Genomic DNA, 144,179 nt, shown 5'->3' on the forward strand with positions numbered 1-144,179 from the left:
AAACAGTACCTACCTTTCGTGGGTAGGCCTTGTTCTGCAACAGAACGGCCCAAAACGCAACATGGACGCATCACATTTCTCCACTCAAAACTGATGATTTCTCTGCAAAGAAGATAGCTGTAGATTTTGGACCTTAGCTCTGCTGACACCTAAGGAAAATTTTCAAACCTGTGCATTTTTTAATACTAGACACCTAGGGGTATCCAGAGTGGGCTGATTTGCATGGCTCTCACCAGGTCAGTCCCTTGCTGACTTCAAACCTTGACTAAAAACACATTTTCCTCACATTTCTGTGATGGAGAATTTCTAGAATCTGTGGGGAGTTACAAACTTCCATCCACCTTGCATTCCTCCAAGTCTCCCGATAAAAATTGTACCTCATTTGTGTGGCAAAGCCTAGTGTCTGTGACAGGAAATGGCCCTAAACACAGCATGAAAATTTCACATACTTCCACCAAAAACGGACCCTTTTTTCCAATGTGGGTAGCTGTAGATTTTGGACCCTAGCTCAGTCAATACCTAGGGAAACCTAGCAAACCTGTACATTTTTTAAAACTAGACGTATCCAGGGTGGGCTGACTTGCTTTACTCTCACTGTTTTCTTTTAACCAGAATCCCTTAGAAACCTCAAACTGTGACCAAAAAACATTTCTGTGATGGAAATGTCTGGAATATGTGGGAAGCCACAAACGTCCACCCACCCAGCATTACCCCAAGTCTAAAAGGTACCTCTCTTATGAGCCTAGGCCAAATGCCTGAGACAGAAACAGATGAAATCATGGTCAACGAGAGTCCCCTGGCGAGGGCTCTCATGAACCTTGGTTTGAGCGGTTCTTGTTGCGAGCACTAGGCCCAGCCACACAAGTGGAAAGGGTTTTTATCAGCACAATAAGGATAATGTAGAGCAGTGGGAATTTTGTGGATTCCTGTAGATTCTGGAAGTTTCCATCACAGAAATGGAAGGGAAATGTGTGATTCAGTCAGAGTTTGAGGATTGCAGAGCATTTTGAGTAAGAAAGCCTTGTTGGATCCACGCAAGGCACACACCCCAGACTCCCTTGGTTGTCAATCAGGAATTTGTTAAGCGCACTACTTACCCGTGAGGGTCTCAAGGCACTGAGGTGGGGAGGAGGTGCTGCTACTGCTTGAACAGCCAGGTCTTGAGAAATTTCCTGAAGCTAAAGAGGTCTTTGGTCTGATGCAGGTGGGTGGGAAGAGTGTTCCACGTCTTGGCGGCAAGGTGCGAGAATGATCTGCCTCCCGTCGCAGTTATGGGGACACCTGGGACGGTTGCAAGGGCGAGGTCAGTGGAGAGAAGACACGGGGTTGGGGTGTAGAGGGAGAGCTGTCTGTTGAGGTATTCTGGTTCAGTGTTGTGCAGTGCTTTGTGAGAGTGAGTGAGGAGTTTGAAGGTGATTTTCTTGTTGACTGGGAGCCAGTTCAGGTCTCTCAGATGGCCTGTGATGTGGAAGTGGCAGTGATGCGGCAGTGGCGGGGTTGTCTAGTTTTCAAAAATGTCTGTGCTTTGTAGGTTTGCCTGGGTGGTGCTAGGAGCATGGCCCCAAATACACCACCTACCCCTAAGGGCTTTTGTGGTGTTTTCTCTTGAGACACTCACCCAAGAGGGGTACCGTTCTTATCGGGAGACATGTGGAACTCAGGGTATTAGGAAACCTGTGGCTCCCCTCGGATTCCATGTCTTTCCATCACAGAAATGTGATGAAAATGTGTGTTTCTTGCCAAAGTTTGATGTTTGCAAGGGTTTCTGGGTTAAAATACCTATTGATAGACGCTCAAGTCATGCACCCCTGCACTCCTCTGGTTGTCTAGTTTTCAGAAATGTGTAGTTTTGAATAGGTGCCGGCTGAGCTAGAGCCCATAATCCATAGCCACCCACACTGGGAAAAAACAAGGAGTTATTAGTAATGCCCATCTTTACATTTTGGCTGATAAAGAAACCTCTGTCGTCCGTTCAGAGGACTTAATGTCTGTCATGCTGGGACTACTACAGCCGCCAAGTTTAGCAGCTGCCTCCCCTCTGCTTGTATTATGATCTTCCCAACAGTCTGACCGGCAGGAACATCGTATTATGGCGTTCCCGCTGGTGAGACTGGCGGGAACAGTGCTACGGTATTGTCTCCTGCTCCTGGAGAGGCCAATACTGTAACACACTAGCACACTCTGAATGTAAAGCTGAGTTCAGTGCCACTTTGGCTGACCACGAGTACACCTGCCTTCAGCCCTTCTGGAATCATAAACCCAGTGGTGACGGCAGTCCCCTGGCGGTCTGACTGGCAGGATCGTAATTTGGTGATCGGACCATCTGGAGTGAGGTGGTCTTACCATCACCGCGAGTCTGGTGGTCCTTGGACTGCCAGACCTGTAATGAGGCTCTAAGTCTATTGTAACTAAACAAACTAACATGTGTAGCAAAGGTTGTAATATATTTGCAGTTTTCTTCTAGTTCTAACTGAGGATAGGAAACCAAGGGCCGGATTTATGAAAAGTGGTGCTACATGAGATGTAGCACCACTTTTCTTGAGGCCACTTGCTCCCCCCTACTGCCACCATGTGTGCACCATATTTAAAATACGGTGCACCATTGCACAGGGTAGGGAGTAATAGCATCACAATTTATGACGCTATTGTTGTACTGCTCAGGTTTAGCACAATATTTTGGCGCTAACCCTGAACAGTACATAGGGGCCCATTGTAAACAATGGTGTGCCCCATTTAACGCCTGCTCTGAGCAGGCATTAAAAGTGCCGAAAAAAATGACACAAACAAATCTCTTAGATTTCTTTGCGCCATTTTTTCGCCCCCCCCTAATGGGTGAACGCCCCCTTTGCATACATTATGCCTGGCGCAAGCATAATGTAGCGCAAAGGGTAACAAAGTGGCGCAATGCATGCATTGCACCACTTTGTAAAAAATGGCGTGGGGACAAGGCTACCTTAGCACTGCAATAGCATAAAAAATATGATGCTAAGGCGGCGCTCGACCCTCTTAAACCAGGGCCTAAGTTACTTACCTGTAATTGTAGTTCTTCAGTATTCAAATCTTTCATAGATTCACATGCTTGAATCATTCCCCATCGTCGAAATGGGAGTCCCCAGTACCTTTACAAAGTAGTGTGAAAATAGAACTAAACAAAAAGTCCTTAAGTCAATTAGTTTAGTGTTCTATCAGAGTCATTTTTTTAAAAGGACTAAAGTTGAAAGTCCACCAATCAGGTGACACCACCCTTTTGAACACTCTAGAGAGAAGCTCCAGTCCCTCAGGTTTTCACAGCAATAGTGATTACGAGTGATAAATAGTGAGAGAGAGAGAGATAAAGGTGAGCTTCTCAGGGGAGGTGTGTGGTTTGCTTGTGAATCTATGAAATGTTCCAATACTGGAGAACTACAGTTCCAGGTAAGTAACTTATTTTCTTACTCCACTATTGGAACTTTCATAGATTCACATGCTTGAATCAGTGTAGCAAGTAGTAGTGAGGCACATTGTAGTCAGTTGTGAATAATTTTTAAGAAAACCAAGAAGATGTGCAATTTATATACATAAGATAAAGCAAAACACAACTGCTTAGATCTGTAAACAGAAACCATTCAGTATGTAGGTACTTTCTGCCTGTTACATTTTAAGATAAACAATATGAAGAACTAACTGAAGGATGGTGGGGAGATAAAGATAGGTCACTTTTACTGGAAAAGATGTCTGAGGACTGCCTAGTCTACCGCTACCTCCCCTCGAGGAGTGGAATCGAGACAGTAATCTTGCTCTGAAGAAGTTCTGGAGTGGTACAACCGCAAAATGTGCAGTGGACATCGAAGAGTGGACTCAGAGAAAAGTCTGTAACTGGTTGCCTGCTACCTGGTGGTAAAAGTTAATCGCAACTGATTTCGATCTTGCGATGCTTTGCTTGGAAAAGGGTTGGCCCCTTCTTGGTGTACTGTAAGCAACAAACAACTGGTTAGTCTTACAGAAGGATTTGGTCCTGTCAAGATAGAATTGTATGCACCTTTTCACATACAAGGAATGAAGAGCCCTCTCCATTGGTGTTGAAGGGTTTGGGAAGAAAGTCTTCAGGGTCAGCAGCGGCTTATTGATATGGACATCCGAAGAGACCTTAGGTATGAATCATCGGTTTTTATGTAGAATTATTCTGTCTTCTCTAATCTATAAGAAAAGTTCCTAAATTGTGAGGGCTTGGATCTCACTATTTTTTCTGGCTGATGTGAGAGCTACTAGGAGGGCTACCTTCCATGATAGAAATTTCAAAGTGACTCTGTGAATCGGCTAAAATGGCTGCTTCATGAGCTGCACTAGAACTATATTCAGATGCCACAAAGAAGGCGGAGATCTGAATGGCTGAAAGAACCTGAATAGCCCCTTCAGAAATTGTTTGATGAGCCTGGAGGACCATAAGGAGGATGTTCTATGTGAGCATCTAAAAGACAAGATGGCAACCAGATGAACCCTGGTGGAGGTATGAGCTAGGCTTGAACATGCCTACTGTAATAGTTAGGGTAATAGCTGCTCCAGAGAGAAAGATAGCAGTTGTATATGTAGTTGTTGACACCATAAGCAAAACCTCTTCTACTTACAGGAGTAAGTCTTGTTAATGCTGATAGCTCTTGCTCTGGACAGTATGTCCCTGCACTCTGGAGGGCTATTTAGATGGGTGAACTCATTGTGCTCAGGAGGCATGCTGATAAGTGAAGGGATTGTGGATTCAGGTGCAAGACTTGACCTTTGTTAATGGGATAAAGGGAGACTTTTAGCAGAATATGTGGTTTCACTGACAACAGGAGAAGCTCTGTGAATCAGTGTTGGCGAGACCAGATGAAGCTATTAAGATCCATGTGCAGGGTACGGTCTTCATCTTTGTGAGAACCATCAGAATCAGGGGAATGAGTAGAAAGGCCTAAGCAAAGATTCGGTACCATGCCATCAAAAATGCATTCCCGCATGATCCCTGATGGTGATGCCAGCTTGCGAAGTATTATAAGGAAAAAATGGTACAATAGTAGGAAATAATACTAATTGTCAGTGAGACAGTGAAACTATAAATCATTCACTGTAACAATAATACCAATTTATACCTAAAAGGATTGCTTATGATATACATCTCTTTTTAAATACAAACAATAGCAGCCACTACATTGAGATGTTAATATGATGTAACCACCTCCCATGTAGATTATCACGCAAAATATTGTTAATAACCACATTTTGATAAAGTAGGAGGACGATTGAAGTACATTTTCTTTGTTTATGTGTCATTTTATAAGTTTATGTATATAGATTGTTTGTGTATGCTTTTTGTTGTCAATCAATGTTATATGTTGATTTGGGCTGTTTTATCAGCATACGAAAATAATTGTACAAATGAATTGTTGTTACAGTGATTGATTTATAGTTTCACTGTCTGACTGACGATTAGTATTATTTCCACTATTGTACAATTTTTTCCTTATTATGTCTTAATTTACCCAGGTCTAGTAGGATTACCAGGGTAGACCCCCTATTTTTTCTCATAGCTTGCAAAGTATTGTCATTTGGTGTTTGATGGGTTGGCAAAGAGGTCAAGATTGGGTGTTCCCTACTGAGAGAATATGTGGTCGACTGTCCGCTGGTCTAGCTCCCACTCGTAACAGGCTGACTTTGACATGCTTAGAAAGTCCACTATCTGGTTTTGCTTCCCTGGGACATGCTCTGCTCGTAGCTGTACCCATTGTGTGATGGCCCAATTCCAAAGTTCCTGTGCTTCTCCGGAGAGGAGATGGGATCTTGTACCTCCCTTTTTGTGCAGGTAATGCATTGTGGTGGTATTGACCATCCTTACTAGCACCTCTGAGTTAGCAATCCTGGGAAGGAAAGCTTGCAAAGCTATGAACTACTTTTAGCTACAGGAGATTGATGTGTGCGCTCCAAAAAGGTGTCTGCCAGTTGCCGCTGATCTGTAGGTATTGCAGAAATACTCCCCATCCTTCTAAGGAGGCATCAGTGGTGATGACCCACGAAGATGGCTGAGGTAGAAAGGAGAGGCCAATTGATAGGTGTTTTTCCTGAGTTCACCAACTTAGCGTTTTGACCATGAGTGGAGTGATCCTGATCTGATCTTCAAAACCTCGTGTGGCTTGAGTCCATTGAAGGTTGAGGTCCTCTTGAGGGGAGTGCAACTTTAATCTGCAGAGTGGGACTAGTGGGATGCATTAAGACATCATCCCCAATAACGACTTGTAAAGGCATACTGAAATGTATTTTTTTGCATGGATTTTGCTAAAGCAATTAGCTTTTGTTGTCTCTCTGTTGTGGGGCAGGCCATGTTGGAGCTGGTGTTCAGGTTTGCCCCTAAAAAGGCTATAGTCTGTGAGGGCTGAGGATTTGACTTTGTCCAATTGATGATTAGGCCCACGTTGTTGAGTAGTGCAATACATCTTCTTGTCAATATTTGTGCCGCTCGAAAGGTCTTTGCCTTGACAAGCCAACCATCCATGTATGGAAAGACGTGTGTTTCACTTTTCACAAAACTGCTGCTACAGGTGCTAGGAACTTTGTAAATATCCTAGGGGCTGAATTCAGGCTGAAGGGTAGAACTCAAAACTGGTATTAGCTGCTGGCACCCGTGAATCTTAGGAATTGCCTGCCTCTAAGGGTGGATTGGGATATGTAAGTATGCATCCTGTAAATCTAGGCTGGACAGATAATCTCCATGGTTTTAGCTGAGGAGGATGTCCTGCTAGGTTATCATGCGGAATGATTGTTTTTTCAGTTTGATGTTTAAGTCTCTAAGGTCGAGGATAGGTCTCTATTCCTTCCACTTTTTTGCAAATAAGGAAGAACCAGAAGTAGAATCCTTCTCTCCTTTGGGAAAGGGGTACTTTCTTTCTCGGCCCTTTCTGAAGTATGATGTTGACTTTTACTCTGAGTTGATGAAAATGTTTGGGATTGGAATTGCAAGGAGTTTTTTGAGGTAGCATCTGCTCAAACTTCAGAGTGTGTCCGAACTGAACCAGGTCCAAGACCCAACGGTCTAATGTTATGTTTTGCCACTGTTGGAGGAATTAAGAAATGTTGCCCCCTAGTTTGAAGTCTGAAAGGATAGGGTGGCCGGAGCCTTGGAGCGATCATTGTCGGTGAGCCGAGTCTTTTCCCTGACAAGCAGATCTTTTGTACGCTGCTTGTGAAGGTTTCCTTTGCGAATATTGCAGATGGAATTGGTGGGATATGGACGTGTAAGAGGGGTATCTGTGATGTTGATAGCTTACCCTATGCAAAGGCATTCCACGTCCTCTGGCTACATGAAAGGAAGACTTCCTGAATTGCAGTGTACCCATTGATATAGCTGTCTCCGTATCAGTTTTAATTGTCTGGAGTGATTCATGAATGTGTTTGCTAAACAAGGCTTGTCCATCAAAGGGAAGCTCTAAGATCTTATTCTGTACCTCCGTGCGAAAGGACATAGGGCCTCATTGTGAGTTGGACCAGCGGCGGAGGCCTCCCGTCTAACTCATAACACCATTTCACTGCCATTCTGGGCTAAACACCGCCGGCCTGTTTTGAGTTTCCTGCTGGGCTGATGGGCAGAAAAAGTGTTCCCACCCGCCGGCCCAGTGGGGAACAGGGCCATTACATTGCAGCCGGCTCATAATCGAGCTGGCTGCAATGCAGCAGCACCCGCTGTGCATTCCACTGCCTGTAATTCAGGCAGTGAAATTCTCAACGGGGCTGTGCATGGGGGACCCCGCATTGCCCATCCCAAGTGCATGGGCAGTGCAGAGCCCACCAGGGCCCCCCCGATGTCCCCATTCTGCCAGCCTTTCCATGGTGGTGTAAACCGCCATGGACAGGCTGTCGGATGGGGACTACTAATCCCCAGTGCAGCCCTGCTTGTATAACTGCCCTAGAGTATTACAACCGCTGGGAACACCTGGCTGCAGGCTGGCAGCAGCCTGACGGTGTTGGTAGTCGGACTGTGGCAGCTCCGCCACAGTCATAATGTGACAGTCGGCCTGCCACGACAACGGTGGTCCGACCACCACCGTGAGTCTGACCGTCTGAAGACCACCAGACTCATAATAAGGCCCGTAGTCTTCAACCAGCCCTGTCTCCTGAGCACAGCGGCACTCAAAAGCTGACGAAATACGGTGGTGTGCACTGCAGACGGGGCAGGCCGGTGCACAAAAGGCCTGAGCAGTCCAGTGCACAAGAGGCCTGAAATGTCACTGGCCTGAATAGAGGCCAGGGGAGTAGGCAACAAAAGATGCTGTATCACGCCTCTTGTGCACAAGTGTGCACGAACAAATGGGTCTTCATTGCCAGCAGCCTGGCACTCTGTCTCCCTCTACCCCCTGCTCCCAGACCTGGCGGAGGGAGGCCTGGGGGATCAGAGCTGGTGCCAGCAGCAGCTCCATGGTACCGCACCAACGTCGGACAAGTTGAGAGTGCTCATTGCAGCCCAGTTTTGGGCTACACAGAGCAAGCGCAGACTGTCTGCGGCCCATAACTGGGCTGTAATGCACAAGGGGTGAGCTCTGCTCCACTGGCCAGCAGAGTTTTTGGGCGAACTCTGCACTCAAAGGAGAGCATGGAGTGCCAAAAATTCCGCTAGCTCCGCCAATGGAGCGGAGCTCACCACCCACCCGTAGTGGAAACACAAATCCACATCTGAAAGAAAACTCCTTTTTGCAGGTAGACATAATTTTGTGTCCTTCAATCTTTTGTTTCAAAGTACTTTTCACACTCATGACTGACTCGCTCTGGGCACCCCTGGCCTCCATGTTGTCAGCTTGTCTCTCAGCACGTTCCTCAGCTCTGGCAGCTGACAACTCTCCCTCCAGACTAAACGTTTCTCTCAGCATTCGTCACCCGAATGAACCAAACATTCTTGACTGAAAACATACCACCATAATCAAAGTTTGGGACTTGAATGAACTTGAGATTTAACAGCTTCTTAACCTGACGGTATGTAACTTATTCATCAGTTCTTGCCTTTTTCTTTATGACTTCTTTCACACCATCACCAGCAAGATTTTTTAGATATTTGATAATTATTCTATTAGAAGCCTCTTCAAGTGCTTCAATGCAATCTTCAAATGTCTCTATCCAAACAATCCATCTATTGACAATGTTTTGCTCTTTGGCAGTGTCAAATGGTTGTGATAGGTTTGCGGAAGGTGACAGCATTGTAAACCTATGTGGATCTTACTGACATTGAGGGTAGCACTTTACCCTATACCTCTGACTGGAAATCAGGATCAGTTCCATTCGTGCCCCTGCACTAGCCCTGCGATAGGCTGGGTTTGGGGTTGCCATTGATGGGCTCTATCTGCACAGCGTTTTTTTGCTGAGTGTCTGGCCACTGTAAATATAGACCGCTCCTTTAGCACAACCAGCGCTTCTTCTTGGGTCCAGCGGCGGCCGTGATGCAGTGACTCTCTTTAGAAGGCTCTGTAAGTCCTTTACTTTATTCCTTTTAGACTTAGTTTTGTGATGTTTTGCACCAGGTTGGTCTACCTTCAGCGCTATTTGATATTTGATAGTTGTCTTTAACTGTGCTCTGTAAACCTGGTTGAATCCGCCTTTAGCGTTAATGCTCTGTATATTGTATAACTTTATTCTGTATGACAGTGCAGTACCTTTTAATAGTATATTGGTCGTAGTTTCCTGACCAACGATACATAGAATATTCTGTGAAGCTCCTTTTTTTCACATCCTTCACATCAGCTGGAGTTACGCTTTGACTCCACATACGCCAACCATCAACACAGCACTTCGACGAAGGTACACATGGCATGTACGAGCAGTTTCCTTGGACCACAGCAAACCTTCCAGGGGAGCACTTTATTCTTCTGGTCACTTAACCCTTACCTCATTGCCAGCTGTAGCATCTTCACCAGCCTGGTACCTGCTGAATTACTAGGCCACACACTGAGCTATAAATCACACGTCTTTATTCCTCAGCGAATACCTGTGAACTCTCAACATTCTAAAGCAGGAGCTCATACATTCTATTCTAGTGATTACGTCACACACCAATAAGGAGTCCTTGGGGAACCATATGTTCTGTTCTAAATCATGTGAGACACTACAAGATATGGGCAACAGACTTCTGTGGACACTACCTTCTGCGCACTGGGATCGGGCACTCACACCACAAATCAGAGGAAAAGTCAAACTCTGAGAACGCTGCTACCTGTCCAATGGAAAATGACTTTCTCAGAACCACGACTCCTACACCATGACCTCTACAAGTGCATCTGCTTATTTGTGAAATCCAATGCCTTGACTATGAACTTTACTACAGATTTCTTTGGGATCCATTTTTTAAAAATGACTCAGCTTAAAAACTGTCAAGTAAAGTAAATATGGACTGACCTAAGAATTACAGAAACCAGCTGCTCATCCAAGATATAGTTAATCTGTACCTCCCCTTTATTTTACTCTATTGATTTTGGGGTAGATAACTCCCATCTGCATCTTCAGTAGGCAACATTGTGGTGATTACAATGTCTTTTGATTAGTATCTTTTGGTGTGATTTAAATACTTCTACTCCACTAAAAATAAAAGCACCTGGCAGGACAGTGAATCGTTGTTGTTGTTTACTTTTTGAGTTCTGATTTTCTTTTCCACACATTACCGTCCATAGAAGCCTTTGATGGCTCATCCTCTATAGCCTTGAGTCAACGGCAGAAAGAGTGTACTTTACCAATTTGCAGAGCCACTGAAGCATGGACCCAGTGACAAGCTGTGAACGCATAATTTTGCCTGTGCCACTATGTGTCACAGGAGTGACATAATGTAATCAACAATACATATATTGTGCACCTTAACATTACTAATGTAAAGTGGATCGTCTAAATCGTATTATTGATGGTGTATTCACAACAGAAGGCTAGTAGTTGATATATAGTGTTCTAAAGTTTGATTTTAATATGCTTAAATGTATTACTCAAACACATTTATGTTCATGCACGTTGAATGTGGCATTATGGTGAACTTGCATATAATCATGCTGCAGTTATAGCTGAAGCTAAACATATAATCATGCATTTTAAATGTGCATTGGAATGCCATATTTAATAGCATACCCAAAGGCCTGAAATTATGATTTTGTGTGTCTCACCTTTAACGTGGAGTTTTGTTTGCTTTACAATACTCTTTATTTGCAGGAGGTCCATCTCAGTCACTGAAAGACATATTGTGTCACTGAGCTAGTGGGGTATGAGGACTACTCTGGCAAGGACAAAGAAGCGTTAGTGAACTGAGAAGAAAGTACTTCTGTTTGTGTACCAGGCTCGATGAGACATTCAAGGTCATCCTGATGTTCGACTTGTGGGATGAGAACTTGATGGGAGTTGCCAATTTCAACTGTGCAAAGAAGATGGTAAACTACTGGAGTTGATGAAGTGGATTTGTCTAAGGTTCTGTAGGTTTAATTGATATTCACCTAGTTAGGCAAGACCAGATTCCCTTAAACCTTTGCCAAGAACAGATTCCCTTGAGGGCAGAGCTCTCTACTCTTTATTCCTTGGTGTGGCTTTATGCTACGCAAAACCTCTCTTTCTGAACTTCTGCTGAGGATTTTGTTATGCTGACACTTTCCTATATTTCCATTATTTTTTATACTTAGTGAGACTTAATTGGAATTTCCTCAGAGCTTAGTTTAGGGTACCTAGCTTAACTCAGCTTCTCCAGTGATCAGGCAAGAGGACAGTGACTTATATACTGATCACCAGATCTTGTTACTAATCTTTTGTATTGCTGCATCTGAGATTCTTGTATGCCTCATGCTTGTACTATTTAATCTCATTCAATGCTTTACTTCTCCTTTGGTCATTCTGTACTTATATAGAATGTTTTTGAGATTCATTTACATAAGTTTGTCCCTTACTTTATAATAAACGTTTGAACTTTACTCTCCATCTCTGGGATTTATTGTGTGACCAAAAGGTTACACTGTTAATTGATTTGAAGTGACTCCTAAATAAATCTGTTGGAAAAAGAGAAGAAAGAATGTAGGCCAAAGTGTTATGAAAGACAAACTACCCCAACCATAACAGATGTTACTCTGTAACCCTTGACTGCCCCGTGGACCCCTGAACAGGGTCTGTCATCACTACTTGACACTATTCATTATTAAACTGCACTTTATCAGCTTTCCTAGGTCTTTTCTTCCATTCTCCATAACAAACACCTTGTTCCTCCCTTACTATATTTTTTTCCTCCTCTTCACTCCCCTTCTTTCCAATTTATATTCTTGCTTTCATCTTTCTTCCTGTCACTGTTCATCTCTTTCTTCCTTTCTGTCTTACCTTTCCCTTTTCCTCCCTCTCTAGCTTTCCTTCTCTCTAGTTTCACTTTTTTATTTTCAATTTTTTTCTTTCCTTTTCCCTCTTTCTACTGTTTTCTTTCTACTTTTGTCCCTCTCCTATGCACTGTCCTCATTTATGGGCCCCTTTCTTACTTTCTTTTTCCCTATTTCATCCCCCTTCACTTTTGTTCATCTATCTTTCTTTTTTCCTCTCTCCCATCTTCCCCTCAATTTCGTCTTCCCATTATGCCTGTTTTTCTTTCCCACTCACGCATTCTCTCAATCTTTCTACATTCTAAATTCTGACTCTATCACTGTACTCTTTTAACAAGCCTGTGCCCATGCCAGTAGGCTCTGTTGTGCTATTTTTGAACCTCTGAAAGAAGACCTGCAGCTTGAAAGGGTAGCCCAATAGGAGCCTAACAAAGTTTTAGAATTCCCCAAATTACTGCCCTGTTGGTGTCCGGAGCTACACTTAGCTATAAATAGGCAGCTGCAGCAAGAGGGGTTTTCACAACTACACTGTGTTGCCTCCCTCAAAATGTCCCTTTTATTTTGTGAGTGAGAAGGCAGAGAAGAACAAAACAGTGTTTAAGAACGGATGCTCACTTCCTAAAGCAGTTCAAGAAGAAAGATCAAAAGATAAAATGCTACAGAGCAAACCAATGTGTACCTTAGACTGCCAAGATGGCCAACAGTAACCCATGTGACCCAAGGCATATATTACAGATTTTTGGGAAAGAAGGTCTTGGGGCCACACATTCAAAGGCTTTTTGTGGTCGCAAACAGGCCGATTTGCAGAAGCGTCCTGCATGTGAACGCAAAAGGACTTTTTCACATGTACAAATCCCTATTTGCAATTTGGTAACCTATTACCAATTTGCAAATTGGGGTTGTGATTTGGAATTAGGAGGGTGTGTGTGTAGGGCATCCCTACATAATTCTGAATCGCAGTGGTATGTGTGAATGTTTTGCGACCATAATGTGGTTGTAAAACATTCACATTTTACCACCTACTTGAAGTAGGTGGTAACCATACCCTTCCTTTTCAACTCTGACTGATTTTTATTGCAGCAGACGCACCCTAAATTTGGCTTCAAGAGACTTCTTTACACAGGACCACATTGGCAACCAGCCCTTTGTGCATGATGCCATATTTACAGATTTTGCAATGTGATTCTTTTTTCACTTTTTCCCAAACATATGAATGCAAACTTTAGACAGCAGCATTTTTTTCTTTTCATTCTTTGTACATGTTTACCTTTTATTGCATGAAACAGAAATAAAAAAAACGCTGAAAGTTTGCCACGGCCAGACCTATCACCGCACCAATGCTTCTTAAGGAATGATACATCTGATAACGCATGACTTTGACTGTGTCATTATGCACTGTAGGAGTGACACAAAATTATAATCAACATTGCATAATTTGTCAGTTTTAATTTTACTAAAATAAAGTGGAGCATCCATCAAATGTATTTTCGAAGGTGCTTCCGCAGTGGAATATTAGTAATTCATGTATATGTGTGTTCAAATGGTGATTTTAACTTGCTGTATTGGTATACATATACCCGTTTATATTTATGTATTTCAAATAAGATATTATGGTGAACCTACACATAATTATATTTATTTTTAATTTGTTGAGATATTAATTGAAAATGTACGCATAATAATGTATTTTGAATGTGCGTTAAAGAATCATATTATTAGTTTGATGAAAGGCCTGAAATGCTTTTTATGTGTCTAACCTTCAACTTGGAGCTTGCTCACATTGTAACATTCTTTATTTGCAGGTGCACCCATCTGAGTCTACAGTTAATGAAAGAAATTCTGTGTATTTAAGATAGTAGGACATGAAAGGATGCTTTGTCAAGGACAAAGGGAGCGCTAACTAACTGAGAAGGGAAACTCCTATTTGTGTGCCATGCTCCTAGAGGCTCTCAAGGTTGTCCTGATGTTTCAGTTGTGGGATGAGAACTTGAAAGGGAGTTGCCAATTCCAACTGTGCACAGAGGATGGAAAACTACTGGTATTGATGACATGGCTTTTTGAAGGTTCTGCAAGGTCCAAATTAGTAATCATTTAGCTAGACGTGAGCAGATCGCTTTATCCTTTGGCAAGAGCAGATTTCCCCGAGACTTAAAGAGGTATAAACATCTCTATTCCTCCTCTGGTTGAGTGGCTTTTTAGCTATGCACACCTACCAGAACTTCTACTGAGGTTTCTGTTACGCTGACACTTTCTGATCATTTTCATTACACCTTCATTTTTTTTAGAGATAATTAGGATTTCTGTTATAGCTTAGCTAGAATATTTAGATTACATTCGTTTTCAAGTGATTAGGCAAGAGGACACGCGACTTGTATATTGCCCATCAAATCCTATTTCTCATTTTCTGTCTTGCTGCAACTGAGATTCTTGCACAATGTCATTTGATTCGACACTTTACTTCACCTTTGGTGATTCTCTGCTAATACAGCATGTTTTTGAGGCTTATTTACCTAAGTTTGTCCTTAAATGTGTAATAAACCTTTGAACTTTAATCTCTGATTCTGAGAGTTAATGTGTGACCAAATAGGTTATACTGTTAAGTAATTTGAAGTGTGATTTTAATTCCTTTACCCCTCGGAACCTCCTAAAAACGTCCATTTAGATCAGAAAAACAAGAAAATGAGTTCGGAGCATCACCACATGTGCATGGCACATGACATCAAAGAAGTGAGAGGTATTGAAATTGGACCATGAAGAGCTGGAATTTCCAACTAAACTGGAGAAAGAGAAACGTGGCGAAGGATAATTGATTGTTAAAAGAACCTCAACACTCTATTAGCATTTTATGGAGCTGATAGCTATTGAACCCTCTACCACCGTCAATTAATTTAGACTTTACAGTGAGGAGGATGGTGGATTGCCACTATGTGACCACATCTTTGTTCTCCAAGATGAACATACCGTGAACTAGACAGTGATTATTTTAATGAAAAATTTCCTATGAGCACTTTAAGAAATAGACACGGACTCATACCCTAAACTAGAAAGCTACTAATTTACCACTGCAAAGACCATTGAAGAAGCTGTATAACATTAGGCATGAAGCCGCTTAAATAGTTGTGCATTCCACAATGCCTCAAGCAGTGCAGTTTTTTTTTTATTTTTTGTAGGTGTGTTCGTTTATTTGTGGTTTGACAGCTGCGGGGCACAGCAACCTCATGAATTCTGTAAGCTGATCTCATGCCAGAAGCAATCAGGCCTAGTTACTATAAAAGAAGCGCAGATGCTCAGATCAGAGGGTTCTGGTTTCCTTTGCACCTGCAACTCCATTTAATTTTACTCCTATTCACCTTTCATGAAAGCACAATGAACCAAACAAAGAGCTATAGCGCTTGGTCGTCTATTATCCCTGGGGCTGGGAGTAGAAGCAAAAGTAGTGTCAGCTCCTTCTCTGTATCCCAAAGAGGAGTTGGGGGAGGGTATGGCCGTGCAGGTGGCAGTGGTGGGATTGGAGGGGGAGGTGGGAGTGGGTATGTTGGGAGCTTTGGCACCCAAAGTCTCTTTTGCCTAGGTGGGAATAAAAGAATTTCCATTCCCTTTCAAAGTGATAATGCAGCATTTGGGAGTGTTGGTGCTGGAAGTGGAGTACGTGGTGGTAGGGTGTTTTTGAGTGGTGGTAGTGGTACAGGTGGAGGCTTTGGACCAGGTGGTGGATTTGGATCAGGTGGAGGCTTTGGGCCTGGTGGAGGATTTGCTCCAGGTGGAAACTTCGGACCAGGTGGAAACTTTGGCCCAGGTGGAAGCTTTGGACCAGGTGGAGGTTTTGGACCAGGTGGAGGTTTTGGACCAGGTGGGTCCAGGCCCCTGGGTGGTGGAATGGTTGGTGGGCCAGGAGGAGGGCCTGGATTCCCAGCTTACCCGCCGTCCACAGGCATTCAAGAAGTTACGATCGACGAAAGCCTCTTGACACCATTCAATGTTGAAATTGACCCAGAGATTCAGAAAGTGCGAACGGAAGAACGGGAACAGATTAAGAGTCTGAACAACAAATTTGCCTCATTCATTGACAAGGTCAGTCGCAATCAATATTTTAATTTGTGTTTTGAAATCTCTACAGTAGCTTGTCCGACCTGCTTTGCAGATTAGTAAACATAATACTGCCAAGCTATGAGATCACATTTGTCTTGAGTGCTTAGAAAGTGCATATTGACAGTTGTGGTACGCCAGAGAATTTTTGCTCATTGTTTGACATCAACTTACCCAATAGATGAAAATAAAACTAAATAACTTGCGTATCTGAGCTAGAGCCAAGCTTATTTACATTAATTGATTCGGAACATTATATGCTGACAGGAGAAACAGCAATACAAGACTGTGTTTGCTCATGACAGAATTGTCCAAATAAACTCAGTCGTTTAATGTATGATGTTTCCCTCGCATTTAATTTTTTTGCTCCTGACCACGCCTTGTATTGGCTCTTCATTTCCAGGAAAGAGATGTTTTCTATAAGCTAGGTTCGTTATTTGGAGCAAGTTATTTTTATTTTTTTCGAAGCACTTTGATGAGAGGTAGAAGCAGGAAGAAGGGTAAACAGCAAATTAAATTGAAAGAGGAACGGCACAGACTGATTATCAGGAGACAAAGAGAGACAGACTGAAAGCCAATCGAAAAACATGCATTTCAGTACTTTCCTGAAGTGAAGTAAATTGTCTCTTCTGGGAGGATGGAAAGAAACACGTTCTAAAGAAAGCAGGTTTGACAGTGCCATGACGTGCCACCAAAGCGTTTGAAACTTGCAGGGAGAACGGCGAGATTGTTTTGTTCAGCCGACATAAGTGTCTGCTGATGGGTAAGGTGGCAGCGGTTGTAGGAAGCCTGAATATTCAGATTTTTTTTTTTTTTAAAGTTTGTGGAGTACGTGAATTCCACGAAGTAAAAAAAAAAAGAAAAGAAAGAGGAATTGTGCCACAGTGAGATCCCGTTCTGACTGTGGCAAGTGGGCCCGCATGACAAAGTGCTGAAGACGCTGATTAGCCCCACCTCGACCACAAGCAGTTTCTAGGTGTACAGTGTTACCGGGGACCCTACCCTCAAGCAGTGTCCATTGCTCACTCCCTGACACCACCTCTACCACCAAGCTAAAGTGCACCAGCTAGCCCATGCCACACTTGCACTCTTATTCTCAAGGCAAAGTTCTGGCTGTAAACACTCGGTCCGCGTGCTCGCCCACTCTTTCTACTAAGAATGTCCATATGAATCCCTTCTGGTACAACCTACTGTCATTTCAGGCTGTACAAGACTGCAAGAAAGCTGAAAATCATGCTAACAATAACTTACTGCTCATTTTTACACCGTATGGAGGGGGCTAGCATGTGAAGATGGCAAACTCTGCATGTTTGTGTGGAACTCAAAAATTCACGCCTGCATGCAGCATAAAAACATCATCTCTTCAGCAGTTTATTGAAGTAGGTCGGTGTGCATGTAATAATGACCCATTTGCACAACCCATAAGGTTTTGCATTCAATCCTCTGGTTTACTGACGGCCTGTAAAGTATTATCAGAGTGGGTCAGAACTGGTCTTATTAATAAGTGTAGTAAGCTCAGCATGTTAAGCAGGTGTCGGGCTGCACCACACCACATGGAGATCCCGACAACAACCAGGTCATCCACTAGACACTGTCTTAATGGATAAACCACTTACCCTCCTAGAGCCTCAATAAGCCTGATTAATGCTTGATGTGGGACACTAATTCTTCAGTGCAACTGATACAGAACCTTTTATATTCCAGAATCACAAATATTTTCTTTCCCCATGTTTGCACATTCATCTTCATAACTAGCAAAGAATTCACCGAATTTCAATTTTTTTTTACCTCCATTATTGAAAACCCTTCGTGCTTAACAGGAACGTACAAGTGTGCCACACTTTTTCAGGCGGTGTTTTTTTAAGAGATTCATAGACAAATTGAGTGATCCTTTTATACAAGAATTCTGGTTACCACAGCCAGGTATGTAGTTAAGAGCATTATTGCATCATTTACGTCTTTTGCCATATTCCTGTTTGATCTTACAGGACTTGAGTCGCTTTTGGCACTTTTGCTCAACTGCTTGCACTCTCTATTTTGCTATTTATTAATGACACAATCTCAGTGCTTAATTAGCAAATAAAAAGGTGCTGGTGCCCAAAGCCCTCCTCATAAACACGCGGCTGCTTCAATTAACAGTGCGAGCACATAATACTGAGGCACCGTAATCCTGAAGCCATCTCGGGCCTCTTTAATTCATTGACAGCCACTCCATGCCCCTTCAGCTCACTCCTGCAGCTTTCTGCTTCCTCCCATTGTGACGCTTTTTCGTTTTTTTCTTCCTCCGTCTTTCCCACGTGTCATTTGCTCTCAGTAAATGCTTGAGGTAGAAAAATAAGTGTCTGCCCTAAAAAATAAGTGCTGTGCACAACAGGCACAAATTGAGGACTGCACAATTAGCTTTTTTTCGTGTTCTGCTCCTCCTGCTCCGACCAGCTTAATCCTCCTGGATAAACTAGGAGCAATTGGAGTAGAGGGCTTAGTGCTGAAATGGATCAAATCATAACTGGAGAACTGAAGTCAAGTCATTGCTTTATCACCTTACAAATCTGACTATATGCCACTGCGTCAGGGAGTCTTGCAGGGTTTGGCACTCAGCCCTGTGCTAATCAATGTCTATATGGAGCCATATTATACTCATAAAGGCACATGACCTGAAGTTGGTTACTTATGCAGATGACATGCAATTGATACTGTCCCTTACTAAGAGCCAGGACAAGATACTCATAGATTTTCAAAGAGCTGCGTTAGTGGATGAATACTAACTCCCTAATACTAAACAAGTACAAAACTGAGCTCTTATGCTGTTCAACCAGAAGGATCCCGATGACCCCTCCTCAAAATTTCTGGCCCCTCTCAATTGCGGCGCCACAGCCATCAGATACAGTTCGTAATCTTGGGGTAATATTCGACATTAAATTGTCCCTGGAAAGCCACGTGACAAAAGTAGCAGGCACATGCTTTGGACTACTTAGGGGGCTAAGGAAAGCGCCCCCAATGATAGCTTCCCAATCCAAATCTTTAGTGGTGCGGAGTGTTCAAGTCAGTAGGCTTGACTACTGTAATGCGTTAATACTTAGAGCACCTGACTATCTGATTGAGGCATTACAGCAGACAGGCCTATGCCAGTGCAACACAGATTCAAAAGATACATCCCGGTAAGACACCTTTGCTCCAGCATGGAAAGCCTTGTCTGCATCCATACGTACCTGAGGTCCAGACAAGGGGGTGGGCCTTCTCAGTTAAGGCAGCTCAGATCTGGAATGAGCTACTAAACTCACTTAGGGCATCATCAGAGCTACTACAATTTAGAAAGGCTCTGAAGACCTGGCTCTTCCGGACATAGTTTGGCCATGGCTGCTAGCTGCGCTGGTGAGTCTCTCTCAATAAGTCAGTTTTACTTGGCTGCTAGCGCCAGGATACCAATTTGGTGACAGTCCCACTCTACAAATACTATACATGAATAAATAAATAAATACGTAAATTGGGGTGTTTGTGCTGTGAATGCTCTGTTGTACAGTCCTTCCACCTCACTTGTATTTAAATAAATAGTTTAAAATCTGCTATCGCTTGGGTTTCAGGTGCGGTTCTTGGAGCAACAAAACAAGGTGCTAGAGACGAAGTGGACTCTCCTGCAAGAACAGGGTGGTGTTACAACCGGATCTCGAAGGGACAGCATCGAACCCATCTTTGAGGCTTACATCAGCAACCTGCGACAGCAGCTGGAAGGCTTGAACAATGATAGAGGCCGCCTAGATGGGGAGCTGAGGACCATGCAGGATTTGGTAGAGGAGTTCAAACAAAAGTAAGTAAAAAAAACTATTCCAAAACTATTATATATATCAAACGAAACAGTGAAATATCACTCTTCATTTATCTAAATTCATAAAAGGTTATTCATTTGTACTAATACTTCGTTTGCATGAATCCCTTCTTAAGCAATCTATTCTGCTAGACCATTCACTGACTTTACTTGGAGAAGCCCAAAACTTTTTGAAGAGTTGTGCTTTTTGAGGTCACGGAAATGGTCTTTTTTGAAACTGTGATGGGGCAACACTGATCAGTACTTTGCACTGAGTTTGTGCAGCTAAGGTAATCATACCCAGTGCGAAATGTTGGTTTGGGATTTACTTTCTGGTGCAAATCATGATTTGTGTTGGGAGCTTGCTGAAAGGAATGTAACGCAGCGATTTGGGGATTCCTGAATGGTGTATGTGTGTTCCCATGCAATGTCACGAATCCCTGTCTACTAACGTTTGTAGACCGGGATTTCCACCAAAAATGAACACATCTGCGAGACAGGATCTTTTTTCAAGATTTTAAACTTTGCATATGTGCTGCACTTTAGAGCACACATCCTAAGGGGGAAGTATTAAAACACAGTTTTTGTACTGGAGAGTCCCCTTCTAGTACAAACCATATTCTTGTGAGGACACATATTCCCTTGTACTGTGCTGCAAGGGTGTCTGTATCGGTGCATGGCAGCCAAAAAGTCTGGTAGTGCAGGTAAAGAGAAAACCAGCACCCTATATTTGTAAATATGGTGCTGCTTTTGTCTTTCCCATTGACACACTGCTGTGCAGGATCTTTAGTTGCTGCACCCCCTCGTGCCAAAAATTAATAAATTTGACCCTAGATCTTCATGACTATTGTCTTTTATAATGATCCTTGTTGTCGCAGATTCCTTTCGGTAGTAGCAAGAAAGGCCTAAGGCATGTTGGAATAGGAATGGCAAATTCATTCAACTACAGAACCACTGTTAGAGGTAATAACGTTTCTCATGAAACTTAGGGCCATATGTACGAACACTTTTTCCTATAGACACAGAATGGGTAAAAAACTTTGATACATCTGTTCCTTAGACTCTTTCATATCTGAGGCTCTTAGAATAGCGTAATAGCAGTATACAACTACACTTAAGAGAAGAGGGCAGTGAGAAACACGGCCAGCTCCAGGTGTCTTGGTGAACTCTACATTTTGTAGCTAAGAATCAAGGCATGTAAATTATGCAGTAACTTCCACTTGGTTTCTCTGCTGAGTTCAGTGAGGGAAATAATATTATTTAAAAGTATGGATAATGGATGGCCAAGGAGGATTACTAAACATTATTGGCCTGATTTCGAGTTGCACAGAACTGGTGGAGTGCAGCTCCACATATGTTATCAATGTTACCCTGCGGTAACGTAACACCAGTCCCATGCAGTCATAATTTTAATACCTCTGGATGGACACAGGTTCACTGTTGGAGTGGAGTAGAGGATGGGGGTTGGAAAGACAGAGAAGGAAAGATGAAGCTTAGTTGTGGTAGGGGGAGAATGTAATGTTCCCCACATTGCCAGAGAAAAGATTCAGGGTAGGGCAGTGGGGCTTGTCTTGGCTGCTCTTGTGTCTAAAGCCAGAACTGCCCAGTTCTCTCTCAGCGAAATGGAGAGGCGTCCAGAAAATTATGTGTACACAGGCTGCTTTCGAAGAGGCTGAGGGAGTACTGTGAGAGAATTGGGCCATTTTTTCAAGTCTCATTAGGTGAGGGACACCCCTGCCTGCTGCAGTACTAACACATTTTTGAGGCGGGATGCTATTAGCCTTATTGCTTCACATAACATGTCCTTGGCAGCGGCTCTAGTATTAAAGTGCAAGAGAGAGTATTTAATGCCCTATATTGTTCGCACCCCTCAAATAGATTTAATGGGTCAAAGGCTCCACCTGGTTTGTTAATTCAGTGGTGGGTTCGTCGAACTGCCCTGTTAACTTTAGCAATCTCCTCATAAAAACTTTAAGGAAAATTGTGGCCTAATCTATAAGTACATAAATAAATAAATAAATAAATAAATAAACAAATAAATACATAAATAAATAAACAACAAACAAACAAACAAGCTTTGGGCACTTGCAATGGGCTGTAACAACCATAAACAAATACTACTGCATCCCAGCACTGTTTGGGTGTTAGTGATGAAACACAGTAACTTCTAGAAAGCAGATAACAGAATAAAGGACTTCAACTGCAGTTGGTAAGCCAGCTAGCAAACAGCTGGGGTAGCGGTGGCTAAGTTTAGGCCAAACTTAGGGGCATATTTACAAGGCCCTAGATCCACCTTGCGCCACCCTAGCATCATTTTTTTTGTACCAAAGCAGAGTTAAGAAGGCCTTTCTCCCGTGCCGTACTTACCAAGTGGTGCAATCTTGTATTTCACCACTTTGAAAACTCTTGCGCCACATTATGCCTGCGCCAGGCAACATGTATGCAAGGGGGGCGTTCCGACACAGGGAGGCCCAGAAAAATGGAGCAGTGAAATTTACAACATTTCACTGTACCAGTTTTCCCATAATTTTTAACGCCTGCTCAGAGCAGGCGTTAAAATGACACACACATTTTAATCAACGGGCTTCCCTGTGCTTTTGCACTAGCGCCAACGTTTTTGACGCTAGTGCAGTGAAGCGCCACAATAGCATAAAAAATGTTGGCGCTATTGTCCTAATGACTGCCATGGTGCTCTGTATTGTAAATAGGGCCCAACCATGGTGTCGTTATTGCCACAGTCACTGTTTGTTTCTCTCCGTATACAAAACCTCAGAGTGAGGCCTGGTCGTAGAAAGTAAAAAATCAGAGTTCCTCATGTGCTGAGTGGTTTTTTGACCTGCTAACCTAAGGGTGTCGTAAGGGCCCCTCTACATAGAGCAGTCCCTCTAATGCCATGTCTATCAGGGAGTGCAACGCTGACAGGATTATCCCACTGATAGAGCCAAATGTTGCTCCACCATCAAAAAAAACAAAGGAAAAAATAGATTCATCAGTATACAGAGGAAACAACACTCTCCGAGTCATATGAGTTAGGCAGATCAATATAAAACGAGTGAAACATTATTAATTCTATTTTTATAAGCACGTTTCAATAATGTGAATCTGCTCCAGATTTGGTATTAGGTCTGAGTTATTTATTTTCGGAGAACTACCCGTGCTTCAACAATGTTTCTGCCTTCTTAGACCTTTAGGCCTTTGTTTGGACAATACAGAACAGAATCGTAGACATTGGCAGTAGTGATTTTACGTATTTGAACAACTTCACCACCATCATTTTTTCCCTTAGATGTAATGGCCTTTAGAAGAGTCCTAATCCAGGAGAGCTGCTGCTTGTAATATCGCAAATAAACCATTATGATGCACAACATGTGTTGTTCTATGAATATACTATACACTAATAAATCTGCTACAATGAAACAAAAATGTGACTTCTTTATATATGTTTACTGACACACATCAACACGTGGATTATCATATTACCACATGGATTAACATATGATTAATAATGATTATGGGACACTAACATGCTGGTTCCAACCCCTCCTTATTGGCTAGAATAGCCATCACACAAGACATCTAAACACTCTGCCGTTATGGTAGAGCCTTAATGCTTGTTGCTGCGTACACTTAGAGTTCTCAAATTCCCTCAGCTCATCATAAACCTTACATTGCTTATGTTCCAACTGGATTTCTTCCCTCTTTTGTACTCATTCCCTCTACAGGTCTCTTCTTGGTTCTCATATATTTAAATCCCTTCACGAGGCAAAGCAAACAAACTTCAGCAATCAGAATTGGCTTGAATATAGCGCCTAGAAGGCCACTGCCAGTATTGCTAAGCCAATTAATTACAGCAGAACATGCCTTTACAATTGCTTGCCAGGCACCTGCTTTCTCCCACTCCTTCAGTTCTGTCTATACTCCAGTACTATTTGTCATAAACTTTGTTTTGGGTGTAAGTACAACACTGATGCACTTTCAGCATCTTACAGACTCTGCTCTCTTTTGCAAGAAAGAGGTCTAAAACAAATCTGTTCTTCAAACCCATAGCCTTAATGCCTCTCAATCACATATCAATAGCTAGCAAAGCTCCTGCTTATCGACTACAGTAGAAATATTTCTAATCTTTAAGTTAGGTTATTCAGAACCACACATACAAAAGGTATCGTAGCGCAAAATATGTATTCCAATATTTGTGCGACACCACTATGCTTAGCTATACCAGGAAATCCAACTGCCTGACTATCCAGTTTATCTACATGATATACCTTTGGTAATATGCTAATAGTAAGTTTTCACTCAATTTACAGAAAATGCAAAATAAGCATTCTTTTCACACACATAACAGACTCCAAAATGACAGGATTTGTCCCTACATGTAAATGATTTATGTAACACAGAACCTCACATTTGTGAGCACAGTCACTAAGTTTGAAAATTAGGAACATTTACATCTTGACTTTGAGACACCTGGGTGCACTCCTCTCCTTCCTCTGCTCCTTCAAGGCGATCAGAAGCTTGACTCTGCTAATCAGTGGCTGTTGTAACCACATTGTAACCATGTTGTACTCATTGGGTATCAGATGCATGCACCCAGTTAGGCAATTCACCATATTTGACAGTGGTGTTGGTGCCCAGAATGACTTGAAAGGGGCCACAGCAACAGTGTTCCATGCATGACTTTCTGACATGTTTCTTCACCAAGATTCACACTCTGGGACTGGGATCAAGGAACTGCTGCTGGCTGAGAAGAGCAGCTGCTGTCTCACCCTTTGAGAGACAGAATGCACCACATCAGCCAGTCCTATGCAGTAGTCAAGAGCCATATCATTTTCAACATTCACAAGTGCATTAGTAGGCCAAGAACGCAGCCTCATGGGTCTTCCTATGAGGATCTTGCCTGGCGACAAACCTGTCATCCAATCAGGGGTACTTTGGGGACTGCTCAACACTAGAGGCAAAGCATCTGGCCACATAAGAGATGTAGACACACACACTTTTGAAAGGGGGAGATTGTAGTGTGGCATTAATCTGCTCGACAATTCCTGGTATTTTGGGTCCATAACTACAGTGCAGTCTCTGCTCTACTTGCAAGGCTACACACAGCATTCTCAGGACCTCATTATTGAAGTGAGTTCCACGGACTGACTCAAGAGAAATTGGGAATCTGAAACAGAGGACCAACTCCCACAGAATTAGTTTGTCTACCGTAAGACTGTCATTTCACCTAGTCTGGTACGTCTCCACCCAGGCGGAGAAAATTCACTCCACAGCTAAGACATATCATAATCCATTGCAAACAGACATTTCAATGAAGTCTAGTTGCATGCAATTGAAAGGATCTGCCCAATCTCCCTATATGATTAAGTGTCACTGGTGCCCACCTTCCTGCATTTAACTGTTGACATGTCAAGCATCAATGGCAAAGATTCTAAGCCATCACCCTGAATAATATGTTAAACCAATTCTGTTATAAGAACCTCAATATGGCATCCCTCCCAGTGTCTGTGGGACCATGAAAGTGTCTGACCATTGGTGACAACAAGCTGTCTGGCGCAACAGGCCTTCCGTCTCCAGAATTCCAAATCTTTTTCTTCACATAACATGCTCTGGCCCATGCTGGCTGTTCAGCCTCTGGTGCCACTTCCTGCAGTCTCTTGACCTCTTTCCACTTATCAGCAATGCCTAACAACATGTTCACGGTGTTCTCAATTCCAGCTTAATTTGGATAATCTCCACTGAAGGCACAGGACCCATGAGTACAACATCAGGCATTCTCAGCAGCATACCGATGTCTGCCAGTGACATAATCATTTCAGCACCTATGTGCTGTGCACTTCACTATTGCTACCCCGACCGTAATTGTCCAAAGTTATGAACTAAACCAAAGGTATTTTGACTGTCTGTGTAAGTGGTAACTTTGAATTTGTCTGGAACACAGTAAGCTCTAGGATGAGCAACCAATTCAGCCACTTGGGCAGAATTTACGTAACACAGCTTTTAGTACATACTCTAAGGTGCAAACGGCATAAGCAGCTCTCAAATTCCCCTATACCTCTTAAGCAAGAGCTGTCCATGAACAACACATAATTGGGCTCTCCTAGGGGTCATTTCAGATGTCAAGCCTTAACTTGGTGCATAACTCAGTGACATTGCGGAGGTCATGTTCAACCTCCCTGCATCCATTTCAGTATCAGGCAAAGGCAACAATGCAAAAGGGTTAAAAAACAAACACTGTTTAAATGTAATGTTTTCTGCTGCCAGTATGAAATGCTCATACCTGGTCAAACAGCTACGGGTAATTATGTTGTGTCTCAGTACAGGTGACAATGACTTCCACAGAGCGAGATACTATCACAGTGAGGAGGTAGCCCACCACAATCCCCTAAATCTGTTGAATGCTTACACAGACTGCCACCACTGCTTTTAGGGAACATAGCAACCCTGGAGCTACTGGGTCAAGTAGGGTGGAAAAATACACAACATATTTTCTGGAACCACCATGGGTTTGTCTGAGCACTGATAGAGTGCACCCTTCTCTCTCATTGCAATACAGAGTAAACTCTTTACTGTAATGTTGCATTCCGAGAGCCGGGGTGTGACAAAGATTTTCTCTCATCTCGAGGAAGGCGTTTATGCTCCTTTGGGGACCCCTTCCCGTAGGTGAATGAGTTACCACTACCGTTCAACAGTTGGTAAAAGATTGCTTTGCAAATAGATTTCTGTGACAAAAACATTACTGCACTCCATAAAGCATTGGTATTTGTAAGGGAAGCCCTAACACAATCCTCCCAAATACCAATTCGGGGTGGCATCCTACACCCATTTAGCAATTTGGTAACCTCTCATTATATCATTAGGTCATCTTAGTACATTCACAAAACACATTTACTTGTAGCAAACCTGGTGATTTCCTGAATCAAAAGATTTGCTACCAGTAAATGCATTCTCTCACCACAAATGTCCTGCAAGACTTGAAAATAGGATGTATCAGTCTAAAATAAGGGAGTTATCTTCACATAACTATACCTTTGTGGGGACTGAACCCAGCAGGTATGATGGTGTATTGTTTCAAAGTCTAATAACTAAGGTTGTATAATCACAACGATGAGAAGCCTTGACAAAGGACACCTTGTCGGGTGCCACATTTGATATCAGAGGGATTGCTTTACTGTCCATTTATGACAACACATTTCTTTGGGATAAAATAAAATGCTTTAAGGGCTTGGTCCATTCTCCCAAAGCAGCGACGACTCTAATAAGCAGTTCCATCAAAATGAGTTAAGGACCATGTTTACGTCCGCCAAGGATGCCATCTATAGATGAAAATGGGCAGACAAGTCATCAAAAGAAGGGGAGATGGTCATGATATTCTGATCAAGTTGGCGATTTAGCAAGAGATCCAGGTGCTCTTCATTATTTAAATATTCTATCAACGTTTGAATGTGTGTTGCTATCAGTTTGAAAAATATCTAACCATAAATGTTTCAGGGACCTTCTCACAGGTCCCAGGGATGTTAGTGATTACGTGGCTCAGATTGTAAGAATAAGAGTCTTTCACCATTGGTGTCCTGAGCCTCAATTCTGCAATAATATACATATCTCACAGAGGCCATTTTAAATATTACACTGCATTTAGGTAGTACATCTGTGGATTCTAGAAGATAGCCTGTGCTGTCCCCGTGGGACAATTATCAGCATTAACCTAGTGTACAAATGTCGCTTTTCCTATGGGAGATGAGAAGAATAATTTTCACAGGGAGGTGGGTTGTGGGGGTGGTCGAACTTACCTTTCCCAGTGATTGCAAATGTTTATTCCCTTAATCAGTGGGTCTTCCCTTGGGTGGTACTTCCCCCCTTTTGCACGGTACCTTCTGTCCAGTCAGTACTGCTGAAGCAGGCAGTGCATGTAGGTATTCGGTGCTCAGAGGGGGAAGCAAAGCTGTGGTGAGCTTAGCATATTCCTCTGGGGATGGCGGTGTCTCTGCCACGGTCCAGCTAACATTGTCACACTCCTCAACAAGTGTTCTTGCACATGTTGATTCAGGTGGGTGTTGGCAATGACAGTAGCAGGAGGAAGGAGATGCCTCACAGTTGACTGAAACCTCCATCCTGGTTTCTTTCTCAAGCTCATTCACAAGCACACCACCCAAAAAAAGGTTGGAATCCATCTTGTACCAGAGAGGTGAATATACAGTGTTTGTCGAAGTCCTCTCTGGCACTGAGTGACACTTTGCTCCTTGGCACAATACCTCTTCTGGTACTCTGGGTTGTCAGTGAAGACTAAATATTGAGGTCAGGATACCTCAGTGCCCTGATGCTTTTATATCAAGGCTACTCCTGAGTAGTCAGTCAGCTCTCATTCAACGCAGGTTGAAAGCAGTTTTCCCTGGCAGGTATGAAGAACTCCCCAGGTGTATGGTCTAAATCTAGCAAATGAAGTGAGGTTGAAAATGCCTCAACCCTGGAGCACAGAGAGCTTCTTGGTCGCCATCGGTGGGAGGGACCCTAGATTCTGGGAGGGGAATCTTGGTGTGCTGACTGGAAGTTTCTGCCCTATCCTTATAGTAAAGTTACAGACAATGTTTGTGTATTCCAGTTGTCCGCTCTGAGACCGGATTTGGATATTTCTTTCGATTATTTATTTCATACCAGTACAGCCAAGTTCTTTATCGTCAGGTGCCAGGAAGGTGGGTGGAACTTGGAGTCTCCTATCAAAGGAGACACAAAATACTACTTAAAAAGAGAAAAAGCTGTTCCACTTAACTACCTAATAACCTGTAGAATGTAGCCCTCCCAGTGCATAATGGGGGAGAAAAGTGTAGGAAAACTCCCTAAGCTCCACAGATACATGTCCCCATCTCCCCTACAGCCAAAAGTCTGACCTACTGCAATGGATCTCTAGAATGCCCTGGGGGAGCGCTGCGATCCACATTGCTATAAGAGGCTTAATTCCCCATCTAAGGCACTACTTGGATGCATGAAAACAAAATTGATTCCAGTGTGGCGACAACCACAGGTGACACACACTCCACACAAATTTCCTACTTATAGAAGCAGCATACAGATACGTGCCATCCGTGTTTCGCATGAATGGAGCAAAGGGCCCCATCTGGAAGCCTAGGCAAACCAACTTAAAAGTAGATGAAATTCCAGTAAATGACTCTCCCCTGCAGAGACAGATAAACAAAACTACATTGTCACTAGAATCTTATTGCTGCCTCCACGGTCAGATCTTTATGGTCCGACGGTCAGCCTCAGCAGGGAGAGTTCACAGGCTGTCCCTCTCTAGTCCAGAGAGCCGTGATTTGGGTAGCAATCCCTGTCACAGAAAATGTCTTTATCAGAGACTCATGATTATCATGTGGGCTGAGGCAGGAGCAAATAAACTACAGAACCCGCTTAGATGAACCTGAGGCAGAGGCACATATGCCCCAGAGCTATGAAGGGAGCTTTTCTCTCTCCCAGCATCTAATGTGAAAACTGGGCTACATATGGTGCAAATATGTGGCTTTATCTGAGGTTGACTGTACATAGCAGTATAATTTCCTTACTATGATAGAGAAAGACGTTCTGCCATACTGTTATGCAATGGTTGGTGTTTACATTTTTGGGGACGCTTTTTTCCAAAACTTACCAAACTCTCCTGGAATTGTTCAGCTGTGCAAGCATTTCTCGTATTATTGAATTGCTAATTACCTAACCAATTGCTTTTGTTGAGAATTCACTTAAAAAGCTAAGTCCAAATTAGTCTCAAACCTGTTTCATGAATTTATGGTCTATTCCACGAAGGTATGTATGTGGGGTTTAGCATCAAGTAGTTTGTTAACATCCAAGTTTGGATGAATTTGAGGACAGCGGTGACTCTCTGTATGACATTGTTTCAGGAGATTTCGAGACAGAACTAGGTTTTGTAAGCATACGGTGTTGATCTTGATGTTGTTGTTTGTGAGAATAGCTCCAAGGGGTTCAATATGAAGATTAAAAATGGTGAGTAACAAAACCGAGCCCTGTGAGACTCTGCAGGGGACATGAAGTGTCTGGTATCTGGTAGTTGTCACTGGTTTTTGAGGTAAGTTGTGAACCATTATAGGATTGTGACTTTAGAGCCCATGGGATTTTTTGGTATGGATAAATGCTGGATGGTCAACAGTGTCGAAAACTGTGGAGATTCTGAGCAGGACCAGGAGGAAAAGGTCGATGAGGAAGAGAGCATTGTAGACGTCTTGGAGCATGGATGTTTTAATACAGCAGTGCAGTCTGAACTCATCAGTAGTCATGAAGTAGGTTACTCCTGCTAATTTGCTCCATTAGCTGGAAGGTTACTGCCCTTTCGAAGATTTTTCTGACAAAAGGGAGGTGGGTTATAGGAAGGAAGGTGGCAATGACCAGTGCATCTATTGTATGGTTTTTCAGCAGGGCAGGATCTGTCTGATTGGGTGCTTTGGGTGAGCGAAGCATTGAGAATGTGGAAAATAGATGTGAGAGCTTCTCCCTTGCTGGCTTGATGACGGAGAAGGGAAGCATGCCATCTTTGTAGGAGGTGGCTGTGAGTGAGTTCAGAATGTTGGAGAGGTCTGTGTGGGAGATAGTGTGGAAGGTTGACCAGTTAGCAATGATAGAGAGATCTGAATTTGCTGATCTTTCTCCATGATGAAGAGGCTGATAGCATTGTATCTGTTGGTTAATGATGGGATGGCAGGTTCTAGAATGGTCTTTGCACACTGTTTGAGGGAAATATAGACTGACTAGCTTCTTCTGTTGATTGCTAATAGTAGTAGATGGTGTTAGTTGTGGTAACAAAGGAGCCACAGTTGGAGCAGAGTGCTTTCAGAAGAATAGGGTAAACCTTGTGTTTTGATCTTCTCTTGTATTCAAATGGCAAGTTTGTTTTTTGGTAAGTTCTTGTGTGGACCATGGTGCTGACGGCTTAGGATTGGAGGAGCTGGATTTCAGAGGAGCATAGCATTCTTCAAGGTCATATTGTAGATGTTGGGAACGGTGTTAGCATCTATTGAGGGCTGGACATGTCTGGGTAGGTTGATTAGGTCTTTTAGGAGTTCTTCTAGATGGATGTAGGATGGATGGATGGAGATAATGTCCTCTTCCTCAAATGGGAAGTGACATGGGTGATGGTAAAGGGGATGGAAAGATGATCTCTCTAGTCCAGCAGTATAAGTGGCTGGCAGTGGATGCTGGTTCATGCATAGAAGGTAGGGTCCAGTGTGTTGCCTTTGAAGTAAGTTGTGTTGGTGAAGTACTGTTTTATTCTAGCATACTGAGTAGAGCATTAATGGCTTCATTCATAGTCTTGGTGCTGGAGTCACTGCAGTCGACAAGCAAGATTGGGGTGGGACTGTTGTGTGGAGGCAAAGGTATTTCTTTTATGAAGTCTATGTGGTGTCCAGGTGATTTGTAAATGAGAAAAAATGAGGTTGTTTTGCAGACTGTGAGAAGAAAGTGGCAAGGTCTGAGCAAATTGAGATGGAATGCTTAACTTTATGGTCTGCTTAGGTTTTCCTTCATAAAAGTCACTCCATTAGCCCAAATGAGTTCATATAAATTTTATGTAACTACTACTTTTGTTATTGTATGCTTTGCGAGCTAAAACTTTGTTGCATTTCTCAGTAAATTTGCAAAGTTCTTCTGTTCTTCTGTTTGCATCAGTAGTTTTTGAGCAGCCTTAATGTAACCCGACTCCATATAAAGATCCTTTTTTATGTGAAGTGTCACCTATTTTATGCCTGGCTACCGATAATGGGTTCAAGTGCTTCTGTTGGTGCACTTCCATTTCACAGAGGTATCTCAATTTAGCTTATTTTTCCTTCTATTGTATGTGAGATATACACTCATCTCTTCTCCTTTTTCTGCTGCCCTCATAAGTATCCCTTACTACAAAGATATGAGTAGATTCTACATTATTTATAAAATTCGTAGATGCCTGAGAATGTGAATACAGGACAATATTAATGTCGGTTGGCATCTTACGATCTGCAACATTGCTGAAGATTTCTCTTTGCTTGAACGTCCATTCCTATCCATGTATTCACTGAATGATGAGAAAAATGTCTCAGATCAGTTTTAACTTCTGTAGTACCAGGGCACTAGAAGTAGGTGTGCCAGAGGTGCTGCAGCATCCCCCCAAATAACTTTAGAGTTGCTCAGCAGGAGAATAAGCAATACGAGGCCCTTACATTTTTATCATGCTGCATTTGCTTTATGTTCAGAGACAGATGTCAATTATCACGCAAAATCTGCTGATAAATTGCTGCCTATCCTTTAACATGGATATTTTTACTTACGTTTCCTGTCTCTGACTACAAAATGAGAGGGCATTTTGTAAAGCAAAGGAAGAGACACTCGTACTGGGATGGAATTCGTCTGAAAGGGCATGCTTTAGAATATTAATTGATCTACAATAACACACAACTATTTAAACAGAATATCACTAAGAAAGAAAGCACACATGGCTCATTTTGGTCCTGAAGTGTGATGGAAATAAAGATTTTAATAGCATCAAAGCAAACTTGGACACTTGTGTGACGCACAAATAATACATTTGTGTGGAACCACGATTTACATACATTATCGTTTATGTGCCATATGAGGTTAGTTGTAAAACTGCGCATGTGATGCTAATTCAGTGATCTTTTCAAGAGGCCATTTCAATAATCAACATGCTCCCTGTATATGTCAGCATCCTACTGCACAATAATCATCTAGTTGGGACAGTGTGCTCCAAAATACACCACTAGACACATACTGTTCCCCTACCACATGCCTGCTGAATGAGTGTGGCTCATTTGCACACGTATATCAATACATAGCTTTATTCGGTTACTTTCAACCATAAAAGCAAAACAACCACAGGTAAAAAGATAAAAGATAAGTAAAAATTAAGTTAAAAAAAGGAAATAAGAGGAATAAAAAAGAACATCCTTTACGGCCTTAAAACACATAAAAACCAAACACCTAATCTCCTACTGACTGTCATTTAAATTAATCATGGGGTTTTGTTCCAGTCTAGGTGTGTGGTTAAGATTTGATGACTAAAACATTCCATTGTCAATTTTTCATATTGTCCTTATTTTTGAAGTGAGTTCCGCATCAGCAATTTTCCCCAAGCGATTAATACGTACATGCCAGGCAGCTGTAATGTACCTACTAACCGCACAGGGTAAGGGGGGGGAACTTTCCCTCATCAGAATTCTTAAGGCAACAATACAATGTCTTACCCCCATATTTCTACACACTGGCCGTAACCATTTTCGACGTGCAATCAAATAGGCAGGACATAAAAACATAAAATGTACAATGGATTCTGAATTATGGTTACAGCTCGGACAAAAATCAGATCTTGTAGTTGCACTCCACTTACTGCCATATGATTTGAGAGGCAGACAACCATACCTGAACTGGATATATAAACTCTTACTTAATGGGTCAAGAATTATATCCATAAAAGATTCGAAAGACGGATACCATTTAAAATCAAAAAATTGTGAGGTCAATCTGCCGTGAGTAGGGCACAGCAGATAGTTTTCCCTGACATAAGTCCAGTATACAGTTTTCAAATGATTCTTCTGCTCCTTCCTTATACTTTCTGGATGACTCCATAGCTCACTAAGACCCAATTTATGAAACCATTTAGAGATGTGATTAAACCAGGGAATGGTGAGTACATTTGGTCTATCCAAGATGTCTTGGATAGACTCCTTGTAAGTAGATAACTCAGGGGTGGACCAAACACGGACCCAGAAAAGCAGAGGTCGTAGGGCAACTACATCTGAGATACGTGAAAGGCCAAGGTCCCAGAACAATGGCAGCAGTGGGGTACTGCGAGGACAGGCCAAAGTAGACCTCACTAAATTGTTTTCCCCCACTGCAAGCCTGCCAGTGTTTGAGGACCCCCAAATTTCTGCCCCATAGACCGCAGCACTTTGTGCCTTTGCTCTATACATTTTAATAATTGGAGTAATCACTCTCTCAGAAGTAGACTTATGAAAACGAAGAATGGCTCCAGATGACTGTACCAGGCGAGCCAAACTTTTGTCAATTTGGGCCCCCCAATGCAGATTGTTGCTAATTCTCACCCCCAAGTAATCTATAGAGCTTACCAAACCTAGGGGCGTTCCATTGTAAAATATTGAATATCTCTTAGTGGGGCCACAACCCAAAGTCATAAGTTTAGTTTTGCTATGGTTAAGTTCCAGACCATAGTCACCGCAAAACGAACTGAACTTATCCATGAGTACCTGGAGGCCCATAGGGGTTCTGGAGATCAAGAGAGAATCATCGGCAAATAACAAAATTGGAATTTTATGGTGATTCAAAGATGGGGCATCATTTTGACAATTGGACACGACTTGCACCACCTCATTGATGAACAGTGTAAATAGCGTTGGGGCAAGAACGCAACCCTGGCGCACTCCTCTCTTGATGTCTATTTTGTCTGTGAGTTCCCCCTGATTGCCCCATCTTACTTGTGCAAATGTTTTTTCATGTAATCTTTGGATTAAATGCACTAAGTTCCCTGGGATACCAACTTTGTTTAATACTTCCCACAGTTTCTCTCTTGGGACAAGATCAAATGCAGATCTTAAGTCTACGAAAGCCACATAGAGTTTTTGCTTAGATAAGGTGACATACTTCCAGAACAGTAGTGACAGCCTGAAAACTTGGTCCATAGTATTAGTTTTGGGCCGAAACCCAGCCTGTAAGGGAGATAAAATGTGCTGGTCTTGAATCCAATCAGTAGGCCTCTCTAAGACTTGTTTGGCAAACGTGTTCTGAAGGATATCAATAAGGCTAATTGGTCGATAATTTACAGGCAACCCTGTATCACCCTTTTTGTAAATCGGTATTATTTCAGCACCACGCCAAGACTCTGGAATAGGGCTGCCAGCTGCTATGGCATTAGACAATAAATTGATATACCATGCCCATATCTTAGGTTCTGATTTGAACAAGTCCCCTGGAATCTTATCCGGGCCAGGGGCTTTTGCTGGCCTCAGAGAATCAATAGCAGCTGTGGTTTCAGCTAAGGTAAAAACAATTCTCTCAGATGAGATCTTATTAGCAGCCCAACACTCGACATGTGCAGGGTCCTCCAGAGCTTGCTGTACAGGCAAAGCATAGATTTCAGAAAAGTAGGACACCCATCTTTCGGGCTGTATATGCAACCCAATATCATCCGTACCCTTTTTTGAACTGGAGGTCAACAACCGCCAAAAAGACCTATCATCTTTACTTTGGACTGCTGCAAGCAGTTTCTGCCATGTCTCATTCTCCCAGTCTCTTTTGGCTCGCTTCAGGGCATTAGCATACCTACAACGAGCCTCTTTAATAGCCGCATGCGTAGAATTTTTAACAGCCTCTTTTAAGGTGGATCTTGCTCGCGCACAATCCTGATTATACCAGTCCCTGCGAAGGGTGTCAGCGGGTCTCGATTTAAAGGAAGTTTCCTTATAGAAGATACCCTGAAGGGAATCGACCATTTTAGTGTGGATCGCCATAATAGGAATATCCGAGGCTTCTTGATCCTCGTAATCTACAAAGAGTTTTAAAAAAGATGAGTAAATTTCCCCAATCAAGTACGGGTTAAATTCAACTTTTGGCCAGCAGACCCTAGAGCGTCTATGGTTCAAATGAGGGAATGGAACATTAGTAATCCTTAAGTGCTGGACTCTTAAAAATGCATGATTAGTCAATACAAGACACAAAGGATTATGATCACTATCCAAGCGAGGTAAAATTTCCATATCAAGTGAACTTGACCATAGCCTAATGTCCAAAAGAATGTAATCAATAGTACTAAAGGAAAGCCCTCGCTTGAAAGTAATGGCTCGCTCTGAGTCAGATTTAGTGCGGCCATTGCATTCTCTCAGGCCATAGTTCAGGCAAAGGGAAGACATCTGGAATGCAACACAGGAAACAGGCGAAAGTACCATTTCTTTAGATTGGGGAATACCCCAATGTTCGTCCTCCTCAGTAGTCAGATTGCTAATGGAGTTGTCCAACACAAAAGGGCAATTAAAATCACCTGCTATAATCAGAAAAACTGAAGGGTCCAAAACGTCTATGTAGTCCGTCAACTGGGAAAGAACAATTGATTCAGACCCACGGGGAACAGATCTAGCATAAATATTCAGAAGTATCATTTTAAAGCCAGGACGGAATGTAAGTTGCACACCCAGCAGATCAAAGGAATTAAACTTTATCACAGAGTGATCACATTCTAACTTATTGTTCAATAAAATCATTAAACCTCCTATCTGTCTTCCAAATCCACCAGAGGCAGGTTGGGCAGCAGAGAAATAGGTTGTAAAGCCTTGTAAGGATAACTGTTCTTTGGTCCATGTCTCCTGGAAGAGACAAATATCTTGTTTGTTTACAAGGCTTACCCATTCCGGGTCATCCAGCTTTTGCTTGATTCCTGCTACATTCCAGGACATGATGTTAATTTTAGGAGGTGGAGATATTGGCTTTGTTCTCATAAGTGGGGCAGGAGTCGAAATCCCTATAGATTGACACACATCATTTACTGTTTTTGGAAGCACTGTACAGGGGGCAGACAGTCAGTCCAATTCAGAGAGTGAAGGGGAAGGGTTCTCATATTTAGAAGTAATAGAATTAACTGGGGAGGGAATAGCCCCAGCTGCTATGATTCCGGATATACAACATTCTCTGGATAGCGGGGCCCCAGGCGGCTGACTGCTAAGTCTAAGATTCGATACCCTACCAATACATAGTGTGCGTGTCCGTGCATTAAAGGCCAGGAGATCTTTAGCTAGACTATAATCATTGAAGAGAATCGAGATGTAATCAAATTCTGACCCTAACTGGTTATATCTGTGGGCCTCACATATATCAGACCGGATAACAGAGAGACAATTCCTCTGTGAACGAATCCAGTGAATCACTTTGTTAATTAGTGAATCACTCGACTCTCTGTTACCCTGAGGTAGCTTTGGTACCCTAGTTAAATAGATAGTCGCGACTTCCCTCCTCCTTCTAGACCTTTGTTTAGGGACGCGCGTCTGCGATAGTGTCATATGATCAGGATTAGTGACTGGACGGGGACTAACACAGCAGCTTACTACAGAGGATATTCCTCCTGGATTTAACTGAGAAGTTTTTGAACGTGAAATATCTATATCTCCCCGTCCAAAAATTAATCCACCCTTATTTACACCTGATTGTGACATTCGCTCATATGCGGAAGACATGGATTGAGAAACAAACCTACCATTCCTGCCACATGTTGGGGAATTATCATTAATGCACCTAACGGTGTTGTGTGTAGAGGAAGATGTCATTTTGTCACCTATACTGAGGGGACTGGGTTTTGTGGATTCCATCAGAAAATCAGGCGAGGGGACAGACTTATAGGGCACACTACAGTTACAACCAGACTTTTGAACCTGAAGTCCAGCAATTTTGTTCATCAAAGTTACCAATAGACTTTTAATATCATCTAATTTCAGAGAAATAATACCCAACTGGGAAACTTCGTTATTGCCCATCTTTGCATCCAGAGAGTTTTTAACAGAACCTTCTTCGCATAAGGTCTGTAGGTATCCAGGACTTACAGGATTTGAGGCCAAAACCGAAAACCTATTTGAACAAGGAATGGTAATAGGGGGAGGGGACGCGCACCTCACATGGGGTGCATCTTCTTCAGCTAGATGACCATTTATCCCCACCAAGGATGGTGAGGACTCCGGAGGTAAAGGGGTTACACCCTGGGATTGAGGAAAAGGGTGTAAATCTGCTTTAACCTCTAATCTATGTGACTGGGTTTTTTTCTTGAAGAGATCTGGAATCTTTTTGGAAAGAGTGGTATCCGGTCTAGAAGGACCAACAACGGAAGTACTCCTCAATATAGCCTCAACCTCTTCAAACAGTGAATCAATTGCTTTGAATTGCTGTAAATTAGTGGTTGAAGATCCCTCCGTTTTCCCGGCAGAGCGTTTCTTTGGTTTTTTAACCCTAGATTGGGATACTGCTACCTCATCGGCCTTCCACTTCCCCATGTCGTCTGTCCGGTGGCCTAGTAAAGTAATTTCAACCACAATTGTAAGAAGAAAATAGCCCAGCCCCAAAGCCTACTATCAAGTACAAATGATGTTGTGAGAAAAAGAAGCCCCTGTAAAATAAGAGGTAATAGAAAATTACACCACTAGCGCCAGAGGCCTCTATACCAGAACTAAATATAAAAAGACCATAATTTTAAGGGGGTGGCCCAGCCCAGTCTCCTCCTGGCGATGACGGGCGCAAGACGGGCCCACCCTTTGCCCGGGCTTTGCCCGGGCGCCGCCCGCGCACGTCCCGCGCAGCGGGAGCGCGAAGAAATGTTTAAAGGGCTCCTGCCCTATCAGCTGTCTCCCCTGGTTGATGGCGTTCCCCGCGCAGCGGGAGCGCGAAGAAATGTTTAAGGGGCTCCTGCCCTATCAGCTGTCTCCCCTGGTTGATGGCGTTTGCACACGTGTTCTTTGTGTAACGCTTAGATTTTTCATCATACCTATTGGTTGAGTGGCATAAAATGCAAACATCCCCATTTTGAATATTGTTCCAGCACCATTGTGTAGTACATTCTGATTGGCTGTGACATTAAAAAGTAATCATATGCACGAATGACTAAAGCAGAGTGGATAAGTATTAAACAGGTGACCCCAAACATTTATTACATCATATGTCATAAAAAACTACAATAACTTTTGAACAGTGTTCACTTTCTTTTGTATCTGAATAGAATTGGATGTAATCGAAGCGTCATTGGTTCTAAGAATACATTCCAGTCTCTAACCAAAACCATAGGAGTGTAACGAAATCATTTTCCATTACTGAGGCTGAAACATCCATATTTTGGTTATATATAATCCCTCCTGAGAAAATACTTCGGACAATTAACAAAGGTGCAACTATCCATTTCCCTCTTGCTTACGCCCAAGTCCTGGTTGCTACTAACTCGCTGTTTGTACTTCCTGCATCAATGCTACAGCCAGAGTGGCACAGTGCTAGAGCTAGAATTTACTTAGGGGTTGTGAATCCTCAGTACCAAAATCAAATGTCCTTTTCGAGTACCTAGAAGATATCTTTTCTTTTGTAAGCATTATGGAGACATCCAGTAGTATTCCAGGTTGCAAATGTATAACTCTTAGCCTTTACTAAGTTCAAAGAATAGAGTAGTTTAATAAGGTCAGTAGGTCAATGTGTGCTTGCTCATATAGGCCCAAATTTATAATTGTTCACGCAAAACTGTGCTAATGCAGTTTTGCGTCAAAAAGTATAGTGCTGGCTTGCGCCATTCCACAGCACCAGCTGGGCACCATATTTAAGGAATGGCACAAGCCAGCGCTAAGTGTGGGATAACGTCAAGGAAAATGACGTTAGCCGAGTGGGGGTGGCGGTATGGGGGAATGGGGTTTTGCACAGAAAAATTACATTAGGCTGGTTGGAGTAAAAAAAAAAGACTCTAACTAGTCTAGCATAATTTCTGAATGCAAAACCTACAATACCACATGACTCCTGTCTCATAAAAGACAGGAGTCATGCCCACCAGCCCAGTGGCCAGCACAGGGGACAAGGGTCCCCTGGGCATGGTCATTGCAACCCCAACCATGTAGGGATACACTTCAAAAAGAAAAGAAAAATACTAACCTCTACTTACCTGGGATGGGGTCCCCAATCCTCCACTGTCCATCTGGTGTGGGTGGGGGTGTCCCTGGGGCCTGGGGAGGGCACCTGTGGTCTTATTCCATGGTGTTCCACCATGGAAATAGGCCCACAGGTCCCCTAACACCTGCCCTGACCCATGCGTTAAATAATGGCGCTAGGTAACCTTAGCATCATTATTTAGGCCCGCCTCTTCTCCTGTGCACCATTTTTGCACGGGAGGATAAATAAGGCGCTAGGGCCTTAATGTCATTTTTTGCCCAGGAACACCTACCTTGCATCTCGTTGACGCAAGGTAGTTTCCACCTAGCAAAATATTTTGATGTTAGACTAGTCTAGCATCAAAATATAAATATGGAGTTAAATTTACACTGAATTAGCGTAAAACAAATTATGCTAATTCAGCACAAACAGAGTATAAATCTGGGCCATAGTATTTTTCCCACAGCATCTCAACACACTCCAAAATGGAACCAATGAGTAACAAAGTTAACCTTATATGGTCTACTCTACCCTGGTTCTAAGAGAAGGGTAAAGACTAGAGTGTCTCCAGAGATAAAGAAAAACATATATACAGGAGGAAGAATGACAGAGAGAAAAAATCTTTCCTCCAGTGTCTTCTGAAGGCAATTGTTCAGATTCAGGTGGTGCAGGAGCAGAGCCAAAAAGCTCAGGCTAGCCCAGCTGAAATCATTTCACAGGTTGCAGACTAGCAGCATATGCTTCAACAGCAAATGACTAGATAGCAAATATGAGGGGGGCAAGCTGTAATATGTGTGGGAAAGTGTTCACGCTAGAAGATCTCACACAGCATCATACAACAGATATCCGGTCCCTGTAAGAAAAGGATGACATGCTACAGCATGCCCGGAGATCCCCTCAAGAAGCAATGATCTAATCATCATGGAATTGCCCGAAGTCTCGGAGACTGAAAAAATATAAAGAAATCATCAAATTCATCAAAATCTTAAGGGAAAATAATAGTGATTTGAAGGATATCCACTTCAATGCTGAGATTCAGCATACATTCGAAGCCATCTTATGAGGAAAAAAAGAAATCCCACGTACCCTATGTGGTATTGGCTCATTTTCAACTAAACCAATTATGGTAATATGCTAAAAAATCACTCTATAGGAAAAATCATTAAATACTTGTACGAACAAATGTATCACTGTGTACTGATTAATGCAGATAGGAATTGTGCTAGTATATAAAAAGACTGAACAATCCTGAAATATTCAAGTCCTTTCTGGTGTGCAAACCAATGAAACCTGACATTCCTCAGGAGTTGACCCTATTTTTTCAGCATGCTATGGGTTCCCCCAAATGTCAAAATTATCCCCATTGCTCTAAGACTAGCATTTTATCATGGTGCCCTTTTAGACCAAAAGTTGCATACACTTTACCAAAGCCAGGGTCTGCCATTATTGCCATCTCTAAAAGATGGGTGACCCTTATGTCACCCCAGAATGTCCTCAGAATGTTAGGGCCAACATGTTGTCATGGTTTTCTATATGTATTTTATATGTAGAATGGAATAAAATAAAACACCATGCAGCAATTTTAACTTAACGTGAATTCATTATTTATTTATTTAAATAAATTGTATTTAAATGAAAATATTCTTCTAAAACTTTAATAAAAAAGGAAATACCCCAAAGTAAAAAAATACATTTTTATGCATTAGTAATTATTAAATATGATGTATAAAATAATTACAATTTGATTATATTTTAATCAAAATCAATGCTCATTAATTTATACATTCGAAAAGTTAATAATATAGTAAGTAATAAAAGCTGTAGTTTCAGATATTTTTGTTAACATTAAATGATATGTATTTATTTTAAATAAATTAATGTAATGTAACGTGTTCCTTTAGAGATGTATTTTAAGTCCCTATCTCTATTATTTTCTATGAAAGGGTGCTGCAGTATTAGTGGTGGGCCATGTGTGGTGCTGTACTTACTTTAGCTCAGATATGGAGTACATTTACAACTATTTTGGCATCATTAATGGCTGTGGTAACAATAGAAGGGCAGTTTGTAAATAGGAATAAGCTTACACTTTTGACGGTGGGGGTACGTCTTTCCCTAAACACCCCATGCTCGCCCCTTAACCCAAACTCTATAGTAGTGGATTTTCTAGCCACTCCCCTCTGTCCCTCCCAACTTTACAACTAAAAAGTATACATAAGTGTGCAGTGTTCTCAGCAGTTTCAGCAGATATTTCTGCACATAAAAAATAGGAAAGATGGAGGCATAGATCTCTGCATGTATGTGAACAAAAGTTTGCAGTATTCTAAAAGTACTATTTTAGTACTGCTAAACGCACTACAAACTGCAGTTTGTGAATAGATGCCTAGGTTGTATGCACCCACTTAGCAGGAAGGAGCAGGTCTGTTTTGTGTCTGAGGCGTTGTACAAATTGGTGGTGATAATTATAAAGCACACAGAGAAATCCTGGTAATGAAATAATTTTGAAGGAGGTTGCTCTCCCTTTACAGAAAGATGAAGGGACTCCCAGCCATTGGAGTCACTATGTATGATGTCCATGTGTGGAGTGACACCAAGATCCCAACACAGCCGGGTTTCTGTGGTAATATGCATTCCCAGGTACTTAGTTGTACATGCAGCAGTGACTACCAGCTTGTTGCAGAGTCCTCTCCATGAACAGGGACTATGGTTGATTCCCCCTCCACAATTAACCCCAAAGTGAAAGAAATCTAAGGCCTCATCAGTCTGTGCCCAGTCCATTGCAGGTGTCAGAGGAACAGGAGCATATTGCTGCATAGTGCGAGACATAGTCTTGCAGACCCTTTCCACTGGAAGGTCTGCACAAGACTATCAATCTATATTCAAGAAGCCATTCAATCACCAGGTTTAGAAGTAACTCTCTCTTGTGCCTCGCTCCGCCTGGGAGAAATATGGCTGAAGGGCGGGAGAAAAAAGTGGAATGAGAAGGGAAGTCATGGAAGCAAAAGCAATAAACGTTGTAGTGATTAGGGCACAGTTAAGAGATTTTTTAGGCCATTTAAGAAAATTTGTAATGAGGAACCAAGTCTGATGTATTAATGGACCTATGCCTCGTCCTAGCCAAGTTAAATCTCAAACCTTTTGAACCAATAGCCATCTGTGAAAGTAGGTTCTGAAAAACAACTTTTGTTGATGGCCAAGACATTATCCAGAAGGCTGAAAACCCTTTGTGCCTCAGACTCTTCATGATGCTATGAATGTAGAATGTGCAATGCAAGTAGAGTCCATACCAGCTACTTCAGCACTTGTTGGTGAAATCTTCGGGGGGTATTGGAGTGGTTACTTATAGGTGGTGGTGTTTTGGATCACTTGTCCTCATAAGTGGAGGACCACTTGTACCCGAGGGTATTTCAGATGAAGGTGGCTCGTAGCTGTCGAACACTCAGGCAGAGCATCACAGCAGCATCGCATCCTTTGCATGATGGAAGAGTGTCAAAGATAGGTTGGTGAGGCTGGGAGAACCGCTCCATACTTGGTTCAGCCCTTGTTACATTCCCAAACAGCAGTCATTATTTCCATGGGCTGTCCTGGCACTTTTGGACCCTGTGGATCTGCTTCTTCTTGGTAGCTGACTCCCTGTAGGAACCAATTATCCTTCCCCTTTCTCAGCAGGGCAGTAGGCCCAAGATCACAGGCAGACACACAGTTCCTCTCAGTCATTGGACTAGCTTTAATTGATGCCCATCACCCCTGGAAGACTGACTGTAGAAGATATCATATCTGAGGATTTTGTTAGGGTCTCTGCACAGTATCGTCTCTTTGGTTAATAAAAAAACTGGAACCAAATGGGAAAGGTTGGGTTCCACATTTAGGAGGGATGTGGATCCCACTGTCAAAGACTTGACACTGATTTGGGTCAGTTCCTCCTGTTTGTGTATTGTAACTGCATGGAGCAGACAAGGAACTTGTTTTGAGTTTGGAGGATGGCATGTTCCATCACAAGTGTGAAGGATTTCTCCTCTGTCACGTTATAAGTGCATTACATCTTTTGGCACTTCTAATGGGGAGGACGGGACATCCACCACTTTGCGACAGAGTATCCCATACACCAAAGTGTCAGTCAGGTCCATAGTCTTTATCTTAGTGAGGCTCTTTTCAGAAGGTAGTGCTGAGGGGTGTCTTTAGTTGGAGCATCCGCAGCAGTGGCACAATCACATGTGAAACTCTACATCTGGCTGTTAACCGCCATTTTGTGAGAAGCACTTAAAGGAAGGCAAAAGAGCAGGCCCTGCCTGAAAGATTCTTTATCATCTGAGAAGAATCCGGTGACTCAAATCCCCCTGCCCACAATCAAGTCTGACAAAGTTAATATGTGGGTCACTGCACATTTACAAAGCATCACTGACTCCATCCTCCCTTTCTTCAGTATACAGGGTGGTTTACCTGCAGCCCAGAAATACCACTAATATACTACCGCCATTTTGTGCTATGCTGTAGCAGGGGACAATCAAACTGAATCCCACATTTCTGGTCAAGTACACACTCACATTTAAAAAAATCCTGCTAACAGCACCACATACAAAAAGTCCATGTTTTATTCTGGGTACCTGTGTAGAATGTGGTCACTACATCCATGCAGGGCTTTAATTGAGTGAGGACGATAAGCACCGCACTCCTCCCAACCAAGAAAAAGCCCTGCTTATGACTACCAATTCAAAAACCTATGGCACTGCCACCACTGCTTAAAATATGTATCCCAGGGTATAATCAGTAGTCAACTTGAGCTCACATTTAGTGTGCCCCTTTAGCCCAAAGATCTAGACCAACCTGAACAATGGCCCAAGCCACAGTAGGCAAGTGTGACTTTTGTGCGTGATAGAGCAAAAGAAAATTTCAGCACACAAAATATCATGTAGCCGAGTTACTCAGGCCACGAGTTGCACTTCAGTGTTACCATGCAGGGTACAGTCCTATGTCAGTAGGCACTACCTGCCCTACAAATAAACCTTGAACTTTCCTCAACCATTGGAGAAGTCCAGCCATCTGATTAACAGAATCGCCTGGTAAGTTCACCTGCATTCCCATGATGCAGTCCAGGTCTGTGTTCACCAGAGGTTGAAAAGTGACAGAAGCATTATTCAGACTAAAGAGCACGATTTTAAGCTGACACAAGCGAAATGGCAGCCACAGCTCTGCTTTCTACTTTGCACTAGGTGCCAGTGCAATTTGCCATTACCCACTGTTCAGATTAAAAGCACACAAGAAGCGACGGACACCCAACCTTTCCACCAGCGTGTCAGCTCAGGGCATCAGTCTTGATCATCTCATTGTATCACCATAAGCAAAATGTGGGGTGCAATGAAAGTGGACATCTAAACCAGAATAAACAAACCATTTTTCTAGGTGAGAGAAGAGAAAGAGAGGGGAACGTGACACAATTGACAGTCATTTCTGCTCAAGCTTGAAGGGGACTGATTAGTCTATGTTTGTGACGCACAAAATTGAAGCGAAGATTGCAACACCCACAAAAAAGGAAAATGGACAGATTGACTCCTGAATGAGGCTACTGACACAGGCTTACATCTAATGGCAATTCCAGATAGCTAGTACTTTGATAGATTGTGTCCTCAATCTGTTGAACGTATGTCTCAATGTTGATAGATGGATAAAGACAGAATAACAGCCACCTACGTATGTTGGCATGCTGTCTGCATCTTCAGTTCCAGAGTCAGGGATATGCTTGGGACAGACAGATTAGAAAAGAAGCAGAGTAGGCCTCAGGTGTACCAGAGAAGGCAGGTGGCCCACAAACCTGGAGATAAATTCACCCTATACATTACATCTTCAGTCAGCTGCACAGATCGCCTAACCACACTCAACCAACCCCCCTCCACCAGCCCCTGAACGGCCTGCGGAGAGCCACATGTATTCTAATGACATATAAGTAAGCAAAAAAAAACATCAGACATTAGCTAAGAGCCCAAGAAACTCCCCCTCAAATAGAAGATACACTTAGTTTTCCAGCCTTGGTGCAGGTTTTAGGGAACCTGGTGATATTCATATCTTGTCAAATGCATTGGGTTAAAAAGAGCCAACTCTAAGGCGTGTCACTACGCTACCCTCAAAGAAGGCTTCCAGATTGGCTGTTCTCTTCACTGGGGCAGTGTCTTTGCTGTCCACTGCAGTCTCATCGAACATCCGATGCTTGCACGTTAACACAATGTTCCTACAGTGAACAATTCCATCTTTCTGGATGGAAATGTCAGGTTTTTACTTCTTTGAAGGATAAATAGTTTACAGTTAAACCCCATACCATGTAATCGAGTGAGTGATTTTTAGTTTCTGACATATTCCAGCAAATAAACTCTAATGTAATCATCACGACTGTGCCACTAGGGTTGGGTGAACATGAATAATAAAAGTAAATATGTCATTTTCCTCCAACAGGTATGAAGACGAAATCACCAAGCGCACAACCGCTGAGAATGAATTTGTAGTGCTAAAAAAGGTGAGTGCACTTTAAAAATCACGTCACAGATGAGGGTACTTTAGGCTGACTGTGATAGTGATGGCAAAGTTGGATTTTCTACCTACGATTGCAAATAAAAAATGTAACTGTATCACCTTATCTTGCGTAGATTTCTTGATATTCATGGGCATATTAATGGCCGAAATGACACAAGGTTGATCACACAAGATGCAGTTCATTGGTAGTATTCATTTCAATGCATTGGGGGCCACATGTACTAACATTTGTGTTTGTGATTACCAAATCGATTTTTTTTTGTGATTTGTGTTTTGGTAATCACACCAATCCACAAATGTGTGTTTTACACATTTTGCGATTCCCAGTAGGTCGCAAATTGACCTACCTCATGAATGTTATTGAGGTAGGTCTCAGTTTGTGACCCACTGGGAATCACAAAAATCACAGGGATGGTGGTCTTCTGGGATCACCAGATAACCATGTCTATGATTGTTTTCCTTAAAAACACACGGGATGCATTTAATTTTTTTTTTTAAGAATTCTATTTATTTTTTAAGAGTAGGCAGTGGCCCGTGGGATCACTGCTGGCTCTTAAAAAGTATTTTTACAACCATTCTCAAAGAGGAAGGGGTCCAGTGGGGACCCCTTTCCCATTTGTGAATGGGTTACCACCTTCTTGAAGTTGGTGGTACAATGTTAATGTGTTGCAACAACATTTTGGTCGCAAACATTTATATATACCACTGAGATTCGGTATGAGGAAGGGACTTCCTAAACATGCTCTTTCCTAATTCCGAATTGCAAACCCAAATTGCGATTTGGTAACAGGTTAGTGAATCGCAATTTGGCTTGGTACATACAAAAATGTCTTTTTGCATTCAAAATGGTTTGTAAATAGCTAAATCTAAACTTAAAGATGGGATAAAAAAATAGCAATGCTCTGAGTAAGATCTGGGGTTTACCCCGATCCTTGTGCAACCAGGATTTTGCTCATGGATTTGAATCCCGAGTTGTGCAATAATGATCACAGCACATCTGTTCTCATATGATAGATTTCGACAGGTCAGATAGCTCCACTGAAACCAGGGGAACTCATCCAAGCATGCGGCACAATGTGACTGCCATGCCCTTGTATTGCCCAACAGTGTCAGCTGTGTTCAGGTGGCATTTCAAAATCTTCTTGGATGTGTCGAGGATATTGTTTACCTGGTCTGTAAACAGCTTATTCATATGGTCGTACAAGAGGAGTACCCCTGCTTTTATCAGTTCCAACAATTAATGCACATAACTGCCCTGGTAGGAGGTGACATTAGCAGAAGACAGAGTCAAACTGTTGGAAGCAAAGGCTTCACAGCCTATAGAATAAAGTCTGTTTGAGTTTAACTCTGGAGATTTTGTAAGAATGATATTCAGGTTTTGCTTAGAGAAAGATATGTGGACAATCAGATTTTCTGGCACAGGTGGCAGCAAAGGAGCGGGTGTATGACTTCTGACTATGTTCCTGTGGACCAATAGAGAAGTTCACCCATGAAGTCAAGATTGGACCTAATGGGATTCAATAACATGTAAGCAATGGCTCCCTTATTGAGAAGGAGGACTGCAAATTTTAGTTAAAATGTTAGACTTTCCCTTCACTGAAAACAGTCAATTTGAAGTCTTCACGTACCTTCTGTACCAGTTATAAATGAGTAGTAGTAAATGAGGAGGCTTCCTCTGAGGAACAGTCAGAGGGGAGTGGAATGTCCCATTCTGATGGATTATCTAGGCCATTTGCACTTTGTGAATCTAGTAAGAAGCCAGCATCAGCATTATATTGTGGAAGGAGATGATTGGCCTCTGAATTATTATCTACAGTGGTGAGAGCTTCTGAATCAAAGCCAAATAATTCCTCTATCAGAGCAAATCTCAAGGTCCTGGGAAGGTGGTTGGTTAGCCAATGGAACAATGTTCACCTTAGTATGTTCTCTTGCTACATGGATAACCTAATAGGACTTCAATGGCTTTGAGGGTGGCTTTGAGGTTGGTTCCATTAGTGGAGAAGGATGGAGTTCTGACTAAATTGGGGTTCATGTCCTAGCCAGATTGGACTTGGCCTTAAATACCAGGACTGAAGCTTGTGAAGGTGCAGAAATGGAAATCACCATGGTCAAGGCAGCATTAATATTCATGAGGTAGGTCGCAATTTTCGAGCCATTGAGAATGGCTACAATCACAGGGATGGTGGCCTGCAAAAAATCGCTTTGCACTAATTTATGTCTCTTGTCATCAGGGTGGTGTTACTGGGAGGTTACAGTGAGAAAAACCATAGCTTTTGACACAAACCTCGATCTACTAGAGCAGCTAGACTGAGATTTGTTAACTGAATGCCTCCTTGAAGCAGATGCTAGCAAAGAGAAATGTTTTCATATTCTCAAAATAACCCACTCAATGTATGTGTGCTGGCGTTCACAGCCCGCATCCAGTGCATTGGATCCTCCTATGTTTGTGTAAACACAGGGATTTGTAGTGAGAGGTTATGCTTCCAGTGCAATCCTAAACCAGAAAGTGCACACTCACCTTTGCACCATGGTACAAGGCTAAGTGTTGCACAAGGCAATCATTAGGATTGTCAGTGCAGGAAAAGGCAACAGGCCAATTTGCATTGACATTGCTTAATGTTATGTTTTTTTCTTGTGCAATGCAGCAAATTTAGTTGTTGTGCTATGTTGAGTTAAAAATAATATATTTTCACCACTCATTCTACCAACTAACACTATTAGGCTATTAGTATTTGAATACCCCATTAATATTTTATAGGATACTGATGGACCAGTGTGCCACAATGCTTAAATATCATTCCTCTGACAGAATCCTTACTCAAACATACCATGTGGAGCTGGCTGTACTATGACAGACATCCATCAACTGTTCTTTAGGAGCATATTTAAAATTGCAAGAAAACCATTTTCTTCACTGACCTTCTCAAACTATGGCTTTCCCAAAAACTGGCAGAACTCATTCGGACAGCAGGCTTGGCTTTGTCATAGCAAAGTTCGAAAGTGATGAACTTTGATAAGAGCCTCCACAGGGCAACCGTCTAAGTTCGGTAAATTATTCCCATGTTTAAATTACAAAGTAGTACTTTCAAAACATGTATTTTCTGTTTTAAAATAATAAGTCAACAGTCCATATTTGTCTCAATGATCACATCAATTATGGGACAGCAAGCCTGATATCAATCAATAGTGAGCAGCATGACCAGAAGAAAAAGATTGCAAACCAGCCTTCAAAAAGTTTCACTCTTAGCAAACATGTTTTAAATACGTGAAAATACACGTATTTGTAAATTATTAGTACACCTCCTGTACATATTTGCTTTACTTACCCCAGTGCCATTCAACCGAATTGGATAAATATACTAATGCCAGAGCAATGTCAATTAACGTGGACAAATGACATTTATTTCTAACAAGTCTCCTAATAAATGCCGTTTTTTCATCTATTACCTCAGTGCAAAAGTTAGATTTCATGTTTTTGCCACAGTATCAGATACGAGGATGTGAGAAAACACTTCTTACTCGCTCACAGATGGCATGTTAAAAGGATTTATTGGCTTAGGCGTATTCAGTGTGATTTTATATGAATAGTGGTTTGGGTAAATACTTCTACACAAAACACCATGGGGCTTAAACCAAATATGTACACTGCACCTGCAGCAACATCCTATGTGTTGAGGGAGGGCGTATTACATTCTGTACTCAGGCGTGTGTGGGTGTTTGCACGCGTGTGTATTTACTGACATGGAGATAAAACAGTGTATGTTTTACTTTGCAGGATGTGGATACTGCCTACATGAACAAGGTAGAGCTGGAGTCCAAGGTGGATAATCTCAATGATGAAACCAACTTCCTTAGAACTCTTTATGATGCGGTAATGACCCCTTAGCAGCACGAAAAGTCATTCTTTTCCATTTTATACATAACACTGGAGTACATTTCCCGTTCAGTATTGAACACATGCTCCTTTCAAAATTTTTTGTGTTTTAATTATCCTCTCTCGTGTCTTTTCTCTTGTTCTAGTGGATGTTAATAGACACTAAACATAATCAAAAATAGCATGGCACATGCTTAAAAAAGATTTGGCACAAGGTACTGACCAATTCTTGATATCTTTGACAGGAAATTTCTCAAATACAGGCACAAATTTCCGACACATCTGTCATACTATCCATGGACAACAATCGAGTCCTGGACTTGAACAGCATCATCGCTGAGGTTAAATCCCAATATGAGGAAATTGCTAACAGGAGCCGAAATGACGCAGAGCTAACGTACCGAAGCAAGGTAGGTGAACATGATTAGGAGCTGTTCTAAGCTGTAGTACATTACATTCAAACGTACTCCATCGAGTGTCATTTGTCAAAGGATATGAATAAGTACTAAACTATACTTGTCCAACGTATGCCCGTGATGGCCGGATTCCTAACAGGTTTTCAGAATTACCTCTGATCATGTAAATTATTTACGTTTAGATTAATTATGTGCACATGTATCTTATAGGGCTGTCCTGAACACCTGTCGTGTTCTATGCCCTCTTGACCTTCTATTGGACTCCCCGACTTAAAGCATTTCTGTCCTTGACTAAAAATAAATGGTTTCATGCTGCCATGGTCGGGATTACTGTACTGATTGTTAGGTCCTCAACAACTGTGTCTTCCCACTTGTGTATACCACTTTCTCATACCCTGTGCTAACACACATGCGACTATTTCAGTCTCCTATATACATTGTCCTGTACGTAGCTTTGTTTATGTATACTTCTAGAATACAAAAATAAATTTTAACGTGCAAAAATTATTGTGACGTAAATATCGACTACCAAAATGTCTTATATGAAAGTATATATTTACTATCTATAGCTTCACATCTATTTACTTTGACAATTAATATATTGTCAAAGTATATACATGTGAAGTTAAAATATATATATATATATATATATATATCACCTACCGGCATTCGCCACTAGGTAGTTAAAGATAGGACCATGTTTCCATAGGAAAAGCGTTTTTTTACTTGCCTATATCTTTGGCACTGTTTGCCGAATCTTCACAAAATTTTCCAAAAACAGTGTTGCAGTGAATCTTGATATGCATGGTAAGATTTGGGGTGATCCATTTAGCGGGGGCCGAGAAAAAGGGGGCTAAAAAAAGGTTGGGTTTCCATTGCTGGTTTCCGTAGGATTCTTTAGACACGACTACAGGCCGAACCACTGGATGGAATTACACCAAATGTGGCAGAAAGCTAGCTGTCGATATGCAGATTATGTTTTCGCTTATTTGGTGTGAGCAGTTTTTGAGATATTGAAGGGAAACTAAATTTGTATATCTCTAGCCGCAAATAATTATCGTAATTCATGATCTTTTTGTGAATACACGTGCGGAAAGAAGCTTTGCGATTGGCTGACCCCAACCTGACTACAAAGTTGCAGCCGCCATTTAATTTCACAGGGCACAGTCCACAGGGGTGAAAATCCTAAATAAAGTGGAATACGGGGTCAGGGTGATGGTACCCTGACCCCAGGGGTGTGATATAGGTGTCTCTGAGGTGCAAATTATGGGTTTAAAATAATTTTGCATCAAATGCTCGATATTCACAGACGTTCGTGAATTTTCGCAAATTATTTGCGAATATGGATAAATTTGAAAGAAAAACCACTGACTCATTCATACACTAATTCATTCACTCATAGTTACAGTTACCTTAGGGTGCGAGTTATAGTTACTTAAAAGAACTCTAACTATAACTGCTGAATTTCTATGGTTTTGTACGATTAAATTCAGAACCTAAGGATAATGTCCCTGCAATATATATATTTATACACACACGCACACACACACACATCCTCCTCTCCAAATTATCGTAACTTCCCCGTTCTGGAACAAGAGACAGGCGGCATTGACCATAGAGTCAAAATAGATACAGAGTTTCGGTGGGGAAATTGGTATGATTGCAGAAGTCCTCTCACTTTGTGCCCCCATTCGTAGCTGATACTGGTGTTTTCTGACTCTGACTGTGCCCTGGGCACTGCTAACCAGTTCCATCACCAGTGCTCTGTTAAAACTGGTATATGCAAATTAGCCCCAATTGTAATTGGCACTGACAAACTACCTACAAGTCCCTAATACATGATAGTGCATGTAGGTTTAGGGGCCCCAGTATAGTTAGTGCACCCATAGGTGCACTGATGTGGTGTCCAGTGTCATTGTAAAGGGAGGCCTGCCTTGCTGTCTGCTTTTAAGTTACAATTAATCACACATTTGACTTTGGAATTACAAGTATTTCCAAAGTGTTGGAAAATGGGTTATTGGCAAGGGCCGGTAAGTACCTACACTTAGCAATGTCGTAGTTTGGACTCTTGCTCTGGGCAAGACTGCTAGTTAAAGGATGACAGCACTTTTGCTTGTAGGCGACTACGCCTTTCCTACAACAAATCGCAACTGTTGTCCCAACCTTACCGGCTCACTAGCAGCCCCTCACCAGAAACACAATAGTAAAAGGTGATTTGTGGCAGCCTTAACGCATGGACTCAAGAATAAGACATCTCAAGGAGTGTCGTGGTTAAACGGAGGTTACCCTTTTCTCACAGATATATCAAGTCTCATACAAACACAGGCAATGACAAAGATGCAGTAAAGTTTCAATGGTTTTTATTTAACATAACTTCAATTTGCGATAAGTTTTTGGGCTGCAATGATTAGGATAACAAATAATGCAAGAAACAGAATTGTGAGGACGAGAGTCATTATTACAAAGACCCCCACCATCCTGCAATGCATAGGAAAGACATACGAGATGTAATATGCCCTAATACCCTCATGTGAGAGGCCTAACCTCCTACCTAAAGGAGAGCTGGGTTTGCTAAACCTAATCTGCCAATGCCATGTCCATGAGAGGAGCCCCCAACCCTCGTTACCTTGGAATGAGGTCTCTATCTCAGACTCCGCAGGGACACGAAGACTGGGTCAGCGCCAAGACGACGTGCAGCATTGATTTCAGCGATGGTGGCGAGGCCCTCTGGTCGGAATCCCTCTGATTATCTGTCTAAAGTGCGATGTATTTATACAGATCTACAGGGACCCCTGATGCAGGTGTGTTCCCAAACAATAGCTAACAGACATGCTTGGGAGAGAAATTAATATAAACAATCCCTCGAAAGTACAGAGAGGGAAAATCCCTAAGTGTGAACACCTACTGTTTGTTTGTCTTTGTTGCTTGATCTTGACGCCTTAGCGTGGTGACACTGATAATGTAACTCATAACAAGTGACCTAACTATAAACAAGGCAGCCATCTTAGAAGAATTAAATAATTAAATGGGCTAAGACAGAGCAAGCTAAGTAAGTTAAAACTCACTAGGTGACAGGGGCACGAGTCTGCAAGCCAGAGGCTAAGCTAACTCCTGTTATCCCATTAAAAACAAACTAGGATTCACTACAGCAATAGGTCACTAACCTCCACTTAGGTCCAGTTAGGTCTCAGTAAATTAAACCTAGCTCAACCCTTGGTAGCTTGGCAACAAGCGACAAGCCTTAATTTAGGAGACAAAGTGTAAAGCATTCAAATATCACAATACTGTCATTAAATAAAACACAGGAACCAGTTTAAAAATACAAAACCAATTGATAGCAATAGGAAATATGTTCAGCTTTAAAATGACACCAAAACAAATATAATCAGTTAAAGGAAACCGGAGATATGATTTTTTAAAGAATTAATGATTTTTAGCGCTTATAAACGAAGAGCACCAATCTGGTCGCACCGCAACCGGGGAAAGTCAAAGTTTGAGGCCGACCGCGATGGAGCCCTGCTTGGCTACAGCTCGTGGGAGGCCGCGGTCAAAAGTTTACCTTTGCAATTAATCGTTTTCTTGAAGATTTTCTTCAGCGGGTTCATGTTGCCAGTCCAATCCGATCTCCTAGAACTCTTCCACGGATACGAGTCGCGGGAGCCATCTGTAAAGATTTTTACCTTCGGACGTGGTCGTTTTTTTTAGATAAAAATACTTCGACCTGGGCAAACCTGAATCTTGATCCAACATCCCTGGAGCCCTCTTCGGATACACTGCCTGGGAGGTCCCGGTCAACTTCCTACGTTCGGACGTAATCACTTTTTCCGAGATTTTCTTCACCGGGACAAACCTGCAAGTCAGGCCGGATCGCGGTTGAGGCAAGCTCGCTAGAGTTGCCGCGGCCGGTCGGCCCCTTTATAGAGCTTTTTCCAAAAGTTCTCCTAACTTTTGCAAACTTCTGGATCTTCTTCCATATGTTCTTTTAAGGTTCTTTTGAGGTCCACAGCTCACCCCAAGGTTCTAGAAGCTCTGAGATGCTCCTTGAGGGTGCAGACTACAACTACCAGAATGCACCTGGTGCAAACTCCTTTTTCGCCACTGGACAGTGGTCAGCTGGTCAGTTTCTTCAGGAGTTGGTGAAGGGGACTCTGGTTAGCAAGTTTTCACCTTTTGCAAACAGGGAGTCCCTCATTGAACCAGTTGAAGCCAGTTAGAGTCCTTCTAGTGGTGAAGCCCAAGTGTGCAGCTGGTGCAGTCCTCCAGAGTGCAGTGTCCAGGTGCAGGTCAGGGGTCCAACAGGGCAGTCCTTTTTCTCCTGTAGTTCTTCCTGGTAGGGATCTGAGGTGTGGGTGCAGGCCTACCTGTTCGCCAATCAGGTGCAGGGTCATCCCCCCGGTGATGACCACTTTCTGGGAAGTGTGGCAAAAATCAATCCCAGGGAGCAAAGTTCCTCTAAAATCCATCATGGCTTAAAGTTATTTTTGGAGGTTACATCTGGTTGAGCCCACCCACTGATGTGGCTAAAAATCCTAAACATACCCCTCTCCTGCCCTCTCCTAATCTAATCAAGGGGGCACCTAATTGTCGGTTTGCAGGATGTGAGGGAGGTGCTGGGTTGCTCCAAATATCCTTCCCTGCCTTTTAAGATCAGTTTGGCAACCTTCCCTCCTTCCTGCTTCCCCATCTGGTGAGGGAAGTTCCCCCGCAGGCACATCTCTTTGTGTTGAGCCAGGCGACTTCACACCTCATCAAGGCAGCCTGGCCAGGTTGCCAGAGGCTGGCCAATCAGAGCAGAGCTGCAAAAAAGTGCAGGGCTGAAGTTGGCAACCTTTTATGGAAAGTTAAAAACTCTTTACCTTAATAAGTTATATTGAATCCAACAATTGTAAGTTGTGGGATGTATTATAACAATTAATTTGATACCAAACCTGTGGTATCTGTCACTTAAGGGAACTTTATAAATTAAAATAAAGTCCCCCATTCTAGCCTATAGAGGCCATTTACTTCATTGAGGGAAAACAAATTTGCCTGTTTTACCTCACCAGGGCTTATAAAACTATTTTTATAAGGTCCCTGCTTATAGTTACATGGCACCTAACCCTAGGGGCACATAGAGCACACATTAGGGGTGAAGTATATGTAAAAATAAGGTAGTTTAAGTATTTTAAATTTAAAAGCAGCCAGCAAGGCAGGCCTGCCATTATAATGACACTGGGCACCTCAGCAGTGCACCTATGGGTGTACTACCTGTGCTGGGGTCCCTACAACTACATGCCCTACCATATACTAAGGACTTATAGGTAGGTTAATTTTGCCTATTATAATTTCTAATTTGCATATCCACTTTACACAGAGCACTGGTCCTGGTAAGCAGTACCCAGGGCACAGGCAAGAGTCAGTAACCACCAGTATCTGTCCAAAATGTTTGTGGGTGACCCGGGCAAAAAGGAGGACTTTCCTACACAAACTCTCAAATTACCCTATTTTTGCACATATGTCATCCCTGAGGTCTGCCCTAGGTGCCCCAAGGGTTGGGTGCAGTGGGATTATAAGCAGGGTCTTTTAAAGGATGTTTTATAAGCCCTGGTGAGGGGAAAATAGCCAGATTTGTTTTCCCCATTGTATTCAATGGCCTCTAGAGGCTAACACTTGAAGACTTTGTTTTAAAATAACAAAGCTTTATTTCTGACAGAGAGGGGCTAAATATATCAAATTTAGTATAAAATGAAATGTTATAATAAATCCAACAACTTGCCAAGGTTGAATATATTATAAGTAGCATAGAGTTTTAGAACTCTTTCTGAAAGTCACCAAATCCAGCCCTGTAGTGCCCATTCCTGAATGGTCAGCCTTTGACAGCCTGAGCCAAGCTACCTTAATGAGGTGTGAAGTTGCCCTTGGTGAGAGGAGAACTGCTGCAGCAGATGGCAGAGCATGATGGGGAAAGAGTAGCTAAACTGATCTTCAAAGGAGGGAAAGCCACTTGGGACTGAAACTAGACCATCCCCATTTCCTTCTCTCCCAGATGGATAGGAGCCCCAATGATTAGATTCGGGGGGGGGGGGGGCTGAAAGGGTTGTGTTAGGGATCCTTAGCCACAACAGTGGGTGAACTCAGCTAGATCTAATCTCCAAGGAGGAATTTTCTCCATGTTGGATTTTTAGAAAATGTTGCTTTCCTGGATAGAGTTTTTGCCACACTTCAGAGGAAGAGGTCACCCCAGAGGGAGGTGGCTTGCAGCCTATTAGACAGGTTCACTCCCCTGCTTCCCAGCCCAGGAGCACGTATAAATATGGCAGAGCTGCCCCACAATGCATATCCATGCTGGAAGAAGATACTGGAGAAGAAGGAATGCCCTGTTGAACCCTTGGTCTGCACCTGAAGAACTGCACTCACAAGGACTGCACCAGCAGCACACTTTGGGCTTTACCAAGAAAAGGACTTTGCCTTGCTTCTGCAACTCCAGGAGTGGACTTCCTGTAAGCTACAGGTATAAAGGAGCTGACCAGTGTCCCCTGCATCAAGTCCTGCAAGAAGAGCCCGGCTGACCAGCGTCCAGTGGCCATTTGAGGATTCTGCACAGGTACATTCTGTGAATTATAGGCTCAACTCCCAGGGAGCAACTCAGAGCTTCTGGAACCTTGGATCAAGTTTGTAGACACTTTACGGGCCCAAAAGGACCTCTGGCAGAAGATCCAGAAGTTTGGAGCAACTGTTGTAAAAAGCACCATAAGTTGAAGAGATGCAATGTCTGAGTTGTAGTGCCAGAGTCCCAAGGCAAACCGGAGTCTCTGAACCCTTGGCTGGTGCTGTGGACCACTTTGCTGAATCAAGAAACACTTCCGAAAGTAAGTGTAACAGTGTTACATTGTTGGTGGCCTGAGCTCTGGACTTTGCCTCTATCCAGTGCAACCTTTGTTAACCGTTTGAGCACTATTTGCTTCTAAGCAATAGTTTCACTTTTAATCTTTAAAAATTCATATCTCCGGTTCCCTGCATTAGAGGGTTGCCATTTTTATGTAATTTTAAAGATAAAAATATTGCTATTTTTAGAAATTGGTGTTCGGTTTTTATTGTGTGTTGTGTTTTACTTATTTAATGTTTTGCTGATATGAAATGCTTTACATACTTGTCTCCTAAGTTAAGCCTAGCTGTTTGTGGGCCAAGGTACTAAGGGCTGAGCAAGGATTAATTTACTAAGACCTTGACTGGACCTAGTGTGGGTTTGTAGCCTATTGCTAAGTGTAGGTAACTTACCAATAACCCACTTTCCAACAGTGTCCATTTAAAGGGACAGTCAATCCCCATTACATTACTACCACCTTTAAAAAACAGTAGACAGCCCATTTCACATAGTATTAACTCAGCCTTATGTCAGCCATTTTAATTTCAATTTTAATTATACAAGGTAACCAGGAAATGTGCTTTTACAAAATAAGGGAGCTCGTAAATATCTTTTTACTTCACAAGTCTCTTCATTTCAATTAATTCTAATCACATCTTTCTTCTATTTTTGTTTTTACCTTCTTTCCCTCTTTGCTTATTTAGAGGTAAAGTAACCAATCATCAATGTACATTAAGTTCTCGGCTGTCTACAGTCTCTTTCCAATATGTTTACAGAGTTAAACATTGTTACTTCCAATTGTTCTTATTAACACTTCTCACAGTACAATTTTGGTAAAATTCCTTACCTTTTAAACATCCAGTAATTTACATTGATTGATCACAGTTTGCAAGGAGCCAGTGACATCTTTTCCATATGTCTTCCACCAATAAGGATCAAAGGATTCTACTTTGTGTTCATAAAAGGGAATTTTCTGTTGAGAGAACTATCAATTGAAGTACAAGATACGTGCAAAAGGTCCACTCAATCAAGCAAAATTATTGTATTTCATATAGAACCATTGCAACCTTGGGGGGTTCACTTGCAGTTCATCTTCCTATACTGGTTAGATCAATATTTTAGACTAAAACGTTTATAAAGTGCATCCATTCTAAAGTGCAAGGTCCTCACAGTATGTCTTCCTTCTATTCCTCGGAATTTAAGGGCCTGATTTATGAAAAGTTAGTGCTGCCTTTATGTAATTTTTTCAATTATATTTTGTAAGTTTGAGCCACTTTTGCGCCAAAACATTACGCAAATGTGGCGCTAAAAAAGTATAAATCAGTCCCTAAGTTTAATGTGCTATATGCAATAAATATTCTTATGCAGCATACCATTAAGATCTGCAATCAACCTTTTCCGATAAGGTGCAGCCACCATTATTATACTTCTTAAGTTAATTACCATAAGAGAAAGATTGACATCTTACAAACCTACTCCTACATTGGTTCAGATCACATCCCACATATGAGCAACATATTCATTTCAAGGTATTTCCTATATATATATATATAGCCTCAGCTAAGGTTCAGCAAGTCGATTTTTGTGCAGATGTGTTCATGTAGAAAAATGTTAAGGAACTGAGGGAATGAAAAATGAAGCCTTTCCTGTCATAGCTCCCATAGGAAATATTGGACATGCCTACACCTGAAGGGCTGAAGAGGTTTGCACCATAAGTTGCATAAAAGTAGAATTTTATTGAGGCAGAATGCCTCTGTTAATGTGGTGTAAATCTGTTCAGTAGTTCATATATTAGCGTTTAACAAAGTTGCTGAGCGGTCTTTAAAGGGTTAACACTTTTGTATACCTGTGCCATTTCGACTGATCACATTTTTTGTGAATCTAAGAATTTAAAAAAAGGGATCTGACTGAACAAAGGTGGCTTTTCTCCCTCTGTCCATTTTGGTAACAGGGTTCCCTAGTAGGAGACCCTGTCCAAAGTGTTCTGATTTGCTGCAGCAAGAAAACATTCCTATTGTGGCAGACATTTTATTAAGTGAGGCACAGTCTCCATATCCTAAACATTACCAAAAAAGGAGACTTTTACCGGGTGGGGTCAGCACACACTGAATACCCTCTCCAAGTTGCAGTAGAGCAGGACCCTCAAAGGGTCCCTCTCCTTATTTATTTTACATGTTTTTAAAAAAGCAAAGAAAAACTTGCAGGATTTGCAGGTCCAATTTCTGACTTGTGACACACCAGCATACTAAATGAGAGCCAGGGATCGCCATGGTACAAAAGACGGTTACCTATGTACCTTGCTGCCACTTTAGGTTTTGGAGTCAAAGTCAAGCTTCAGGCAATGAATCTTGGGTCAGATTCACAAACATATTTTAGAAGTCATAAAAAATAAAAAAAATAAAAATAAAAAAAAGGCTTGACTGAAAGCCAAGAACAACTGGCCAGCTCTTACAAACAGTGTGCGTTGGCCACCCAACCTCCTCTGTGCATGGCCATCTGCTGTGGTTGTCCCCCTCCTATAAGTGCACTGCAGGGCATGGCCATAGGCCAGACTCTCTCCCTTCCCTTGTCTGCCCATGGCCGAACAGGGGGTGGCCACCCATGATGGGTTGGATGCAGGCTTTGCACCCATGCCCTGCAGTAGACGGTGTTTGAGCACACACCAACAAATACAAAGCTGGGCATGGCCGAAGGTGGGTAATGGCCACCATAAATACACATCAATATATCAGTTTGATGTGGTACTGCACTCAAATACGTATAAAATTGCAAATTGTAGAAAATAAAGTGTATGTTGCACCTTGCAAGTTTTGCAAAAAGATACTTATGCTCAGTCAATTGCGCTTCAGGTTGTCACAAAAATTCCTCTGCTGTAAAATGTGTTTCTACTACCATATATTTCTGTGAAGCTTTACACTGAACATCTGTCAACTCTGCAGTGATACTCAGTGGCGGCCACCGCAAATGTCAAGGATGGGGGCAGGGGGACAATTTTGAAGGGGGAAACAATGAAAAAAAAACACCTTTCCCACCGTTCCTGCCTTCGCCACTAACTCCTGCCGCATTGCTTGTCGCTCCTCTTCCTTTTCCTCTTCTTGTGGTATCACAGCATTCACTGGGACACCAGCACAGGCTCCTCAGCAATCCTGGAGCTGCTTTCATGATAAACTAAGTCTCAGCAAAGCCAAATAAGCAGAGAGTTGTCTCTTGTACCTGCTATATTAAGAAATAAGCAGTTCTAGAATTGCAATGTATGCACATAATATCTACTATGGTAGTATTATCTTAATGGTCAAGTGCTGCAGAAAGGTTAGTTTATTCTCCAAAACTGACCCCCACTTAATGTAATTTAAGGTTCACAAAATCCCCAATGAGGTCTGTTGAGAGAATTTAGCATGTGGGGAAAAGCCATTATCCATAAGTTTTAAAATAGTGGCCCACGGTCATAGTCAGGACTATCAATTATTTGAATGTTTTTTACACTGATGGAAGCTGGTTGCTTCAATAATATGTACCCCAGGACTCTGCTTCACCTATAGGATGCATATGTGGATGAAATTGGAACACCAGAATCTGCCCTACCATTTAAGATAGCCAGTCCAAACAATGTAAGCTGTAGGCTAAAAATAAGTTCTGTTAAAAGCAAATTCAGTGTGAAAAAAATCTATCCTTTGTGAAACTAGAATATGTCTCTGCCAGATAAATTGTTACAGAAAGTAAGAAACTTGTTCATCTGATAGGAACTTCTAGTTGCAGTTGCCTTACCTTAGAATAAATCCCCAAGCAATAACATTCCTCGGATGTGGGCTGCGAGCCAAGACCATACTAAAAAGTCCTGCAGGACCGAATGACCAAAGTAGCCGTCTCTGCAGACCTGACTGTCCAGGCAGTAATGTCTTGTGAATGTGTGCACCACTTGAATATTCATGAGGAAGGTCACAATTTTCAAACCCATTAGGAACGGCGGCGCTGACAGGGATGGTGTCCTGCTGGAGACAGCAGACCACCATGTCTGTGACTGCTTTTAAATAAAGCAGCTTTTTTTTAAAAATGCAGTCCGTTTTCCTTAAAGGAAAACAAGATGCATTTCAAAAACAAAAATGAAAAGTTTTCTTTTCATGTTTTCAAAGCAGGCAGTGAGTGGTCCGTGCGACCACTGCCTACTCTGAAAAAGTATTTTCTCTACCATTCACAAAGGGGAAGGGGTTCCATTGGGACCCCTTCGCTTTTGCGAATGGGTTAGCACCAATTTGAAATTGGTGCTAACTGTGATTGTTTTTTGACCGCATTCACCGTCACAAAACAATCCTACATCGCACTGCGACTCGCAATTAGGAAGGGAACGCCCCTTCCTAAATGCGACTCGCAAACCATTTTTGCAATCCGGTAAATAGATTACCATATCGCAACAAAGGGTCTATACATCGCAAAATGCTTTTTTCTCGTCGCAAACAGCCTGATTCTGCGGATCTGGTTGTTTCTGATGAGTAACAAGCTTTGTACATGTGGCCCTTGGTCCTTAGCTATGTAGTGAGGAATGACATACATAAGTGTTTTGCAGCACATAGGGCTACTACCCTTTCAAATGAAAAGTACCTTCCATCTGTTTATGTTTTAAGATTGTGCAAAGGTCTGACCATGTTTCTTGAGTAGAGCTTTATATGAAATCGTCTGTATGAATTTTTAACATGGGCTTTCTATCTTTGCTTACTTTCATTATCAGTCAGTGGTCATTGGGACAACTGAAAAACATCTTAAAGTGTTTTTTTCCAAGATTTACTGTTTAAAGTATGTGCTCTCAGGGGGAAAAATACCAGCTGTATGGTGTCACAGGGAGGTAGTGAGGTTGTCTAAACAGTGGCATCACTCCACACAATTTAGGGGATTTTAAGAGCAGATTATGAGTTCAGGCGTTTGTAGGTCCTCCAGCCAGCATGGCTTTTATTTTTTAATGCGATCCACTTTAAACAGCTTGAGTCCATTAGAGCGTAATTGTCTTTCATGTAATTGCCAAATCTTTCTGCAACAGATCATTGGTAATCCCCAGTCCTCGAGATCAGCTGTGTGTCATTAGCATGCATGTAGATGAGTTACTCACAAGCTGGAATACAGCCCCCTAGGAGAATCAATATAGATATTGAACAAACAATGCAATAGGCCCAAACCTCAAGTAGTCCCATTATGCGTACTGATAGATTCTGAGGAAAAGGAGATCTTATGGGCCACCTGTGCGTAAGACATGTAAAAAGACTCAAACCATCTGTGCACAGACGTGATACTTGCCTAATACTTGCATTTGCAAGAGGAGCAACTACTCAGCAGTTTTCTACATTTCAAACTCTGCAAAAACGTTCTCTGACAGGGGACAAGTGATTCAAAGTTTCATCATGCAATTACATTTTCCCTGTTTCCTATTGACAGTATGAAGAGCTGCAGTCCTCAGCTGACCAGCATGTTGATGTCCTGCGAAACACCAAGAATGAAATTTCTGAACTAAACAGAACGACCCAGAAGTTAAAGGTTGAAACTGAAAATGTGAAAAAACAGGTGAATATTTTTATATTTTGTTACAGCACATATGTGTACGGGACAATCTGCTCATAGTTTTAAAAGGCTAGTTTGAAAAGTTAAAACCAAAACCACATTGCCAAGAGAAGCTATAATAATTAAATAGAAGGAAATAGATCTTCCAAAGAGCACCACTTATGCGCACTACAATTGAGAACATGCATTGACAAAGCCAAGAGGTCTGCTGCTCGGTGCCAGCATTTCGACTCAGAAAATTCTTGGTTTGCTCTAGTATGGATTTTGCAAAATCTTATTGTTGGGGAAGCTGCTAAACCATCTTCAATCTAAAAAAACATAGATTCATATTAAAAAATACTTTCTTGGTCAAAAAAGGAACACATTCCCAGTGTAGTTCCTGTCACTTTGTGTGTGGATGTGCTCCTTGTAAATGGGAAACATGTTGTATCGCACAGTGAATTCAGAACGGCTGAAGCGGTCTGTGGGTGGAAATAAAATGTGAATGATACAACAGACTTATGGACGATGTCTGGCTGAAAACCTTTATATAATTTTAGTAATATCGAAAGGTCAAACTAATACCTGACCTAAAAAAGCCATGTAATCTGGTGTTGGCTTCCAGGCTTTGCATTGTTTTTGTAATTTTGTATTACAAACAGTTATAGAAGGTTGAAAAACACAGGCTTGCAGAACAAATTGTGATGTTTATAAAGACAGACCGAGATGGATGGATAGATAGATAGATAGATAGATAGATAGATAGATAGATAGATAGATAGATAGATAGATAGATAGATAGTACAGCACAATGAGCACTAAAAGCAAACTAGAAAAACGTACAAACAAAATACAAACAAGCGTGACGTTATAAATGCATTTGATTGCATGCATTTTTAAAAGATAGTTACTTTATAAAGAATACATTTAAATGGACACAATGTGGTATAATCTGAAGTAGCAATCAGATCACATTACAAAAGCTGCTCCAAAAACAATTTACAACATGATTAGCAGGAGGCAGGAACTGATAAAGCTGGAATGTGCCCTGTGCTGTGAAAAGCTGGTAGAAAGTGTCCTGATATCACATTAAGCTCTAAATGCAAAGGCAACACTAAGGTAATAATTAAATACAAGCAAAAACACTGGCACGGAAGGAACAACCTGGGTGTCGTACGCTCAGTCTGCTTTAATCATTGCAACTGGCCAGCCATTCCACAGCAACAACTATCTGCAGATGCTCCTTTGTCACTGGAGAGGCCTCATTTCAGTAAAGTGCACTGGACGCCCATAGTTGGGACACACAGAGTGAGTGGCAAGGCACTGCTACCCATCAAAGCCCAGTGTGGCCTATATCGTTACATCCCTGCACGGTGCACTCTCTAATCTGAGCCGGTCCGGCGCAGGACGACACCACCGACATCCAAGCCCGTGACCACCTGAAGGTGACCAACAATGGGTCCCGGGCAAGCCCACAGGTCCGCTGCTGCACACGCTGGGCCCGGTGCAGGTGCTGCACTAGTGACTCAGGCCAGAAGATGGGAGAGATCAACTATCAGAAGTAGCATTCACCACGAAACCTCCCTCCTTCTCGGTGCCACCCAGAGACTGGGGCCCCTGCAGTGGCCTAAACCACCGGTGTGGCAACAGACTGCTCCCAGAGTGCCATGCACTGCAGGCCCAATCTGCGAGCTCCCCCGCCTCAATCCCTGAGTTGCCTTTTGCGCCAGCGAGCGGAGTGGACAGCCGTGAGAGAGATTACTCAGGATTACTCAACTGCACAGCAGATTCAGAACCCCTCCATACACCAGCATACCAGACTCAATCCAAATCATCAAGCAGCAAGTAAGTGGCCTGGGCATTGGTGGCACACCTACTCACCCTGGTACCTGACACCACTGCTGGGGGAGACTTGCCTACACTGACCAGCGCTAACTCTACATGGTATTCGCTGGGGCAGTCGCAGTAGTACACCCAAACCCCTGGGAGAAAGTGGGGGCTGTGAAGGAGAGCCTACACCTTAATCCTCAGGCTACCCACGATGTCCTATTTCTGAAATAATACTGGCATTAGAGGGTACTGCTGCATTAGGCTAAACTTCCAGCTGACTTTGGCCTGTCGTTGCATTGGACACAGTTAGCGCAACATGACTTCTTGGGAGAGCCGTCCTTCAGCACCTGAGGAATACTTCCTGATTTTGGTATAGAGCCCACCGTCTTCCACCTCAGTGATAGAGTCTGTCCTAGACTGGGGGGCTCGCACATACATTACCTCAACGCCTGCTCTCCTCTTTGCCGCTATGCCTCCCTAGACACTGTCTTGATTCCTGACTTTGCCCCTCTAGCTGAACTCTCCTGAATAATTTACATGTATTCCCACATGACCACCTTCCCAGTAGTGAGGTGACTTCACCCAAATTCTGATAACTATTACAATCATAGTTCAACGTCACTCTCAGCATGCTTCCCTACCCTGGATTCCCTGGGGCGGCGAGCACTGAGTTTTAACTCCCTACAACAACTGATTGGAGACCAACTATTCTCTGTGACAGGGAGAAGGTAGATATCCCTGCAACCCCACCTTATATTGCATACGCCTGCAGTACTGACCACCTCCGCAGCTAGTAATGAGTAGGCTAAGATCCACCATGCCGGCCCCTCCTCTGGCAACAGGCTCTACACCATCCATGATCCTGGATATCCAGGCACCAGGGGCTTCTGCCTCGCCGCCTATGTCCACAAAGCTAGATCAAGTCATTACCGCTCTCGAGCATTCTAGGGTGTCGATGGAGACCTGCCTGGGGTCATTAGCAACTGAACTCAGGTGCGATGAAATGACCACCGGAAACTTGTGAACAAGGTCAGTGGCGGGGATAAGATGCTGGCCGAGCTACAAGCTTAGGTAACAGACCAGCAGACAGCGATTCGGGGTTTACACACCAGGGTTCACCATCTTGAGACCCAAGCAGTTCCTGAAGGAATAACATTTGAATATTGGGTCTTTCGGAGGGAGTGGAAGGCAGGATCCATTGTCTTTTCTGGAAAACTGACTCAAAACGTTTACACCACCAACTGATATAACTCCCTTCTACACTCTTGAAAGAGCCAACAGGCTGCTGGTGCAACGTCCTCCCCTGGTGGCACTCATACAACCTATGCTGGCTGGACTACTACACTACCGGACAGAGGAATTTTACTGCATGCTGCCCGGCAGACTGCCCCGCTACAAATGAAAGACAAGACAATCATGCTTTTTCTGGATTATAGGCGGCTTGTCCAACATCAAAAAAAGTCTTTCTTAGCAGTAAAACGCATACTCCCACAAATGGCACTACAGTATGCATTACTTTTCCCAGCCTGCTTGTAAGTCATCGCTAATGGGAAGAGTTTCTTATTCATTGATTGTACAGAGGCCTGGGACTGGTTGGACCAGTTAGATGTCCCCCACATACTTATAACAAACTTCTTGGTCAATATCACACTCCTCTGTGCCCTGCAGTGACCAGGGATGCATTGGACATCCCTATAATGCCCCAGGAGATCATACAAGCGATAAAAGACCTCACACATAACAAATCCCTGGGCCTAGATTGTCTCCTGTAGGAATATGATTCTACTATCGCTATTAGGCTGGACCTGTGCCTGGCAGAAATGTGCGAAGAGGCTCAAGCTCAGTGTGCCCCCTACCTCCCACCAAGAGTCACTATTGGTATAGATTCTGAAGCCTGATCGTGACCCTATCCAACTAGGATCGTACCACCCCATTGCAATCCCAGGAGTTGATTACAAGATCCTAGGGAAGATCCTGATGAGCAGATGCTCACAGATTGCACCAACACTCATTCACACATACCACAATGGTTCAGTTCCTGGGCGCAACACCTCACAAAACATCAGCCACCCGTTGCACATCAAAGACTAGGTCCAGAAAGAACAACCACTAGCTGCCTGCCCGATCCTATATATAGAGAAGGCGCTTGAAACCCTGCCTTGGGATTATCTATTCCAGGTGCTCACATCTATGGGTATTGGGAAATGACTCTTAGCATACACATGCTCACTGTACGCAGGTCTTTCCTCTTGTGTATGATTGGGTCTCCTCAAATCAGACCTCTTCCTGGTGAGCCAAGGCACCAGGGAAGGATGCCCACTCTCCGTCTTGCTTTTTGCTTTAGCAATGGAACCGGTGGCTAGCCACATCTGCGAGAAAGGGCACAATTGGGGAATCCCTCTCTGACATTCTGTGCATGCTGTCTTGCTCTACGCGGATGACTTGCTTTCCTGAGGTATGTGACAACATCCCTAACCCCAATACACATAGAATTTGCTGCAGTCTCTGGATTTCGGGTGAATTGTTCCAAAACAGCAGCTTAGCCTTTGTGCCCTGAACAGCCACAGCATGACAAGCTCCTGGGGGGACGAGAATACAGTGGTGCTCTGAGGCAATCCGCTACTTAGGAGTTTGCTTTTACCACTCCCCTTCTGACCTGTACGAGGGCAATCCCCGCAGGGCACTTGCAGGCATTTGTGTGCAACTAAGCTTCTGGCATTTCCCTCTCACTTGCCCCATCAGCAAAACAGCATTCATAAAAATGGTTGTGCTACCCAGACTACTGTATGTTTTGCTAATCTCCGGTTCACTCCTCTGCGTTCCTTCTTTTAAGAACTGGACACGCTCCTTAGTTTACTCATATGGGGTGCAAAATGCCACTAAGGGGCCCTAAGGATACCCCAGCTTCCACTAGGGTGAGGGGGACTGGTAGCACCCTTTTATGAAGCATACTACTTAGCAGCACAGTTACAGTGGCTATCACGCTGGAGAGCAGGCTGCTATGTGGAGAGAGGCCAATGATACCCGAGGCTCAAACCTACTGGCAACATTACGTGTCTTGCTTTTTCCAAGGTGCTTCCCCCTCCCTCTGGCCTCTTCAAAAGGTGATAGTGCAGTCGTGCATGCTCCACCTATACCGCCCTTAACAAGATAAACCAACGATTCAAAACATCAATACCTCCTATCAAAAAGCTACAACTGAAAGGAGTTTAGGTTGATCAGTGTTCAAAATATTTACAAACTAGTTAGGGTCCTTTTCTAGAGTTTTTTTGCACATCTAGACTCAATCCAAAATAATGTTTGGTGCAACTGGGCAGAGAGTACAAAGCTTGTAGGACTATAATAAATACGAATCTTATGTTTGGTTGTGCAGACAGGAATATTTCAAACCCATAAACTACAAGAGTTCACACAAATTGTTTGACAAAGAACATTCAAATATACAGCTGCTGCCTCCTGGCCTTCAGCCTTGTGTTTTTTTTAATCTAATCCTACTATTGGTGATGAAAGAAAAAATGTGCCCTAGTAATTTATTTTCTTTCTGCACAAATTTGGAATAAAGAAGTGTTGCATCAGAAACGTGGACTACTTACAATGTATTCAGGCTCCTGCGTAATAAAGCTTGACTGTGCCTGAAAAAACTGTTGCAGATTTAAAAAATATGACACTATTAAACATACATGGGCCCATATTTACACTTTTTAGCTCCAAATATGCGTCATTTTTTGACACAAAATCGGCGCAAACTTACAAAATACTGTAGGTTTGCGCTGCTTTTGCGTAAAAAAATGATGCAAATGCGGCGCTAAATAAGTATAAATATGGGCTCATGGTGTTTAGATTGGTACTATCAGTGTAGAGCAAGTGTTTGTCAGTATTTTGAGAACTTACACTTAACACAGACAAGACTCGACAAATAATGCCAAAAATGAGCTTTCCATCACCCGTGCTGCACGAGGGTCTTGCATTTGTCGGAGTTACAGCTATTCCTAGGTGTAAACTCCCGACCGGATTTTTCTTGCATTAAAAGGAAAAAACAGCGCAATCGCGCTGCTGCAGTTCACACGTAATAATACCTATCGGCAAAAGTGCAATTATGAACGTAACCGGCAAAAGTGCAATTAACTGTGTGACAAGGTCAATAGTATGCAAAGCGCTCGACTTCTGCCCAGCAAGATAGTGCTGTGAAAATAGAGAAAAAGTAGTCCACAAACCTGACGGGAAACAGTAAGCCTCACATGTTTTCTGTACTTGGTCGCAGCGCTCGAGGACGGCTAACCACCAGAAAAGGCATGACGTATGCGTGCCTTCCACTAATCAAAGGAAGCGGATTCTAACATGCAAGCCAACGTGCCAATGTAAGACACTGACGTGACGTCGACGGGGCTCCGAGCCTTTTTCTAATACCTAAAGCGTCTCACTAGCAATACGCATGCGCGAGCACATGTGATGCAGGCTTGACCCTAAAAAGCAACTTACTCTGTGCCCAGCCTTAGTGGAATGAAGGTTTTGATTGAAGACAAGGAAGGAAGGGGGTCGAAAACAGCGTGAAAATGACCAAGGTTAAATAAAAGAAGGCAACAGAAAAAAACATACTTGAGCAAATCATTCTGAAAAATATTAGTTAATGAATCCTAACCTTACAGAAGAAAATATTAGGAAGTCATATTCAACGTTTTAAGACGACAATTGGATAATACAATAAATCAACAAAAACTTATGTTATTATTCTGCAAAATACGTTTGTGTATTCCACGTGTTACTATTTTCGACTGAATTATCAGTTGCAATGCAATTTCACAAACAGGAATGTCGCATTTGAAAAAACATATTAGAATAGCTCCTTTAAAGATAATAAAACTATTTTATAGCACGATGCCATTTTTTCAAATAGAATGATCTCCATGAAAGATACATCTTGTCCTCTGTGAATAGAATTAATGATCACTCATCAAAACTAAGTGAAAAGGTTTAACCTTTGACAAGAATGACATGGGAAATTCTATATCAATTAACATTAAAAATGTAATTTCACATAGATAAAAAGTCAGCTATAGAAACGAAAGTATTATTTTCGATTGTGTCAGAGGGCAATAAATGGCTTATTTAGATATTGTAAAAGCAAACGGTTTATTCAGAATTGAGTTTATAATTAGATATGAAAACTGCAAAACAATATGCTTTAAAAGTCACAGCCACTGGCTATTGCTAGGCCTCATTCCAGGACATTTTCTTTTTGCCCTCTGTGCCGCTCGAGACATGACCAATCCTGTGAAAATCAACCTTGGCCCTGCTCCAACAGGAATAGTCCAGCCCGAATTGCCAGTTCATATCCCCACTAAATGGGAACACAACCAACCAAGGCCAGATACAGCCGCGTTGTTTGTAATTATCAGTCACTTCATGAAATGGAAATATAAATATGCAGGTACTCACTATCACATAGTAACTGTTTATGCTGAAAATTGCCAGGAATCTCCCATTAAAACGTACTGCACCCATTTTGAGACGCAACAGTACTCTCCATTCTAAATTGAAGTGATTAGCGAAGGTAACTGCCAGTACCTGCATATTGAAAGCAGTGAGATGCAGCTTGGAGCCTATGGGACACAAGCTTAGTATCTACGTCACAGCATGTCCATCGCACTTAGGATGTCACATAAAAACATATAAAAATGAAGGGTGGGGATGGAATACTTGCATAGTGTCTCAGTCAGTGACAATCATTTTTAGTCCACTGTGCTACTTCAGACAGAGAGCTGCCAGGTGTAAATATCTCTTAGTCGGTTTTGTTTGTGTTCCCCTCAAGAAAGGACATAACCAGGCAGGCAGTTCATGCTGGACCATTGCTATCACAGCAAGATCAACAACTTTGGGTAAGAGTAGGGACAAGACTTATTTGCACATGGTTTGCTCCCCATCTGCTGTGGAAGAGGGAACAAAAATACCCTGGACAGGGATGTGGCATATGGTAATCATTGGTGGCTAAAAATCAAGAATTCTATCCATCACTTTTTTGTTACTTGTAGTTAGGTCTTAGAATTTTTATACATAACTTCTATTTCCTGTATGGCTAGCATTGCATAATATAATTTGAGCAGGAATGTTATTTAGTAAGAAAATTCCTGGGCAGAACTATTACAATTATCCCAGCTGGCAACATAGGTACTATTACTCTTCTGTCTCCCTCTATGTCTGCAGATGCTGATAATTAAGGTTGTTTCATATGTGTTTCATGTGTGCAGAGTGTAATCATATCATGCAATACTTTATGCCTCTCTCTACCTACTGCATTCTTTCCTATATGCCTGGAATCTGGAACACTTGCAGCGCACATACTGTGCGAATGCAGGGGGGTTCGAAGTCAGACAATATAACAAACACACAGCGCCCATTTGTACACACCTATCCTATACTTCTTAGCAGACCGAGCCCTTGTACAATGGGAATTTATTAAACTGTTATTCGATGACAAACATTCTCAAATCATGTGATAGGCACTAGATCCCCATGCCATGCTAGCCTTGCAGGCCCAGGCCTGACCATTGATTCTCTGATGTATTGGGAAAGTCCACAAGGAGTAAGGGAGGTAGAGATATTGCTTCCCTCATGCACAGAACAGCACCTACCTTTCTGTTGCTGCTGCTCAGCTGATCTGACTCTGTTGGGCTCACACAGGAAGTGGCAGCTTCCTCAGGAAGAAAAGCACAGCCATTCTACAGCACTAACCAGAAGCAAGGACCAGCTGAGCTCACGATAGAACAGAATATCACAAACAATAGCATGGCAAAAACTAGAAGACAGACAATACAAGGCGAATAAGAACGACTGCTACCACAAGTCAGCCATGCTACTTGGCTCTACAAACAAGCTTTTACGGGTAATTTTATCATTTGCACAACCGTTCGTTCTTTAACCAGGCGGCAGTCATTATTTTGTATTCATTATGAAGGGCCCTGATCATGTGGGCCGATTGTAATGTGACTGAAGCATGAACAAGATTGGCCCCGTTTCTTTGACAAAGGCAGCTACAACAGGAAAACAATAAAAGGCAGTTTACATAAAAAATAAGTTGCTTTCAAATACACTTTCAAAACCGAAACCAGGAGGCTGCAGGGGTTATCACACGCTGTAACAGGAGGAAGCGTGACATAGTGTGATGGCCAACAAAAATCTTCTCTCAGTGAAATTCCCTGGGAGGGAACTTGGCACACAAAAGGAGGGACATTTAGCCCAATGCACTAATAAAAGTGAAGCATTTAAGGCAAGCACAACAAAGAATGACTTGCAAAAGTGGGTGTGGAAAAAAAGCCCATATTCAATATAATATGTTTTGCAGACAGTGTGCCGCACTGCCAAGCTCAGCCTAAAAAAGGAAAAAATATGTTGCAACATTACCATGGCTGCCATAGCATGCAATAAATTTAGAAATTTAAAAAGCATTAACTGATTTGGCCATTTGACTTGTGATGTTATTCAATTATCAACCCTCCCTCTGTGATGTGCGTTTTATTGTTATTACTTGTGAGGGAGCAAGAATAAATAAATACTCAACCATTCCCTCAAATTGCAGGCAACTCTAATTTTACAATGCCTTTTAAACACTTTGTTGTAGCAACTTTAAAATGAAACAGGAAAATAAATAACCATCTAACGGGGCACCGAAGTGCAGACAAAACAAATAGCAATAAATAGAGATTACTTAAAGTAAAAAAAAATTATACATAAAAAAGCGCATTTTGAACTAGTTTTGTCACTGATGAGAAAGGATTTTTTTTAGGCTGATGTGAACAGCACAGGGTTTGTGCAGTCACTAGAAGTGAAGTGAGTCAGTGTTTGTGCAGTTACTAGAAGTGAAGTGAGCCTTTAGGTAAAATGGACTGACCCATTGACCAATACTGCTTTCTGTGGTCGGTGGAAGCAAAAATGTGAATGGAAATGTAACATAGCAATAGAAGCAGTCCACTGAACAAAGGCCCCTACAATATGCGTATTATGTATGATTAAAAAAAACATAGCCTAGCAAAACAGCTAAAGCGGTCTCAAAGCCCTGGCATAATACAAAAATGGCAGCACTGGGGGCAAGAATGTATCAGGCAAAAATGTTCTTCTGTACTGACTTACCAAATTGGATACCTGTTTTGGAACATAAATATAGGGAGTTCAGCTTTGCGAAAACATGTCTAGAAGCCAGGTTGCTGCAATGGATATGGCATCAATAGCCACATACACCTGGAAAGCAAAGAAGAATGCCATGTTTCCCTCACACTTCCTGCTACAGTCCATAATGATCAGGGAAACGAAAGAGAATGGGTTATGGGTGAAGGTTGCATACCGCTGAAGTAAGGTTCGTTACTTGGGAGGGACGCTCTGATGAGGCTGCACACAAATTATAAACACCACCTAAAATACTCCCACTTCTGGTCCCAACACAAAGTTCTATGCTAAGAGAAGCACACTTTTAAATAGGCATGTTCTTTATTAAAAAGTGCAAAAAAATACGCTATAAATAAATTATAAAAGTGTTTTTGTTTTCTTTTTCTAGATTATTAAACTGCAGACCTCCATTACAGAGTCAGAGGAGCGGGGAGAACTCGCTCTAAAGGATGCCAAGGAAAAACTTACAGATTTGGAGGCAGCGCTACAAAAAGCAAAAGAGGACATGGCCCTGCAACTGCGCGAGTACCAGGAACTCCTGAGTGTCAAGCTTTCCTTAGACATTGAAATCGCCACCTACAGGAAGCTACTGGAAGGAGAAGAGAGCAGGTATAATTATCAAATAATTAGCACCATTGCCAAAAACATAAAATCACAAACTGCGCTGCGACTTGCATGGGATTTTTGGCGGGTAGAACATGGTTTAATCTTGAACGATATTGAAAGGATAAGTCCATAGAAAAGGCAAAGCAGAAACCCTCCTCTTGGGCTCAATCTTGTGGTCGGTGACAAATGCTTTTTGTGAGGGGCAACCCTACGTCATGGCAGAGAATCAGGGTAATTACCTTTACTCCTATTTGTGTCGGTTTACACTTTGGGCCTGATTTACAAAGGTATTCTGCAGTTGCAAAGCCTGCCTTTCATAAAATCACAGGGTTACCGTGCGCAAGCTCCCTTTTATTATTTACAAGAGCCTTTTACAAGTCAGAAAAGTCTTTCCAACTCATAACAAGCATTGGTAAATGCATAAGATTTCGCCTAGGGGATTAATAATAAGAGGTGTGGGAGAAGTGCATGAGTGCAGGGGGAATGGTGTGAGTGCTCTCTATGCAGGGTGAGTGAAGCATGAATGTAGGTTCATAAGTGTCTGCGGGCAGGGTGAATGTGCCTCAATGCATGGCGATTGGAGTACCGAGAGAAGTATCTGGTTAGGGGAGAGAGATTTTCAGGGATGCAGGATATTACCTCCCTCTCTTAACTGCACTTACACGAAAGGATCTTACAATCCTTATCCTCGGGTCGCAGCCTGGGTGAACTCGAGCCCTCAGAAAAAGAGCCCAAAGGGTTTTTGGGGGACCGTTACACATCCTCTTGGCGTCATGCTTCATCATCTGGTCTCATCCAGGTCCCTCTAAACTAAGATGGGCTCAACCATGCTCCAGTTAGCACTTTGGATATTTTTTCAGACGGGCTCCAAGATACTTTTGGGTTAGTACAGTACTGAAGGATAAGATGCCCATGTCACCATGCAGCAGAGGTAATGCGGAGTACAAGAACGTCCAGTCCTCCACAATAAAGCGGTTAAAGAGAACACAGTCTTGTTCACTTTTTCAACTGCAGAGAGTAACTTTTTGTTCCTGAAGAACAAAGTTCCAGAGTTGTTAAACAATTATAGGCCCACCACTATTTAAAAATGAATTGATGGGCCTGCTGTTGAGTTGAGTTGTGAACAGTAGTGCTGTAATTTTTTAATCACCTATCCACATCACTACATTTCCAGAACCCTCACGCTGTGCAGATCTCAAAATAAATCAATAAAGCCCACCAGATTACCTAAAGAGGCAGAAACAACAGAATTGCTACAATGCTCAATTTATTGCAGTATGAGTCTACTGCCGCAGACAAAACAGAACACTCAAGACAGAGTTGGAGTTGATAAGCATCAGAAACAGCTAAGCAACTCCACTAGCAGCCACCTGATAACACATGTTGAGCAGAGACCAGTGCGTCATGTGTATAAGAAAAAGGCAATAGGTTCTAAATCAGAAAGCTGTTCAACAGAAGGTGGAAAATGGTGCCATCTTTAGACACAGTGGGATAGACAAAGCACGTTTGGACGTTTGGTAGATTATATTTGTTTTTTAATCGTTCTTCTATGTATGGGCGCAGAAATGTTACTTTTTTAGTGGTCCAAGAATCTGTTGTACCTGATCCAATAACTGAGCCAACTGAGCCATGGCTTACTGTGATTTTTGATTCTGTGCAGACCGTGCTTCACTTGACAATGAAAAATAAAATTAATATGAATTGGGTTTTATAGAAAACAATACATTCTGAATCTATCTAAAGTTTAGAGACAGGGTAAGTTCTACAACACCACTTTTTGGATTGTCCATAATGCCATGCCAATGTGAGAGTGTTTCGTGGATGCTCACTTGGAATAAGAAGGCATAAAAATGTGGACATAGATAAACTATAGGAAACATTCTGCAATTCAGTTAACCCATACACAACTGTAACCCCACATCTGTGCATGAGCCTATTTCACAGGACAGAAAAGGCCCCAAATGGTGGCCACATGAAGGGAATCAGAGAAGCTACGAAGAAAGAAAAACAACATAATTGATGGGCAGAGCTGTAGTAGTTGTGCTAGGAGTCAGCCACCAGGAAAGAAACTCTAATGACATCACACATTTTTGAAAACTGAATTCACAGAGGAATCAAGGGTGGTGTACTTCCCATGGATCTTGTCACATTTTCTTAATAGAATGCCCTTCACAGGATGCAAAAAGCACATTTCCTTACAAAGAAAACTCTGGAATATGCAGACAGCAGCATGTCTTACCGCCATGTGCTACCATACTTTCCCCAAACAAATGGCACTACAAATGTGAGCAGGGGCATGTCAAGGGACAGAACAAGCAGAAAACTTCAGCCACTTCTAGGAGTCAGAGATGCAAAAAAAAAGTAGACTTTTGAAGTGGTAGATGGCTGCAATATTTGTGCATGGGTTCGGCCTGCACCAAACGAAGCCAACCGAGCCTAAACATTTCTGAAACTTAAAAACCCAGGGTAACTTATCGGTAGGTACAGGTGGTAGGTGATCCCATCACTTTTTTTACCCAAAATGTGCAAATACCAAACAATGATTTAAAAAGACACTTCCTTTTCAGCATATAAGAGAAAGCATTGGACTATGTGCAAAATGTTCTACTACATCACTTTCTCGCACTTCTCCAGACAAACACCACATCCCACATGTGTAGGTGAGTATATCGCAAGATATGATGGCTGAAATATTTGTGTCGGTGGTCATCAACGAGGAGGGAACTCGAAGACTCCAAGCCATTGTTGAAAACTAAAGTGATGCAAGTGCATTAGCCTTTGGGTATCCCTGTGCTTTGCTGGACTAGTGTCAAACTTTTTAGCGCTAGTCCAGCAAAGCACCAGAATAGCGTCAAGAATGTTGATGCTATTGTCCTAACGTGTGCCTTGGTGCACTGTCTCATAAATACAGTGCTACCATAGTATTGTTATGGGGCGCAGGACATCGCAAGGAAACTTGTGCATTGGAGCCGATGCACCAGTTCCTTGTAAACATGCTCTAAGGTATTTTTAGCTGCAATTATTTGTGTAGTGGATCAGAACACGCAGTTGTGCAATAATACAAATTAATTTATACATCCGTAAAGTGCTAAAAGTGAAAAAGTACATCCATAGGCTTTATCAAGATCATGTGATTATAATGTTGCATACCTTACACAGAAACAACTATTAAGATAATTAGCCATCCACCAATAGAAACCAATACTACCAGGTCAAAAATGTTACACCTGTAATGTATAATAAAAGCATAAGGTGCACACTACGGACCATATATCCCACAATGCTTCACATTGGTTTAGATACACGTTGAGTGCCATCGGTGCCAAAATTTATGAAAATAATATGTATTTAATCCTGGAGTGAAGAGTCATAAAAACCTTTTTTTTCTAGCAATCTAAATATCATGCGGTCAGGACAAACACATGTACATACTAGGATATATGAAATAAATTTGCTAATTTTACTAAATTCAGTATCTATTTCATTATGCGAATCACCACAAATTCAAATAGGGATTTATCTCATTAAATATGTATCAGCTTCCATTCCCCCAGAATTAGTAAACACTAATCATTAAGACCATTGTGTGGACAATCCATAACTACAGGAAATATTGCTACAAATAACTGAGTAAAAAGAAGTGTGCCAGTCATCGTTATGTATTATGCTACCAGCTTTAGATGAACTTCAGTATATAAATTCATACATAAAATGAATAGGTTATTTACTGATTGTTTTAAAACTACTTTACCCATATGTATTGATGTATCACATAATTATTTTAATGCATTGCCATTGCCAAGCATTTAATATCACTGTATATCTATCGAATTACAGATGTAATATCCCCTACATTAAGAAGCTTATTCAAGGTGCCATTTTTTGTGTGCTGATACCACTTTGCTGATAAGGAAATATGACAATTCCTCCTCCAAATGTAGACCAATTGGCCAACCTGTTTAATTATGATCTTTTTAATTCACTATTTCCAAGTTTCAGGTTTTTCCTTTTGTAACATATACCAGCAAATCTAGGTAATGAGGGGTCTCCATTACAGCATTCTTCATACTGTAAAGATACTGAATATTTCTCCTCACTCCAGAGGGTGCCAATGTTTTCAGAGATTCTGAATCGCAGATATAGTATACAGCTTCGAACATACAATAAACGGCATAGGCATTGTAACGCATAGACTATGTAAGAGTTCTTAAAATCTCAATGATCTGATATGAAATATGTTGCATCAATTGATCTTGGTGCATTTATTTAAGGCAAACCAACATACATTACAGTTGAACAGTGAAACTGTGTCTCTGACAGTCAAGTCATATATAAACTAAGGCCCATATTTATACTTTTTTAGCGCCATATTTGGGTTATTTTTTTACGCAAAAGAAGCGCAAACTTACAAAATACAATTGTATTTTGTAAGTTTGCGCCGCTTTTGCGTCAAAAAGCGGCGCAAATGCGGTGCTAAAAAGTATTCAAATGGGCCTAAGTGGTTTATACTTGTGTACATGGAAGATGAGCATATATCGAGGATCTCTTGGCAGCCGACCCAATGCCACGCACATTCCACGTTGAAATTGTAAAGGAATGCAGCTTTCTGATTTTAAGCATCGATTATGTGGATGAAGTGTGTGAGCCCCTCCCCTTCACCCTGCCTGATGAGTTCTCATAACCTGCCTGCCCATGATCCTGTTACATGCCCCGTACATCACACAGCCTTTTACAGACTGGAACCAATATCATATTCCCTAGCTCCCACACTCTAGGGGTCTTACAACGAGGGTGTCCTCATTATAACTATGAAAACTATAAACAGTATAACCCATGTCTGTACGGACTCAACAAATCACTCTGCTTGGGGAGGGCAAATTTTTCTATCAGCGCCCTCTCCAAGAGTGGCCTTTAAAAACCTAAATACAGTCATGCCCTTTAACAGGAAGAATAACAGCCAAAATTCCGTCACAAGGCATCCTGTGGCGTGAGTTCACAATGAACTTACCGACCGACTCATCAAACCATGATGTCCTAGGTCATTGGAGTCATTATCTGTGTTCCTTCTTCTTCTCCCTCCTGCTCAGAACCTGTGGCCTCTGCTCCATTCTCATCTGTGTCTGCAATTAATCTATTCCATTTATAGGGCCACATCAAACCCTTCTACTGTTTGAGGGCTTAAGCCTTTCAGTCTCAATCAAGCTCGGCCTACTCCCCCGTTGACTTAGCAGACACTCTCATTGAGGGATCGCCTTTTACTGGGCTGTTCTCAGGGAGGAGCACCTGGCAATGGTAGTGTCCCAGGGAACCCAAAGGGCAGGTTCAGTGGAGAAAAATTCCTCTCTACAACTACTTGAGAAAGCCAATCTTCCACGACAGTTCAGTACTAGGGCCCTCTGCCCTTTACGGCACATCAACCAGGCAGACATTGTTGTGGCTAGGGAGGGTTCTGTATCTTTCAATCTGTCAGTCAGTATTCATAACCCTTAGCTCATGATCTGGCTTTTTCATTGCAGTCCTATTATAGAGAGTCGACTATTCGTCCAAACCGATTCGTTGTCTCAATACTCTTTCAGCAATCTTTTTATGGTCTGTTCTGAGCACTCCGACCTTAAGAGCCACTGAGCCAATCTTAGCTTTAAGAGCATTTTGGGTGTAGCTAAGGGTTGTCAAAGTTTTATCTGCATGCTCCTCAAGAGATGATCCAACATCACTGTTATCTCTGCTGCCCCCATGGTTCTCATCCGCAAAATCTTTGCCTGCAGGGGCTTGATTATTATGGGGTGTACCTTTTTCAAACCTTTCTCTCCTGTGCCATTGGTGTTACATCCCCCAACAGCATCACAGGTCTAGAGAAGATCCAGTCAGTGTGCTCCACAGCACAACCTACTGGCTATATCAGAGTCCATCAAGCTAGGGGAGGGGGGAAATACCCAACAGGGCATCTGTTCAGAAGGCAGCAAAATCACAATAAGAATATTGAAACAACCCGGCCTTTGTGACACAATCCAGAAAACCATATCACCAAGGGATTTGCCAGAATGTCAATAGCCAGTGTGGTTAGTGGCACAAATCAGAGCATCACAAGGATTGCTTTATCCTATGGCTATTCACTTCCACCGCCACCATGGAGTTCCCCTACAGAACCTTCCAACAAGGTGCAGTCCAGTCCAAACCGTCACACTTCCTTCAGGGGTTCATTCACCACACCTTCATTGTCCATTCACTGTCCATACTGGTTTCCCCAGCCAGTGCACTGCTCAGGGCCCTGTGTTTCAGACTTCCACAGTCACCAGCCCACTCATGATCTTGATGGACTCCCTAAAGCTGAAACAATCTACCCTTCACTTCCAGGTCAGATTACCATGCAGGCCCCACCCACAGGCTGAAGATCATGTTGGGTGGCACCGGTAAATTCTAAGCTGCACTGAAGTGCATGACACCGTCCTGGCTCAGTTCTAGTGGGTCAACGAATCGCAACCTGGCTTAATACTCTATTCCGAAACTCATCTTTCAAAGACTAGAAAAAAGCATCCTCTACAAAAAGATCTGCATTCTATGACCTGTTCTCCTGCAAGTTACATTCATTAGGGACAAAATAAGATTCAAGGTGTACATTAACTGAAAATTTATGTTTTTCGCATACATGCAATTCGCATTACATCCCGCAGTAGACAAGTTGCTTTTAATTGATTCAATGAAACGGTATTGATATATTTTATACATCAAAAATGTTTGTACTTGGGCACAGGGATAGTACTTTAGATAACACTCTTGTTTCATCCTGTGTTGTCCTTTTGGCTCTCATTGTACCAATAAGACTGCTGGATTCAGGCGCAGCAACACCAGGTTGTGGGGAACTGAGTCCATTTCCACACCGTGTAACAACCTTCTGCCTAACCCTTCCGGCCAGCTAGCAGTCCCTCACCAGCACCTGAAAGTGGCGGTGATTTGCAGCAGTCGTGTGCATGACATTCCGATTTCTCAGATCTCATCCTTTTTTCTCAGTTACATTCATCTCACACATGCAAAGACAAACAGATGCAAGAATTGGTTCAATACATTTTTTTGAATGAACTGCGTTCTAGATAAAATGGCATGTACTCCAATGATTAGGATGATAAAACATAATGATAGCAGTGTGGTGACAAGGAAAGTGAAACATAGTAAACGTCCCACCATCATGTCAGAATGCTAAGGATTGGAATTTCTACTTACTCTACTATTAGATTACAGCAGTGTTAGCCCTAATCCACCGTTCAGGATCCTTAGGAAGACACCATCTCCCATACCTGAATATGGAAGTAGCAAAGAGTGCTGTTGCTCTACTGAGAGTCCTTTCCCATGTAGGCAGGAAAGATGGCAAGTCTCAGCAGACAGCTGCAGTGAAGCAACAGCATGCAGTGGCTATTTTTCTGGCTGGAACTCTCCCTCTAACGTATAGGGACAAAGTGATACTTTATAATAAAACAGCTGGTGTTCTGGGAAAACTTCCCTAATGGTAGAATACGTATGTTTCTTGTGAAGTGGCAAAGATTGTTGATGTTACACTTTGTGCTGACAATATCGGGTACAGCCTTGAGCAGAGCACAGAGCAAAAGTGTCCTACTAAAAAGAATGAAAACAAGTCCTAGGCTAAAAGTGTATGAGATAAAAGAATTAAAACATCACAGCAGAATGAAGCTCCTGCTCAGAAATTTTAATGAATAAAATAATTTGTGATTAGGCTAAAAGGCACAAGTGACAGGCCTTTGGCTACAATAACGTTCCCGTAAAAGCTCATTAAAATAAATTCACAACAGTGTAAGCCCTCTGTAAAAATGTTAATGATGGCAAATTCTCTGTTATTGTCATCTTTTATTAGGTACTTATATTGCCTTTGGGGTACCTGTTCTTTGTTTCATTATGTAGCCCTCCTACATTGCCTACCTTTCCTTTTTCTTTTAACTCGGCTATTCTGTTTTGCTTTTTCTTGACTTCAAAGGACAGCTACCTTCAGTCTGATTTCTCATAAAAAATGTGGGATCCATCTATTATCAACAGGATGACTCCCTTTAAGCTTCAGAGTCTGCATCAGATATAACTGGTGTATGAGACTTTAATACAAAGGGCCTGATTTAGAGTTCAGTGGATGGACATTGCGTCCACTATATTACAAGTGCATTTTATCCTATGGCACTGGTAATATGATGGACCGAATATCCGTCACATCAGTGATGAACTAACACATCTGCTGAACTCTAAATCAGGCCTGAAGTCTGTTCTACAAAATTAGCTATATCTGTACAAATATTCATATTTTTGATAGGCAGTGTAAATCCTTCCACATTCCTAATCTCTAATGCCTGCATCAAATTTGCATTGTTTCCTAATCGTTATTTCATCCTGACATTTATTCAAATACATATTAATTCTAGTATAAAATTATTGCATATCTTGCTTCTGCCATAATGCATTCAACTTGGATTACCTAACATTAAGTTCCAGGTTAAATTTTTGGCCTTCCGTTCTAGCATGTTGTTCTAGCATGTTGAACAAGTGCCCTTAATGAGCACACTGGTGATTATTTTAAGTCCATTCTCAATTCCTGAAGGAGAGTTGGCATCAGCATAGCAGTATGCTCATACCTCTTTGTATTTTATTATTTTTAATATGGTTTTGTAAGGAGGCTTCTTCCCTCCACTTGTTAATTTCTTTCATCTTAAATTTTTCAAAGATTATAGTTACAATTTTACATCATTAGAAGCTGTAGGATTAGAAGAATGATTAACCTATGCTAGGATCCATACAGAGCAGACAGCAAAAAGCATCCCTGCACTTCCTTTGCAAGCATCAAGAGTGATAGCTTTCTACTGCATTCAAAGACTTGCTGGCAATGATTAATGTCACTTATACTAATGCTTGAGAAAGGTATGCAACTCTTACTGTAACAAGAACCAGATCATTGACCTACTGAAGACATTCAGGTTTTATGTACAAAATGAAGTGTCATCCACCAATCAGGCTGTCCCTGGAATAGTCTAAGCCCACTGATGGTTCCAAGGCCACCGTCTACAATCTGCCGAACCATGATCTCCGTGATGTCTCACATAGTCATGGAATGCCGCAGATCTGCTCGAGCCTGGTAACACCCATTTGAGATGACCAACAATACAGCAGGCAGCGCAGATTCCTCCCTAGGTGAGTGGAAACTCTGGACCTGACAGGTTAAGTACCATTGCCACAACAGTGTACTTTACTCCTGCCAAGGGGAGGGTGCTCTTCTTGACAAAGTAAGAGTTTTCCGCCAGCACAGCAGAAATCTCCTTCATTTGCAGAAACCCTGTCAACATAATGGAGCCATACTTCAAACTTTCAACATTTTTTTTGTTTCCAAAAACAAAATCCCAAAGCAGGATTTTGTTTTTGTAAATAATAAAAATTCAATGAACCCCCTCACCATGGGTTTTTTTCTCATTGTGCGGGGGTCATTTTGCAGTTTTTACTGCCCTTTACTCCAAGGTTTTACCTGGTGGTGAAGGAGAGTGAAAACTGGGCATGTGTTCATCCACTCGAAACAGGACAGGCAAACCCATGACCAAACCTCTGATGGCCCTTTCTCCTGTTGGACCCTCTGAGGTATATGTAGACAGCAGAGATGGAGTAGTCTACATCGTCTACATGCTGAAGTTCTGCCCGACTCTAAATGAGGCAGGTGGAACTTTGCTGTATGACAGCCTCCATAAGTACAAGACCACCTTGCATCAAGGTACCATTTAAGAAGGCACTCAAAAATTCTAAGTGATATATACAATATATTTCAAGAAACAATTAATGTTGAGAAAACATAAATTACATGCACCATCTCATGTAGACTAGGGTAAGTATGAAAAATATTTGTAATATTATAAGGTATGGACAATTGTTTAACCAATAACCTTGTATACCTATAACTGTTCAGTGTGAAAAGTGAACAAACAGTATTGGTGAACAAAGTAACAGCCTGAAGAACAAGTTACTTACATTCGGTAATGATTTATCTGGTAGAGACATATTCCAGTTGCAGATTCCTTACCTTAGAATTTCCCCCAGGCGTCAGACTAGATCCAGAGATTTGTCTTTGAGCAGTGCGCTTGTGTGTTATCAGGTGGTGTCGGTCAACTCTGCATGCAAAGTTGGCGTTGTGGTCGCTGTGATAACATTGCGGACATATATAGGCACCACCCTGGTGTGCTGACGTCAGTTTCTTTTCACGACTTTCCACACCAGTAGTGCGGAGGCATGGAGAACACTGAAAATAGTGCACCAGAACTAGGGACCTGAAAAGGGAATCCCTGTCTCTAGAAATCAGTTAGCAGTGAGGGGAGGATGGGTGGGTCGGTGAGGAATCTGCAAATAGAATATGCCTGTACCAGATAAATCATTCCCAAAGGTAAGTAACTTGTTCAGCTGATAGAGGCTTCTAGTTGCAGATTCCTGGCCTTATAATAGATACCCAAGCAATACCATCCTTGGTGATAGGCTGAAAACCAAGATCATACTAGAAAGTCCTGCAGGACTGAACGGCAAAAGTAAGTGTCTCTGTGGACCTGACTGTCCAGGCAGTAATGTTTAGTGAACGTGTGCAAGGATGCCCACGTTGCTGCCTCACAGATATCCAAGACAGGAGCTCCACTTGCTAACGCTGTGATGGCAGCAAGTCCTCAGGGGGTTGCTTCTTGCCAAAGCGTAGCACATTTTGATGCAGAGTAGTACCCATCGCAAGATGGTACGCTTCTGCACTGCCTTCCCTTTCTTCACACCCACATATCCAACAAAGAGTTGATGATCCACCCGGAAATCTTTAGCACAATTGAGGTCACCAATGCTCTTTTTGGATCTTCATGAGAGGGAGGTGGGGGTGCGTAAAAAGTAGGCAAGGTGATGGATTGGTCTACATGAAAAGGCGTAACAACCTTTGGAAGAAAGGAGGCCCTAGTACAAAGCACCTCTTTGTCAGGATGGACAGATAAAAATGGTGGCTTTGAAGAAAGAGCTTGAAGTTCACTCACTCTGGGAGCAAAGGTGATGGCAATAAGAAAAACAGTCTTCATTGTTAGGAGCTGCAGGGCACAATTGTGCAGCAGCTCAAAAGGGGCACACATAAGGTAAGCTAGAACCAGCTGCAAGTCCCACTGGGGCATAATGAATGGATGAGTCCCTTAAGCAACCTACCTAAAATGAGAGACTTGAACAAGGAAGCTTGGTCTGGCAATCTAAGAAAGGCTGAAATGGCCTTTAAGTAACCTTTAAGGGTGCCCAAAGCAGAGCCCTGCTGGGCCAAAGAAAAAATGAACAAGAGAACCTCAGAGAGAGGTGCAGAAAGGGGATCAGCAGACTTGTGGCACACCATGTCACAAATTTATGCCAGCAACAGGTGTATGCCATTTTGGTGGAGGGACGCCTGGATTGCCAGAATAACATCACAGTCTTTGGGCGGAAGGTCGAAAGCTGTCAAATGCTGCCACTCAATCTTCACACAAGAAGGCGAAGACTGGACAGGTTCGGGTGGAGATCCGTCCGCTGCTGCTGCGAAAGAAGATCCTCCCGAAGAGGCAGTCTAATCGGAGGATCCGTAGCCATGCTCAGTAGCTCTGGATCCCATACACTTCATGCTCAGGCCAGAGCCACAAGGATAACTTGGGTCCAATCGCTCTTGATCTTCTTCAGAACTCTGAGCAGAAGTGGTATTGATAGGAAGGCGTAAAGGAGGCCTGAGTTCCACTTGAGACGAAAAGCATTGCTGAGCGAGTGCCGCCTTTGCAACTTCAACGTGCAAAACAGTTGACATTGCGCGTTCTCTGTGGAGGCGAACAGATCTAATCAAGGCTCTCCCCACTGCTGAAAGAGGCCTTGCACCGCCTCCAGATGGAGACGCCATTCGTGATCGAATATGCATCGATGGCTGAGTTTGTCTGCTCTGGTGTTCAGAGAGCCCGCCAGATGTAGAATCAAAAGGATTATACCCTAATGTACCAGCCATGTCCAGATTTGCAGAGCATCTTGACAAAGAGTCCAAGACCCCACTCTGCCCTGTTTGTTGCAGTACCACATGGCGGTAGTGTTGTCTGTGAACACTTGTACCACTCTCCCTTTTAGAGAGGGAAGGAATGCTTTCAATGCAAGCCTGATCGCCTGGAGTTCCAAAAGATTGAAGGACTCCGCAGGAGACCAGAGACCTCTGAAATCCACCTCTCTCATGGGCCACCCCATCCCAGCAGTGACACATCTGTCCCTACTGTAAGATCTGGTTGGGAAAGGGAGAGGGATCTGCCGTTGTCCCAATCGCGATTCGAAAGCCACCACTGCAGGTCTTTCACAGTTCCCTCGAAGATCTGGACCATGCTGGAGAGATTCTCCTGATGCTATGCCCACTGAAACTTCAGGTCCCTCTGCAGAGTCCACATATGCCATCTGGCATGTGTCACCAGCAGGATGCAGGAGGCCATGAGGCCCAGCAACCTCAGAGTCATTCTCACTGAAATCCAGGATAGAGGCTGAAACATCAGAATCATAGCCTGAAAATCCTGGACTCGATTTTTGGGAGGATAGGCCTGAAACTGTACTATGTCCAGAACAGCTCTGATAAAAGGGAGAGACTGAGAAGGAGACAGGGGTGACTTTAGCATGTTTATAGTGAACCCCAGCGAGTGCAGAAGGTTTGCCGTAGTCTAAAGGTGGGAGACGACTTTCTAGGACGTGTTTGCCTTCAACAGCCAGTCGTCGAGGTAGGGGAAGACTGAAACTCCTAGCCTGCACAGATGAGCTGCAATCACTGCCATTACTTTCGTGAACATCCATGGGGCACTAGAAGGGCTGAAGGGGAGCACGATAAATTGGAAGTGCTCATGACCTACCACGAATGGCATGTAGCACCTATGGGTAGGCAAGACAGGTATACGGATGTAACTGTCCTGCAAGTCCAAAACTACCATCAAACTTCCTGGGTCCAAGGCAGACATGACCTGAGCCAGAGTGAGCATTTTGAACTTTTCTTTCTTGAGGAAGAGATTCAGGGCCCGAAGGTCTAGGATAGGGCAGAGGCCCTTATCCTTTTCTGGCACCAGAAAGTGGCGGTAATAACAACCACAACTTACTTCTGCCGCAGGGACCCTCTCTATGGCTCCCTTGGCCAAGTGAGCCACGAGTTCCTCACGGAGAAGTGCCAGATGATCCTCCTGTAAGTGCCCGTAAGATAGGGGCATGGTCGGAGGGGCAGTCTCGAAGGGGAGGGAGTAGCCTCTTTGGACTATCTGCAAAGCCCACATGTCTTTCATGATGGATTCCCAACTGGTCTGGGATGGTGGAATAGACTAGGAGGGTTTGGAGGCTGCTGCAAGGGTGGAGGTGAATGGGGTAGACCTTTGGTTACCTGTCCCTGAGCCCTTGGGATTCTGCGTCCCCAGCCGTGCAGTAGCTGAATTGCTTGTGCAGTTCGGGTGTCTGGCAGGGACAGGGAGCCCCTTCCGTGACCACGGAAGGGGCAAAAAGTGGACTGTGTTGGGTGAGGGGCTGCCACGAGGCCAAGGGACTGAGCGTAGCCTGGAACTCCTTGAACCTCTTGAGCACTGAGTCTGCTTTCTCTCCAAAGAGATGGGTGCCATTGAAGGGCATGTCCATGAGAGACGTGGCGCCTCAAGGTCACTGTCGATCAACCAATCTGCCCAGTGAGTCGGTCGTGTCCAGCCCACAACGAATCACAAACCAACCCGTATCCCTCCTATCAGCAATGGCTTGGGAGCTGATAGCCCAGGCCTCCTCCAGGACCTGTGGCAATACCTGTGTGACCATATTCCACAGTAAATGGGTGTAGCGGCCCAAAAGACATGCAGTGTTCACGGACCGCAATTCCAGACTGGAGGAAGAAAACATTTTCTTCCAAAGTTGATTCAGTCTTTTTGATTCATTATCCGGGGGAGCAGAATACAACAGAGGAAGAAGAAGCCTGGATGAGAAGGCTCACAGGCGTGGGGTGTGGTGACAGAAATTTAGGGTCGTTCAGGGCAGGCCAATGATGGTGGGTGATTGTCGTATTCACAGGAGCCCCTATGCTGGGTCTGGACCAAGTACCCAGAAAGACATCAGTGAAGGCTTCATGAAATGGAAGGAGAGGCTCTGAAATGGAAGCCCCAGGCTGAAGCACCTCTGTCAGGACGTTAGTCCTGACTGCTACCGAAGGAAGCTCATGGTCAAGGGCCTCAGCCGCCCTACTGACCACCATGGAGTAAGACACTCCCTCTACTGTAGCCACAGTAGGAGAAGAAAGCATGCCAGCATCTGGAGAAGTTTCCAGACCACTAGCCTCACCCAATTCCTGTGCCAAGTTCAAATCAAAGTTGTCTAGCTGGTATTTCAAAGGGCCCAGTGTCCCCACCAATCCTTTCCCATATTCGTACCCATAATAAAAAGGGTGAGAATCCAACCTGGGTGAGAAGACCTCATCGACGTCTTATCTGGCGTTAAGCGACACTGATGAGGATTAGGTCGACGTTGATTGTGGGCCCAACAAGTGTTGGGAACGTCGATGTCTTTGCTGGTGCTGAGGAAAGCTGCATTGGCATGACCGGCATCAACACAGATCCAACAACAGATACGGAGGTGCCCTCAGTGGCCAGAGCTGAAGCCACCGTCACAGAACCCAAGGGGCCCCTATCTGATCCCCAGGCCCTAAAGGTGCTGCAGAAAGGCCGGTCTCCCCAAAGATGAGGCGCATGGCCGCGTAAAACTCCTTCAGCTGAGCAGAGTTGGCTCCAGCTCCCAGGAAGTTGGGGAGGCGTGGAGTGGACCCAGAAATAGGCTCTGCGGACGGAGGACTAGAGCGTTGGCACTCTTCCCGCATCGCATTGGCCGAGCAATGGGGCAAAGCCGAAGAACGTTTGGCCTTCTTGAACTTCGTCGTCTCATGACCTGAGTGTCCCAAAGATTTAGAATAGAACAACGAAGAGTGGTGATGACTTTGTGAGCGGTCTCGTTACTTTACTCTCGAACAACACTGTGAGCAATGTGGAGTTGAGCGCCGGGCCTCCATGAGCTTCAGGGACCGCTCCCTCAAAGCGTTCGGGTTCGTGGACCAGCACTCAGAGCATTACTTTGGGTCATGGTCACGCTCCAGACACCACAAACGAATGAAGTGTGGATTCATCACTGACATCATTAGGTGAAAGGAGTCACACGGTTTGAATCTGGTCTCCAGTGACATCCCTCCACGCACCAAAATGTAAAAAACAACAACAAAAAATGACAAAAGGTAGGTCTTCTCTGGATCTGTGCGTGGTGTGGAAAGAAAAGAAATGACGTCAGAGCGCTGGGGTGGCACCTATGTACAAATGCAACATCATCACAGCGACCACAACACCAACGGCACAAGCAGAGTCGACTGATGCCACCTGACGGCTCGAAAGGCTACTACTCCAAGAAAAATCTCCAGATCCAGACTGACACCTGGGGGAAATTCTAAGGTAAGGAATCTGCAACTAGAAGTCTCTATCAGATAAAGTGATCACAAACACGGCATCACAGTGTTTATACAAAATGCTGAGGGTAACAATGTTTATAAAATCCAAACAGACAAATTCCATGAGCTGTGCATCCAAATGATTTCTAGAATGTCTTCATGGCTGTATGTATCAACGGCATTTCAACCCTGTCACAACTTTGTATGAGCAGTGTGTGAGGAGCAGGATCCAAAGCTGATTCTCCTTTCTCCTCTGAGAACTGTAAGTGGAAGATAGGAAATTTCTATCCTACAGGTTGTTCATAATAAGAGAAAAGGGAGCACCGGCATAGCTTGGGTGGTAATATTTGGTGGGGGGGGGCTTTGGAGGTGAGCTTCATATTTCCCAACAATCATGCTAGTCAAAATATATTATATGAGAAGGAGAGCATGAGGTGGGCTTAAGGAACATTAAAAAGGGAGAGGAGAGAGGATTGTTAAGGGTACTTAAAACTCAATACTTTGTCAAAAAAAAAATCACTTTTAAGACCATTAAAACAGAGACGAGTGTGTATGTGTATAAATCCCAGTGGAAATCCAATTAACACCTCACAATTCCTGACTTTAAGCACCCTTGCCAAATTAACTACTATAAAATACATTTATTAGGTGAGTGTAACACCCCATACACGACCTCCTCAAGCTACACCCCTGAAAGGGAGGAGAAAAGAAATACTCTGGATTAGAACATTGGAATGTTAAGCACTCTTTTGGAGGCAATGGAGTAGCTCCTTGCTTATTTGGGGTTCTGCGTTTAAAAAAGCTGTTATGCGTTTCCAAAGTCTCAAATTTGCCTTTTGCTACTGTAAAATTGCTTTGTACATCAGTCCCATAGAACCAATGAGAGGAAATCTGCTGATAAAGGGAGAATGACAATTTCCAGGTATAGTGGCCATAGTGCAGTCAAGACATCACATGCAAAATCCAAGGTAATTAAATTAAGTCAGTATCATGGTGGATCAATAAGAAAGATAGGCAACCCCAGGCAAAATGCAAACAGACAAGTCGAAACCAGCACTTGTGAAAGCAGAAAGTTGAGAATTATGCAATCCTGAAGGAAACATTGGTAAATTAGCTGTAGTGGGGACATGGGCGGGAGGTGCCAAGTTGCTGGGAAAGGGCATAGTGGCTAATAATGTGCTGGTCAGAAACAGCCAGGGAAAGTTTTAATTTCATAGTAACAAGTGGATACTATATATTGACAAGGAAAGAGTTCCAGTAGTAGGACACAAGTAGCTAGTCCCAGGGTGCAAATGTTACTGATGAATAGACCCACAACCGAATCAATTGCCACCGGAAAAATTAAGGAGGTGCTGGAAACAGGATCAGGTGAAGTTTCTGGGAGGAATCTGGCTTTCGTGCCTGGATGGGTGTGCGAGCAGGGAGAAGGTGGTGGTCACGGGCAGGGGTTTGGTCCGCCACAGGAATTAGGCCTTAGTACCCTCAATGCCTATGCGTACATCAGCAAACAGAGAGAATTGCTGCATCTACATAAATAACACTGTACAAAGAATACAGATGGGAATTAGTCAGCACTTCCGATGACCATAGCTTCATCTGGACCAGGAATCGTAACCAAGTCTGCTTAATGGCTTAGATGAGATACAGTTGGGTGATAGTCCAGATGGGCACAGAAACGCTGATGTGTTACAAAGTGGTAATAGGCCAAATATTCCAATGGGTGTGGCGTTCTGCAACAGGGAAAGAAAAACAAGAGGGGTGGAAGAGAGATGTGGTGGAAACAAAAACGAGGGAGACAAAAAATATATAAAAGACAAAAAAACGGAAGCCGAAAGACAGGAGGAAAGTGCAGTGAATGGGTAGGAGCAAAATGAACAGGACAAAAAAAAAGAGAGGTACCAAAAGCCTGGAAGAGTGGGCAGAGAAAGTGAAAGAATTCAAATACAAAGTGAGTAGAAAAAAATAACCTTCAAAGGGAAAATAAAAAGGGGATACATACAGAATAAGAGGAAAAATGGAAGACAAGAAAACAAAAGAAAAGGAAAGAAATTGGATGAAAGTGAAAGCTTGAGCAAAGAAGAAGAAAAGAGGAATAGAAGAGAAAAAAGGCTGTGGAGATAAGAAAAAGGAAAAAAAAGATACAAAACAAGGGGGAGTAGGGGAGGAGGAAAAAAGTGACAGGGAAACCTCATTAAATAAAGAAAAGAGGGAAATTCCATATTTTAACTAGTGTCGAATGGAATGAGGGACATAAACTTTCCAAAGAAGGGCTCACGTTCTAATGAACATAAAATGACTTGTACATGAATCATTCTTCCATGGTATACGAAGCATTGATCAAAAAGTTTCATTTCATAATCCAACAACGTTCACAATAATCCAGCAACCATTGGAAATTACTGCACCAAGGTGGTAACATAACCTATTCAATTAACTGTAACCAGAGTTGTCTTTCTCTGTGGGTCAGTGGATTGTAGAATGACATTAAAAGCCAATTCTCTGTTCTACATTAAACCATGCTTTTGTGCTGAATGACGCATTCTTTGGATTTTGCTTGGTTAGACACACGGAAACCAAGTAGCATAAATCATGTTGGATGAGTTGATATTAGTGGGTCATCCCAAAACATGTGTAATGCTTTAACAGCAAACTGAACGATTCTGGCAATTATTATGACCCTTAATAGGTGGCAGACCCCATAGGTTAGTGAGGGTTTCATTTTTGGGGGTCCAATTCATTGCTTTAGCAAGATAGCCTTAAAGGCTTCCATCCCTATTGAATTCGATTAAAGGTGATTATGTGACGTGGACAGAATAGACCAATTGTTTTTGATAATTTTAGTAACTTTATATTGGAACTGGGGCTAAATGCAGTGAGACAAACAGTACATTGTTGACAAGCTATCTATGTAGAGTAAATAGTTCCTCTGGTGGAGAAATCCAGAGGCTTAGGGGATCCCCGTTCTGTCAATTTCCTGAAAAGGGCATCAGCTTCCATTATATAGTCATCATTCCATGTACAATTTCAGTGGGTATGTAGAGACTATCCATATAAAGCAAGTAGCCAGAAAAATGTAATTACCTCCACTTTGAACTGTCCCAAATAGTTGTCAATGAGGGAAATTGCTCCCACTGGAGGAAACTCTGAATTCTTAAATGTCACTCCTTCCTTTCCTACATAGATCTTTTAGTCTTGTGTCTTGTTCTTTCCATCCTCCATCAAGACAGCCTTTATGCTTTTTCCAGTAATCTGTTCTTCCTTTTCTTCACCATTCTTTGACTTTTCTCTCCTTCCCCTTCATCCATCATTTACCCTTTCTAATTGCAATCTATTCATCTTCATTATCTCTATCCTTCACTCTAGTTGATCTCTACATCCATCATACCTTCCTTCTTTCCTGTCATTTATCAGTCTATATTGTCTGCCATCCCATTCACCTTTGTCTCCATTTGTACTTATCTCCATTCATCAGTTTGCATTTTCTCGATCCATGACTACATTCTTCTCTCCACCCAGCTCTGCATTCATCCATCTCTCCATCCATCTCTACATCCTTTTGTGCATCCATCTCTCTCTCCACCCGTCCCTTCAGCCATCAATCTCATCTCTGCATTTATCCATCCTCTCAGCATCCTTCTCACCATTTCCACCTCTCTCCATCCTTCCCATTCTTCCTCTGCAACAATGTATGTATGAGCTTCTTGCAGACCAGAGGCACTAATCAATGTCAAAGGAGCCATACACAATAGGAAAAAGTTACTTCTATGTAATATTGGTTCTTCATCATGGGTATTCTCACTGACATCATGGAACGTAGAGTAGTCCCACCATGTGCAGGGACCCCGGAACACTTCGTTTTATGTATATATACATATTTCTGATTTTCGAGGTAGCCACTTCAATGATGAATAATCTGATGACAGCTCCTTATATCTCTGACAGTCCAGCTTTAACTGCACTTTAATCTGCAGAAACCTACAGGAATGTAACTAAAAAAAAAAAAAAACATTGCAGCATTTAATGTAGAAATGTGCCACATAATAAAAGATTAGACACAATACTGCTATAAGTATAGAGCTAAACAAAGGGAAAGGTGCTTGTCAGGTTAAACATGCATCCACTGTACACAATATACATTATAGTTTTAAGAGCTCCAGAAGCCTCCACAACCCAGCATGCACTGTATTGGCAGTTTACCTCAGAGGCTCAGTTCTTTTTTTAATGGGAATGTAAAAACTTTGCATATAACATTGTTTCACATTAACAGTAGAGGAGGTGGGAGGGTTGTTAAAGCCTTAAGTAAGAACACCTGTAATGCAGAAACAAGATTACAGGTAAGTAACATTTTCTTCCGCAATTTAGGATTGTCACAGATAGTCATAAACTTAGAGTACAGTCGCAAGCATATCCTAACTTCGGGGCTGTCAATGTAAGAAAGGAGACCATATGTAATTAATTAACTGATTGGGTATTTAAATACATTTTAGAGAATTGCTAGACCTAGGAGGATATCAGTTTGAGAATCTTCATCTAGACAATAATGTGAAGAGAAGCTATAAAGTGGTTTCCAGATTGCTGCCTTACATATTTCTGCAAGAGGGACATTGCAGACCCCAGATGTAGATTCTGCTTTTCCTCTAGAATAATGTGCTTTTGGTTTACCAGGCAAAGGTTTCGTTGCTAATTGTTAGCAATTTGCAATGCAGGATACTATCAAATGAGCTATGATCTCTTTGGATGGGGCTAGACTAGCGTGTAAAGGGCCATAATTAATAAAAGGATGTGCTGTTTTTCTAATAGTTTTAGTTTCATCAAACTAAGACGTTCTATATATTAAGAGTGAACAGACCTCTCTTCTGGAGAAAAGGGGTTGGAGAAGGAAACACGAAGTGAAATCATCTGATTTACAGGGAATTCTTAGACAACTTTGAGAGGAAAAGAAGGGTGTATTATTCCGAAGACTAACCTGTTATGATGGAATATTAAGTAGAGTTTAGTGGATGACAAGGCCTGCAATTCACTGACTTTACTGGCAGATGTAATTGCTACTAAAAAGGCATCTTTCCACAAAAATGCTGCAATGTAGCTTTATGAACTGGCTCAAATGGCAGAGCCATAGGTTTGGAAAGAACCAAATTCAGCTCAATGTGAGGGCAGGCCTATTGTTTAAAGGGTAGACCTTCTTAAGTCCTTCAGATAGCCTTGATGTCAGGCTTTGTGAAGAAAGACTTCTGATTATTTTGTTCTTTTCTATTTGCTGTTATAACAGCCAGGTGTATGTTTATTGAGGAAAACTGCAGTTTTGCATTTGCCAAATGCTGACACAGATTTTATAACCCAGTTGTATAAATAAGGATAGGTGAAAATCCTTTTCTTGTGAGGAAAAGCTATTATTATCCCCAAGCATTTCCAAAATGTTCTGGGGTGGATTGCAGGCCAAAAGAGAGAACATAGTACTGGCATTGTGTTTTGCCAACTAGAAATCTGAGAAATGTCCTATGTTCTAAAGCAATTTGAATGTGACAATAAGCATTTTTTGAGTGGCAGAGCATGCCCCATTCACGAGTTGGAAATAAATTTGATGTAGTGCCAACATCCTGAATTTTTTATTTTTAATATATTTTTTGGCCTTTCTCGGATCTAATATTGGGCTGAATTCTTGCTTTGGCCCTTATTGGGAACCAAGAAATATCTTGAACAGATGCCCTTCCCTTTTTGCGAGAAACTGATTCTATTGCTTGTTTTTGGAGAGGTGATGACGCCTTCTATTTTAGATTGAGATAGATTATGTTGTGAGGCCCTTTTGGTACAATTAGAGGTAGGGGAGTTTTGAACTGAAGTGAGTAACCATTCTGTATGATTTGTAAGACCCATTTGACTGTGGTGAATTTTCTCCACTACTCCAGATATTTTGTTACAATCCCTCCCACTGTAGTGGAGAACATCAGAGAAAGAGTGCTGATCTCATTGCTTATTCTATTGCGAATAAGCCTTTCAGTAATTTGGGTCTCTGTATGATTGTTAAAGCTGTTGATGTCTTCCTCAATACAGTTTGCTCAAATTTTGATGTTGTTGTTGTGATTGATGCTGCTGTAAGTAATGCGATAATTGTGGCGATAGAACCATCTTTTTTGATACTCTCTGGTATCCCTGTGGTGGAACTGAGATCTATAAATTCCCCTTTTCTCTTCTAACTCAACTACTTCAACAGTCTCTGGCACTTTTTTCATCTTCACCATCTCATCATCTGCATTTGGACCAAAAAGAACAGATCCTGCAGAAGGAAGATTTTTTTTTTTTTTTGGTCATCAGGTTTTAATGTTGGAAGACAAAGCCAGGAAGACCATTTGAGAGAGACACCATAACAGTAATTTGTTGCTGTAACATCTGCAGCATTAGCTTTATCGCTTATTATCTGGTTTGAGACAAGTTGACCTTCATTAAGATTTCCATGATGTCTTGTTTTCTTTCCTTATGTAAGTCAAAACTTTGTAGAGATTCCCACAAGGCTCTGCCATATCTTCCTAGTAATGTCAAATTACTGGCTCCCTTTAGGGATATGATAAAAGATCCACAGATTTGTCATCCCATTGCAGTCATCTTTTTACTCTGTTTTTCTGGAGGAGTCAAAGATTCTGGAGCTGAAGGGTGCTTCTTTTGGACACAATTACTGAATCCGGCTTAGGATCTTGTTTCAGGAAACATGGGTCCTGTTTGGAAGGTTTATTCTTCTTAAGAAGTCTTGTTTGTGCTGATTTTAAACTAGCTGGAGTTAGAAGTTTTTCTTTTGCCAGTTCAGTAACTAGCAGAAGAACTAATTTTGGGGAAGCTCCAGGCTGCAAATTGTTGATAATTATAAAAACTGATGTGCAAGGAACTGCTAATTGGATGCTTAATTGAGCAGCTCCTCTGATAAGTATCTCCTGAAAGATTAACACAACTGGAGGTGTACACGGAGATACTGGAGGAAATGTCAGCATGTATGAAGTGTCTGTGTTAGAAAAAGATAGGCTGCCAAAAGTTGAATATCTTTTTCTTGTATGTCCATCAAGATTCACTAGATCTGGAGTTGAAGGTTGTACCATATCCAAACATAATGTTAGATCTTGACAAGATGAAGGAGCTGTAGGGGTGAGATCTCTAGGATTTGGAACATCCAGAGGTGGTAATTATAAGGGCTGAAGGGGAACCTTTAAAGGATCTTCTGCAGGAATTACAATTCTAGGTGGGATGGATTTCTCTAGAGACTCAGAGTTTTCTTCCAGCTTAATAGATAGAGTTGGAATGTTTAATGTCTCAACTCCGAATGCCTCGATGGTACAGGTATTTGTGAGACTCTTATCAGTGAATCACATTGTCCTTTTGACATCAATGCCAGAGCCATAGAGTGTTTCAACAATGAATGCTGGTGTCTCGGAGTTCCTGACATTGAATGTATCTTCATCGGTCTTGTCAGTGTTGGTGTTACTGAATGTGCCACTCCTGGAGTAGCCATTGACTCGATGGAGTCAACTTCAATGGTATAGCTGAATTTGAAGAGGGTACCTTTTGCATAGGCATCACTCTCGAGCCTCTTGACGGAGAGCATATTGGCACAGATGGTCTCAACATCAACCGATGCTTCAGTGAGTGACACGAGTAGTTCTTTTCTTTGGATAACCCTCTATGGGTGTCCTTTTTCTGTTCCTCTGCAACCTTTGAATCTTCCAGTTTCCCTCTCAGGGGAATTGCCTCTCTGACCTTGAGCGACATTATTGATTTTTTTTTTTGTAAAAGCACATATTTGACACAGTGAGAGTTTGAAAGATAGACCACACATAGGGCATGTGGGTCAGAAACAGCAACACAAGGGGCATTTCAGAAACAGTGATGGTGTGGTGTCTTTAAAAACACTCCTACGTTTTTAAAATTAGGAAATATATCAATGTCTACAAAAAAAGTCAAATGAAAGTTGAAAACGTTTTTCTGCAGAACAAAACTCAGAAAATACAAGGGTTTAGATTCTGAGATCTGGTCAGTACAAGACAGAAAAAATAACTGAGTCTTTGAGGCAAACTGCCAGTGCAGTGCATGCTGGGTAGTGAAAGCTGCTGAAGTACAGATGATGCATTTTTCGCCTAACAGGCCCCACAGCCTTATTTTATCTCTGCAGGTTTAGCAGGGTTTTTGCCTAATCTTTTATTATAGAGCACATTTCTACATTAAATGCTGCAGTGAGGTTTGGTATATTATTTTTATTCTTGTACTTTTCTGCTGATAAAAAATGCAGTTAAAACTTTCCTGTTACAAACTTTTTGAGGTTTCCCCAGACTGGTCATCATTGAGGCGTCTACCTCCAGTATATATATATATATATATATATATATATATATATATATATAGAGAGAGAGAGAGAGAGAGAGAGAGAGAGAGAGAAAGAGAGAGGGAGGGAAGTGTACTGAGGCCCCAACACATGGAGGTGGCAATTCTACTCTCAAAACTCCTAAAACGCATAGCTTAAATGTGTCATATTACACAAACAGTCCAGTGACATCCACTCTCACTCAAGTTGCTAAAACAGGGGTTTAATGATGCCCTTGGTTTATTGCCTATCAATCCTTGAGGTCTCTCAGGTGGTTGCTTTTGTAGAGTAGAAGAACATTACATTTTGCTATCTTTTTTACATAGACATGTTCCAGGTTTTCCATCAATGTCATTGATTTTGAGTGCCAGGAAAGCAGAGTCTTTACTGTGATTGTAGGGTAAATGTCAAGTCTGACATGTGTCACCAAGCCAATCAACAAAACATTTCAGACAATCGAAACTGCCCTTCAATTAAAAAATATGTTGTCAGTGTAGCACTTCCAAAGATTAAATATGTTTGCTCGGATTATGTATGATCAAAACCTGACTGGCTTCGAAATAATCTACATACAATATGGGAAAATTGAGGGTGAAGGGTGCACCAACAGTACTCTCTTCTTTTATAAATGAAAATTATCTCAAACTTGAAAGTAATTGTTGGTGAGAGGGCTATCCAGTAATGATACAAGGAATGGGTACATACTGGCATGGAAGATGGTCTAGAGGTATGCAATCATGCCAGTGCTTTCCAGTTAGAAAATGGTTACATACAAAGGATCACAGCCTGATTAACATAGGTAAGGCACACTTTTGAGTACATTTACACTTCATAGTAAGCTTACTATATTTAGTGTTCATAAACTGCGTGTGTAAACGTAATATAAAAGTGGAAGTTACATGTCTCCACTGTCAGAGTAATGCAACTGGCTTACTTTAATGGGGTTGGGTGACATCCGTCCTTGAACCTCTTTGCTCTGTGACCTCCCTGTATCTCTTGTTCTCCTCCCTAATCCCACCCTGTTTAGTAGTAAATCTGCCCCTTTTCACACCTACTCTACTGTGTCCCTGTGACATTTACTACAAAAATCTATACTAACATGTGTGGAAACTCCACAGTGGGGATGGAGAATTCAGCAAAGACTATACTACAAACATACTACAAAGTGCAATTGGATATCATGCCCTGAATGTCTGGTCCATCAGCCAATCCTTCATTTTGTCATAGTGTACATCCTCAATTAAATTTATAAAGTCCATACTGTCCCTTACATAGGTCTAAGCTACGGGTGCAAAACCTTTGATATATACATCCAAGAATTTGCCTAGGGGTCAAAAACAGACCCAGGGCCAAAGAATATATGTCTCCCTTGAGAATTGTTGGTGTTGCTTTCTTTCCTTCCTTGTTGCACAATCAGTCAATACCTCCAGGTCCATCTGAACATGTGGGCTACTGCCACTCTGTAACCCATCAATGTTCATTCTTTCAGACATATGGACTACCGCCCAAATGTATCCTATTGATGTTGTTACGTAGCTGTGGTAAGACTTCCCGGTAAAAATATCTCTACTTCCATCTGGACATGTGAATTACTGCATTTATGTATCCCATCAATGTCCTGTTTGCTGATGCAGTCCATATACACTGAGAGAAGCCCTTCCTTCAGGCTTGATTGGGACGCTCCTACTGGATCTTTCCAATGATCGTCACCTTTTTCTGTTTTCAGTACCTCCTTAATTGTCCTGGTAGCAACTACATTAATTATGGGTCCTCCCATCAGTCGCATTTGCTATCTTGGACCAGCTACTTATGTCCTACATATCGGGGCCCTTTCCTTGCCTGTATATAGTACTCACCTATGACTATATGGTTCAATTTTTCCTTTGCTGTTTTTGGCCAACCTGGTTAATGATCTAGCACCTTATTGGAGATCGTTCCTGTATGAGCAACTTTTTATCTTCCTGCCAGGCCTCCATTAATGAACAAGTTACTTACCCTCTATAATGTCTTATCTGGTAGTGACTCTAACTGTCCACAGATTTCTTATCCTAGAATGCTTCCCAGGCATCAGAATGGATCTGGAAATATTTCAGTAGTCCCCTTGCATGCCGGCAGATGGCATAGTTTGGCTCTCTGTCGGTCATCGTACGCTCTGGAAGTGATATTTGTGGTGCCTATATAAATGCCACCCAACCACGCTGGCCTCAGTTTCCGACTATTTTTCTGCACCAGAAGGTCAAAGCCACACTAAGGTGGAATGACCAGTGTGCCAACATGAAGTCCTAAAAGATCTCTGTGATGTGAGATGTACAGTTCAGAGAATGGAGAGGATGAGAGAATTGTAAGAAATATGGAGCCTGAGTCTCTACCAAATAAGCTGTTACTAAAGGTATGCAACTTGTTCATATGATAGAAACTGCTAGTCACAGATTCCTTACGTTTAGAATAGATACCAAAGCAATCCCTCCCTGGAGAGGGTCTGCAAATCTATTAGACCAAAAAGTCCTGATAGCCCAAACAGGCGAAAGACCCATCCCATTAAGCCTGACTGTCCAGCCAGTAATGCTTGGCATATGTGTGCATAGATGCCCACGTTGCTGCCGGGAAGATGTCTAGGACTGGAACTCTTCAAGCTAATGCAATGGTCGCAGCTTTGTCTCTGGTGAAATGTGCATGCAAGCCATCAGAGGGTTGTTTCTTGTCCATTGCATAGCAGCTTTTATACAGAGGACAATCCACCTGGAGATGGTTCGCTAGTGGACTTCCTTTGCTTTCTTCCAGTAAACAGTTGATCATTCACCCAGAAGTCTTTGGTACAATCAATGTAGAATGACAACGCTCTTTTTACATTCAGGTAGTAGAGTCTCTGCTCTTCTCTGGTAGGATGGGGGCGGGGGAGTAGACATCATGATGCTTTGGCCAACATGACCACCTTGGGTAAGAAGAAGGCATGAGTCCTAAGATCAGCTTACCTGTAAAAAAGGAATTATACAGGGGGGTCACAGAAAGTGCCTGCAGGTTGCTAACCCTCCTGGTAGATTTTATGCTCACAATGAAAACTGTTTTGATGGTAAGTAGTCTCAGACGGCACATGTGCATGGGCTTAAATGATGAACACATTAAGAAAGTGAGAACTAAACTAAAATCCGATTAGGACATAATGAAAGGTGTTGGGGGAAACAAATGCTGCAAACGTTTGAAGAAACAAGTCACAATGGGTGATTTGTACTGGATCGGTTGATCCATCAATTGCAAGAAGCCGAGGTGGCGGAAAGATACCCTTTGACCGTACCCAAAGCATGGGATTGCTGGATAAGGGACAGAGCACACACACAAGGAGTTCAGATAGGGATGCAGACAGAGGATCAACAGATTTGGTAGTACACCAAGCCAAGCAGGCGTATACTGTTTTCGTTGAGAGATGCCTGGCTGCCAAAATGACATCAAATTCTTCCAGAGCAAGATCAAAAACTCTCAACTGTCACCACTCAGTTGCCACATAAGTAGGTGGAGAGTGTGCAGGTTTTGGTGCAGGCCTACTGCTGTGATAGAAGATCCTACTGAATGGGCAGCCTGATCAGAGGACAGATGCTCATGCTCAGGAGTTCAGGATAGGAGACTCTCCTTATCCGATCCAGAGCTACCAAGTTGAATTGAGATTTTCGTTCCTGATCTTCTTGAGATCTCTGGTTAGGAGTGGTATCAGCAGAAAGTAGTATGGAGTCCTGAAGACCACTTGAGACTAAATCAAGCGTGAGCCTCCTTAAAACCTCTAGCACTCAGAAGTGCTGACATTACGCATTCTTGGTGATGGTCAATAGATCTAATCAAGTCTCTCACTAATCTCTGAGGAGACCTTAAACAACCTCCAGATGGTGACACCATTGTCCAGGCACCAGGCATCAACACCTGAATTCCTCCACTCTGGCGTTCAGAGAGCCCACCAGATGTTGAACCACCAGGAAAATGTCCTGGTGTTCCAGCTGTGTTCTGAAATGCAGGGCCTCTTGACACAAGGTCCTTGACTCCACCCCCGTTTGTTGCAGTAGCACATGGCGTTGATGTTGTCCATGAACATGTGAACATGCCTTCCTTGATGGAAGGAAGAAAGGCTTTCACTGCAAAACTAATAGCTCTCAGTTCCAACAGGCTGATGTGGAGCTGAAACTACGTCAGAGATCCGAGTCTTCTCATCTCCACCTCCCCCAGAAGGCCATCCCAACCCAGAAGTGATTCATCTGTCACTACTGCGAGCTCTGAGTGAGAAAGGGAGATGGGACTGCAGTAGACGCAATCATACCATGTGAGCCACCGCTGCAGATCCTTTGCAGTTTTCTCCGATATCTGGACTAGGTTGGCAAGATCCCCTTGATGCTGTGCCCACTGGAGCTTCAGATCCCACTGCAAAGCCCGCATATGCCAATTGGTATGCCTTACCAGCAGGATGCAGCAGCCCTGAGACCCAGCAGCTTCACTATTAGTCTCACTGAAATCCAGGATAGAGGCTGAAACTTTAGCATTATAGCCTGAATATCCTGGACTCACTGAGGATGGAAGCAAAAATGTACTGAATCCAGATTAGCTCTAATGGAGCGGAGCAGACATCTGAGAAGGAGTGGGGTGTGACTTTGGCATGTTGATAGTCAACGCTAGCGAATTCTGGAGGTCTGCCATAGACTAGAAGTGGAAGACAAGTGCTTGGGGTGATCTACCTTCAACAGCCAGTCATCGAGGTACGGGAAGAATGGAACCTCTGACCTCTGCAGATGTACTGCAAATGCCGCCTTCCCCTTGGCAAACACCCAAGGCTCGCTACTGAGGCCAAATTGTAGCACAGCAAACTGATGATGCTCTTCGCCTACCGTGATCCACATGTAAATCCTACGGGCAGGCAGGACAGTGAGTCGTGGGTAGACAAAACCTGAGCCAAATAAACATCGTGAATTTTTCCTTGTTCAGAAAATAGTTCAGAAGGCATAGGTCTAGGAAAGGATGGAAACCTCCATCCTTTTGTGTCAACAGAATGTAGCGGGAATATCACCTTCTGATGCAGCACCTTCTTGATGGCTCCTTTGGCCAGAAGAGCCAGTACTTCCTGTCGCAAGAGTGAATGTTGTCCTCCATCAGCCAGTTGGGGGGCAGTGGCAAAGGTGGTGGGGTCTGTTGGAAAACTAGGGCGTAGCCCCACATTGTACTTTCTGAAGCTCCCATTTGTCCAATGTGATCTCCCACCATTGGGGCAGGTGGTACTGAATCCTGCCACCAACCAAGTGCCTGTGACAGAGTCAGGACATATTAAAGAGGGTTTGACTCTGAGGATGCCGGGAAGGGAAGTGTATTGGCTAGATCAGTGGTTCCCAACCTGTGGTCTGGGGAACCCTGGGGGTCTTTTAAGCCTCTTCAGGGAGTCCGTGACTGCATGGAAAATTAACTAATATTAACAGATTAATAAAGTGTACATAAACAAAGAGGCTAAATGTACAATGACATTTTTTTAAAATACTGTAATTGTCAAGTAATTTGAAATCAGAGGCTTAAAATTAAATTAGAATCCTCAAATTGATTTGTGGGAGCAGTGCAGGTGCATCAAACAGAATATAGTATGGATGATGTGTGGCTTCAATTGAATTCAGAAAAGCTTCATATTAAATTATTTTTATTTTATTTATTTGCAAATAAAATGCGTTATCATTTGTGTAAGTCAGCAAAGATGGTTTTGTCTTATTCATGTGTCTACCATCCTTCCACGTTCTCGCAATATGAACAATTTTAGATTGTCATATATTATGAGACATAATAAAAGGCAGGTTCAACAGGAACACAGTTTCCATTTCACTAAAATCTGTAAGGTACAGTACTCTCAATCATGAATGCACTTCGAATCTGGATTTCTTGAAAGAATATTTCTCACAATGCCAATGAGTATGAAATCCAAAGGCATATGCCCATAAAACAAATCCGTCCTGCACCACTACACATAATGGTGGATGAAGTTTAGTATGGGTTCACGATCAATCACAATTCAGGGATGACGTATGTTTTACTTGTGGAGATTAGTAAAATGCTCCTCATCCTTTTGCTCTAAAATGTTGACAAAGTCGGAGTTGTCAGCAGACATTGTTGACACCATTACTTCCCAATAAGAGTTAATACAATAGCTCTAAAAGGAGCCCAACTGTTTTTTTGTGGCAAGATTTGGGGACAAAGGTCTTGTAACAGACTGAATCTTTGGCGGCGTCCAGGTGTTTACTGTGAACTTTTGATACCTGATGATTAGAAAACATCTCAGTTCTAAACTTATTTACCTGTTTTTATGCCCAGTTTGGCTATATGCTGCAGAATCACATTAAAGCAAGGTCTAAAAGGTGACCGGTTCTATAGGTGGAGAATTCAGATTATTAACTTTGATTTATGTGTGTCCATTTCTTCTCTGCATTATCATATTTATTTATGAGGATATTATATAGAAAATGGAAAATATTGTCACTGATTACAAATAGCCGTTTTCAACTTGGTAGAAAGATGTTTCACTAGAAATTGAGCAGAAGGATTTTATCAACAACATGGTGCTTTTTCTTGGTAGTCTTCAGATCACAATACATGTTGGTGCTTTCTACGCACTTCTTGGGATTATTTTGTGAACATGGAAGTGTTTCAGAAGGTTTCTATCTACTCATTGGTTGTAAAGGCATGAAAGAGAATTTCTTTCTGGGTTTGATGTTGTGATAAGACACCCTTTCTTTCAGACATGAACTCAAAAGACGACATGTTAGTGGTCCATGCTGGTGGCTATAGCTGGTGACTAATAATTAGGAACGTTTTGGGTCACAATTTGCACCAGTTTTCAGAACAATATTGTTCAAAATACTAACTGTGAACAGATGCTGTCTCTGCACCCCACCACAACTGTGGTTGTAGTTCTTCAGTATTGGAATTTTTCATAGATTCAGATGGCTTGAATCAGTCCCCATTGTCAAAGTGAGAGTCCAAAGGTATAAATAGAAAGCAGTAAAATGTTAAACGTAGCCTAAAAGGGCTAGAAAACATTCACTTCAGTAGCCTATCTACATCATTTTAAAAGAACTAGACTCCAGCTAATCAGGTTGCAGCATCTTGTATAACGCCCTCCTCAGAGACTTCCTTCTCTCAGATTTTCAAGCACTTGTGTGAACTTGTGTGAACATACAGCACTATAGAAGATATGGTGAGCCTCTGAGGTGGGGAAGGTGGGTTGCATGTGAATCGATGAAAGATACCAATACTGGAGAACTTCAGTTACAGGGAAGAAACTTATTTTTTTTCTAGTATTGGATCTTTCATAGATTCACATGCTTGAATCAGAATAGTTAGCACATAACTATCATATTATATACATTAATGAAATATTAGCAAATGGTGGTATAGAAAATGAAGTGTCAGCTCACCTTATTAGAATAAATGTTATAATACCTCTTGCCCCCCCGCTGCGCCTTTCTGGTGAGTCCAAGCAGTAGTGCTGCAAAAATGTGTGTTTATTTTTATTTTTCCATGTTTCTGCTCTGCAAATGTTGTGTATAGAAACACCAGCAAACAAAGCTGTGGAAGTAAAAACGCTGAGGCCCTCATTACAATAGTGGCGGTAATAACTGCCTTCCGCCACGGAGATGGCTGCCAAAAGACTGTTGCCGCGGCTACCAGCCATCCGCCATATTATGACCAAAGCTGGATTTCTGCCAGAAGGATGGTGGAAATCCAACTGTGGACATGCCGGCGGTTGGCGGTAAGGTGGTGGTGCTGCCAGCAGCAGCACCACCCCAGTAGACCGCTGCCAGCCGTATTATGACCAATTCTGTTCTGCTGGAGGACGCTTCTGCTGGCAGCAACACCCCGTCCCGTCTCCTGCCGGAGGACCCCCTGCACACAGGTAAGTGGGCACTCCGACACGGGAGGGGGATGGGAGTGTTGTGTTGTGTATGTGTATGTGTGTGGGTGTGTGTTGCGTGTTGGATGTGAGTGTCCATGTATGAAGGTGTGAGTGCTTGTATGTTATGTTTTGTTATTGCATGTGTGCATGCATGTTTGAAAGTGTGTGCGGGTGTGTGTGAGTGGAAGTATGCATGCGTGGATGTTTGTGTGTATGTGTGTATGTGTGAAGAGGCGTGAATGTAGGGTGTGTGGGGGCATTGGAGAGGCAAGGGGGTGGAGGTAGCTGGAGAGGGAGGGGGTTGGGGGGAGACCCCTACCAGTGACAGGGAAGAAATTCCCTGTCACTGATAGTGCCTACCGCCATGGTTTTCGTGGTAGTAAGGAAGCTACGAAAACCATGGAGGTAGGCGGGGTCATAATCCCGCGGGTGGAACAGTGAGGGCTGCCACGCTGGAGATAGATATCTCCAGCCCGGCGGCAGTCACAGCCATGGCGGTCGAAATGGTATATTGTGGTATATTGGCATGTGGCTTCAGCCAACCCGCCAATGTCATAATATGGCTGTAGGTACCGCCAGCCTGTTGGCGATACTTACTACCATGTTACCACCGAACGCCAGGGTCATAATGACTTCCAGAGTGTGCTCGAACTTCACTTTGTGAAGACCATCCTGCTTTTTTATGACAAAATTGTATGCCTGTAGAAATCCAGAGAACTATGCCTTGTTTGGAAAGCGGGAAACCCTGTTGAGGAGTACCATATGCTACCAGTAGTTGGTCTAATTTTCTAGCTTGTTTTGTAGTGTCTATGTAAAATTTCAAGCATCTTTTAACCTCTCTAGTTTATAATGTTTTTTGTGCTGCCTCTTTTGGGTTTGGAAAGAATGTTTTCAAAACAATCAGCTCATTTAAATGAAAGCCTGATGGAACCTTCAAAATGAACCGGGGGTTGGTTCTCAAAATTATTTAACCACTTTTTATGTGCATGAATGGCTTTTTTTAAGGGTGAAAGCTTGTATTTCACTTACTCTCCTTGCTGATATCAAGGCTAACAATAGTGGCAGTTTCCACAAAAGATATTTCATTTCTGCTTTGTGAATGGCTTTCAGTGGGCTAACCATTGCCAAAGAGGAGGAAGATCTTTTATTAGAGAATAGACACTAAAGAGCCTTCTGAAAAATGATTTCATGATTTTGTTAGAGCATAACACAAGGATGGTGTACAAGAAGATCTTCTGAAACAGGATATTGCAGATAAATGTACTTTAATAGAAGTATGAGCAAGACCTGTTTGAGCTAGATATAACAGATAAGGTAGTACCTGTTCCGGTGTAGATGTTATAGGATGAATGGTTGATTCTTGACAACATCAACATTTGAATTTATAGGTTTTGTCTGCAGTTTCTACTGTGGCTAAAAATTCTTTATACTCCTTCAGAATGTCCAAATGTGCAAATTCATTGTATTCAAGAGCCAGGCTGATACGTGTAAGGATGTTGGATCTGGATTCAGTACTTGGATTGTGGTTCATCGTCAATAGGTGGGAACTCAGCTGTATTTGGGTGTAACGAAGGAGAAGTAGTTCACTGAACTAATGTTGCCAAGGTCATTTTGAATCTATAAGAATTATTCAACATGGTTCCCTCTTCATCTTGCTGAGCAGTTTTGACAGCAAAGGTATCAGCAGAAAAACATAGCTAAAGATCCCTGATCATGCCATTGAAAACACATTCCCCACAATCCTATTTGTGGATGCCAGCTTGCATGAAACTGTCATTTTTGGTTCTGAGGAGTTCCAAAAAGGTCTAGATTTGGTTTGTCCCATCGGGCAAATATACTGTCCAGAACCTCTTGGTTAATATCCCCTTTGCGACAGCTGTTTGTCATACTACTCAAAGTGTCCTCCAGGAAATTGTGCCTTTTAGGCATACATTATGCTTTGAGCTTTATTTGGTGTTGTATCAACCATTCCCAATATTTTTAGTTTCATGAGGCAATGCTTGAGATCTGGTGAAGCTCTGTTTCTTGATGTAAGGCATTGTGGTAATATTGTCCATGCATACAAGTACAGACATTCCTTTTATTCTCAGAAGAAAAGCCTGTTGACTTAATGCTATGGCTCTGAGTTCCAAGAGATATGTGGGAAGATTTAGTTGGTGCAGAGCCCACTTGACAATGATTTCCAGGTCTTGTAGATGAGCTCCCCAACCATCTAGGGAAGCTTCTATCATAATCATACAATTTGGGATCTCTGACATGAAAGTCAAACCTCTCAATAGATTTGCCTTGTGAATCCATCAAACAAAAGCCGCTTTCGTCCTTGGAGTGAATTGAGTTATGTTGTCGGAAGAGCCATGAGTTTGGATCAATTGTTTGTCCAACTCTTCCTGAAGGTGTGTCATTCATAAGCAGCAAAATGGGAGAAATGGAACACATGTTGACATCATTCCTAAGAGGGACTTGGAGAGTTGAACTGAAACTGACTTTCTTTTCTGCAACATATTTGCCAGATGTACTAGTTTGGCCCACCTTTTGTCTGCTGGATTTGACTTGTCGTTTACAGTGTATAGGGTATTGTCCAAGAAGGTTATGTTTCTTAATGGATGGAGGATAGATTTCTATGGGTTGAGAGTAAGACATTTTGTTAATATACAGGGAGCTGATTTAAGTTTAAAAGGGAGAAATTTGAACTGAAACTGACTGCCGCCCACTACGAGCCTTAAGAATTTGGGGATCTAATGTTATCATATAATCTCCATGATTGAGTAGCTGAAGGATGTTCTGAATTGTGTCCTAGCAAAATTATTGTTTTCTAAAATATTTGTTTATATTGCGTAGTTCCAGAGTGGATCTCCATTCTCTTGATTTTGTCATTATCAAGAAGAAACAAGACTAGAAACCTATAACTCCCTGATTGCATGGAACTTTTTCTATGGCTCCTTTGCTGAGCATGGTTAGGACCGCTACTTTCAAAAGATAGAGATGTATTTGAGATTTCTTTTGATGTAGAGTTGGGGGAGGTTTTTGAACAAATTCTAATGTATAACCATAGACAATCAGGTCCAAAACCCAACGGTCTGTTGCTATTGATCTATATTCCATTACATAATATGATATTCTACCCCCTAAGTGGTGTTGTGGCAAACCGTGATTTATCCAGTGCCTTTGCCGTGTCACTGTCTGAGTCTTTGCCCCGATGGCTTTGTTTTGCTTATTTTGTATAAACTACAATCTATATTGTTGCTGTGGGTATCGAGGCCAATGTTGCTGAAGAGAGGGTTTATAGGATTGATAGATATAAGATTGAATCATCCTCTGTAAGAACGTTGTCCTCTTTTTGCTCCATGAATGGGAAGCCACCTCTGTTGCAGAATATCCAAATACCTTGCAGTATCAGTGTTGGTCTGATTTGACTGTAAGGCATCATCAAGATGTTTGTTGCAAAAGGCTTCACCGACATATGGCAAATCTATAATTTTGCTTTGTACTTCAATTCTGAAAGAAGTAGCCTTCAACCACTATTCCCTCCTAAAAACAGCTGCTCCTGCCAATTTTCTAAAGCCGTGGATGCGATGTCCATAGCACAGTCTATCATTTCCGACAATGCCCTTTCTCCTTCTTGCTTCCAGTTTAATATTGACAGATTTTCTATATATGATCCTATGTCTGACCACATCAGCTGTCATAGTGACCAAGTATGATTGTTGAAACAGACAAAAAACAATTTCCAATATTATAAAGACACATACTTACTATGTGAGGTAATGTAGAGATTGGTGTTTATGGGTTCTTCGAGCTGTGTTGGGCAGCCTGCATTATCACTGAATCTGACTTTTGGTGCCCAGCTAAACAAACTAACAAATTCACTAGTTCTTTATATTTTTTTGCCTAATAGTGGCAGGACCGCTGTGATTGTTTTTGGATTTTCCATTGTTTTGATGCCTTTCTCCCAAAAGTAATCAACAGTCTAATTGTTTTGTAGGCATTGGTAATTAAAACCTTTTTGCTGCTCTCTCCAAAAGGATATGAAATCTTCTGCAATAGAATCTCATTGTTGTGGAACTGGTAGCAATGGGGATTGGATTAAATAGTCGTCCCATTGCTATATTTTAAGATTTGGGTGCTTATTTTTTTCTCTTTCCTCATCCATAGACTTATTGCCATTGATTGGAAGGGTTGAGGAATCTCTGATATTATCCATAGTAGAAAGTATCCAACAGATAATGAGATGTTGATAATATTTTTGCATTTCTTAGAAGATAATCTCTAAAATAGTGAAAAGCTAAGATAAATGAGCAGAGCTCAGAGGAGACTACCTTCACATGATGTGCGGTAAAAATACAAAATTTGAGGGCAGAAAGCCACTGAGAGGAGTGTTCTACATGATGCTGCAACCTGAATGGCTGGAGTATAGTTCTTTTAAAATGATGTAGATAGGCTACTGAAGCAATTTTTTTCCAGCCCTTCTAGGATATGTTTACCATTATTCTTCTTTCTAGTTATATTGTGAAACTCTCACTTCAATGACGGGGAATGATTCAAGCATCTGAATCAATGAAAGATCCAATATTGGAGAATTATAAATAGAACAAATACTGCTAATTTTAGGACGCATAATTACCTTTGAGTCACAACTTGTCCCTTATGGAATTGGTAATGGACATACTACACCTGTGCTGCCATGCCAAAACTGACCTTGGGAACACCAAGACATTTCCACATGCGGAAATATTGCATGTAAAATTGCTGCATTACAAAAATTCCCAACCGGGTGGACGTTTCTGCCAAGAGTTTGAGTTCTCATTAAATTGCATGAGTGCCTACTTGTGAAAAAATATTTCATATTTGCTATTGCCTTTTTCCGGTTGAACATGATTAGTTGATGTGCCAGCTTGTCAAGGTTTTTGATAACAGACTCATGGTAGTTTGTTATTGAAAAACAAAACGCAAATGGCCCTAATGCTTTAGAAGTATCTCCCTGGAAGGAGGTCATGTCTGTTGTTTCCTATTTTTGACTACCAGGTATTCTTGGTGGTCCCAAACAGGAAAAATATATGTTGGAATGACTACACTGAATAGGGTGGACATTCTTACGTACACTGACTAATGGCCTTGTGGCAGCTGACAGAAAACTAGTGTTTGGCCACCGATAAATAGGCCATGCACCACACCTTGTGGGGTTGTCTGCATCCACCAAACTCTTTAAAGCTTAAAGAACCACTAAGGGCCTGATTTAGAATTTGGCAGGCAGTCTGTAAGGATGACAGAAAACATTGCCTCTGCCACCCTGACAGAGTAATGTCTGCCAAATTTAGAGAAGATCGCCAGGCCAGCTATTTTTCTATACATTTAATGGATCCGCTGAATCATTTCTTTCAATGTAGTAAAAGTTTAGTAGATGGCTGACATCACTGCTGAAAGCTGTTCACCAAAGCTTTAACTTTTGTTTTTCCAAAACAAACTCTGCAGTAGCTAAAGGCTCACTCTAAACCATACCAAGAAGATTAGAAATATGGAAGGAGAACAATGCCTGACATAGCACCACACAATTTGCCCAGGTTCACTGTGGTAAAAGCAGTGCATGCTAACACTCACTTTAACTGAAAGTCTTTAATAGCCCTGTTGGTGGCACAGCCAATGTTCTGTAGATCTAGACATGTGTTTCAGGATATTTGTCCTTCTTCATTAGAGAGTAACAAGTTGAATTTGGGGGTGCCGGAAATACTTAGAATATTGTTTCATCCTAGCTAACTCAAATAATATGCAGAGTCTAGTCTAGGCAGGATTTTCAGGGTCCTATGCAAGCTAATTTTTCAGTTTACTACAAAAATCATCCTAGGTTCGCTTTAGTCTTGCAAAATTCTTTGCTCATCTAGCAAGTGTAATTAGCATCAGGCAGGCTGTGAATCATTTCTAGACCTATGAGACTGTGATAGTATGGTGGTCCCAGAAGCTTCTTCGTCCCCGTGTGAAACTCTACAAGAATGTAGGAAATTCCATATGGTGGTGCATTGGAACCACTTGCTGAAGGACCAGGCACAGCTCATGCTATCTTTTGTTCCTATGTTAGATTTAACCAGATTTAAGGATTGGCAGGCCGTCCTCCTTTAGTCAGGGTGGCAGAGGACATCGACTCTGCTATACTAACAGACTACCACCTGTCAGATTTAGAATTAGCTGCCGGCCCAGTGGTCATCGCTGCACATTGAAGGGAACTGATGTCATGTTGGTTCCTTTCAAGGTACAAAAGGGTTGGTGGATGGCCACCATCAGTGTTGAGAATCATATACCAAATTTTTCCAAAGTTTTGTTTTTTCAGAAATAAACTCCCAAAGTGGAAAACAAAACACTAATGACCCCCTCATCCTGGAAGATTTTTCCCAGGGTGAAGGTATCTTTATCAATTTTTTCCTGTCTCTCACCACCAGCTTTTTCTTCATGGTGACGGACAGGAAAAAAAGATACTACACTGTCCACTCTTTACTGAAGTAAGTAGGAATGTAGTGTGTATAACCTTCATTTTTATGTACTTCTTTCTTTGTCTTTTTGCAGGCTGCATGGATCTGCGCCTATGACCATCTGTAAGTAAAGTGCTGTTATTCCTTTTGACACTGCTCCTTCTTTGTAATTGTTTTATGCAATACTTAGTCTTCCATTGAACAGAATCTAACAATTTTGAATTTGTTTACTTTTCAGCCTTGGTCAGATCTGGAGCAGGAGGTGTGAGCGTTATGGGCGGCAGCGGTGGCCTGGGCAGCAGTCCTGTTGGCCTAGGTAACAGCAGTATGGGCCTCGGTGGCAGCAGCGGTGTACTCAGTGACGGAGGTGCATATGGCTTCGGCGCTAGAAGCGGAGTTGGTTTTGCAAATCTTGGAATGGGTGTTGGAGGTGGAGCCAACTTTGGCACTGGAAGTGGTCTCAACATAGGGGGTGGTGGTTTCAATGCAGGAGGGGGTAGTTTCAGTGCAGGAGGGGGGGCGTATGGTGCAGGAGGAGGCATTTACAGTGCAGGAGGGGGCAGTATGTCTGCTTCCAGTGCAAGAGGATTTGCCTCCGGAGGTGGAAGTAGCTCTAACATGCAGATGTCATCTTCAACCACCAGAGCAAACTTCAGAAATTAAATTAAATTAAAACCTGAGTCCATATTCTCTAATACAGAGCTAGAAATACGACTGCACATGGCACACTATTTGCCATTCTTGCTTCAATGGGCAAATGCAGCTTTGGCATTTCTGATAATATTCCTTGATTGTTCACTGCATTTTCCTTTAAGCCATATTTAGCATTGTGTCTGCTTGGTAAATATGTTTGTGTGCAGATTTTTTTGACAGTTTCCTAGCTCTGCACATCGTAAGCAAGAGTTACTATCAGAAGGAGGTATAGGCTCACGGTAATAACACTGGCTTTAAAGTCAGTTGTTCGTCTGTCAATATCCACTTCCTCTTTGCACGCCATAATATCTATTCTCAACCCCTCCTCCCCACAGTGTGCATTGCTAATTAGACCATTTGCAATTAGTTAGTGCTTACAAGCTTTCTGATCATTGCTATGAAATGCTCATTTACTTCCCACTACTGCTGTCAATGTTGCTTTCAAGCCGTTTGAAAAGTCTACACACTTCAGCAGCCTATTTCTGGAGCCCAGGAAATAGTCCAGCAAATTCAAACTCAACAGATTGTGTTTTTTTGGAGATAAGAAGTCAGCATTTTATTCAGTATATGTAGAGTTTTTACTTAAGTTTCTTATATAAAAACTGAATCTGTCTCTGAAATGCCGAAATGAAAGTGGCAGAAACTTTACTTCTTGGGTGGCAAAAGCAAACCATGGCACTGCTGCCAGTTCTTGGACTTTGAGACTAAATTAGAATTTTACTCAAATAAAGATAATTTAAACAACATGATGCATTACTGTATTGACTTGCCTATTAAGACGCAGAGAAAGGTGATCAGTGTATTTCTGGCACATCTTCACCAAAGACGTCGTCAACTCACGAGGTCTTTGGAATATTCTGCAAGCCACAAAAAGGTCTGAAAGAATTTTATGCGTGTGAATTCTTCCTATGAGGCGTGGAAAATGTTCACCATATGTGAATAGTGAACCTCAGTTCCAACAATGTGATCATCCGATTACTGTACATGTTACTCCAGAACTGACTGACATTATTGTAATGTATTAAATGACTGGTGTACCACAGCCCCTAATTAACCATTCCACTAAATACCAATGGTTTCATGATTTCATTGGTGATCAGTGCATCCCTTTGTAACTCTGTTCCCAAAAATCCTTGTGTCCACGTTGCCTTCAACACACAGATGCCCTTAACACCTGTGAACTCATCTTTAAGACCCACCCTTCAAGAAGTAGACTAACCAGTGAGTTTGAGTCATTTTTTGTAAGTGAAAACCTACCATGCGCTAACGACATGCAAGGTAGGCGTTCCCGTGCAAAGAAATGACTCTAAGGCATGAGTGCCTTATTTATTCTCCGGCGTCAAAATGACGCACAGGAGGAGGCGGGCCTTAAAACATGGCGCCCAGCCGGATTTGCGCCTTTTTTTAGCACCTGGGTCAGGGCAGGCGTTAAGGGACCTGTGGGCTCATTTTCATGGTGGGAGACCATGGAAACAGTCCACAGGTGCCCTTCCCTGCACCCAGGGACACCCCCTGCCACCATCGCCCACCCCTGGAGGACACTCAGGGATGGGGGGGACCCATCCATGGTGAGTGCCGGTACGTGCAGGTAAGTATATATATATCTATTTAGTGGCATAGGGGGGCCTAACATGGGCCCCCTTACATGCCACTGTGCCCAATGGCCAAGGCCAGGGGACAGAAGTCCCCTGGGCATGGGCATTGTGCAGAGGGGCATAACTCCTGTCTTTGCTAAGACAGGAGTCATTTCCATGGTGGTTGTGCGTCAAACAATGGCACAAGTCAGGTTAGAGCCAATATTTTTGACTCTGACCTGACTTGCACCATTCTTTGGCGCACAACCCCCAGTCTTCCCTTCACCTTCGCTGCCCGGTTAGAGTAATTTATTTTGATGCTAACTAGGCCACGGCACCGGCTAACGTCATTCCTTAAATTAGGCGCCCGGCTGGAGCGTTGGAATGGTGTCTGCCGGCAGTAAACCTTTTGACACAAATCTGCCCAAGTGCTGATTTGCATCAAAAAGTATAAATATGGGCATATGTTTATTATTGTTTTGTAGTAAAAGGGTCGGGGCACTGGGGATGACAGCCACGGAGGGGAGTGAACAGAGCACTCCCCCGAGTGCGCATGTATGTTTGGGCCTGCCAAACACACATGCGCACTATGCTCACTCCAGCCCGGCACTATGTCGCCAGGCTGGAGAGAGCAGACACAGGCTCCCAGTCTGGCTGCGAGTGCCCTGGATGGGTGCTCCCAGCCAATCCTAGCACGGCTCTGAGCAGAGTCAGGATTGGCCGCAGGGCAGGCTGGGAGCCTGTGACTGCAGCCTGCAGGAGAGGAGGGTGGTGGTGGTGGCGGCATCGTCGACGGTGAGTGAAAGTAAGTGTGTTTTTTCTATTAAATTAATTCTCCATTACACACGTGCTGCCCCACCCCTTCAAAGCCCCATGAGCCGCTCCTTCAGCCAGAAAGCTATTAGAGGTTATCCTTGTCTCATGAGCACAATATAAGTAACATACATGAATTATTAAATAACATAACTGATAATGTAGTTAGGTCTAAGTACTGTGAGTACCAGAATAAAATGATTACATAACTCCAAGAACAGTAGTCCCTGGACTACACTTAACTACCAGCTGTGACCACAATTTAAGGTTTGTTGAAGCAGGAAAGAAAGTACAAACCCTTCCTCAGCTCTTGGCCCTTCTTGGTCTCGACTCCTTGCATGTTTCCTCACTCACATAGAATAGTATAACTGCGGTCGCGGCTCGCGGGTGTTAAAGGGGGCAGGGCGGCGTGTGAGGGAAACTAGGGGGGTCGCAATGCGGGAAATATTATTAAATTAAAAAAATAAAATAAAAACTTACCTGCACGCAGTTCCTCTGTCTCATCTGCTTCAACTGGCTGAAGGCACAAGCTCCCAACTTGCCATGCGGGCAGTTCTGATACTGCTCAAAGCAGGGTCAGGATTGTCTGGGAGCACCCAGCAGGGTGCTCCCAGGCAGACTCGGAGCCTGTGCAGGCTCTCTCCAGCCCAGTCCAGTTGCTGGGCTGGAGAGGGCCTATTGTGCATGTGTGTTTGCCTGCCCAAGACGACCAGCCAAACTCACATGTGCTCTGAGGGGGAGTGCTGTGCACTCCCCTTCACTGCTAGTCACCCCAGTTGCCCCGCCCCTTTAAGATAAAATAATAATAAACTAAGGTTGTTATAGTTTTCTTTTAATGGTTTTGCAGAAGCCACTGCTGGCGGGGCAACGCTCCTCCGCCCTAACGGGTGAGCCGCCCCTGCATAACTGGAGAGTGTGTAGGGCTATACCTAGATTAGGCTGAGAGGTAGGCACAGATGATAGATGTAGGAAGATGAGAACGTCGCTGGAGTAAAAGTATCAGGCTTGTTACAATTTGTGCAGAGCAGAATGACCAGGTCGAATTCCTGTCTACACAATAATAAGGTGGCCGAAATTTCAGGCCCTAAATTTCATAGTGCTAGGAACACCAGATTCGATTTTACTGGATAGAAATTTCAGCCAATAAAATCACCTTATGAAATGGCCTATGCACCTTGTACCAAAGAACGGGGAGCTCCTGACTGGCAACACTCTCCCCCTTCCCCAACCCTCCTTTCGCTCTCTAACTACCAACACCTCTATCTCGCACCAGACCACTAAAGTCATTTATCACCTTCTCCAAGCAGGAGGTAAATGTCTGCAATGCACACCATGGAATTGCGAATTCTGAGCAGAATTTTGGCCATTAAATCCTGTTCAGTACAGTTATTCCTCAATTAAGCCCTCATTACGAATCATGCAGTGTGGAATTACCTCATGGAATTCCACTTTTCCTGATCCAGAGTGAGGAAGCTTTTTCACTCTTGGTTTTTGTAGGTGTGGGAAACCAGATTCTATTTTAACATGCAGGTATTCCAAACAGTAAATTAGCATGAGACCTGGATTGCTGCAGAAATCAGGTCTCTTTCCCCTATTTTTTTCAGACAGCAGATAACATACAATGCTCCTCACTGTCAGAAAACACCTTCTTCTTACCTCCCCTACTGCTCGCCCCCTCTCTCACCCTGCACCCCATCCCGAGGTCACGGCATTTTTTCACCACCTTCTCAGAGCAGGTGGTCAATGTATGTGTTAAACCCTATACAACTGGGAATTCCATGTGATTTTATGCAGGTGCAGCTCCTTCGCCATGGCGAAGGATCGTCGCACCCCTGGCTAAGAGCCAGCAGCTGAAAATAAAATATTATACTATTGTTTTATTTTTCAGCTGCTGGCTGAGCCAGCAGGTGCAGGAGAGGTGGGACTGATCCGTGGGAAGGGGGTGGAGGGGGAGTGGAGTCAGTGCACTAAGTGTGCATGTCAGTTTGGCTGGCTGTGACATGTGCACTTAGGTTTCTCCAACCCAGCTGTGTTGCACAGCTGGGTTGGAGAAACTGCACAGACTCCCATGCAGTGTCTGAGCGGCAGAACAAGCCGCTCAGACCAATCCTGGTGCTGCTCTCATGCTAGCCATAGCATGAGAGCTGCACCAGGATTGTATGGGGGGGGGAGCCAGGGACTCCTGGGATACCAGAAGAGAAGAGGAGCAATGCGGCAAGTGTCAGAAAGGTATGTTTTTAAAAACACAATTTTTTCTTTATTTCCGCTGTCCCCCCCACAGTCGTAATTGCACCATAGTTGTGGGGTCCTACTGGTATTCACCAGTACAGAGTTTTCACCTTGCTAGTGTAGTGCACCTAGCAATCAGGACCTAAGTAGCTTTAAAAGTGTCATTAGTCATGCTAGTTCACACTCACAAATCTTAGCAATACGTAACCAAACACAAAGAACTAGGGGCGAACTATGGCTAATGTCTGCATTTAATTGTCAATATTCAGAGTAGGTTTTTATTTCTGTTGTGTCTTCCCTCTCTCCTCCCAGCTGAAGTTTGATGATTTTTTCACAAGACCATTCTTCCTTCTTTAATCATAGTAGGGCAGCAAGGAAAAACTGTAGTGGGGTGAACTGGTAGGTCAAGAGAATCACTAAATTATTAATTATTTACTAAGGATTAAGAAATAAGGATAAAGTGACAAAAGAGACTGCCCATGGGACGTGTCATCTGGCTGCCATGGTTTTGTAATGTTTTGATTGTGGATACTGATGTGAGGATTAAGGAAGTTAGAAAGATAGGAGCTCAGTCATTTCAAGTAGCAAAGTTATAGGTATTGTGTGGGGGTATGAGGAGGCCTGGGTAAGGGTTTATACCTTCCCAGAAACTATATATGATGCTTGTGGATGACCTGAACGTGACACATTACAAAGCAGCTAGAGGCAGTCTTGTATTTCTGTATGTGCTCTGACACATGTGAAAAATTAGGAGTAGAATCACTGATGATGATCATTGTTGATTGCCTATCTGCGTACTCTGCACTTGCAGAAAGAAAGAAACTCAGAAGTTGGGACCTAGCTTGTAGCCTGGAAGATTTGATCACTCTCCAAAAAATTACTCACAGTGCCTGCTCCCACAATGGTTTTCCCCAAAGAGCAATTACATCTGCCTGTACTTCCAGGTGGAGTCATAGCTGATCGAGGGACACAATTCTACAGTGTCTATGAACAACCAGTGTCTCAGAAAAAACAGTAATCAAACTGTATGCTACCATCGACAGAGAGGTTAAATCAGTCCTTCGAAAAAACTCGGAGTTGTTTTTGATGTCACACCAACAAAATTGGGTTGGGAAGATACCTATCTTAGAGTCTGCATACAACAATTCATAATACAGAGTTTTGGGTGCTCTTCTTCTTTGTGCCTGTTTGCACCCACCAATACTTTCAGTCACATCTTCTTTGGGGCATTATGTCACTAAATTGTTCCATCTGCTTAAAGATGTCCTAGAAATGGCCATTGAGACCGGAGTCACCAAAAATCTACCAATCGGTGGGTGAAATGCCATATGCAGCCCTCCCCTAATCTAAAGGTGGCCACAATACCAATGTCCTCCAATAACTAGTGTTATCTATTTGATACTTCTCATAAAGATGCACTTGTATCATATTTATATGTTTAGCTAATTATATGGTAAAATAAAATAAAATTGGTTACAGGGAATCACAAATACTGAAAGTACATTGTTGGTTTGCGCTTTTAACAACAATTACAGATTAGATACAACTAAGTGCAATGCAAAACTGTAGTCATTCCTCTATGTTATTTTTACTTCATTTTAAGCACTGACTTATCTAAATCATACCATTTTATACAGCATCGCAATCCATCAATTCTATTGCAGCTTCTGCCTATAAGATATTCAAAAGAGTACAATGTCACAGGCTTGATCTAACACACACTTTCAATACTGGTGCTCAAGTGGAAACACCAAACATCAAAGCCCTATTGTGTGTTTATTTCTATCTGTGCTAGTCCTGAAGTGAGCTCAAAGATATTGGAAAGGTTGCCTCCCCCACATCTTATTGTGGCATGCTTCATCATTGATGAACTATCCACACCAGAGTAGGCAAGTACTGCTATGGCAGAATCAACAGAAATGGGAGTTCTTAGACTAAAGCAGGGGTCCAGATGAAATGTGCATTCTGTGTTTGTGGATATATAATGAAGTACAATTGTTCACTTATCCACTCACTCTTACCAATACGTTTCGACCAGAGATTGAGCCCATATGAGTCAATGATCTTCTTCAGGTCTTTTAAACTCCCTGCCTGTGTGTTGCATACATTCCATGTACATTAACGAGACATAAGGCTCACACCCCTATGTCTTTGTTTCAGTTGGGACACCTTATTTAGGGTTGTTTTATGTCCACCTAGTCGTGAAAGTGGGGGCACCTCCCATCTGGTCACACATTCGTCAAAGATCAAGTGCTGCCTCTTTTACATACGGTTCTCAGTTTGCTGTGTTGTTTTAACTTACACCATAAAGTTGGAAAATTCTTCTAATAGATTAACAAAACTTTAGCTCTTCATTACACCATGGTAGGCCCTCATCCCCAATGTAAAACATATCACTTCTACACAGTCAGTTTACAGTTATATGAACAGGAGTAATTTATGTATCCAACATTGAATCATGGAATATAAAATCAACACAATTTTTTTGAAATATGGAACTTGCAGAAGACATACTGATTAATGCAGCATGTTTATTAATCTACTAACCTATCTCACCAACAGTAAAAAACTAGCTTGTTGGGCAGCAATCTACTGTCCAAAATGAATATGCTAGTTTCAGCAAGCATATATCTGCTCACCTTCAGTAGCTTGGGCTGAGCAACATGGCATCCCATGAAGGGGAAAAAAGAAATCAAATATGCATCAGTATTTCGTGAAATAAATAACGTACAATGTTCACTAAGTTAAAGTAAGAGTTACATATGTGTCAAAAGTAACAGGAAACACATAACTGCAAAGAATTCATTCAAAATTAGAAAAGAGTAATGTGTGATGCAAGAAGAAAATACGCTCATTAGAAGAATAAATATCCACTAGTGATTTAGCTTTGTGTTAAATATGTAAAAAATTTCCGAAGCTGAGATAAAAAGTGTGTTTTTACAATCAGATTTCCGTAACTCTGTTCTTAAAAGGTGAAAGTAATGGATCCATGCGTTCAAAACGAAAAATGTTTTTGTTTTTTTAAATTGGCACTAGTGGGAGTGGAGCAACAAATGTTTGAACTAAGTAAACCTAAGAGTGTACAAAACGTGGCAGGGCAGAAATGAAATCAGTTACCTTGCAGCACACTGTTTGTGGCAACATCACAATTGTTCCTACTTACTTTCATTTGACAGTCTTCATGAAAGGGTTTCATGTTTGTTCACTTACTAGAAAAGTAGTACGTTTGGCTCACCAAGGAACCCAGTCCAACAATACCAATTCACCCCACAATACTGAGTGTAGGCCACTTCAGGTTAAATAGACATCCAGCACAAGCAAGGAACTTCCTCTGGATACACAAGACATTTCCCAAACACACATTCCAGAAGAAAACCAAAAGGGTCACACAACTGTCCTAGCATACATAGATCTATATGTCTGGAAGGCAATGTCATAAGAAGGTCTATTTAGAGTCCTGGGCACGTTTCTCGCAAAAATGTTTTAGGTGCAAGATTTGGACAACTTCACAAATATTTCCTACACAAGGGCCACAGGGAATGCCACTGCTTCTTCTAGCATCCTGTCTTGGAAAAGGTAAAAAGATTGTGCTGGTTTGCTAAAGGTAAGTTCAGCTAACCCCCTTGATATAAGATACCTTGCTAGTAATAAAGTAATTCCTAGCCAAAATCCACTTCCTTTTCCAGCAAAGTAAGGTATTGCACATCTTGTCATGTTTGACTTCAGGGTGACCAAATCTCATAAACAACATGACAGAACACTTCCTACTATGAAAATGTGTCTTCCTAATGCCATGCCTTCTGCCACAAATCAAAGGTTTCCCTTTGTGACTTAGAAAGGCATTCCACATGTTCTTGTGAATGAAACTAGCCAGATCTCCTCACGTTCCTTGAAAACAGAAAGTCCCAGACATTTTGATGATACCTCAAAGTAATAGTTTTCAACCACCTCTTTAGCAATGCTACCTCTGGTCTATCATTTCGTCAAAGGAATTATCTGTATGGACACTAGTTACATAACTCTCACTTCTCATGTGCATAATAAAGTATTCACACCACTATCAAAAAAAGTAATTGATTTCCCAAATTGCTGCATGACTGAGAGATATATGCCTTAATTAATTGGCCATATCGTAAATCCATTTGAAAATGTGTTTGCTCCAAGACAAACCTCACTTGAGATTTGAGTCTAAAATCATTAGCTTTCACAGATACATAGTTAGATGTTTAGAGTTTTCATTAAATCTGTGAAATGTGACAACACTGCAGTAAAATGTCAGTTCACTTTGTGATCACAAAACCATAATTTAGAATTGGGGGTAGGGGTGGTAACATATTTTGATTCCTTGTAGCATAACAGTACATATCTGTCACAATGCTGACTTTGCACACTTAGACAATGAGGTTGCAGTATGTATCATTTTAATTTTTGTATAGCTTTCAGTGGCAGTGTTGAGTTCTAGGTGACAAGCAGAACATGCCAATCACAGCAGGGACTGCTTATAATGAGATGGTTATGTCCTCTTCTAAAGAACACACAATGGAGCCTCTCTAGAATGTCTGAAACTATAAAAGGGTTTTAAAGGAATCTAAAAATCTCAGAAACTAGGGATTTCTGCAAGAGCAGATTGAGTTTCTTAGACCAAGCAATTTTCAATTTGACACCTAAACTAACAGCTTTCTGGCAAATAAGCTGTTGAGTCCTGTGAGATACCTTATTTTTAGGAATAATTAAATAGATAAATCATAAAGAGATACCGAACATAATTATTGCTATTCCTGAAATTGGCATTGTCAATATTGGTTTCTTGCCGCCAACCTTTGCAGGCTTTTACTGTTAGACTAACCATTATGATAAGCTTAAAGAATCTATCCTCCCCTCTTTACTTTCTGTAAGCAGGTTTTGCCTTTCCACCAATCATCATTGAGAAAAGGTTTTTATGCACAATTTTCTATTGAAAGGGCTAGCGTTCAGATATCCACAAGATAATGTACTTTTTTCTAAGCCAATTGTAAAGATTGCTATTTATAAAATAGCAGCAGTCCCTTGTTTCAATAAAAGGTGAGAGATGTAACCTGTGGCTGGCCCTCACCATTGAAGCATTTGGGGCCATATGTACGAACACATTTTCCCATTGACACAGAATGGGAAAAACCTTTTGCTACCTCTGGCCCTTGGACCCTTGAGCTAAAGGACTCTCAGAATGATTTGACATGAATCAAACTAGAAACCATTTCAAGTGCCTGGAAATTGTGATTGAAGTTGTACAGAAGAGCTTTTGTAAGGGCTTAGATTAAAATAAGGTTGCAGTCTGACCTAAGCAGAGGTATTATCAATCACATTCAAATTAAGGAAGCAGAATACTAGAAAGACTTTCACTTCATTTTAAGAAAAAACAAAATGTCATCTGAAAACTGGATAATGTGTTTTAGGAATAACAATAATATTCTGATTTAGAGAAATGAGCTAAGGTTTCTTATGGAAACGAGACATAAGCCAATTAAGAATTGTTCTTGGAGGTTTTCTGCCAAAACACACCTAACAAAGTACAACACAGTAGAGTGCATTCCAGCACTCTCTGCTTTGATGGGAGTTCACCAAGCATGTCTAAATGAACAACTGCCTTCACCCTGGCCCCTCGAATAAGGGGTTTGTCCAATAAGCATGGAGAAAAAGAAAATGAACATAGTGGAAAGTAGATGCAATAGCAAGTGTAAATACTTGGAAGACCTGCGCAGAAGACTTCAAAACAGGAATTAAATCCCCCAAAGTGAAAAAAATATGAAATAGGAAGAATGTGTGCAACAAGCTAGGAGAAAAAGAAAATGAACATAGGAGAAAGTATATGCAATCACAGGTGTGACTATTTGGAAGGCCTGTGCAGAAGGCCTCAAAACAGGAATTAAATCCCCCAAAGTGATAAATGAGGAAATAGGAAAATATTAAAGGTGCTCACCATTACCTGTTGAAAAATCAATATTCTGCTGCCAAAAAATAAGCACGAAAAGAGAATCATAACTTCTGGGAGGGAAAAATTGTGGTACTTGATGACAATTTTAATTCAGGGAAATTGTTTTTTATAAAATATGATATTATATTTAAGGATCTAATAAAAATAATATATAGAAAAAAATAGCTAATTATTAGTATTAAGGTAAAATGAAGGTTGAATAAGGAATTGTTTCTTACCTGTAATCCCAGTTCTCTCTCAGGGGAATCTCCATTGAAGTCATAAACTTTGAATAGTCACTGCCACATGCGGAGATCCCGGAGCACTTCTTTAAAATATGTGTTCTTAAGTGTAGATGTTCGCTTTTCTTAATTTCTGGAGAAACACTTAAGACATGCAGCCTAGAATAAAAGGCTACAATAGCCAATTTCTTCAGATTTTACTTAAAAAAGGTAAATCAATACACATATCTATATAAACATTAAATATATATGTATATATATTACGCCTGGGTGGAGTTCCACTCCGCGGAATTCGGTGGAGGTAATATAAAACTTACAGAGGCGGAGTTCTGTGAGCCACTGAGTGGCACCCTCTCCTGAATGCACCCAATCTCGGAAGTGCTAAGCATGGTTGGGCCTGGTTAGCCAGGCCTGGCCCTGCTTAGTCCTTCTGAGATCAGGCGCATTCAGGACAGGGTCATAGGCAGTGAAAGCTGCTGTTTCAGGCCTCTAGTGCACAAGAGGCCTGGGCAGGATGGTGCACAAGAAGCCTGAAATAGCAGCTTTTGATGAATTTAGGCCACGGCTGTAGGTAGTGAAAGCTACCAGTTCAGGCCTCTTGTGCACAAGCGTGCATGAACAAAAAAATAATGAGGACTCACCTGGGTCCGCGTTGCCAGTGGCTTGGCGCTCTGCCTCCTTCTGGCCCTTGCTCCCTGCCCAGGCTGCTGGTGGAGGGAGTTCTGGAGGATTGGAGTCAGTGTTGCATGCTTTGGCGCCAACATTAGTCGGGCCGAGAGTACGCACTGCAGCCCAGCTATGGGCTACACAGCGCAAGCGCAGACTGTCTGCACTTGCGCTGTGTGGCCCATAACTGGGCTAAAACGTGCATGCGATGAGCTCTGCTCTGCTGTCGGGGCTAGTGGAGTTATTGGACAAACTCCATGCTCCAAGCAGAGCGCGGAGTGCCAAAACTCTGTTAGTTCCACCAGCAGAGCAGAGCTCGTCGCCCATCCCTAATATATATATATATATATATATATATATATATATATATATATATATATATAGATATCACTCAAATATACTGGACAAAAGGTCATTTAACTAGTCACATCTCTTTCACAAACTCTTTTTTGAAGCATAAAGATGAAGGAATGAAGGCAGTATAGCCCCATAAGTTGCCCTTTTGTAAATGTGAAAAGATCATCTGTGACTTTAGGGGCCCAGAGACCACCGGTATCTCATCATGTCCAGCAGGTGTCAGTTGCTTCAATTCTTTTAGCCAAAATGTACCAGTTCCAGATAGGTCTAATAATTGTCTCAGTTATTTCCACCGGGAAGGAGGGAGGGTGCTTACAACATCAAAAGAGATTACCCTGAGAGAGAACTGGAATTAAAGGTAAGAAACCATTCCTTCTTTCTTAGAGGATCTCCATTGATAGACATGAGCTTTTGATGGAGAAGCAAGCCCATCCCCACCAAACAGCACTGGAAAGGATAGAGAAACAAATCAATTGACCAGATTACGCAAGCAAATTTCTTAGGGAGGCCTGTCCTGCTTTTGCATCTGCTATTGCATCCAAATCCAAACAATAGTGTTTGGTAAAAGTATGAACAGATCTCCATGTAGCCACTTTACAGATCTTGGTGATGGGAACATTTGTCATTTAAGCAGCCATAGCCACTTTCCCTCTAGTGGAATGGGATTTAGGTGTACCAGCAAGAACCTTGTTTGTCTTCTGACAGCAGACAGAATGCAAGAGAGTATCCATCGGATATGGACTGTTTGGACTTGGCTAAACCTGGACGACCAGTCTATACTTTTCAAGCAATTGGTCTGGCTTGTAAATATCTTTTGTTCTACCCAGATAAAACTTTAAGACTTTTCTGACGTTTAGAGAATGGAGAGATCCTTCAGCTGGTGTAGAAGGGTGCTGAAAGAAGGTAGGTAAAGAAATGATCTGATTTACATGGAAATCTGAAATCACTTTTTGTAGGAATCTTGGGTGAGTCCTCATGACCACCTTACCAGTATGGTTCATGAGAACATAATGCTTGAATTTTGTTAACACTACGTGCTGATGTATCACTAGGAGGAAAGCAGCTTTCCAAGAGAGATGTTGCAAAGAGGCTTTATGAATGGGCTCAACAGGGGCATTCATGAGTTTGGAAAGGACTACATTCAGCTCCCAGGGAGAAGAAGGCCGCTATATAGGAGGGGAAACCTTCTTCAAACCCTCTGAAAAATCCTTGTTAACAAGAATTTTTAAAAAAGGAGGTTTGTGAAGGATATTTTCTGTAGGCAGTAATTGCCACCAAATGAACCTTTATGGAAGAGGATTGTAAGCCTCACTTGGCCAGATATAATAAGTATGGAAGAATCACTTCTTCGTGGCACTTGGTAGGATCAAAGTTCCTGTGAGAACAACGGATGCAGAACCTCTTCCATTTCAGAGACTAAGCTGACCCCGTGGATGGACCTTTGGCTTCCTACAGAATGTCCATACAATCTTGTGGTATACTCAAATGCCCATATTGCCCTAGCTCAGAAGCTATGCTCCCAAACTCAAAGAGGAAAGATTGGGATGGAGCATCTGGCCTCTGAACTTCGTGAGACGGTCTGGTCTGCATGGCAGCCTCATGTGTGGATGCTCCGACATGTGCTGAAGGTCTGTGACACTCTGGAGCTATCACAATCGTCCTGCCCCTCGAGTAAGACAGGTTGATCGGGGCTGATGAAATTAGGGGTATCAGAGGAAGGGTGTAGAGAAATTTGCCAGACCAATCGATCCAAAGGGCATTCACTAGTGCCCCTATTTGGATGTACCTTGAGGCAAAGCCTGGGAATTTTTTCTACATTGGCAAATCAGTCTGTTTGGGGAGTTCTCCACATGGCTTTGCACAATGTAATTGTGACTGACCCATTTGTGGTTTTCCCGAAAGACTCTGCTTAGAGAGTTTGCTTGAACATTTTGAACACCTGGGAGATGAGTTGCAGTGATCTGCAGGTTTTTTGGCTCTCAGCCAATTCCAAATTGTCTAGGCTTCATGAGACAATGGTCTGGACCTTGTTCCTTGCTGCTTGTTAAGGTAGTACATGGTTGTTGGGTTGTCTGTCTGAACAAGCATGGATTGCGTCTTGAAGGATGGGAGAAAGGCTTTCAACACTAAGCGAACAGCTCATAGCTCAAGGATATTGATGTGAGAAGTCATCTCCCTCTGACCCATATTCCCTGGATTTGTAGGTGATGCATATGCACCCCCAACCCGATAGAGAGGCATCTGTGACTATCAACTGAGAAAGCATCCCTTTAAGTTGGTTTGTTGGAGAACACCACTAGCTCTTGGAATGTACTGTCTTAGGAGCAGGAATAATCCTGTCCTCCCAATTGCCTGAATATTGAGCCCACTGATTCTCCAGACAATTCTTGGTGGCTTTGGAGATAGACAAATGCACTAAGCCATCGAGGCTAGGAGAGATGACACTTTTTTCACCGTGAGACGAGAGGCTTTCTTGAGAAAGTGGCACTTCAGTTGGATTGATAACAGTCTCTCCTCCGAAGGACACACTCTTGCTTGTACAGTATCCATGGCAGAATGTAGGTAATGCATAGACTGGACTGGAGTAGAGGTCGATATGTTGTGATTGACATGCAGCTCTCATCAGTGGAGAACATTGCTCATCAATTGATAAAGAAGTTGAGCTTCTTGTGGAGTTGACACTTTGATCAACCAATCATCTAGATATGGATAGATGAATATTTTTTTGGAGATGTGCCGCAACCACTGCCATTTACTTTGAGAAAGTTCTAGGGGGTGATTTGAGGCTCTAAAGAAGCACTTTGTGCTGGTAGTGATCGTGACCTATGACAAATCTTAAGAATTTGTGGTGTTTTCTGGCTATTGGAGTATGAAAGTATGCATATTGAAGGTCTATCAAATGGAGCCAGTCTCCTTGATGTTTTTGAAGGTACATCTCATGCAGAGAAAACATTCAAATGTTTTCACTCTGAACCAACTTGTTGGGAGGCTTCAGATCTAGAATGGGTCTGAATTCATTTTTGGGCTTTTTCTTTTTGATAAAACATACCAGGAGTAAATCACCATGCCTCATGGCGTGAGAGGGACGATTTCCACTGCTTGCTTGTACAGAAGCATGTTGACTTCCAGGCACAGCATCCACAGATGTTGATTGGATGGTTTTGGTGGTATATTTGATAGGGGACTGGTAAATCTGAAACAATGTTTAGAACCCAGACGTCTTTCGTGATGGGCTGCCACTCTATCAGGAAATTAGATATATTTCCCCTACCGGAGGAGGTAACAGAAAAAGGGGAAGTAGAGATTCATTGTTTGAAGTCTGTTGCAGGTTTTTCCCCTTGATCAGGATGGTGCCTGGCTCTTCCTCTGGATTGACAACATTGTTGGAGCTGATAAGGTGTTTGTTGTTGTTGAGTTTAGTGACCTTGATGCCAATCAGGGGATGATCCCTCTGCAGGTGATAACAATGTTGGTAAGGCTTGATGGAATGGCTCCACTGTTTTATTTTGTTTTTCAAGACCAACTACCTTCAGGGTTTCCATCTGGGACTTCACTCGAGCCAGTTCATCATCTGTATGACTTCCAACTAAGCTGGTTCCTGAGGATGGAAGGTTAAAGTTGAACTGTTGTGTCTTTTGTTAAAGAGCTGTGAAGAAAAGCCATGAGTGTCTTCTGAGGGCTGAACCATGACAACAGTACTTGTGAGCTGCTAGCAGTGCCAGCTCCACAAAAAACAGATGATGGATGGAATGCAGAACAAATCAAACATTCACCCCCATTCACAGATCTGGGTTTAGTCCATCAAGTTTTTTGTTGGCTTTGCCATACCAGTTTAGACCCAACCATATGAAAATCAGTCTTCACCCTGCTCCCTATGGGAACAGTCCAGCCCGAACTGCCAGGCCAGATACTCCCTGGAACAGAAACAGGCATCCTGGAACTGATTTCGGGGTATCACCCCTCATCAGCCAGGCTACCTTGAATATGGTGCCATAGCGTGCATGGACCAACGTCTGGGCATATCCTTCCCACTTAGGGTGACAAATGCAAAAAGAAGAGATGATAGACAGAATGTGGAACAAATCAAACATTCACTCCCAGTCACAGATCTGAGTTGAACACATCATTTTTGTGCTCCCCGTGCCATTCCAATTTGGATCCCAGCCAGTGCTTAATTTGTGCTTGATGTTTTCAGTGCGGAGCACTGGCACTTACTTTTGAGGGCTGGCACTTATTTTTCTGCCTCAATCATATACTGCGAGCAAAAGACACACATGGGAAAGACTGAGGAAAGGAAAAGCGAAAAAGCGTCACAAAGGGAGAAAGCAGAAAGCTGTAAGAGTGAGCTGAAGGGGCAGGTAGTGGCTGTAAATAGATTGAAGAGGCCCGAGATGGCTTCTAGATTACGCTGCCATAGTATTCCGTGTTAACACATTTAATTGCAGTAGCCACGTGCTTCAGAGGAGGGTTTTGGGCACCAGCATGTTCTTATTTACAAATTAAGCCCTGGAGCTAGACACATGCCAATCAGTCTTCACCCTGCCTCCATGGGAACAGTCCAGCCCAAACTGCCAGACCAGGCCAGGTGACAAGTCAGTAGATGCATTAATGAGTTGGTTGGAGACCACTGTGACCTCATTTACCACCTCAAGGAAGTCCTCCCGACGATCTCTAGGGAAGCAGACTGCAAATGTTTGCAAGGAGTCCCACAAGGCTCTATCATAGGTGCCCAGTAGGGCCAATGCACTTGCAAATGTCATTGTGGTGCCAGCTGTGCCATATACTTTGCATCCCTCTGAGTCCAATTTTTTACACTCATTGTCCGGTGGTACACTGGATGAAGGAGCAGTCGAGTGCAGTTTCTTTGCTACCTGTATCACTACAGGTGAGGGGGAGTATCTGAGTGAAGAAACAGCGTATACTGTTCTGAAGGTCTATATTTCTTTTGCAGTCTCAATGGAGCTGATTTGGTTGAGGCTGGCATGAGGAACAGCTCTATGCCCAGTTGCAAGAGACCCAGAACGAGTGGTAGGACTTGTCTGGACACTGTACAGTGGTGAAGCATCTCAAAGATTACTGAAGTAGATGTAATGGGAACAAGCATTTGAATATTAAACTCTGATGCACCTCTCACAAGTACTTCTTGAAAGGAATTGACGTCATCCACTGCGGAGATCCTTGGTTGCGGAGAATCAGACAGAGTTGGTGAGTATCTGCCAGTGCTTGCAAAAGACAATGAAAAATAGCAGGATAATCAACCTCTGGACTGTGTTCTAGATTTGGACCTGGATTCATGATGGTGATATGTGTGTCCCGAGGATGGACGTGGCACAAAGCGCCTAGACCTTCAGTGATGCCTGGTGTGATGACGAGATATGGACCTTGCTCATCAAGGTGAAGGTAGAGGCCTCAAAGGGGAGCTTCCCCAGGTTAGAGTGGTGGAAGAGGCATTGGCAAACGTGGCTGAAGAAGCGGTGGCGCTGTTGGAGGAGATGAAGCCAAAGGCAAGGACGTGTTTTACAGCATAATAGGAGACGATGGGGAACATGTCCTGGAATATTTAGAGTCAGACTTTGATGATAGATGTCTTGGTCTTGATTTCCTAACTTTTTTCAAAGGTCTGGATTATCTTGATGTTGATAGACTTCTCAATGTTGAACTTCTCCAATGTCTCGACGACATAGTATCCCTCCTTGTCGACCTCCTATATCTGGATGTCAACCTCCTATGTCTCCACATAGAGTGTCTTCTCTTCTTCGATGTGGACCCAGCCCTCGATTGTGAACATGTAGGAATTGTACCTTGTCTTGACATCAATTCTGTTGACATAGACCTAAAACACATAATTTTTGTTGTGGGCTTCTCTTTTTGGATACCCCACACCTGGAGTCCTCAGAGAAAGGTGGCAAAGCCCTGGTAGAGGATTGACCCTCTCCTCACTCTTTGGATGTCCCGCCTTCTGACTTCATCTGTTGCCTGCCTCACTCTCCTGTGCCATGGAGACAAATATTCTCTCTTTCCCTCAGGGTGCACCTGAAAAACCTTTTCCAGTGTGGGCATTTGTCAGGAACATGGCTCTCAGGAAGGCAGATGATGCAGACCTCATAATGGCCTGATTTAGCCTTCTTTCTTCTACAGGCAGGACAGTTGTCAAATAATTATGTCATTTTGACTCAAGAAAAATATTTTCTGTCTCAAATTGCAGAAAAAGACTGGAACATGTGAAAACCATCCAATAAAGCAGTTGTCAAAGTTTTCTGTTGAGAGTTTTGAAGGAAATAAGCCACAAAAGGCTGAGATCAGAAAAACAAACTAAAGTAACTGCCACCTGCTGAACATGATGGGATATAAGTGGTCTCTGGGCCCTTAAAGGCACAGATGCTGTTTTCACACTTACATAAGCATAGCTTATGGTGCTACAATGTCCTCTATTCCTTCATCTTTATGCTAACAATACATTATAACATAAAAATGATTTAACAATAAATTATAACATAAAAATTATTTTAAAACATTCATGTATACTAGTGGGGTGGAGGTAATGGTAAAAACATTATAAATGTACCTTGATGTGTGGTTCTCGCTGTTGTTACAGGTTGATGCAGTGGTAGTAGTATGATGGACTGGTAGTAGTATTAGTTACTTGTTGACCCTGAAAATAAATACACAACAGCATCTTAAGTATATGCTGATCAACATTTCACTCAATGAGTAGAATAACTGCCTCAAGCTTTGTCAATCAGTGTGGAAGATGAGTTATTGGTTCTACTTAACTTTTGTATGACTGCAAGATAATTAGTAAACATGTTTTATGATTCCCATTGTAGCAATACTTATGAGCATTATTAGAACTCTGAATATCTCAAGCCTAATCATATATACATAACAATTTAAAACAAACCTGGGTGTCAGAGGATTATGCCCAGTGCTTTCGCTCCTACATAAGCCACCCTTTTGATGTTACTTCAGTTTACATTGGTTATAACATATGACAGGAGGTATCACAGTACATCAGATGATTAACAAAATTACATTTCATAAAGTTGACTGTTGATTTAATTCAATTCTTTTTTACACTTTCTTCCATCAACATTTATTTATTTTCCTCTTCCTTTATCTCTGTTCAAAAGGAGAAATTTATCAATAGCTTTACAATTTGCAACTCTAGCTTTTCCCAACATAGGTCTTATCATGTTACATCGTACTTCAGTTTGTGTTATTGTGGCTTTCTCCTTGTATACAGTAGGTAATAGATGTGTCGCCCAGGCAACCAATTACCTCTAGGTCCTGCTTTAATTGGCCTTAGGGTTATAAAAGGGTAACAAAATTATTTTTCATAGTATTGTAATACACAATGCCTCGAACCCATTCATGCGTTGTGGGCAGCGGCCCTCTTCTCCTTCTCATCGCAACTTGTCATTTTGCCTGCAGCAAAGCCATAGTTTTATAAAACCTCACTGGGGTTAGTATCTCTCTAATACCTTACATAAGAGCCATGAAGTGTTGGATTCCACTCTTTGATTTAGCATCTTGCATAGTGCTAAAAATATATAGTTCCAATACACGTATATATCAGGAGACCTCCAGCCTAGATACATGAAATCTGCCTCATCTGCATGACATCTGTGATTTCTAGAGTCATCTATTAGACCATACTTATCAAATACACTTAGGGCCAGATGTAGCAAAATTCAGAATTGCGACCCGCAAATTGCGAGTCAGAGCGACCTGCAAATTGTGAGTCAGAGCGACTCGCAATTTGCGAGTCGCAATTCTGAATGTTGGATGGTGTCCCTGACACCATCTGCGACTCCCAAGGGGGACGCAAAGGCCCACCTCATGAATAATCATGAGGTGGGTCGCAATTTGCGACCCCCTTGCGATTGGCGGCCCTCACAGGGATGGTGGCCTGTTGCGGACAGCAGACCACCATGTCTGTGACTGCTTTTTAATAAAGCATTTTTTTTTTTGTAATGCAGCCCGTTTTCCTTAAAGAATTATTTAATTGGATTAATTATTATATGATTTTCTAATGAAATGGTTCTATGCTTCAGAGGACCGGGAGCCGTCTGACGCGACAGTGCTCATGTGCATCGGATGGTTCCTGGCTGTCTGCGCACATGGCACTGAAAATCCCTCTGGTGCAGTCACCAAAGGGATTCCCTTCTGAAAAAAAAGCCTCAGGAGCTAAGGAAGGGTCAGGAGATGGGGAAAAGTGTCCCCATCTCCCGAGGCTGATTCTTTTGCTTCAGTGAGAAGATGATCAGCATGCATGTCGCGCTGATGTCATTTTACTGAACCGAAAGTGAAATGACCTTATCGACTCATTTCACTTTCACTGCCACATGGCTCAGGGGGCTATCTCAGCCCCTCAGCACCGAGGAAGATGGGAGAGGTATCACTGGAAAGGGGAGAATCTCTCCTTTCCAATGGCACCCCTCCCTAGTGGATTCCTGATTGGGGATCACTGCAGAAGAGCAATCCCCAAGCAGATATCTACCCGGGTGGGCAGAAAGCACACTAGGCAGCAGGGATTTTTCATCTAGGGGTGGGGGCTGCCCAGAATGAGCATTACAATAGTCCAACACCCCCCAAACAAAATCACCACAGCAGATAGAGGCAATAGTCCCCAATACCCCCAGGGGGTCAAAAAGCCCACTAGGCACCAGGGATTTTTAGGTAGAGTAGGGGTAGTGGTTGCCAAAAATGGGCATGGCAAAGCCCCCACTCCCCCAAAATAAATGAGCCGTTCTGCCCCCTCTGGGGTGATATGGGGATTATTACCTCTGATCTGTCCCAAGGGCAGGCAGAAAGCCCACTAGACACCAGGGAAGCATATTTTTTTAAATAGAGGAGTGGGGACTGGCCACCACCAAGGCATGGTTATGCCTCCCCACTCCAACTGAAGAGGGCAACAGTCTTTCTGCCCCACCCCTGCAGACTAAAGCATCTCATCAAAAAGGCAAGAAAGAGGACATTTGACTCTTTTGGGTTTGGATTTTATATATAGGCCAAGAGAGCTTATCATCCCACTTGCAATGGTGAGCGGCTGTACTTTTTGGACTTGGGTATGCTTCCACCTGGAAAAACCTGCTAGACCCACCCAAACACTTTTGAAAACTAAACATCTGGGGGAGTCCAGGGTGGCATGCTTCACATGCACACCACATCATTTTCTTACCCACAATGCCCTGCAAACCTCCAATTTTGTCTGAAATCATACATTATCCCTACATTTCTGTGAAGGAAACTTCCGGATTCTGCAGGGAATCCACTGAATTCCTACCACCCAGCATTTCCACATCGGTACTGATAAAAACTATGCCCCAATTGTGTGGCTGTCCAAAGCAGAGTCAGCCCCGCGGCATTGTTGTTTCCGGCTCAGGCTCCTGGTGGGACTCCAAGTCCCAGGAGCACTTCTACACCCCCAGGGGGGGCTGGCTTGACATCGCAGGCGCTACAACGTGCACCGCACCGCAACGCCCCGCGGGACGCGCCTGGGTCAAGGGCGGGCCCGTCCACGCCCGTCCGAGCCCGAAGGAGGCTGGGCTGGGCCCCTCTAAGAACCAAGGCTCAAAAATCTGGAGGTAAAGTGGATGTCGACGGAACATTGGACATATAACCTTATTTTGAACAAGCTTACAATAACGGCCACTGGTTGAGACTGTGTTCACAAATTTTGCGACTAAGTTATTTAACTGGAGCTGGGCTGGTCTTTGGGTACTACCATATGAGGACTTGTGTGGCTTGGTAAATTAATTTTACTTGTACATCTCTTTTAGTCTTATTTCTATATAGGAAATAAGTTTGATACTATATAAATATATGGGCAAACGAAAGCACTCAACACTGAATCACCCCACAAATATAAAAGATAGTACATCTATACTAAAATACATCTCAGGGGCGACGGGGGTGATAGATAAGCAAATCGCCAACGTAGAAGAAAAACTGCTGACACCAAATGATTATACCATTCACTCACCAAAGAACTTTGGGATACATGGCGGCTCCAACCATTGTGATCACAGGGTTATGAACACGGAAGTAAGGAACATAAATGGATGTATTCAATACCTCGGACTTAATTTATGCCCCAGGTGATCATTCACCTGCACCTAAACGCCCAATGAAACCTTTGATAGGGACGGTAGATAACCTCCCTAAAATAGAATTGAAGAAAGAGCTAGTAACCATGCATGGTAGACAGCCACTAAAGAAAGCACCTCAGAGGAAAACTTTAAGTAACCCAGTAGAAACAACCCGAACCCTCCTTGCAAACCTCTATGAACTAGAAAACACCTTGAAATGGGGGCTTCACTGGACTCCCTTACAGAGTGCTTAAGAGCGGTAGAGAGTAATCTTGAGGCAGGCCTATTAATCATGAAGTGTTTACAACCTAAGGACTCACATTCTGTGAAAAAAGATTCTAGTACATCATCGTTGATCCCAAATTTTGTGAGTAATACACAACCTGTAACACAAGGCAGGACAGATGAATTACACTTAACCCCAAACTCTCTGAGTAATTTACTATCATTACCACCAGCAGCAACTACTAGACGCACACTTCCAAGGATAGTGAATAATACTCTACTTACAGATAGGATAAATCGGTCTCAGACAAATCTAGGGGGGGAACAACAAAGAAGAATGTAATCCTCGAAGCCTTTATATACACCAAGTAATTTTTTACATCTCCCCCTGGAGGCAACACCATACGTAGTGGTCCTGGCTAATGTTCCACCAGTAGCTGACTAGCAATGGGAATCATGGAAAGCTTTGAGGAACAAGTCCCTCAATTGGATAGGAACACGCTTGGACTCTAGAATGGTGGGGCCCCTTTTTGATGATATAAAAATGGTAAGAAGGATTAAGTGGATAGGAAGTAGTCAGAAAGTATTGGAGGGAGATTGTGTGGTTCTTTCGTTTAAATCCCCAGACCTAGTGGACTGAATTTTCTGCGCATTAGGGTCTAGGCAGGTTACTTATCAAGGAATTTCTTTATTACCTTTGGGGATCTTCTATCAAAGTCCTGCGGGGCATAATATCAATAATCCACAACTATTACACAAAATACCCTTAACCAGTCTTGACTCCATTCTTTCTTGTAATAGATTTCAACCCCTTGCAACTTTAGAAGGCCTAGATTTACGCAGCTTGAACAAGAAAGAGACATCTCATGAAATGGTATCGGAAACAAATATAGAAGGGAGGCAGTCGATGCAGAGAGGTCTCCCTTTGACATCAACTTATACAACTTATGGAGGCATATCTCCCCTGACCATAAATAAAGCACATTGTCAAATTCAGCAGAGACTGGAACTAGCTTTCCTTTATTGGAATATGGCAGGTTTAACTAATAAGTCCAGTAATGAGCTGTGGACGAATTTTATCGAAGACTTCTCATGTTTATGTCTTCAGGAAACTTGGCTCGTAAATCCTGTCCACATAAATGGATACAAAACATTCCATACACCAGCAGTACAGACTAAACATGGCAGGCCGAAAGGGGGGTTAATGCACATATATATCCAATAAGCTCCCCCTATCAAATCTAAAGATTAAATTCTCGAGAGTATATTACCAAATGATCGAGAGTAATTTGGACCAGGAGACCCAGCTAGTAATTATTAACTTCTACAATAACGCACCACTAGGAGAAGTTCCCAACATTTTAACAGAGATGGGAGAGGACTTAGAGAAAATATGTGTAAATACTAGGCGGGAAAGCCTTATTATTTGGGGCATTGATTTTAATGTCCACCTATGTGAAGAAACCTCGGAGAAGGTGTGTGGTTGGGATACGGAAGATACTGGCCTGAGGCCTCATTTCTCACATAATATGCAAGGTGATGCGATGAACCTATTGGCCCAAAAATATAACTTGGCTTTTGTAAATGAACTTTATTTTGAAGTTCCACAGTTCAAACCAACTTTTAACGGAAGGGGTGCTGACACAGTGATTGATTATGTTTTAATGTCTTCCCATTTGTCACATTATCTTATCAAATTTACACTCCATGATATTGTGATTAGTGATCATTTCCCACAGAGTTTGAAACTTCCACTAACTCCCCCTATACTGGCAACAGAGGACAAAATTGTGTTGGCAAATTATATTGAACTAGCCCCTCGTAATGGATACACATTGCGATGGTCACAGATAGATTAAAAGGCCTTATTGAAACAGTTAATTTGTGACCATAATCAAGCCTTTGCAGATTGCCTTAGTGAAGATATAGACTCAGGAAAATGCTTAAGTGCTTTCTCTGTGATAATGCAAGGTGTGAAAGAAGCCCTTACTATTAAAGTGGGAAAGGCAGGACAGAAAAGGGAAATGGGTTGGTTTGATCATGATTGTACAAAAGCGCATAAGAGATTACAAAAGGCCTTAAGCACCCCAACAAGATGTTCGAATGAGATACGTATGTGTAGGCAGGAATATATGGCGGCCATTAAAAAAAGGAAATCCACTCTGAAAGGAAACTTGTGGGAAACTTTACACAAAGCTAGCCTTACAAAGGATAATATCCTCTTTTTGGAAACAATAAACACCCCTGCGCCAGGGGACAGACATGTCCCTAGAATGGAAATTGGAATTTCAGAAGAGGATTGGATTGAATACTTTTCTAAGATATATTGTCAGGCTAGTGATATTGAACCAATAGATCCCTTAACGAGTCTAGTTGTCCAAGGAAGCCCACGTATGATTATAACACCTCAGTTCAGTCTAGATGAGGTAGTGGAAGCCATAAACTCAAGCAAAGCAGGGAAAGCGCCGGGCCCTGATAGCATTCCGGTAGACTTATATAAGGCAAATCTAAACATCATAATTAGGAAGTACACAAAGACCAGGTAGGGTAATTTGTACTTGGCCTTTATAGATCTATCCTCAGCATTCAACTGCGTAATACATGGAAAACTATGGGACATTTTAAGTAGTATAGGGTTAGAACCAACAATAATTCAGTTCATACTGGACCTTTACACAGGGTGCAGAGCAAGAGTGAGATATGGGATAAGAGGAGATTGTACTAGGCCTTTTGGCATACACAGAGGAGTACGTCAAGGCTGTGTTCTAGCTCCACTCTTGTTTTCATTATACATAAATAACTTAGAACGTGAACTGACAAGTAAATGTAAAGATCTCCCTCAAATAGGTCACCGCCCTGTCCCAGAGCTAATTTACGCAGACGATGCTGTACTTATGGCTCTGACTTCACTAGCCCTCCAAAAACTTTTAACCACTTGTATAACCTTTATGACAGACCTGGGCCTTACTGTTAACCGCTCCAAAACTTTTATAATGAACTGTGGTAGGAAATTGAGCAAGACCGTATAACATGACTACACAAGATGGGAAAATTGACACAGCTCGAACATTTTCATACCTGGGCATAATGTTTGATAAACAGGGTTCCTGGGCACATTGGGTGAAAACCAAAAAAGCCCAGATTATGAAAACAACGGCGGCTTTGAAGATCTTCTCAAAAAGGTTAGGGGGGATTACCCCACAGAATATTGTAAAAGTCTACAGAGCCAAGTGTATCCCGGCCGCCATGAATGGATCAGGTATCTGGGGATACACCAATTGTAACCTGATCCAGACAGTGGAAAATTATTTTCTGAGATACTTGTTAATGGTACCAAATGGAACCTCATCGTATATTAGTCATGCTGAACTAGGGGTCTCCTTCCTAGTGGATTTAATAAAGATACAGCAATTATTACTATAGCAGAAAGTTTGGACCTCAGAACAAACTGGACTAAACAAGGCAATCTTACGTGACTGTATGGCATTAACATATTCTTTAAGAGTGCCATGGTTGAAGTACATTATGACCTTTTTTGAAAACATGGGCCATAAAGAATATTATACAAACCCAGATTTACTGGAAAGTCTCACCAGGAAGGAACTGAGGGCTTTGACCTTGAAGCACCTAGAAGATCAGCGTTGGGAAGTGGAATCAAAAAAGTGTAGTGTCATGTCTAACCAATTAAACTTGCCTACGGAGGGCATGAAGCCCTACCTGGAAAATCTGGTAAATCCTCGGCATCGCTTCGTCCTCACAAGATTAATGTTAGATACGTTCCATCGTTTAGTAACTTTTCCAAATATGAATGATTGGAGTGTATCCTTAGGGGCATGTCCCTGTGATCCAAAGGCAGCTCAAACTATGATACATGTGGTCCTCTTTTGCAAATTTTATGAAAAACTGAGAAAGCGTCTTTTAATCCCTTTTCTAAGATCTATTAACTTGCAGCAGTGTCGCACTGCGTATCTTAACTTACAGATTTTATCTTCTATTGAAACATTTGGAATTCTGGCAAATTTCCTATGCTCTGTAATAACTGCAAGAAAGTTTATGGGTGTATTGGCGTCAATATAACTAGGGTATTTAAATGTTTGTGATTGAATTAATTAGAATGAAAATGTATTTCATTTTTTATATTTATTCTTTTATTGTATTTATTGTGTTTTTATGTATAAGTTGTGTTTTTATCTGTTGCTTTTATGACTTGTTGGAAAGTCGAATAAAGTTTCTTACTACTACTATACTATAAATTACAATCTTATGGATAGCATAGGTAATAACAACAGAGCTATTGCTACCAATGAAGAAATACAATACAAGCAACATTGAATGCATTGTGTGTGCACACATCTGTGATAAATGCTGACATATTCTTAAACAAAACACAAAAAAGAGAACTGCAGTGTGTGGCCTGACATACCCAGCCTAGTACCCACAGGCGGTGAGTTATGAGAGGGTAAGGGTGGATCGGGAGGGAGGCACATGACTCTGAACAACGAGAGGCCATTATCGGTATGTATCCATGTTAAAATAGCAAGAAGGCTATATTGTCAGTGAGGATAGTGGCCAATGTTTGTGGTGAGAGGAGGATATGCACCCATCACAGGTGTCCTTGGTCCATAGGGGATAGGCCCTTTTTCAGGGTGGTCTAATCGGACTTGGACTCTTCAGCTCTAAGTAATGTTGCCAATCAGGTGGTCTGGTCGGGGCGACGCCCTTCGACCTGGCCGCACGTAGTGGCTACTGCTCCGCTAAGATACCGATGCATAGATGGAAAGACACAGGGAGACCAGGGAGGGGGAAGGGTGGACTTTCAGTGCATGGCTGTTCTCTATGTTACCAGAACTAAAGCCAGGTCTATATATAGTTATTGAAATTTTTCATGCAGCTGAATGGATGGTAACCCATAATGGGCATTGGAGCTCTGTACATAATACCGGTGAGCCTGCAGCCTCGGAGTGGAACTCCGTCACCTCCCCCCAGTAAGAGTTGAGTTGAGTTGGGGGCAGTTCCATACCATGTAAACAAAGTCAGCCATGCTGGTGTGACAGAGGGGGAAGGTGACTGCAGTACCAGGGTGCATGCGTGCCAGGTGTTCCTGGGTAAGGTAATAATGGTGTAGAGAGTTGAAGTGCATTTGTGGCTCGCCATGTGTCTTACGCCAGCCTACATGTAAGCAGCGTGTGAGTGAACCATAAATATGGAAGGAGCCTGGTGGTATCCCATAGTCATCCACCAGGATTTCGAATGTGGCGAGAATCTTGTCTATGAAAAGATCACCCTGGACGGTGAGGCCTGCCTTGGTCCAAAGGGCTGCTTTTGGATGCGCTTGTTATTCAATGCATCCTGGAAAAGCCCAGAGGGAGAGCTCAGGTGCAAGGGAGGACAGGCGCAGGTGTGGAAAATGTATGTTTTCCATCATGCCTTGACCATTCTCATTAAGGCCGCCTCTCGTCGTTACCTCTGCCTCAGTGCTAAGCAGCCAGCGCAGTGCTGAGGTTGGCGTTGACCTTCCAAACCAAAGTCAAAATTCGGACGTATTCAGGCCCACTAGACAATGTATGGGCCACTGGAGCTGGGCAGTGGCATAATCGTGTTTATAGTTTGGGGCGCTTAGTCCTCCCTGCTCCAACAGTGCATATCATTTGGAAAGGGCTACCCATTGTCTCCCCTTGCCCCAAAACAACGCAGTCAGTAGGTAATGCAGTTCTGCGAATAGTCTGCAGGGCAATAGGATGGGTATGGCCAAGAAGAAATATAAGAGCCTGGGGCATATTAACATTTTGGATATAGCAATCCTACCTGCAGGGGAAAGTGGCAGGCTAGTCCAGAACGGGAATGATGCCCTCACCCTTTTAGTGGGTTTGCCCACATTGCCATCGCTCAAATACTTGCATGGAATTGGAGAGCATATTTGAAGATATGCTCACTGAGGCAAAGATTCACAGCCAGAATGGAGGACCTACATTGTTGCACCTCTGGGATGCAGTCTGTGAAAATATTAGCTTGAGAGTTCTCCTCCCTCCATGGGGCTCTGGCATGGGTGAGCTCCAAAGTATGATCCCTATCTCTGTAATTGAATAGGCGGGCGAACAGTGGGCACAGAGGAGCCCCTGGAGGGGTTGACTTGCCCAGCACTCTGTGGGCGTGTTCGACAGAAATTAAAGAGGGGTGTTTGCCCTGCAGAATGGTCATTGAGACCCAGTCTTTGAGGTAGAGCTCCATGCTGAGGCCCTTGACATGTTCCAGGAGGCCCACTATCCATACTCTATTGTGCCAGGATCCACCTTCCTGGTTGTCTGTGCGCCATTGGAGGTGCACCACTTCATCTTGAAGGGCCTTGATGTGTGCGCTAGCATCAGTGACTAATGAGCCAAGGGATGTTAGAGCAGATTCTGTGGACTCAATACACTCCTTCCTTTTCCTATGATCCTCCCTTATGAGGCCCATGTCAATACACAGAGCATCGATATTTGGTTCCAGAGTGGTTTTGATGTCCAGCACTGTAGTGAGAATCTCGTTGAATCTGCGTGAGTGTGCTGCTACTGTGTTCCCTACTGATCCATCTGGAAAGCGTTGCTGATCCCCCTCCATGCCGCCCCTAATGGATGCCAGATGTCACCACCATCATGCTGCCTTGCTTAAGGCAGACCATGGTGGGAGAGTGCCATGGTGATGGGCAATGCTCTGTGTTGGTCCCTGGAGTACTCTGCACGCCAAACCCTATGCTTCAATAGATTTGTGCAATCCAAAGAGACCCTTGAGGAGGGGAGGAGAAAGAGGGCACTCCAGAACTCGGCTTTAACTGAATGACATACAGGAGAAGCACCCCCCGCTGCTACGGCAGTCCAAATTGAAGAAGTACACAGGTGCGTCAAGAAGATGTGAGGCGGTAGTAGTCATGCCACCTTTCTTCACTGTGGCTCACCCACAGCACTGGTGTGAGGGGGGAATGGAGTCCGTAAATGCTGTATTGATGTCCTGGGTCCCAGCATCTCGACCCGCCCATCAGGTGCCTGCCCCCGCACCGTTAGCAGCCGGACACATCTCCTGGCTGCTGAGACTTTACAGTATGGGAGAATTAAATGGGTGGAGCGGGGGCACTCAAATACTGCCGGTGCACCTCAGGGGGCCCGGGAACCTTGCAAATAATAGGGGGGGGCTGAAGTAATGTTGCAGGATATTGCCTGAGTACCGAGGGGTGCAGAGCACTTCTTTATGTGGCTTGTATGGTCCCCATACTAGAACGCACCTTTCTTGCTGAAACTCTTACAAGGTTTCTGTGGTGTTGACAGTTCACTCTATTTCCAATTCTACAAATTATATAATTTCATGGTTTCCTACAGCTTAATAAAGTAGTTAGGTAGATATAGGTTCAATGGTTAGGCAGGAGAACCAAAAGCTTGAACTCGGAGCACCAAGTGTTATTTCTTATTTTCTGTGTTGTTGCTACTGAAGTCTTGGTTTGTTTGATGTTGGTGTGTTTCAATTTCACTCAATGCTTAAATTCACCTCTGGTAATTCTGTACTTGTATAGCATGTTCTTGAAACTCATTTATAGAGGTATGGCTTTGAATTTGTAATACATCTTTTGAACTTTCGGTTTGCCTCTGAGATTCAATGTGTAACCAAATGGATTGAACCGTAATTTTATGTTGAATGATTTACTGTGTTTCGCTTCACTCCTCAGAACCTAGAAAAAGATTCATCAGGCCCAAGAAATTAGTAAAACTGGAACCATATTCAAAATTAGTTAGTCCCCAGTGTACAATCCTTAGTGCCCGTGCCCAGACCTTGAGGATTGGCAGGTTGTGGAAACTTGGAAGATAGTTGTGTTGGTAGCAGAGGTGTGAGTATTAATAGGTCTGTGAATTGTAGCAGTTCATGTTTAGCTTAGGCTTGGGCAGAGTTCACTGCTTGCTGCTACGCGAAACTCTGTGAAGTGACGAAAAAACTCTGTTGAGCTATGCAGAGTTCCTCGTGTAGCAGAGTGTGGGTAAGTTGTGCTGTTTGCGCTGACATTCCGCACCAGGCGTTTCTCCAGTGCTATAAAATTGGCATCATAATGCGGAGCGCCAGAGGGCGCAAACTTATTTCTGCTGCTCGAGTAGATTTTCTACTTGATCGGCAGCTTCCTCAACACGAGCGGCGGCTTTCACATTGTGAGCGGTCACGGCCTACTGTGGCTGCTCACATTCAGAAATCTCGCTTGCGCTCACCAACTTAGCAATTTCCCTTGTTCACCAACTTAACATTAGCGAGCACGAGTGAGAGAAAAAATAGAGCACAGAGTGGGGAAAACTATGCGAACTCCTCTAGCGGACCAGAATTCTTCACTCACCCCTAGTTTAGCATGCAGTGGTTGTGAGGTTGGGTAGTGTCTTGCGGAGATGTTTTGTATGGTGTGTGAATGTGGTGATTTGTAAAGATATTGAAGAGGTTATCGAATTTGATGTGGCCTGAGGTCCTGAAATAGTATTACAAGGGCAGAAGACACCATAATAAATTGTCTGCTAAGTGGTTGTGTTTGTTGTGAAACCTCGTCAGCGGCACAGTTGAGACAGGGATTTATCTTTGTGTGAGTGTGAGACAATTGGTATTGTGGATCTTACTGCGCAGAGTCAATCTATACTGAACAGGATGATGCTCTGCAGGTCAAGGCTTCATTCAAAGTGTTTGGAATATATATTGTGTGACTGAAAACTATTGATTCTTTAGTGGAGCAGCCAAAGGTTATTGTATTGTATTTGCTATAAGTGTGCGATGTTAAGGAAAAGAAAGTGCATGCAGATTGTAGGGGGAACTTCTGCCAGGTGCGAGAGTAACGATGTAGTGTGCCATGCTGGTTTTGGTTGACATCATCATAAGGGGTTCCGTTGCAATTGGTGCTTGTTTCGGAATAAGGAAATGTGGATACTGCGTTGTTTTGAATTGAAACAGAGTCTTGTGCTGAATGTTGACATTCAATTGGCAAAAATGAAGCATTTTGTTAATGTCATGCAGGATTTTTTTAGGGGAGATGCTGCTATTCCTAGCAGAGAGGGAGATGAGCCACCTCCCGAAGATACCGCAGGCCACTATATGTTAATCAATGTAGGGCCACGATTAGAGGCTTATCAGGAGGATGAACGTGCCTTTATGTGCAGGGATATTACTAAACAAGCAGGACAAGTTAATGGTAAATTAACTGAATCGACCCAAAAATATGAAGTGGATTTGAAAAAAACACAGAGGCTTTACAGAGGAGTTATTGAGTGTGCTTAAATGAAAGGGTCATTAGTGGCATGAGCATTTTCACAATGGAAAACACAAGTTAGAGAATTAAATAATAATATCAGGAACTGGAATGAATTGCATAAGTGGGAAGCTTAATTAGCAAAAAAGAAAGAGGTATAGAAACTCTAAAAAGAACCACCTCCGGGAGCAGGAGAGGAGGTGTTACAACTTTCCAAATAGGAGGAGTACCAGGTGAAGGTTATGTTCATGTGCCATGGAGCAGAAGTGATGTTGCATCAATTACCAGTGATTTCCCAACATT

At 42.5% G+C, this 144,179-nt stretch overlaps 1 protein-coding gene across 1 annotated transcript; it reads left to right on the top strand.

Annotated features, from left to right (window-relative positions):
• The first annotated feature begins 15,599 nt into the window (after positions 1–15,599).
• Positions 15,600–113,235, top strand: LOC138292215 (keratin, type II cytoskeletal 5-like). Its single transcript, XM_069230660.1, has 9 exons — positions 15,600–16,382; positions 19,979–20,202; positions 46,297–46,357; positions 50,150–50,245; positions 50,494–50,658; positions 62,930–63,055; positions 73,407–73,627; positions 111,893–111,921; positions 112,037–113,235. Exons 1-9 carry the CDS (start codon positions 15,678–15,680, stop codon positions 112,459–112,461), a joined length of 2,052 nt encoding a protein of 683 aa, XP_069086761.1. The 5' UTR covers positions 15,600–15,677; the 3' UTR covers positions 112,462–113,235.
• The last annotated feature ends 30,944 nt before the right edge of the window (positions 113,236–144,179 follow it).

Source organism: Pleurodeles waltl, chromosome 4_2, assembly GCF_031143425.1.
Source record: "Pleurodeles waltl isolate 20211129_DDA chromosome 4_2, aPleWal1.hap1.20221129, whole genome shotgun sequence".
Taxonomy (NCBI): domain Eukaryota; kingdom Metazoa; phylum Chordata; class Amphibia; order Caudata; family Salamandridae; genus Pleurodeles; species Pleurodeles waltl.

Excerpts from the sequence above, each read along its gene's own strand:
- LOC138292215 (XM_069230660.1), top strand. The coding sequence starts at position 15,678 with ATGAACCAAACAAAGAGCTATAGCGCTTGGTCGTCTATTATCCCTGGG. Across the intron at positions 20,203-46,296 it reads GTAGAGGAGTTCAAACAAAA|GTATGAAGACGAAATCACCA; the intron begins GTAAGTAAAAAA and ends TTCCTCCAACAG. Across the intron at positions 73,628-111,892 it reads CTGGAAGGAGAAGAGAGCAG|GCTGCATGGATCTGCGCCTA; the intron begins GTATAATTATCA and ends GTCTTTTTGCAG.